Source organism: Solea solea, chromosome 13 (assembly GCF_958295425.1).
Source record: "Solea solea chromosome 13, fSolSol10.1, whole genome shotgun sequence".
NCBI classification, from domain to species: domain Eukaryota; kingdom Metazoa; phylum Chordata; class Actinopteri; order Pleuronectiformes; family Soleidae; genus Solea; species Solea solea.
The window spans coordinates 17443257-17587435 of record NC_081146.1 but is presented as its reverse complement, the minus strand read 5'-3'; the positions used below and the strand labels follow the sequence as shown (position 1 = coordinate 17587435).

General features: G+C 40.3%; 5 protein-coding genes across 10 annotated transcripts; 2 read left to right on the top strand and 3 right to left on the bottom strand.

Moving 5' to 3' along the window:
* Positions 1-35301: 35301 nt before the first annotated feature.
* bckdhb (branched chain keto acid dehydrogenase E1 subunit beta) lies at positions 35302-80531 on the bottom strand. Its single transcript, XM_058646981.1, has 11 exons — positions 80289-80531; positions 79645-79722; positions 77306-77374; positions 74823-74956; positions 72820-72975; positions 69580-69688; positions 66519-66616; positions 64568-64678; positions 46372-46458; positions 37292-37443; positions 35302-35742 (listed from the first exon to the last, which is right to left on the bottom strand). Exons 1-10 carry the CDS (start codon positions 80476-80478, stop codon positions 37303-37305), a joined length of 1173 nt encoding a protein of 390 aa, XP_058502964.1. The 5' UTR covers positions 80479-80531; the 3' UTR covers positions 35302-35742; positions 37292-37302.
* A 1670-nt stretch (positions 80532-82201) lies between these two features.
* Positions 82202-91019, bottom strand: ttk (ttk protein kinase). 3 transcript variants are annotated; one of them, XM_058646978.1, is made up of 25 exons: positions 90911-91019; positions 90069-90156; positions 89745-89967; positions 89404-89510; positions 89177-89314; positions 88901-89015; positions 88735-88816; positions 88522-88637; positions 87824-87911; positions 87579-87687; positions 87220-87445; positions 87003-87109; positions 86649-86792; positions 86377-86543; positions 85886-86031; positions 85659-85785; positions 85445-85537; positions 85190-85347; positions 84420-84571; positions 83948-84072; positions 83698-83772; positions 83432-83608; positions 82908-83004; positions 82724-82809; positions 82202-82647 (listed from the first exon to the last, which is right to left on the bottom strand). In XM_058646978.1, exons 2-25 carry the CDS (start codon positions 90154-90156, stop codon positions 82579-82581), a joined length of 3015 nt encoding a protein of 1004 aa, XP_058502961.1. In that variant the 5' UTR covers positions 90911-91019; the 3' UTR covers positions 82202-82578. The 3 variants fall into 3 exon arrangements, with proteins under 3 accessions (XP_058502961.1, XP_058502963.1, XP_058502962.1); XM_058646980.1 differs by having other exon boundaries at positions 82724-82806; XM_058646979.1 differs by having other exon boundaries at positions 87220-87442.
* A 1382-nt stretch (positions 91020-92401) lies between these two features.
* Positions 92402-98329, top strand: ebag9 (estrogen receptor binding site associated antigen 9). The gene is made up of 7 exons (XM_058646982.1): positions 92402-92717; positions 93122-93211; positions 93687-93768; positions 94013-94168; positions 94656-94766; positions 95591-95682; positions 96633-98329. The coding sequence occupies exons 2-7, from the start codon at positions 93129-93131 to the stop codon at positions 96748-96750; spliced, it is 642 nt and encodes a 213-aa protein (XP_058502965.1). The 5' UTR covers positions 92402-92717; positions 93122-93128; the 3' UTR covers positions 96751-98329.
* Positions 98330-99574: 1245 nt separating this feature from the next.
* On the bottom strand, positions 99575-110233 carry sybu (syntabulin (syntaxin-interacting)). 3 transcript variants are annotated; one of them, XM_058648782.1, is made up of 8 exons: positions 109519-110233; positions 106013-106060; positions 105495-105678; positions 104807-104953; positions 103434-103533; positions 103089-103241; positions 101809-101964; positions 99575-101391 (listed from the first exon to the last, which is right to left on the bottom strand). In XM_058648782.1, exons 2-8 carry the CDS (start codon positions 106034-106036, stop codon positions 100215-100217), a joined length of 1941 nt encoding a protein of 646 aa, XP_058504765.1. In that variant the 5' UTR covers positions 106037-106060; positions 109519-110233; the 3' UTR covers positions 99575-100214. The 3 variants fall into 3 exon arrangements, with proteins under 3 accessions (XP_058504765.1, XP_058504764.1, XP_058504766.1); XM_058648781.1 differs by having other exon boundaries at positions 104807-105007; positions 109519-110231; XM_058648783.1 differs by lacking the exons at positions 104807-104953; positions 105495-105678; positions 106013-106060; positions 109519-110233 and adding an exon at positions 104110-104213.
* A 947-nt stretch (positions 110234-111180) lies between these two features.
* On the top strand, positions 111181-118581 carry gdf6a (growth differentiation factor 6a). 2 transcript variants are annotated; one of them, XM_058646690.1, is made up of 2 exons: positions 111181-112018; positions 116205-118581. In XM_058646690.1, the coding sequence occupies exons 1-2, from the start codon at positions 111658-111660 to the stop codon at positions 117107-117109; spliced, it is 1266 nt and encodes a 421-aa protein (XP_058502673.1). In that variant the 5' UTR covers positions 111181-111657; the 3' UTR covers positions 117110-118581. The 2 variants fall into 2 exon arrangements, with proteins under 2 accessions (XP_058502673.1, XP_058502672.1); XM_058646689.1 differs by having other exon boundaries at positions 111184-112018; positions 116142-118581.
* The last annotated feature ends 25598 nt before the right edge of the window (positions 118582-144179 follow it).

Genomic DNA, 144179 nt, shown 5'->3' with positions numbered 1-144179 from the left:
CCAAGTCTGATTTTTTTTTTTTTTTCTTTAAATCTGCTTCGAGCTGTTACACATCAAACCAACCAGAATGTGTGTTGTTGACATCCTCCACATGAGGGTCGCGGTGGGCGCTGGTGCCAATCCCAGCTGACATAGGGAGAAAGGCGCTTACAGTGTCGAGTCTTGCATGTTTTTGGACTGTGGGAGGAAACTGGAGGACCCTGAGAAAGGCCAGGCACACACGGGGAGAACATGCAAACTCCACGCAGAAAGTACCTCGTTCCGACCGAGGTCACAAACCCGGATCTTCTTGCTTCAAAGGCAACCGTGTGTATATAAAATATTCAAATGAGCAAAGACTGTTTCATGACTCACTCATAGATTTAGGTAACACTAGACTGTCAGAATGTAGGAAAGCTTTAGGGCTTACTGATCAGTTGGGAGTTAGTGTGGTTTATTATGGTAATTTGGATTCGTTTCAAATGCTGTTTTTAGTTTAAATCAAAGTTTAACATGCTCTGTTGTTGGTTAAAAAGCCCCTCAGCCCCTTCCTCGTGTTCTAAAAATCATTATCAAACGTATTGGATTTCTGTAAACTTGCTCTGACATCAGGATCATTTTCTTTTCTTTTTTAGACAGTTTGGATTTGACATTTATTTCCCTAAATAGGAATTTAACTCACTACTCATGTTGCCGTGCTTCCTACAATGTGTTTGATGCTTGTGCCTTGTAATATTTATGCTGTAGAAAAAAGACCATGAGTCACAGACTGTCTCTCCTTGATATTAAGCACGTTCACAGATGGCTCATGAATGCAACTGAAATATTATTTGCACGATTCCTGACTCAAAGTCACGGGGATTCCTGGCTAACGCGGGAAACGCATTGTGAATGATCGGAGCACTGGCCACGGATAAACCCTGGAGCTCCCTCTCAGTGTGACCTGCAGCCTCATAACTATCCATCAAATGTATGTAACATCTGTGGAAGTCTTTAAACACTGAATTTCTCAAGCTTCACCAACTGACAGCTTCTTATTATTATTTTTTTTGGCTGCGAGGATGTTGCAGTAGACGCTGAAGTATTCCTGCTCTGTTGTTTACCATCTGTAGATCCATTTGACAACTGATGCACTTTGCAATCTCTCCGCCGATGTCACCTGAGTGGAGTAAACAGCAGCGAGGGAGCAGCAGATGTGATCTACGGTCAAACACAACAGCATGAGGAAATATTAATAAAATAAAGTTACAAAAGCCCCCACTGGCTCATTCACAGCGAAGCCAGGCATCAATAATGCAACACTATACGGAGAAGCAGCAGGAATGTAAGAAGGGCCTCTCCTAATACTCAGGATATAAACAAAGCCGCGGTGGTAATTGGATATTTACGACTGTGTGTCTAAGGTTCGAGCTGAAAGTGTGAACACTTTACTCGGCGGTAAACACACCCACGACCAAGGTCGAATGCTTGACGTCAGCATCCGCTTTGCTTCCCTGCTGCTTGGAAACGCAGGGTTACGCACACTCATACATATAAATCGCTTGCGCACGTACTGTATATATAGATATAGCTATAGATATAGATAAAGACACTATACCCCGCAAAGATGCTCCCTAATCCTTTCTTTCTCCCTGTGCTTTCCTCCCTCTTACACACAAAAACACGTTATCTTAATCCATATACATGTGATCAGCGGGATTGTTCCGTCCATTGTCGGTAGCTTATGTGACTTATGTGCACGTTGCCATAGAGATCAATGGACACGGCTTAGATTATTCAGAGAAAAAGGCCTGGAAATAAAGGAATGGATGACTTTGAACATGTAGCCAGGAAAAAAAAAAATAAAAAAATGGGGAAAGAGGAAATGGTTTTACCTCTGATCTGGACTGAATGATGTCAGAGGAATGCAGCATTAATTTCAGGATTTATTGCAATCTCTAGTTTTAATTACCGCATGTTCGTACACAATATTGAACGGCTGTTGTTCCTTAAAGGACAATTACACAACGTAGTATTTTTTTTTTTGTTTATTCTGCACATGTTTACATTTATTAAGTAAGGAATGTGTTGTATGTGCTGTGACCCAGTCATTATTGTGCGGATGTAGTAATATTTAAAAGTAATATTTCACAAATGAAAGGGGAATGATAACATTTTTATGGTTTTTTGGTGGCCCATAACACACTACATCTGGTGTGATGTCATATCTGGGCCGGGTCAGCTTGAAGGGAAAGGCCACATTGGTGGGATGGTTTCAGACTAAAATATGATTTGACATAGCACTTGAGTTTGAACTACAATTTATGGACGTATATATAAAAATGTATGTGTAGGTTTTATATGTAAATGATTCCTTTAGATATTTAAATTTAGATTTTTTTTTTGTTATTATTATATTGTTTCTTATTATTTGCAAATCTTTTGTAGCTATACATATTTGTCTTCCCACAGACTGTTATTGTTCTATTCCCGCATATGTGTTTACATACATACATGACCACATGAGTACAGTTTTGTGAGTTCTAAAACAAATAAAATTGGATTATTTAAAAAAAGAATAAAGTTTTGCCACAAGTTTAGGTTTTGGAACAGTTTTGCCACAAGGTGTCTGCTGGTGCTGACTTAAGTGCTGTGTTGTATGATCAGAAAAAGCATCCCTGAGCAACGATCTATAAATAGCCGTAGCCTCAGACTGTGGTTGCAATTACGTGGCAACCAGTAGTGATGTCACCCATAAGCATTTGAGCAAAATTTCCTATTGAGTGAATGTTGATTCAAATTGAAGTTAACACGTTATATGAATCCATCTTGAGAACTTAAAGTTATGAATTACCATTACTGAGACCGTAACAGTGAAGTTACCCTCCCCCATGAAAATGGAAAAATGCAGTGGAGCGAGAGCGGGGTTTTCACAAACACAAACACTGTGGACGGACGGTGAGAAGCGTATTAACACCGGGAAGGAGATTTCAACATTTGTCAATGCAGACCGACTATGGAGGAACAGGAATTATGATTCCTTTCCTGTCGATGTGTTTGGATTTCTGGCAGGGAATTCAGTTACCATTACGGGGGAAGACAGATGCATGATTTGATGAATTTGCTGATGTGTTGACAATGATCCCTCGCAACGCCACTTACACCTGACACAAAATGCAAAATGAACTCATTAGTACACTGAGCAGTGAGGTGACTGAGGCTGTAGTGGAAGAAGTAGGAAACTCCTACTAGACTTTGAAAGTAGAGACCCCCACCGGGTATATCGATTGTAATCCCATTTGTAATGAGGTCACAGAGCGTCTGCTGACCATAGAAACAGCTGACAAAGGTGCTGCGCAGGTATTAACAGAGGTTGGTAAGCAAGGTGTTTAATGGAGCTGCTCTGATGTGGTGGGAGCGTGGCGGCGTCCAGACATTACTGCAAGAGACCCTAGACCGTGAGATGATTTGAAAATGATCAATTGCCCAGCCCGAACATTTATCTGACTGAGGTTTGTTCAGTTTAGATGTCCTTTTCAGAGGTGTGCATGTGTATTTGTGTGCGTATTGGCTTGTGTTGTGATAGCTGTGAGGGGCTGCTCTACTACCACTGTGTCAGTGCATGCTCATACAGTGTATCATCCATCCATCTGCTTCCACTTTATCCTCTACATGAGGGTCACAATCAAACCTACGGTCAATTTAGAGTGTCCAATTTACCTAATCCCCATATTGAATGTTTTTGGACTGTGGGAGGAAACCAGAGAACCCAGAGAAAACCCACACACACACACATGGGAGAAACAGAATATCATGTCATACAAAATGAAGACACTTGTGAATTCAGTATCATAGTGTATGGTTAAACTGTGTGTGTATGTGTGTAGGACCTTTTCTAGAATAGACACTGACATTGTCAGGACCAGTAGTCCTCATTAGATGGTTATGTTTAAAGTTTGGGATGAGGCTTTGTTTAGGCTGGCCAAATGAATCAAAGTCAATGCAATGTCCGAATACAACCGTTTCAAATACAACTTGTATGTTGAATTTGAAATAGTCAAGGTATCTTTATGTAGAATTTTGACCAAAGTGCTGGACAAGCTTAAAGGGACAGTTCGGGTTTTTTGAAGTGTTACCACTGACTTCACCGAGCACGCCGCTGTCTCCATGAATCTTACTGATAACATGGCAGCGAGCGGGTACAGAAAGAAAAATAGATTTTAGCCTCGCTAATAAAACCTATACGTGCTCAACAGACACTCCAGTGAACTACTCATGTGACCTGACGCAGCTGGTCCTGATAGCTCTGGCTGTGCAAATCATTTTAAAGTTATAAGAACAATATGTAATATGTGCAAAATATTAGGACATGGCATTCTGTTCACAAGGCAAAGCCTGACACAAATGTGTTTTTTGTGTATTTCTATTTAAAGAAATGTATGAATGCGAACTTCTCTCAAGTCTGAAGCTGTTTTGGATTATGCAGCGAGCGACGCGGCAAATCATTTTTCATTGTGCGCAAACACATCATCTGTAGTAAGAGTCTTGTCGAAGAGAAAAATCTTGGAGCTGTCTGGAAACAGCCTCTATAAAGCTACAAAGCTATAAAGCAATAATGAACAGTGGTGAAAGATTTAATTGTTTCCTATCATCGGGCTTTCCTTCCCTCGCCAATGTCTTGTTGAATAATAAACAGCTATTTACATTTGCCAGCCTTGTCAGTGGATAAAAACCTTCTTTTGAAAGTGGTCCGAGGCTGCCAGAATGAGACCAGTAAGTGATATTAGCTTGGTAAATAAACACAAAATAGGAGACTGCAGGCTTGCTGAGCATCTTAATCATTTTCAGACTTCATCAGATGGAATGTAAGAGAACTAAGCAGCAGGACTGTCGAGTGATGAGAAACTGCCTCTTTCCTGAGATCTGTTGTTTGCTGCTCTGGATATGCTGTGGAAAAATTCAAAGTAATATTAAGCATGAATTTATGCAGTGGTGAAGAAAATCTTCCAAGTGGTGGAAGACAGTTCGAAGTCATTGTGCTTGCTGACAAACGTGCCCTTGTTACGTCCCTGGCTCTCTAAGAGACATGGGAACCAGATGAGTTTTCACACTGGTTCAATTTAATCCCATCTGTGTGGCATGCTTGCCCACTGATTCACCCCTGCTCACTGCTCGCCATTGAAAAACACATTTAAGCAGTAAATCAGCCTTTAGTCTCATGGTGTAGAGACTCTGGGGTACTTCCTTTATTCAGGATTTATCCACGTCTCAGTATCAGATCTGTTTATTATCGTTTGTCCTCTAATCAGAGTGTGGTTCTATTTACTTCCACAGGCCAACATGCTTAGATAATGCATGTCTTTGTTGAGCAAGATCACAATACGCGTGACACTAATTAGTGTTACTTGTATGTTTTGTGCAAGGTATTGATGAGTTCTGGCTGCAGCCGAGCCACCGAGACGCAAAAATTTCCTCTATTGGTGCTTTTTGCAAATTAAAACAAGTTCTAAACAAGAGCCCAGCTTTTCTACCATTCCTGCAATCAAAAGCAAAACAAGATGCTGAAGCTGCAGAAACACTTCCCAGATGTTAGTCATTAAGTGCAAGAGACTGGCTGTACAGTGTGATCACTCTGTTGCTGCTTGTGCTGAGCACAGGAATCATAAAATCCCATATAATACTCATCAGCTCCTGATGACTCTGTGACGAATGTACCGAGTACGAAACAAAAACAATGTACGTCCTTTGAATGGCATCTGTTGGGTTCCAGCAGAGACAAGCGGACTGTGCCCAAACACATGTTCAATGGCTTAGTCTTTTCAAATAATTTCCGTATGAACACAATTTCCACTTTGGCAACACTTTCTCGTGTGCCAGTGTTTGTGTTTTGAACATTTTTGGGGTCAAGAGTGCACGTATTATTTTACAGCGTGCTCAGACTTTTGCTGGGCTGCAATATCATTTTTCTTTTCTTCCTTTTTCGTGTCATGTAAGACAACATCCAGGAACCTGGCATGAGCCCTGAGAGTCTTACTGGTTTTCAGTCTGAATCCCTGCATGGACCCCGTCATCATGTCTTTCAGGTGGAGAAATGACAGGATGTCCTGCACATCATGTAGCGCAGGGAATGTCCAGTCTGCTGCTCTCTCAAGGCCATTTGCGGAGGCTCAACAGGGACTTGGACGTCAGTAGGTATCTGCGAGGAAAACCTTGAGAGGTTATTTGAGTGTGGCCTCTCTGCCGCATGTTGGCTGCGAGGAAAGAAGCCCAATCCTCTGAGACCAATTCCGACTGAGGAGCTCAGAGACGTGAGGACAGCTGCTGACAAAACTTAACTCCCGGGCCTGCCAAAGAAAACAAAACAACACAATGCTACATCCCACATGCATGAAGAGGACAGAGGAGTCATGTGATGGTGCAGAGCTTTTTATGAACTGTGATCAGCTGGCCATCATCTTGTTTTGAGTCTGTCCACTATTGTTAAATTTTCACTGTGTGTTGGATCTCATGCCTTTTAGATCGGCTCAAACATCCTGTCATCAACACTACATTTTTTGAAGTGGATGTAAACTGTAAAAAGTTGGTCAGTTTAGTAGTTGTATGTCAATTGTTTCCTTTTGTCTTAGTTTCATATGTTAACTGTAAATATTACATTTAGCTGGTGTGACATTTTTTAACTTCATAATATTTGTCCAATAATTTCAGCATATTATTACAAGCTTTTGTTTGATACAATTAACATTTTACATAACTTGAATGACCTTTTGTCTGGCATTTTACATAACTATTATAAATAAAACACGCAACCAATGGTGTTTTAACCTCCTCCTTATTTTAAGGTCCACATCAACTATCTTGGATGATTCTTAATTGATTTCTTTTTTTTTTTTTCAGAAAAATCACAATTTTTATTGTTTCTTTTAGTTGAGCAACTCTATGACCTCGCCAATTAAATCTTGTTCTACTCTACCATCTGTGGTGCATTACGAACCCATGGTTGGGAGTCACTGGTTTCGAGAGGGACACTTTTTTGCCACAGTGTAAAGAATTGATTAACTGGGATCAATGTGTCCATAAACGAAAGCATATTCCTCTTAGTTTAGAACCAGCACAGCGTGTCATCCTTTGAAGCACAGCTGTGTACCATGTTTTTTTTTTGTTGCCTTTTTTTTTTTTTTTTTTTTTTTAACACAGAGGAGGGAGATTCGCCCTGAGCAATGAGGTCCATCTTGGGGTTCTTACATTTACTGTACAGGAATGTCCACTGCCAAGGACCGCAGTATGTTTACCTTATGGTCGCTTAAACACACTGAGTGAATATATCATCTGCTTTGTGGGGAAAATTCTTTTCACAATATACACATACACACACAGAGGAGCAGGTGTGCGGAGCCTCACACATGCTTGCCGATAAACTAACATGTTGGTCGAGCAGAAACAGTTGCGTCTCTGTATTTAGGTGTGGGGTTGACACGCTGCTCCTTGTGGACCTGCACATCAAACATTCCCATGAAGGCAGAGTCTGGAATGGAACACTCCACGGAACACTGGAAAGCCGTTTCCATGTCTGTTTGAGCCCCGCCTGTCTGTCTGCCTGTCTGTCTCTCTGCCTGTCTGTCTGTGAGGAGGAGAGGATGACAGGATGCAGGCTAAGCAGGGCTGGCTCGAGGCTGAGGTTTGCTGTAAAGTTTATGTGAGCATGTGTGTGAATGTTGCGAGGTGTGGGACACTAATGCGCACCTTTGCGACTGGTGGGTTTAGAGGCGTTCTGTGAAACAGGCTGAAAAGCTTCCTTGACATAATTACACAGTCTGTCGGCGCTAAAGAAAAGGTTCCCAATGAGGGGAGGAGCAGGCAGGTCAGTGTGACGAGAGGAAACCAGACTGCTGGAAAAAAAAATGAGAAGTTGTTGACCAAACATCTGTGAAGTGTGTGTGTATTTGTACTTTATTATCTCTAACAACCTCATTCCTGACAGCATGGAAGTGAATGGAGATCAGTGCCGGGTCCTTGGAAGGACACCTGTGCAAATCTGTGTGTGTGTGTGTGTGTGTGTTTTCTTGTTTTTGTGCTTTGTGAGACATTTTGGCTGGTCCTCACTTCTTTACTGTAAAGGGCTTTTTGGGGGTTAGGACTTGGTTTTAGGGTTAGGGTTAGAATTGGGTTAAGGTTAAGGTAAGGGTAAGGGGTTAAAGAATGCATTATGTCTATGAGGGTCCTCACTATGAATGAAGCACAAACAGATATTAAAAAAGGTGAAAGTATTTGATTTTCATAATGAATATATAGATAGATAGATAGATAGATAGATACATACACATATATAGATATATATCTCTATATATATATAGATATAGATATATATATGTATATATATACATATATATATTATGTTCAATAAGGCATTTAGAGAATTAAACAAAGAATAATCTTTTTACAACTGACAAAAAATGAATTGACCAAGAACAGAAAAGACATTTCCATTTGAAGTCCCTCTGATAAACCATTCTTTTTATTATTACTTCTCAGTCAAAAAGCTCCAAATAGTCAGAGAGCATCAAATTCAGATAACATCACACCTGATAAACCTAAACTCCCAGAAAGAATATGACACTCCTATCACAGGTCCAGTAGTTTTTGCTTTCCTTTAACAGTAATGCAGTTTGTGTTGGACAAGCAGCTCTTTGTTTCAGTGCAGTATATTTGTATATTTGCTTTTAGTGGTTATTAATGTAATTCCATTTCCCTACCTCTGCTGCCACTACTATACCTACCTCTGCCTGTACATATCCTCATAATATCTGTTAATCCAAAGCTTCTATATTTACCACTGAACTGTTTTTTTTTACATGGAATATGAATTAAATGTTTTTTGGTGCTGTTTTTCTCTTGTAATTTATTTTTGTTGTGTATCCTCATGTTACTTTCATCTTATATAATCACGTCTTTAGGCTATTACTTCACAGATAAAAAGAAAGCTCCTCCCAGTTAATAAGGTGGTGGTGGTGCCTTCAGGAACTTTAGAGCAAATCAATTCATGTCTGACATTCTATACTGTCAGCTTTGACGACGGTCGAGAGGTTTTGCCCTAAGGCGACGTTTAATAATATTTCTGCTGAGTGCAAACTGTCAAGCACTAATTGAATTGTGAAAATGACATGTTTGGTGCATATTTGTGATTGAATAAAGTTAAGTTACCCTTATTTTATTAGGCTTGATTGTGCTGTTAAGCACTTTTATTATTATTATTGTTCTTATAATGTTATTTGTTATAAAGGTCTACCATAAAGTTGTGTTTTCATTTATTTGTTAATTTCATTTTATTCCTTCCTTCCTGAGGTTTTGATGGCGTATAATAACATAAGAAACAGCATAAAGGGTTTTACGTATAATTCCGACGTGTCAAAGCCAAGGCAAAAGCTGTTACACACTGTATGTACTGAAAATGTCACATAAAACCGCTCACTATAGGTTTATAGGCTCCCACAATATACATATAAGCCATGAAGTGATCCTGATTATTAGCTTTGGAAACATTTATTGGCTAATTGTTTTCCTGAAATCATAAATTCACAAGTGGGTTCCCTCCACCCTCCCTCATTCCCCACTCATAAGATATTTATATGGACATTAAAAAGAAGAGAAAAAAAAGTATAATGTCAGAGGAGCTCCTCAAAGTGACGGGTACAGAGAAACATCACAATCAAATCCTCAGTCCTCCCTCAGTTCTACAAAGCACTTTGCTGATTTCACTAAACCTAAACTAGCCTTGTGTATCCAAACTTGAGGTATATCGATACACAAGGGACATAATAAAAAATACACTGGTGTAGAAAAACATAAAATGCTGCACGAAAAGCTTCTCAAACCAACTTTCTTTTCGTCTCATATACAAAATAGCTCATTCCTGCATGAAATGTCTCTGATTTAATTGCTCATGAAATGCATCTCTGCTCAACCAGTCAGCATTTCACTGATGAGCCACTGATGTGGAGCAATGATGGCGGGGGACGTAGTAACTGCAGTGGGTGTGGGAGCTTTGGCATGTGGACGGAGAGTGAGTCTCACAGACATTGTCTGACCCAGCGCGACAGGACTGAACACACACACTTTTCTTCTTCCCAAGCCCTTTACTCCAACCTAACCCCAACCCCTAACCCTGAATATATACCCATGAAGGACCATTCTCAAAGTCATTCAAACTTATAGGCTCCAACATTTCCATATAGCTGTCGGACCCCACAAGTACAGTGGCTCCTCTGGGGCCATACTCACAAACACTTAGAAAATTCCCCTCTAACAGTCTCAACAGTTGTGATTTAAGAAACTCCAAACAAGGAAGGGACAGAAAGGTCTACCTGAGGGCGGTGGTGTGGTTGACTCTGTTGGTACTGAAGTTTCAATTCATTCTGTTTAAGGTACAGGGTGTAAGAAGTATGCTTAGACTACAGAGCATAGGAAACTAAGGTTTTTTCATTATGCATTAATTTCCCACTTCAAAATGCCTGGTTTGTCCAGGATGAAACATGGCGGTGCAAGACAGCAGCCTCAGTAAAGTAGAAATACAATAATTTTTCAATGATCATACACTTATACAAACAAACTTATGGTTAGTTTATTCATTTTCTGCAGATAAACCCTCCTATATGTCACACACTGGAATTTTAGACAGTGTAATTGTTGAGCCAATATAACAAAAAAAGCATACACCAAGTGGTACATTTGGGTACAGCACAGGCAAGAGAGGCAGGTGTGGGAGAACATAGCAGCAGATCAATATCTTATTTTCTTTGCTTGGGCTGCATCAGTGAGTAGTGTATGCTGTAGAGACTAGACTGTGTGTTGCAGACTAGATTGCATCACACAAAGGGAATTCAGATTCTATTCCCTGAATTTAAAGCTGCTGGTAATGTTGTCATATAATGTACTTTTTTGCCTCAGGAGCCTTTACTTTACTGCTTTGTGAGTTAGTTTTAATACACATTCACCTTCACTTTAGGAATGCAGCTCCTGAATTTTGGTCCAAAGAAGATCACTAACAAAGAAACTGTGCACTCATATCTAAGGTGACATTCATTGTTGTTCATATTCATAATATGACGTAAAACAGGATTTGCTACAGTACTGGTTATTTAATACAATGGATTCAGTCCAATACAACTGATTCAATCTGTGCTGTATCCGACAAAAGCATTCTTTATTTGGACTAAATACGGCGGACAACAAAAATTGAGAGCACATGTTTTATTCAAAGTGGTTTCAAGCAGTTTTGAGCCTACAGTATACAATGTGTGAAGAGGAGAAACCCTGCGTTGACTTTACATACACTTTAAGGGGACAAGGCTTCAAGGATGAGGAAGTGGTTTGTTTCAAATGTGTCTTGGATTAACTTCCTCACCATAAATAACTGACACCTGCATAAGATTCTCAAAGGAAACATTTTAGGACCAAAAAATACCCGTGACGAGATGAAAACACCATAATAAGGACAAACAAAAAAGGCTGATGCTGAAAAAGGACCATGGCAAATCATCTCCAACAGTCCCAAACTGGACTCCATCACAGGGACCACTTCATGTCAGTGAGCAATATCAATCGTGTGTTCCTCAAAACGAGCAGTATTGTGAATTCCAGTCGTCTAAGGTTAAATTAAAACTCATGGAATAAGTAACAGACAGTTTCAAACTAACTTAACCTTTCCCCAGTGTTCCTTAAACCCTTTCTTATTTCAGCATCCAGCCGCCTAAAGTGTATTTTATCTGCCCTTATATTAACACAAAGACCATTAATCGTCATTAAATAAATATTAAATAATGCAGTGTGCCATCAAGTGGTTAATATGTGTAACTGCAAGGGGCAAAGAAAGCTTTACATAAGCGCTCCGTAAGATGATACAACCCATTGTTTAACGTGGATGGCGTGGTTCTCATGGGAGAGTATTGTTAATGTGTGGGAAAGTGTGTGTGGGTGAACTTAAAATATCACCCATTCATTTCCTACGGCATATGACTAATGAACCGCTCGAAGTTCAGCGCAAGAGAGGTGATCGGCTTAGTGTGGAGGACATCACGAGGTCAAAAACACACAACGTTAGACCAAACACTGGAGAAAAAGATATTTCCATGGCATAGACGATAACAGAGGTAGAGTTAAGGCAACCTCTCATCTGTGGCTGCTGTTAAAACGTTGCTCTAAATGCAATCGACAGTTATTTTACAGCCGCTCTGATGTTCAGAGATGTCCTCCAACGGTGTTAATTGTCTTTAAGGAAACACTTGCCTCCACTCAAGGTCTTAACACAATGGATTCATTTCTCTTCAGAGAATAAATCCGAGTGTTGCCAAAAACACATCAGCCAACACACTGTAGAGGGAGAACTATTCTCTCTGAGCCCATAAAAAAAGGGGGAAGATTGATGAGCTGGTTCGATGTGCCAAAGGGAAGCCACACACTCTCACACTCTTCTCCACAGACCATCAGCCGACATGACTACACCGGGTATATGCATGCATCTCCTCTACTTTAGATCACACTAACAGACGTGCACCACAGGGGGAATTACTCAGTTATGGCAGGTGTCCTTAACTTTGGGTTCCCACAAAAACTTGTCTCCGCCGAGCTAAGAATGTTTAAATGGGGAGCGGGGCTGAGAGTATGCAGATGCTCCGACGACGCTGCTCCGTGCATGTTGACCTCGAGTCAACCTGGCGAGTGGAGAACATCTATAATAAGTGGCCGTATTCTTGCATGAATCATCTCTGACATTCCGTCCATTCCGTTCACAGGGCACGAGGTGCCACTGACAGTGCTGGGGAGCAGCCACACGACACCTTTTACAGAGTTTGGACTCGTGTGTTAGAAGCTGCACTAAAATAAGCAAATGACTACCCTGATGATGAGGGTGTGTTGCTTTGGATCCCAGTGAGATAATGAAGGAGTACATCCATGACAACGACGACAGAATTATACGGTGCATCGTAACTTATCACAGTCGCAATCCACTTATCATGTGTCATGGCAGTTTTTTGTTTGTTTTTTAGCTAAGGAGTACAGCTTAGACTCTCCTTTAACAAATTGATCTGACAGGAATCTAAAGGTTGCAGATAATTGATTTACAGTTGGAAGATGACATGTTGCTGTTGCTTGTTACTCTGCCAGGGAGGTATTTTTATTACGTCCCTGTTGTGTGTTTGTTTGTTTGTTTGTAGGATTACAGAAAATCTAATGGTGACACTGCACATTGTATGTGTGTCTTCGAACTATACGGTGGCCTTGGCATCCCAGAAAGGATGTGGTTTTTATTTGTTGGCATGATAAGCTTTCACTTCAAAAATGTGAAAGGTACACTCACCACTTTACCACTGTCTTTACAACATTTCACAGTCTAGGCCACCACTAGCTTTGTCGTTGGCAGTGCTAATGTCATATTATGATTTTTTTATATCCGTCAGATTCTGTGATTCTTGGTATTTTTAATGACATGATTAAAAGTTGGTCTTACATTTAGCTTCCAGTGAGCTAAACATGACATTAAATACAAACACCAATGACACTCTTTAACACCTAAGCCTCAAAATGTTTTTTTTGCTTATTTTAACTGTAAAAAGGCCTGAAAATGTTGAAAAGGTGTTTTTGTCCATTTTTCCACAACAACTATCAATGTCTGGCAATTAACTGCATGTGCAAAATAGTGTATTAACAATTTAAAAACACGTGTAATTCTACACGAACACCAGATTTTGTGTGTTGAATTCGAAATTTGAACAGTATCACTCACATTTGTTTGAATGTTTGATTTCTTTGATGTGCAAAAACAGCCCAAAGAATGGAAACAATATACAGGCATTTTTCAGTGAAATGACAGTAATAACCATACGTTGACTTTGACGTGCAACTTCTCAGCTTTCAGAAACTGTTGGAATTTTTCCAATAGCACAAACTGTCGCTTAATTAATGAAAAGTGTTGTCTGCGATACGCTATTGTTAAAGTGTAAGGTCACTTTACACTAAATGCCAAAGACCTTTACACTGCACTGAAAAGAGAAATGTTCATATTGTATTTTCTTAGCAAATGATGTCAGTATAAGCTTCGCTCACTCCAGTTTTCCAGTCCTCCATGCCAACAGGTATCCAATCACACCTGCAAACAAAGTGATGTCAGCTGTTTGGATGGTTCTGCTTCACTCCACATATGAGCGGATACAACAGCAGGGTTTCATTTTGTGACTGTGAGATCTGGAACTCCATCAGGGAATTTTAATTAACAATGCAAAGCACTTTGAAGTGCACTCATTTGCATGTTGCATGGAGGGTTTGGGAATGTCAAATGTCTTGAATCCATTAACACAGTTGGTGAGAATGGAGATCTGCATCAAGAGCCAAAACAGCATTTCATTGTGGGTTTTAAGGCTCACGAGACACAGTATGAGATCCATATGGTGAAAAGTCGGGTCTGTTTTTCATAAACACGTGGGACTAAAATGTTGGGTTTAAGATTCTCATAAAGGCATGCTGGGTCTATCTGTCAGCTGCTGTCACTGATCTGCTGTCAGCGTCGTCTGCCAACAATGTGCACTTAAGCACTACTCTCTGTTTTTCACCATCCCATACTTTGTCCAGCCTCTCTTGCTGCTTGCAGCGCGACTGGTTGTGTCGAAGACTGGAGGTAAAGTGAACAGATGAGCTGTTTTCTTGTTCTATTGTGAGCAGAGCAACTTGCAGTTTTCCCATCATTGCTTCATCGCTACCTGTGCGCATTCCTATTTGTTATTCATGAGGTCATTAGGTCATTAAGAGTAATCATCAACTGTTTCTCTGTACGGTAAATGATGGGCAGAGGCTGGTTGAGAGTAAGACTGAGATCGTATGTGGTACAGTGTTGAATCATTAGTTTGCAACTCTTTCCTGCAGCATGGAGGATAAGAGCCAAATCAAAATCAGAATCAAATCTGGATCACTGCATTGGAAAATATCTATTCTCAATCAAATATCAGGTTTTCATCAAATACTTTCAGAATATTTCATTAATGGTGGAAATAAATAACAGCAAAAAAAAAGATGGAACATCCAGATTAAAAAAAAAATGTTTTTATCGAGTATAAAGCCAAAATAAATGAATGAAGAAAGGGTTGAAGGATCGCTTTTGCCAGACACATGTTTTTATTGCAAAATGTCTTAATCAGAATCATTGTCTAAATTAAAAACCTGTGATGGACTGGCAACCATTGTGTACTCTGCTTGTCGACCTATGTCAGATAGGCTCCAGCGGGCCCACGACCCTCACGTGGAGGATAAAGCGGTGGACAATGAATTGATTAATAAATTGAAAAATGAACCTGCATTCTGTCTTTATCACTACAACATGTCACCAGAGGCTAAATGTCCCCAGTCCTCTGACTCACATCCTCACAAATTCATGACACTGACAACATCAGTCATTGCCGAGGCACTGACGATGACACAAACGTCACCGAGGGAGACAAAGGTGAAGCAGCAGGAATTAATAACTACCAGATTGTATAAGCGATGGCCCATGACTCAACACCGTTGGCCCTAATGACGTATGTCTATGGGCATGAATCACAGCACAGAAGCTTATCAGGAGTCTGCGGAGAGTGTGAAAACCGACTGAACCCTGGAAATACGAGCAGAGCTGATGCAAAAGATTTAACATCAACAGCAAAACTGACATACGTCTCGAAGGCTGTGCGGTGATCAAAACCATATCAACCAACAGAATACTCTCTAGGTCTAAGGCTAAAGTAACCATGGAGCTGTTTTATTTATCATGAGACGCACAAACACAGTCCTGCTAATGGTTTCACACTGTTGAACTCATGAGATGGCATCATCAGCTGGCAATGATGTGTCAACAATCTCTGCCATGTGCCACTAAAAGGCAGGAAAGTGGACGACAGGCTAATGTAGAAGACTGTAAACATGAAATACTAGGACACATTTGAATGTATTTCAGTGACAAGCACCACATAAACTACACTGGACACTTGTTGTATTCTTATTGTTGTTATCTGATTTGTTGCTTTATGTGGCTGAAAAGCCAACGATTATTATTTCAAATGTGTCTTTATTGTTAAACATTTATTATGTTGCAAACCCTCCAACCAAACCAGTGAGCTGAGGGACATAAAAACAGCAGAGAAGAATTTAAGTGTTGGGTCAAAGGTTGGTCACTATGACCCTTTTCATATGAAACAAAGTGGCCTTATAATGCAACAAGACCAAAAAAAGGCAACACAATGAATAACATCCACAGAAAGTCATATTCGTATGTGCTTCAAATGTTAAATGAAAAGTTAAATGACTAAATTCAACATTTTTATCATTAGGACAACAATGCAGAGAATGTAAACACAGGCGGATAAGAAGGCTGCAGTTAAACACAGACATTTATAGACAATCAGACTTATGTGATATCGCCGGTGTGTTTTTGTCCTGAAACTCCCATTAGCAGATTGGACTACATTTGTTACCGTTGAAAACTTGTCTGTAAAATCTGCGGCGCAACATTTTGGTCAAATTCCATGGAAAAACATCAATTGTAATTAGGGGTTACATCAGCGTGGGGTGGATGTTTTTCTCCTCCACATGGGGACCCAATTTATGGTCAAATTCTGAGGTTAAAATCACAGAGAAAGTGAAGGCGCAGCTGTCAGACTGGCTCAGACAGGACAACATGGACGGAATGGAGAACACACAGGGTGGTAAGGCAGTTGAGGTTGTGCTATAGCACTGTCTTGGACGGCTGCCTGCGTACTTGATCGTACCCGGAGGGCCGGAGAGTTTGAGGTCCATTTTGAACAGTGCGTGTGGGAATCGCTTCTATACACTGGTCTGTTCAGAGGAGATCACAGCAATGAAGCGAAGGCGTGCCGCTTGTTTTGGACCAGCATGCCCCATAACGCAGGTATAACATACAGGAGGATGTGGCACACATATAACTATTGCATACAGTGCAACACAAAACAAGAAGAGCGAGCTATATACAGTTTCATATGATACGTATAATCTTGGGGATTTTGGCGACAGAATTAAATGACAGGGTGCACATCCGAACAAAAAAAGGAAAGATTACGCCAAAACCTCTCATATAACGCCAAGCAGTTTTTACTCATCCAGACATCATGAAACACCGATGAGCCAAAGACGGCACAGGAATGCATCTTTGCTCCATCTGCGGAGGTAAGTACAATATGTAGAGTCTCGGGGCGTGGCAGGCCGCATGCAGGTCAGTGTCCACACCAGCAACACTGTGATTATAACTGACCTGAGTAAATATTTGAAATTGGCCAAAAGGGGAATTAAAGATGAAAGGAGCATTTGAAACCAACAAAAAAGTGTAATTACATCAATGCCGTGCCCTTTCATGCCATACTGCACGGTACTGCTGAGGTCACATAAGGATACGTTCTGGAGCAATAAGTACCAGCAAAGCACGGTGCTATTCAAGGACTCATAACAGGAAACATAGAAAAATTGAACCGGGGTTAGCAGTCCACAGAGTCTGCATGCAGGATGAAATGTGGTGGTAATGGCTGGTGTTCGTCTGCACACATCTGCGATTTAACAACCAGGGGCTACAGCGAGACATTCACTGAAATGAATAAAGTAAGATAAAATAAAATAAAATAAAAAAACGAAATGAAATACTGTCTTCATATCTTTCCTCTAAGTGATCTCAGGGTGAAACACTTCCCGTGGGATGAAAACGTAGAGGGCGATGTCGTGTCTCACAGGCCATCGGGAGAGTAATAGAAATAAATGGTGCAGAATGAATCAGGATATTGGTGACGTGCTATTCTGAGATAATTCTTATAAATACAATGATTTGGTTCCAAAAGATACTGCTGAGATAACAGAGACTGAGGACAGATTTAACATAAATGACAGCAGGGATAAGAAAGTCACGGTGATGGATTGATAATAATGAATTACGCTGCATTTGTCCTGTTTGAGAGTTGAAGACTTTTAGACAATTTTAAACTCTGTGTCACATGATTTGGCATCTGTGGTCTCCAATTCCCTCCTTGTTTCTGTCTTTAATTAGTGACCTCACAGGTCAACCATCTTGCCAAGGTTTTATGTTGAACTGTAGGTTTTACCTGTGCGCTAAATCACGTGTGCGGCTTGACATGTAGCTCGCTGAATGAAGCAACAATGCATTAAGGGAACCTTGGCGAGTTTTTAACATGGGAGGCACACATAAATCTATAAGAAGGCCAAGGGTAAAAGATGCCATATAACTAAATTATATAGTATGTTAGAAGAAAAATAGTTTTATGTGAACATGCTCTATATGAGCACTGGGAGAGTCAGTGAACAGTTGACCTCAGTCTGTGCATTCATGTTACAGTGTGTGTGTGTGGTCCCTGCTAATGCACAGTAACCTGCACATGCATGTGTGCTTGTGTGAGTGACAAAGACAAAGACAAACGTCCGTCTTCAATGACATGGATATCCCAAAAATCACACAAAAGAGCACAAACACAAAACGCTGAAATCAAAAACAGCAGCACATTCTTCGGAGCTTGATAAGACACACACTCGGAGGAAGTTTGAAGACAAGCAGAGGACAAATGAGAGGGACCGGTTTGAACATTTGGAGAGGCTCAGCTGTATTTCACCATGTTTCAAACAGGGTGTGTGGAGATGAGAAACAGCCCACAGTGAGAGTAATGCTGGTGAGTGGGTGGATCGAACACAAAGGGAGAGAGGAAAACACTGAGAGTCAAACACAGGAGATGGACAGCAGTTATAAAAACAGAGGAGGACTTATGAACGTAAGACGCAAGGAACAGTAAATGGAAATCAAAGGATTTCATTTAGAATACACGCGCAGGGGAGAAAAAAAAAGACATTTATCAAATTGATGATGAATAAAGGTAAAATAAAGTGATGCAGAGAATGAGCTACAGCACCACTGAAAGCCTTTCAAAATGACAGGAACAGGAGGTCGTGCAACAGGTTACTGGCATGTGAGCAGTTCCAGAACTCTTTACAGAACTAATTTATAAATTATTACAAGACAATATATGAAACCATTATCTCATAAAACATAATGCTTGTTAGACAAGCTATGAACTTTCAAAAAGAAACAAAAATCAAGGTCCTGTAGGAGACATGTGCAATCATGGCAACTATGTCAAAAGTCACTACAGTACTTTGGAGTATCCCATAGGAAGTAGTGAACCTGAGATAAAAACAAAATACACTGTATGTGCAACAGATATAAGAAATGAGAAATTGACCTTCTTTCAACACCAATTTCTCAGCTTTCATGGAAGATCACAAACAAGCTGTTCTCATTCAGCTGGTATTAATACCAATAAGTCCAACTGGCAGGCCTGTCCACACACACAGAGCCAAGTTTTTGTTAAGGAAAGGTCAACACGCCAGAAATACTTTTGTCAGAGTCATTTTAAGGCGTTTAAGGACGCCGGTTCTGTTTTTTATGTGCTTCTATAGTAGTATATTTCTCTATTTTTTGCAGTGATTAAATTGCTTTTTATGTGATGTTATTTTTTTTTTTTTTATTGCAAACTTTTAAGTGTGCATTTTATGTGTCTGGCTTCCTGCTGCTGGACATGAGACCACATTCTCATAACTAATTACCTTCACCTGGTCGAGCTCAGGAGGAGCAAAGTTCTGATGCTCAAAGGACTGGGTACTGAACTTCAATACTTTTGTGGTATGAAACTGGGCATAATGGCCGACTTTCAGCCCATTTGAGACAATTTTTGACTTCAGCTTAACCCTTTAACACCAACGTATCGCTGACGACACGTTCGCACTTTGCAATACCGTAATTGCGCAACGGTGCTATCAGAAAAAATCCAACGGTTTCTGAAAGGTGAGAAGTTGCACGCTAAAGCATGTGGTTATTACGGTAATTTGAGCAAGCCGGAGAATTAGTGTCTTTGTTGCCAGAGAGGAGAGCGGGGAAAGAACACCTCTGCATAGTTTCCATTTTATGGCCCGTTTTTTGCACATTGCGAGACAAAGTCTCAAAAAATGTTATTGTAAATATGTTTGACACTGCTCGAATTTCAAATTGAACACACAAAATCTGGTGCTGATGTACAACTGCAGTGTTTTCCTAAACAAACCTTTTTGTTTTTTGTAAATAACTGCCAGATATTGGAAGTTATTCTGGAAAAATGGGCAAAAACATTTACTCACAAGACATTTTCTGTTCCTTTTATGGTTAAAATAAGTCCAGACAGACATTTTGGTTAGTTGTTAAAGGGTTAATCATGCATTGTGTAGTATACATGGGTAACGAGCACTGGTCAGTGGTTGTCAGAATGTTGGGGGCCATGAAGAGAGAGAGAGAGAGGGAGACAGTGTGTCTGATTTGTAGCAGGTCAGTGCCTTTGAAAGAAGAACAGAGCAAGTTTTGGACTAATTACCAGCGTGTTTACACCTACACATCTGGTTTGTGTCTTCATCGGCTGTATGACGGGGATCATGGACGATTGTTGTAAGAGCGGGTCAACACTGAAAAAGTCACTGGCCATGGTTGAAAACACATGTAGACCCGGGTTTATAGCGCAGAGTGTGGAGTTATCTTGACATACATGCCTCCATAAAAGTGTTCTGTTTCACTTTTTAAAATAATAAATAATTAACTGCAGAGGAAACAACAAGTCTTTCATTTTAAAACCTCTTTTTACGGTGGAAGATCCCCGTTCAAGAGCTGACAACACTCTCCAAGTAAAAAAATACTAAACCCTTCTTTGATTCTGCCATAAACAATATTTTTTCTGATCTTTTATGATTATGAAGCACGCACGCACACACGCACACACACCCTCTCAGCACCGGCTGGGGCTGGACAGGTGTTACACATGTGTTCAAAAGGTCCACTTGATTCCTAATAGCTTTGGCCAGAGCCGGGACCTGAACGTGCAAATACAAATCATATGGAGGCTGGATTTACATTCTGCAGAGGTCCACTATATTCTGTGTGACATAACTGTCGTCATCCACTATGGTCCTACAGTTAGTGACCGCACAGACACATGTAGCACATCACTTTCCGGTGCAGTTGGTGGCGCACTCTTGTTTTGGTCCAAGATGATACAAAGAAACCTTGAGATTATGTGAGGTGCTCACCCCTGTAAAATCTGTCTTTCTAATAATGCATGAACAAGTCTGCTCTCCCATCAAAGCTCCACCCTCAAACACACAGAACACACATTGCCTAAAGCAGAATGGAGGAGAGACAGAGCTGTGAAGACATCTTCTATAAAAAAAGGACTACATCTTGTCTGCCCCATGTGAGAGGATTCCGATTTTAGGCTGATTTGAACAGATTATCTGGCCAAATTATCCTGAAGTGTGAGAGATTAACAGTCGTGATTTTAACTTCATCTGAGGCATCAGAGTCCTCCTGATTTCATGTATGTACAGAACCCTGCAATAACCAACCAGAGTGAGTTGCCCGGGTAGCGCATGTTGCGTACTGTTGTTTAGAACCGTAACTTGTACAAGCCAAAGTTGATTCCGTCTGCTTAGCCATGACTTCATCCAGTTTGATGCGTCAACACACACACACAACAGCTGTTAACTGACGATGCAGAGAGTCCGCCTCCGTGTCTGTTTATATTCTGAAGTCACGTTAAATCGCGTGTGTTTTGGTGAGATCCCATATCCCTGGAATCTCCTCTATGAAATTGATTAAAAGGCAAGTGTGTGGTCCTGCGTCTTCATCTAGTCTGTGCTTTCTCAGGATTAAAACACTGAACAATCAGTTACAAAGTTCATGGTGTCTGTGGTCTCGCCTTAGTTTTCTTTTTTTTTTTAAATCTAGTCAGATTTGAAAATCAGACTTAATATGATCATTATGAACCACACAGGCACACAGGTGTGCTGTTTGGTCCCTATGAAATGATTGGTCGTGTTTATTACAGTGTTGTCAGGGCTAAAAACAACCTTTTAATATTCAGTTTGTTCCAGACAATTATATTTAGTAAAGGCTAAAGGATTTCAACAAATAATAATAATATACAGACTACAGCTTTAACGAGTGAAAACCTCAATGGGAAACAATGGAACTCTAATAGTCGGTTAATCCCCATTTTGGTCTCGGTCTTAATACCTCGAAAACTTCTGGATAGATTGCCTTGACATATTTACAGATATTCTCAGGTTCCAGAGAGTAAACTTAATCACTTAGACTCCTGACGTCACACTTTTATTCCACTAAAATTCCAGTCAGCTTTTGGCAACTACACACTGGACTACTATTTGAATGCCTTCCCATAGAAGATGTGTTGCTCACACTTGTGTCCCAATTGGGATGAATTGTGTAACGCTGGTGATCTCTTAACTTTTCAAAAACCAATTCCCACAAGGCTCATGTGAGAAAACATTACACCCGCACAGCATCAGAATGTTCTTATGTTCATTGTGAGCGGGTTACCATGCTTACCGTTCGTATTCAGGTCAAAGCTCTGATGTGCGTCACAACAGTCTCACAGAGCCTGAGACCGATTTTGAAGACTCATGCACATCTGGGTTGGCCAGTCATTCCAAAAAGTCAATTGAAGTGAAAATCTCTGCCATCAACTAACTTGTGTTGTGTTTCCAGTTGCTCATAAAGTAGAATGAAGCAATGGTTTCGACCCTTATTCCATCCACACACAGACACAGCTTTAAATCTGGGGCAGACTTATAAAAGTACATTGTTACATCATAAGGAACAACATGGAGACTCCGCGCTATGGGGCGGGCTCACATGCATATTCACACATCAAAACTTAATCCCCCTGTCCCTTGTGATAAAGAGGAACACACTAGTTCTTGTTTATATATTGATATAAATAATGGGATTTTTCTTCATGGAACAGTTTCCCAACTACTCCTGATGGAAATCTAAAATGTCGAGTACAAGTAATGAGTGATATAATGTGGTGAGGCCAAGGCTGGTGGAAACTCATGTAAAACTCCTGAATGAAAAATTGTGAAGTCGTTCATTCATCTACACACAATAATGCAATCATTTTGGCACCCTTTCATTTCCAGCTGAAACTTAAAGGACTACTTCACCGATTTGCAGAGAAAGAGTGGCCATTCACTGCTTTCTTATTTATGGAAAAGGTATCTCAGCGGGGAAGCTGAGTGGAAATGTGTCCCGGCGGTGTCCCCACGCATCGTGTTCAAACTGCCTCCATGGATGGTACAAACCCAAAACAGCTATCACTATTAAGAAACAGCTTCTTCTTATCAACACTGCCACAGGGAGCTGAAAAAAGTTTGTCTTTTAACAGCTCTTAAATCCCCCTCGTCACCCACGATGAGGATGAACAGCACTCGTCTTTATTATAATCAGCCACAATTATTATTTACGCGACCGAATGTGCCAAAAAAACATTTGCTTAAACTAAATCCTTACCAGACATGGTACCACAGTTATTCATAATGTGTGCAAAACTCAACAATCAACTCCTTGTCACCGAAGGAAATAAATTAGCTTTTAGCTTCTGCAATAAGTGGGTTGTTTTACGGTGTCTCAATTTGAACCGGACTGTCACACTGAGACGATCTGCAGCGAGTCAGTGCTGTAAAGACCCTGCTTGCTGCAGGCAGCCATTGTTTCCTCCATTGTTCTCTCTGGTGATTTAAATAAAGAGAGTCTCCAAAGCCACACAGCTCTAAATATGTATTTCTGCTGTGCTAATTAGAGACTGTCTGTCAAACGGGCATGGAGCCCAGGACAAGGGACGGCTAAATATACCAAAACAAAAACAAAGCTTCCAAACTGAACATTATAAACATTTAGACAGAAAGTCATGGACAAAATTGCAAATGTAACTGAAAAGGTGACTTTTTGTGCGTGTTTGTTTTACCCAAAGGAGGAGCACAGCAGTGGCAAGGGTCACTGGTGTTGGTCAGAAGCTTTGAGACAGAGGCTGCTTTCACATGTGAACAGGGCAACTCCCTTTGTCGGAGTTGCCCTTTCACACGTACCGCACACAGTAGGGGGACAAGTCTGTGTCAGACTTGTTCTACTTCTCTGGTCAGCGGAGATGAGAGGTGGCGTCTTGGAGTTGCAGCAGAACATGACGCAAAAAAGTAAAGTGCAGAAATCACACTGTTTGTCGAAAGATGCAGCAGTAGAGGTGTCATCACAATGCCCGCCTATGTGCTGTGAATAGGACGCCGACCTCACCTGATAGAATCGGGGGAGCTGGGAGGATAAAGTCAGATTACTAACATTGTGTTGAATTATACCTGGTTCCCACTGGTCAAAAAACATGTTTAATCCCGGGTTTTAACAGGATTTTTATTAGTGGGAAAGCATTTAATCTGCATTCACACTCCCATGTCAAATGACACTGCAATACATGCAGGCTAGAATGTAAGACTTGGGGGGGGGGAAATGTTAATTTCTTCTTTGTCTGGTCATTTAGCATAGTTTGTAGCGATCCTTACTTTTAAGAAAAAGTAAGTAATGATGCAAAAGAGTAACCACTGTAACATTATCACTGGGATTTTAAAAATATTTTTATACAACTTATTTTGATTCCAGCACGTCCATGACGTCACAGTTCACGCCATAGTTCTAATTCACCATATGCTTCACTAGTTTAATAGACAAATAGCATTTTCCGTCATTATAAAGTAGCATTAATTCATATTTTGAGTAGGAGTAAGTGGAGTTAAAGAACAAGCTGCAAACATATTTGTACAGCACAGTCATTCTTCTTCATCTACCTGAAGAAGTAATTGCTTCCAAGGCAACATCTGACCCTTTAACGATTGAATGCACTCTCTTGACAAAACAAGTATCTTGATATTTTACACTTATGTCTTCACTAAACACTTTTTCCCGCTGCGGTGAGACTCCACTGTGGAGATTTTACCTGACACATTTCCTGAAGAAGGAAATCATTCTTATTGTGCCATGTTTTGTGACAAAATTCCCAAGGAAATTGTGAGTGAAAGTGGGTCTGAAATTCCCTTATGAGGGATTTATCACCACAAACTAGCGCCAGATTTAAATTCATATGGCATGCCTCTAAGGAAAGTTGGCACTTCGTGGAAACACATTCTTAGCAGCAGCATACCAAAGTATGTCTGGGGTCTAACATTTTTGTTTAAATAAACTAACATATTCCAAACTCAAAGCCTTGGAATCTCATTGAAATTTGCAAACATTTGTCTGCTCACCCAAATGTCTCTGCTAAACCCAGAATGCACCAACAGTGGCATCTCAGACTATGGTTTCCTTTGTTTTTCATCTAAAAAGGGAGAAGAGTTTCGATCTTAGTAGAAGCAGAAGGGTTATAATCTAATTTATTCCACCAGTGCAGTTGGGTGTCACAGGTCAGCCCTCTGCCGTAACTTTATCTTTCATGTCACCAGATCCTCTCACTCCTGCCCCGCTCCCCGCTTGGAGAGAAAATGCTCTGACTCAGCCTCCAGGAAGGTGAAATGCTTTACTGTTCACACATTCCCCCCTCCCTGACCTCGAATGACTCCTCTCTTCCCTCCTTACAAAATAAGTGTTCCTTGAGATCCTTCAGCACCGCTGCTCAACGGCACATCTGACACATGTGGGAACCAAGAGTGGATGAAATGCGTTGTGTCTACTGTGTTTTTGTCATCATGAGTGCGTCAAGAGCGGAAGAGTGGAAACAGCGAGCCTCGGCTGCCGTGTTCACACTGTCGAAATTAGTGTCTAAGAAAAATTCCATGGCATAATAATATATTTGAGCTTGACTTGACTGAAGGCCCACAGTCATGTTGATATCAAGCTGCATTAATGGTTTGCTACGGCTGTCACTACAAGTTATGTGCTGGATAATATAAAACTAAACACATTTCTTTTTAATTTTCCTCATAAAAAATACACTGTGAGACTTTAACTGTCTAACATACAAATAAGAAGGCTGGCTTGAATTATAATAACAAGTCAACTTTTGCTCTTTTTCAAAAAAAAGTGTGGACTAACAGCAAACTCTGAAGTGAGTTACGCTCTCCAGAGAAGCTCTTTATCTCCTGGAATGTCGAAAGATGCGCCGCACTTCATCGGCAAAAATAAATCTCTGATAGTCAACCGAAATCAAAACAGCATTTCATTTAAGAGGGATAAGCAAAGTTTACACTTGTCCCTGTCTGCGTAGTACCACAGATGTACATCAAAGCCTTGGACGGCGATAAAACGCAGCACATGCAGATCAAGATGAAGCACATTCATCCATCCACGCTCTTTTTATACCTACGAGTTTCCGACAACCAGCTGCCGAGAAGAGCCGGAGCCAGATGACCGCACACGGCTGATGATTTTACACGATTCAAGAAAAATGGCATGTGTTAAAAAAAAAAAAAAAAGGGCCCAACCATACTTTCAAATTTACAATTTACAGTATACAATGTTGTTTGAAATAATGAGCTCTGGAACAGAAACACCCAAGTGTCAGACTGTCCGTGCTCTACACTCATGTGACCATTTTCAATCCGTCACATCCTGTAGTCACTTTTAGTTATCGTTAGTTTGACAACTTGCTTTCTGATCATCCGCACCAGCAAGTCGATGAGGTCACAGAAAGGGATACCCCCCCACTGTAACATTTCACTGACCTCAGTCGGATTACTCCGCACTGGAACATCATCATAAGCGCTTTAAAAATCCCCCAGCACGACTGAAAAGAAACACAGGGTCGGAAAAAGTGATTGTGGCCTATTTTGCGTTTAAAGCCACTGTGCATATTTCAAAAAATTCCAACTCAGGCTCTGCCCGGGAGTCTGCATTGTGAGAAGTGATCATTTAATTGATCCAAATGATGACATAAAAAATACTGAGCGATGTCACAAGCCGTGGAAAGTAAGAGTCATTTAATCTGGGAGTGAAGGTCAATTAACACATTTCCACAGTTAAAAAAAAACCTGGGATTACATTGGGTTACTCACACCGGGTTGTCTGTTATTAGAGCTGCAGCTAACGATTATTTTCATAATCGATTAATCTGTCGATTATTTTCTCGATTAATCGATGAATCGCTTGTTCCATAAAATATCAGAAAACCTTAAAAAATGTTGATCGGTGTTTGTCAAACCTGGAAATGATGATGTTCTCAAATGTCTTGTTTTGTGCACAAACCAAAATGATTCACTTTTAAGGATTTCTTTGTTATCCAGAGCAAAGAAATGAAGAAAATATTCATATCTAAGAAGTTTAAACAATTGAAAATCTTGTTTTAATTTAGTAATCGATTAATAATCGATTAATGGTTTCAGCTCTATCTGTTATTACTAGTTGTTTGCACTAAAATGAAAAAAATCTCTTTTTTTGACTCAATGCAAGTCATGTGGCAAGACTGAACCAATCTTTTTCAGGGGAGCGTTGTGTCAGGATGAACACAGTGAGGCTGAGAGACTTGGTAATGACGTGCAGCAGTGTTTTCTAAGAAGCTACATCTGACCGGTCCCATATTCTGACCCAATGTCTATTAAAAATCAATGACACAAACAAATTTGAATCTTGTCCAGGTGTATTGAGAAATAATCCTTACAAGTCTCTTAAAATGATGAGCATTTAAAATCAAATTCATAAAAGACAAATCAGATAAATCACTTTTTTTGATGTTTTGTATCAGAGACATGATGTTATGTAATCTTAAATGAATATTCCACCTACTTATTTTTTCACAAGAAACCTGCTTTAAATGTAAAAGAGCTTTGTGGTTTTTTAATGTTGACAAGCTTAAAGATCTTAATATGGCAATGAAATACTAACTGGTCGACTTCTTCTTGAAATATGTATTACATCATTAGCAATATTGCTCTGAATCCCGTTTCTCTGAGTCTCGCTGACAGTAAAACCACACACCACTCTTCAATATAAATTGATGTTCCGGCGGGGGGGGGGGGGGGGGCAATTCCAACATCCAGAGGTTTACTCTGTGTTAAAAGAAAATAAACTGCTGGATTAACATAATCTTCAGGGTGGTCCATTCTGCCCGTCAGTTCAATGTAAGGGTGATGGAAACCCACATGTAGCGGTCACGTGTCATTACCGATCAGCATCAGCAGCGAAAATGCAGAAAATTAAAAGACAAGATTGTGGGGATGAGCTTGCAGCGACGGAAAAGGCCAATCACTCCAGCTGGAAATACTCAGCTAAGCTGGATGTGTTGCAAGGACAAATGCTTTTGGACAAAGTTAATTCTCTTCAGCGGTATTTGAGGGCCCAACAAACAACTTTTATAAGATCACATTCTTTGATGGAGATGAAGCTCCGCAGGCGAGTTCTGTGGCGAGCAGGCAGAAGCCTCAGAAGGAAGTAGAATCTGTGAGGATTGCATTGTTCGTGTCCGACTAAGTAAAAAAAAATTGTTTGCATTGACAGTTTGGACCACTGGAGAGTAGATTATTGATTGGTACATGAGTACTGGAAGAAACACTTACCACAAAAGGAACCTGGGGGAAAAACATCACTAGCTGGCCTGCGATGAAACAACCAAACACAGCCAACAGGACATAATTGTGTGTGGGAAGTCTGCAAAGTCTGATATGAGGAAGAAATGTCTGTTTTTGAAAGACATGCACGCTCCAACCAAAAGTGAGGATTTGGTTAAGCAAAATGTTTTGGCTAAAATCATCCTTTCACAAACAATGCCAAGCCAAGTGCAAACACGAGTCTTCAGAGTGCACATCGTAAAGCCAAGTTTTTCATTTTAGTCTTTGTTCTAATAGACTTGGAGCTAATGCTATTCATCTACAACAGATACAATGTACACAATCTGTGGGCCAATGGGAATCCGTCCAGGGTTTTCTCTGCTTCTCAACACGTCGCATGGGATTTGCTCCAGCTCTCTCTGCAACAATAACAGGGATAAGCGATAGAGAATGGATGAATGATAGATACAATCTACCAAAGGTTGAAGGCGACGAAACACTGGCTAAAAAGGGAGAGGTTTCCTAATATTAAGTGAATGTTAAAGGCACATTATGTAAGAAATCTATTGCATCAAGTCACATGAAGACCATGTTGTGTCATCAGAGACATAGGGGATATTTTGAACTGAAATATTGGCTTCACTGATAAAGCGAATCAGTATATTCACAATGCACAGCCTTTAAACCCTGTTGCGCCAACCACACAATCATGCAGCTTGTAGCACTAGCGCGGGTCAGAACTGTTACGGAACATAAAAAAAATACTTAAAGGGGACATATTATACCCTATTTCTCCACGTTAAAATAGTTCCCTGGTGTCCTAATGAACATGTCTGTGACATGTCTGTCATGGAGGACGTACTGAACAAATATTTTTAAATAGGACGTGTCAGAATGGTCAGTTATGAGCTCTATTTGACTTTATCCGGCACATTAGCTTCATATATAAAATCATCTGAGGCTGGAAGTTTGTGTAAAACACTGTGCTCCACTGTGCAGCCACGAACAGCACACTTGTCCCTCCGCGTTGACATAATACCGCTCTTCCTCCCTCGCCTGCACTCTCGCATTTTATAGGGACAAGGTGGAGCTAAGGTGGAGCTAAGGTGGAGCTCTCTGGTGGGGTGGCAACATTCGCGGTGAAATGCACATTCTGTCATCATAAGCGCAGGGAATTCAACATCGCGTGTTTTATCGCCTATACTTACACTAAGGGGGACCACGAAAAAAGGACTGAGTATTCTTTTTCCACACTTTGGCGACTGGTAGGGCCTCCAGAGTCCCAAATATAAGTATTAAAATTATTAAAAAGTTTATTTTGCATAATATGTCCCCTTTAAGAGAGGGGCAAAAACGTTGCCTGATGTCATGCATTGGACCCATTGCTGCATAGGGTGAGCATGTTTGTCAGATTATTAGTCCCAAAAATTGGAAACCTCCTGAATTCTAGTAGGTGTGGGCTGGTTGTCAAAGACTTGGCATACAGACCCCATCAGCCATTCATTAGTAAAGAGCAAGCTCAACCTTTCTTTTGTCCTTCCTGCGACAACGCTGAGCAACGCTGGTCTAACTTCAGCATCGGCGTCTGTTTTCTGTCAAAAATAAAGCCAGTGACAATTGAGGATGAAGTTGATGTTGGAACTGACTTCAAGACGCTTTGCTTGACAAAGTTAAGGTTGTTTTTTTCCCTCGTGAGGACCGTCAACAAAGACTGCACTGGCACCTCATCTATCAGGCTTTTAATTATGGGCTCCAAATAACTCGGGCCAAAAAATACTGTAGAGCGGAATCAGTTTCCACAACAATTAAAACGACGATGAAATCATCTCACCAATAACTGTGATGTTGTCCTTGACCACAAATGTTTTGGGTCGACAAGAGTCAACTCCGAGACGGAACTGCGCAAACATCGCATTGCCTTCAAAGTCCGACATAGACAGATGGTATGCATTTGTGTCATATCATCTTCCACAGATACTGATGTGTTGCTCCCACAGAGCTGGGGGAACAGACATGCGGCCCATGTTTATTGGAGGAATAAAGCATCATCCGTGACTCAGTGACAGACTCCATGTTTGCTGTGGATGTAAGCGTGAGAATTCTGACATGAAACACTCCTCCAATTTGGGTCAGGAAATTATTTCATTGCTACACAAATTAGCACCACTTGCGGCAGACGCGACTGGACTAACCTTTGTGTCTATCAGGATGTTATTGTTGAGCCAACATCGAGGCAAAATTACCTCCATGTTTTCGTTCCCATAAGGCAGAATTAAGACTCCTCATCTGATTTTTCTCTTCTAAGAAATGATTTGTGATGGTCGGATCCTTAAGGAAGGCATATGCACATGGTTTGTGTCTAGTTGTTGTTGTTGTGTCCATTTCTTACTTCAAAGCAGCAGTGGACCACAGTTTGGAATCCCAAGCAGTAAATGATGTGCAGTGAACTCTAGCAGTCTTATGGCATCAGTGGACTAATGTACAGTCCATGCTTTGTGTGTGTGTTGCTTGCAAGTCAATGTTTAAATTGGGTAATGAGGCTTTGGATAAATGGAACAAAAACAGCTGGTGGTCTCCCTTTGTCCCTTGCGGTTCCAGTAAGTCAAAGGTAGATTCTTTGTTTTGAACCCTTTAACACCGAGCGTATTGAAGACGATGCTTTTGCGCAAGCACATTTCTAAATAAAACTTTTAGTTTGACTTCATTTTAAATTGTTACTACACTATTTTAACATACAGTAAATTGCAAATAACTGCCAGATACTGAAAGTTATCTTGGAGAAAAGTGCAAAAGCACTTACTCAGAGGTCATCTTCTGGCCCTTTTATGGTTAAAATAAGCAAAAAAGTCCAGATGGACATTTTGAGGCTGAGATATTTAAGGGTTAAAGGCAAATATACACATCCTTTATGAGTAGCCTTTAACAGAAAGTAAATTAAAGGTATGTCTGATACAAAACGTTTGGATGCTTTGGATTTATTCTTAAGCAAAGGTTTTGTGTCACCCCAACCCATCGTGATCCTGTTTCCTATAAAACATAATCTAAGGAATTGACCGCAATATAAAGAACTGTGTCCAATTTCCCAGATAGTACTAAAATACATGTCCTGTTTTACATTAGGATGCATTATCTCAATGAACATGTGAATACAATTCAGATGTGGACTGCAGTGAAGCTGCTGAAATGTCCCTGGGATGATGGATAGTAGTGTCCTCAACTGGCCTGTTGCATCAATATGGCTATAAAAAGAAGTAGCTTAAGAACAGAGTAATGTAATATTCAGGACATTTGTTGTAGGGCTGCATCAACTCCTCATGAAACCAGTATAGAGTTGCCTGTAAAACACAGGCTGAATCACATGAATTAAAAACTTCAAGTTGTCTGAATAAAAGAAAAGAAAAATACATTGTCTGATGTACCTGTCCTCCACTTACTAACCTGCCTACATGTGCACACACTGCCTGTTTTAGAGAGGAATGCACAGCTGAAACCAGAGACGATAGCAAGTGAGTCAAGACAAAAATAAAAATGGCAGTGTAGCTCAAAGATTATGTAAAATATTGGTGTCCTATAATCCCATGTGGGATGGGCTGGATGGCATTTTTGTAAATGATCTTTACAAAAGAAAAACACTCATAACACTGCAGTTTGACAGACACGTCTTTGTGAAGATGTGTCGACATTCCACTGTTTTTGTCTCCTCAGGTTGGGTCATGTATGACTTTACAAGCCAACGAGACATCGTTCGCTCCTTATGATTTAAAATGAATGACAGAGGCAGTACCAGCTGTCACGACTGCAGCTGTGAGGGGGGGGGGGGAAAGCACATACAATATTTGCTCAAGCAAATGTAAATAGTCCAAAAGCAGCGGCGTGATGGGGTGCACAGCTCATTTGCCGTTTTCAATTAAACCAGTAGTGTTTTTCTTATCAGTAAAAAAAACCAACATGCTTCTCAGGAATGAGTTCCCTCTTCAATTATTCTAACAATGTAGGAGAAGGCAAAACATCCCTCGGCGACACTGAACTGAAATGAACCGATTTGGTATCCAACAACTTTTTTTTTTTTTCTGTCCACCACACATCATTTATTTTACATCATCATCTCTTCCCACTTAAACCGCAGGACAGACTATCCCAGGCTGCACCTATTATAATTAACTATCAAAATAAAATATCCCGTGGATGATGGGTAAATACAGTCAAAGCCATCCCATGAATGTGTAATGATGTTGTAAAACATGCCCCGGCGACCATTAAAACGCACAGCAGGCCACATTACAGGCTAAATGGTTCTATAATCTCCGTTAATCTCTAGTTGTAGGGTTCAACGTGCACCAGAGCGTCTTCACCCCTTCACGTCATGACCTACCACCCCTGGTTTTTGCTTTTCATGTAAATATAGTGTGTAATGACACAGTGTCAGCGCACAGATGCTATTATGGCCTTCCTGCCAGGCAGAGGTCATCTTTGCCACCCCGCCCAAAGGAGGGGCCGCCTCACCACCGTGGTTTAAGGCCCTGCTTTCACCCAGACCAAAATGACAGACGTGATTTTATCATTTTGACCAGTGTTTGTGGCGGAGATTGCTGAGAATCATATCTGAAACTTCACGAGGATTTAGCGGATACTTGCTGATTTGTGGAATTGTTTTGAGCGTGGACTTTGTTTTTAGGATTTGGTAAACCATTTTAATTCCAGATAACGACAGGTATCACATTGACAAGGGAATTGAACAAAACAGGAAGAGAGCATTCAACGGAAAGAAGGAAGGAAAAAAATAAAAAATAAATAAAGAATCTGTCATGTTTCAGCTTTGTTGAGCCAATCTGAGGAGACATTTACAAATTAGTATCTTTGAAGGTCCACAGGGTTATAGGCTGTGTGTACTCGGAATAGGGGTCTGGTCAATGTTACCATGAAAAACTACAGTTCAGTTCAATCACAGCCATTCCAAATGTGTTTATTTTCACAGGCCACAATCCAAAATACATGCTGCCAACTGCCTTTATTTAGCAGCAGAGTGCAACTACTTGGGGAAAAAAACATTTCACTTTTCTTGTTCTGCATGTGAAGAAAAATTGTTTACAAAGTGATATTATGGAAGTCTGACCCGAAAACAAGCAAATCGAGTGCAGAGCAGCACACATCTTGACCACCACAATGGTTAGGGAAATACTTCCAAAACATTATAAAGAAATTTCCAAATGTATGAACCCACTTATCCACATGATTTTATCAGAAGATTTTCCAGATGGTTGTGTTGGATTAAAACCACTGGCCGCTCTCTCTCTCTGATGCTCAGGTTTGATCTGAAACTATTTTGTCAAGACACTGATCCTATATTCTCTTCAAAAGACACAGCCAAACAAAAAAAGCCTCTGGTAACTTATTAGTCACACTTTGCAAAACTCTTTCACTTCTCTCCACGGATGGACTGGGTTCTGCACAAATCAAAAGCAAACACCTTAAGGCATGGGGCCATCTGGTTTAGCAGCTTTCTCTTATGTGCTTCCACTGTAAACGTTTCATTAGCTGGGTGATTATTCCTGTCCCCCACAGGCTTAAAGGACCATAAGGCAGCAATATGTACCTTAAACATTGAGGGCAAGGAAGAGCTGTGTTTATAGGTTGCAAATAAAAAAAAAAACTAAAACACTATTGTAGTAATAAATCTTAGGTTAACATGTCACAAAAAGGTTTGTTTTTTTCTTTAAATCAGTCAGCAAATTTGGGCAAAAGTGCAACAAACCAAAGAGTAAAAGGCGCAGAATTTTCAGTGAGTTATGGCAATCTGTCCTAACATGCTGCAGAGATGGGATAAACATTGCAACTCCAGGAAAAAAGAAAAAAAGACAGGAAAGGGAAATGCCTGGGAGTGTACTCAAAGGCTCAAGTCTGACTGAAGAGGACAAAAGAAAGGATTGACATTCATTTATAACACCAAATACTTATAGCACTAATTTTCCCCAACGGTCTTTGGCAACTAAGGGCGAGTTGAGAGGGAAAATCTTAAGGAAATCCACCTGGAAATATCATTAAAGTTGTTTCAACTTTGTACAGCCTAATGCCACTTTTCAATTTGGAGCCTTAAAATTAGGACAGACCGTGGCCATGATGCAATCCAGACAGCAGTGTAGCGGTTCTCGAACGATGGATTACTGGACAACACGTGGGATAGAATGACAGCTTTAACTTGAAGAATGTGGTTGTCAACTGATGCCACCACAGAACCAGACAAATGTGAATAGGGTCTCTCACAGCGACCACGCCACAAGGAATTATCGCCATGTCCAGGCTAATCCTTTGTGTTTCAATTGTGTTTCCAGTCACACAACTATGTTGCACTGCCCGTCCAGGACGAGTACGACAGAAAACATTGGAGCATTTTCCCACTGGAGAGTGATTTTTTATTTCCCCCCTCTTAGGTAATGGTGAAGACCAAAACAGAGCTGCCTGAAAGACACATTTACAATCTGGCACAGGAATATAGTCACTGCATTTAATTTGGCTTCTTTTTATAGTTTTACTCCTAATTTTCCAACGACACTCAAATCCCTTGCACACACATGCTGGAGGAGTGGCTGAGTGGTTTTGAACAATGCCTGCAAATTTTAATGAAGGTGTGGGCAGAAGTACTATTTCTCATAGGCACATTTGATAGTTGCTTGAGTAGTAGTTTAACTAAGACTCTAGATTTCACAGGAACATGTGCAATACAACCATAGAGCTTTATAACAATGACCCTGATTGATTCCATAATACAGTATTCTCTTAATTATGTGTTCTAAAGTTTTGGATTTTCTTTAACCAAAACCAACACTCTTCTAAAAGAGATTTTTAATCTCAATAAGTGTTTTCCTGGTTAAATAAATAGAAACCCAAAATGAATGAGTGAATTAAATGCAAACAAAGGCAATGCAGATTACCATGTTAAATTGTTTATTTGTCTTACAAACCACAGATCTATGCTATTAAAACACTACGGTTAAATTAATGTCAAATTAAACATTCCCGGGCAAACCTGGGCACATTTAATCAAACATAACAGGACAGAAAGGCAGAAAGTAACAAATGCCACCAAAAATTTATTTCACCCAGGGTATCCAACTTTAATTTAGGAGTGAAGCCAATGTAGAGTTTCATAGATTGGATCAGGTCATTTTCCACTGCAACAGAATAGTATTTCATACTCCAGAGGTACTGTAACAGTCTTTTAGCGGGATGACACAGAGGGACATCTGGATAGTGCTTCCTGATTTGATGGTGAAAAAATGTCTTTTCCTGGCTGCTCTCCACTGATTGGATAAATGAAGAGGAAAAGAGGGAGAGCGTGGAGTTCAGGCCCACCAGACGTTGACTCTGGAAAAGGAGAGAGCTTCCTTGAGTTAAAGTGAATACCTTGGCAAGCCGTGGTATATGGCAGGTGGGGAGGAAAAGTGGAGCTGGATGGAGGTGGTGAGGAGGGAGGATGAGTGACGATGTACTGGGTTCAATTTAGTATTTTTTCTTTAGTGGCTTTTTCCCACTTATTTATTGAGGCCAGCATTTTAATTGCTATGACTCAAGTTAATCGTGACAATAAAAGGGGTTTAGGCAATAATCTGGCACCACGACTGTCCAAGAGTCCCAAAGCATTAGTCAACACTTTTGCAACTCATGAAAGACAATAGTCCAACCAACAATGAGAGAGCTGCATGAGTTTACACAACTCAATGGGCCATATATCCATGACTTGTAAAACCTGTTAACACTTGGCGAAAAAACCACGTTTGTGTGGTCTGACGACAAGTCACCACCTTTAAATGCAGATGTGAATACACCCATAACATCTGCTTCACAATCCTTGAAATGCTTGAGCTTCACATCGAGCTGAGGGTTGTGGCTTCAGTAAACATACGTGAAGATGTTGAAGGTTTGTGAGTGATTATGTCAACATTTTGCTGTGTACACCTTTGTCATCTATGACTACTGTCGTAACACAACACTTGATGGGTCAATGCAATAAGCTTCAGTATGTACTGAAACCTCGACAAACTGATAAACAATATATGATTCAACACTTTTGTTATACTTCAATTTCATTTTTTTTTTTTACAATTCATCACATTTATCTCACTCTCTCAAGTCCATTGCATTGACTTCAGGCAGTGTTTAATTGCTGGAGAGTTAATTTCTTTTGCTGAGTTGTTTTTTCCATCTTGAATAAATCCTATAATGATGTTCTTCAACTCTTGCTTTTGGAAAAATGTTACACGACTCCAAAAAATCTAAACCATTACGATATTATGGTTAGTGGACTGTCAGTGTCAATAATTACAACATCACCACAACTTTGTGATTAAATGCTCCAACACGATTTTTGTGAAGTTTTATCCTTCATAAGACTTCATACTGTCATCTTATTTAAGTATATGGACCCATTTTTACAAAGAAACCAATATAAGATTGGGTTATAGACTATTGTCAATTTAAGTGCAATTCATGCACTCATTACCTTATTTCTAACATTGACTGACCTTTACATAACAGATGGTATTTTTTTATATTTTAGAATCCTAGGGAACAACTCATTACATATTATTATTATTATTATTATTATTATTATTAATAATGATAATAATAATAATAATAATAATAATAATAATAATACATATTATTATCATTAGTATTATTATTAATATTATTAAGACCAACTTATTTCTGTACCAAATAGGTATTTTAGTATAAACTACTGCACTTTGGCTTGGTACAGCAGAACAAATCTATTATTGTGCATCTTTGTGATTACATGTCAGCACATGTCTGTAAATACTTGTGATGAGCATAAAGGTTGGATAGCATTTAAGGGAATTGGATTAAAAGACCTCCATAGAATCAGCTCCAAGTGGAAGCTGTCAGAACTTTGTACCTCATGAGGGTTCAGTAGTTGATCATCTTTTTGATTGCATCAAAGCACTTCCACTTGTCTGGGATGTAGAAAGGTTCAAAGATGTGGGGGAATGGTGTGTCGTAACCACAGACTCTACTGATAGGAGCCTCCAAGTTCAGGAAGCACTCCTCCTGTAAAAAAGTAAGAGAAAAACACAATTCAAGGACAATTCTGTGATTATTGGCAGTCCAGTGATCTAACATAATTCATTTATGCAGGGAAGCCATTCAAACATATCCAGACCTTTTGTTTCTGTTGCATATTGGTCGACAGTATGTATGTATGACAGCATGTAGTAATATGACCGTTTGCAGGAATAAAACATCTGTGGTGAAAAAGGTTGTACTCAAGGTCCAGCATCCAAGTTTGTGAAGGGGCCGAGTATAACTCAACCTGAGGAAGACTGTTGAATACCAATGGAAAACATGTTTTGTCAAATTTTGATTTCCAATGTCAGAATTGACCTTTCACACTTAGCCTTCTAACAACTGATTAATGACAATGCATAAAACCAAGAGAGAGGCAGAATTCAAGAAAAACATTTTTTTTTTTTTTTTTTTTTTAAGTTGTTTCTTTGTTTGTTTCCAAGCTGATTTGAGCTTATCTGAAATTACAGGCCTGCACATTCCTCTTTGATAGATTTAGTTTGACAATCTTCCCCAAATTTAAACGATCACGCACACTTGCTTGGCCCAGCAGTTCATTCTTAAGGAATTTGTCCCAAAACTAACATCAGCCTTCTTAGCTACCTAGAACCAACCCTCTCCTTCACAGAACTCAGTATTTTACCTTTTTGCAGCGGAAACCCCAAATTTCCCAAGAGAAAAACAAGTGGATAGATGATATTGACTGGAAAATCAGCGTAGGCGAGTTTTGTAGGTGGTCGACACAACTTGACACCTTGCTTTTATTTCTACTGACATTCAGGATTCTAAAACCAAAGATTACTTATTCAGGCTCATTAAAGAAGGCCAGTGCTCAGGCCATTTTGGCCTGAGAGCAAAACAAGCCATGACTCGTGTCTCTAATTTGTCTTTTGACCTCCTCCCACAGAGACAAAGCAAGATGAAGTTGATCAAAACACTCCAAATAGGACAAACCCCCTGGTGAGTTACAACTTGGATTCAGGGACACAGATTTGCAGTACCCTTAAGTACCCTTTTATGAGATCATACTGCCTTAAGAAAAAAAAAAGTTAAGCAACGATATTTGCATAGCAACATCTGTGCATGTTGCCTGTTTGTGCAATACATCTGGCACAGCGTGACACTTTGACCTGTTTCTTGTGACACTGACAGCATCACAATGTCCGCCATCAATTTATTCACACATTATGAACCAAATAATTTGCTCTTGGTGTTTGGCTGAGCAGGGCTTGTGTGTTTCAGACTACATTATTATTATTATTATTATTATTATTATAATAATAATAATAATAATAATAATATATAACTGCTGGCAGAGTCCAGGGACTCGGAATGTCAGATTTGATGAGTAATACCATGTTTGTGATTTTGGTGTTTAGAGAAAACACAGCAGAAATGAGCAGCTTTGTGTGCGCATGCAGCCGACATGGCACAGTGGGAGCTTTTAAGTTGGGACATCAGGTCCAGGATGCACTACAATACAGATATGAATGACTGGAAAGAAAAGAAATTGGGGTGTATTAAATGCCCAGAAAAATCAACTGTCAATAAAAAAACAATTGCAACACAGAAAAGGTGAAAGATGATTAAAAAAAATCAAAACGCTATTCCTGTGTCCACACATACATTGTCCTAATATCACTTGTGCAGAATGAAGAACACATTTTTTAGTATTAAATTAATAAATTATTAGAGCCGTCGAGATGTTCAGTTGAATCATGAGAAGAAGAAAAAAAACGTACAATTTCAAAGTGTAACAAATTGTCCAAATTAAAAATGTGCAGCATGTAATGTGGGATGTGTTCCTAAATGTTTTTGAAAACTGTGCCAGTACACAGTCATCTCATGTGTTACAATCACTTAGTAACTCAGTAAAGCTAATGAGTGAGGGCCAGTCCAACAGCCATAGGGACCTTTGGTGCCAGTAAGAAAGAAACCCAAAACCTAGAAAGTCCCACCTGATTTGTTGTGTAGGGTTCAACAGTGCTGGCACTGTTAACAGCTAGTAACTGGACACGCTGGCAGTGTGCTCCAGTGGGCAAATGAACGGGGATCAGCTTCATCATCTAGTTCAACAACACTGACTGAACCTTTCAATTCCTTGTTTCCTCCTTCCTCATAAACTTCAGAACAACCAGAGACTCTCAGACACAATGCTCTCCTAGCAGGATCCTGACAACAGCCACTTTACCACTAGTTATGTGGGAGCCTAATTTTTTTTCCTTTTTGCTTAAGCACACCATTTATATGTGCTGACAGATATCCAGAATCTTTGATGCACAGTCCAACTTTGATGTGTATTAATCTTGAATTCTTGACTCTGAAAAGCTTAGTGTTTGATGTGAGCCTTTCAATGTAGTACACTGCAGGCATAATCTGAGTAAGATTCAGATGGTGGATATTTTATCAAAAAACTAAGTCAAACACATGAGCTCACTAACATCATTAATGCTGGCCATACCTTCACCTGGCTCACAAAGGAAAGTGGTGTTTTATTGGGTAAAGTTCAGCCTCATTCACTAGACTTGGGAAATGCAAAGTAAAACAGGAGTGTACTTGAAAAGAATAAGCCTTGAGCAATTTTGGATGCCGATGAGTTGACAGACATGATGTTTTTTCTTGTCACATCTTTAAAAAAAAAAGAAAAAGAAAAAAGAAAAAAAAATTCACAACATTTCCATAAATCTTCTTCTATTAAAACTAGAATGAAACCCTTTCCCCCCCCAGTACTTATTTGACAGCATATGCTGTGAATGAGCATCTGTGCAAGGTATTTATGAAACGGTGCATTTCTGCAGCCAGTGAAGAAGAACTTTCCCTACAAATCATCCAAAGTAATACCACATGGTATCTTGCTTTCTTTTCACTCCAGTGTAAATGACAATGTGATTATCCATGTCAACTTATATTACAACCTAGAAATCTATTCTCTGCCCAACTACTGACAACCAGTCAGACAGTACCAGGGCACATCTGTAATCTCCTCTAAATACATTTACTGGAAAAGGGAGACAAGTACAGTAGTCTGACTGACTGCCTGCCACCACAGCTGGACAGAGGATGGCCGCATAACTCAGATTTCATTCAAATCGATGTTTATTTTTTGAGAAGTGCATCATTATATGCAATGTGCTTCGATGCCAGAATGAAAATATGCGGCATGCAAGTGAAACAAGGATTGTATCCGTGCACTTGTAAAACACTGTATTGGTCTGATACAAATTGAAGCTCACGAGTTCACGAGGAGCACTCATGGCGCTACAAGTGAATAAACTAACATTAGCCACAACAGATTAAGTAGATAATGTGACACTGACTTGAACAGTGAGGGGGATTTAGCTCAGAAAGTGAGAAATGACTCTGCTCAACACCCTGCAGTTATATGAAGGAAAGAAATGGCTAATGAGTAAGTCAGGCTTTAGGCTATGAAGCTACTGATAGGATCAAGCTGCAGCAGTTCAACATTATATAACCTCCATAACCTTCCTCCCCAACATGGTAGTACCTGCATCCAATTCAGAAGTGTTTTAAAGGAAGCCTTCCTGTATAAACACTGCCCTTTGAAGGCAATTTAGTGTATGACCAGATGGACGGAGACATCAGAGTAGGGCTTTCACAGTGGAGCTCGATTCCCAGAAACATTAAACATTCTTTTTCTTTGTCGTTTAGAACAAGTTATCCGTATAAAATGGCTCTAATGACTCTGTAGAACATATATCAGGGCTGTGTGTGGCATAAACATAGAAGTACAAACTATTGTTTTTAATTGTCTCAGTTTTCATTATTTTAGGATGGACGAAACACTTCCTTACTGGGAAATCACAGACAAAAGGAGGGGCCTCCAATAGCTGTTAACTATATTGTAACAATGCAGTTAAAACATAGTAACAATAGTAAAGCCAAACAGCCCATCATCATTTCTGATATTATTTACCAGAAACACTAGTCTGGGAACCTAATTGAGATCGAGTGTAGTTCTCTTTTTATTCACAGTATTTCCCGCAGCCAAGAACATTCGGAGCACGTACAGATATTTATGAGCCAGCTTACAGAGAGTTGTGGGTATTTGGTGCACACTGTCTTTCTCATCAAAGTAGGGGGTTACTTGCTATCTGTAGAGAGAAGAGTCTCTGGGCTTATAGCAGTAACACCTACTGCAAAAGGATTTCAATACAACTGCTTAAAAATGCACATTTCTATGCATCAACACCGTTTTGTGACATCATGCAACTTTATTTTGCTAATTAAAGGTGGGGATGTCTATACTCAATACAATAGACCACACTACAGTACACTTCAAATTAAGACAAATATTTACCTAAACCTTACCCTATGTACAACAATTAAAATTGTGGCAATAAAGGCAACATGTTGAAACATTTGGGTGGACCTAAATTTTTCTTGGTGCAACTAAATGAAAATGCATCAGTGTTACCAAAGCAAAAAGCTTGTCAGGAGCCCTGCATGATTAAGTCATTTAGACTGCAGCCAAAGTCTGACAAAGACAATCCCTACCAAACTCCCCTCTGTTCCTCATACAGCCAACAAAAATAAAAAACATAAATGGGTCTTTCTGGAAAGGCTGGGGGATGACTATCCTCTACAGAAATAATGGACAAAAGGTATTAAAACAATCCTACCAGACATCTGTGACTTACAACCAGTTTAACATTTTTGTCAAGCCACAATTTGGTTAAATTTACTTTGTGTAGAGAAACATGGCAATAATGGCACACATTTTAAGTGTCTCTCTTGGGTTAAATTTGTAGTTTTGTCCTGGTTAATAAAAGGTTTATAAGCTGACAAAGGAGGACTTTAGAGAAGTTAAAATCCAACTTATTTCCTTGCCTCCACTCATCTTGTGCTCAAATGAGTGTCAGGCTAATTAGAAAGACAGGTATGTTCTCTAGTTTGACGATGACACTGTAATAGTCACTCTTGTGCATAATGAGGTATGTGGTTTTAGAAGAAATTGTCGGTTGTTTACTTCCTTCTGGCCACAGGTTTTACTTCCTGAGAGGTGTCACATACAGAAATATGAGGTATTTTAGTCCATTTGCAATTGGCTTTTTAAATGGGTACTATTATGCTTTGCATTTTTTTTTTTTTCTGTTCATATTCCAACTAATGAGGTTAACATATGTAAAAGTAATCTCTTTGAGACAAAAGATCAAATGTCAGACTGCTCTGAATTCAAGGTTCCAGTGGCTTTCTCCACTTTCACGTTGAACTAACATTTCCATTTTTCATATGGTCAAATACTCCAACAAGCAAAGAATATGGTCTTGGTAAATATACATTTTCCCATAACTGTGTACTAAATGTGTTTCTTTTCTGTTTATTCTGTGATAATTGACAGACTCCTAACATCACATTCCAGTTCTTCTTTTAAATACATATATATTTCACAACGCCTGTAAACTCATTCTGCTATCAGGACTGGATTAAACAATGCTTCCAAATCTGTATTTTCAAATCCACTGTGTACATGAAAGAGTATTAAAAACAACTTGTTTTCTTGTGCAGGCTATAGTGGCTGCAGTCAGCTTAAATTCACAGCTTCCAATGGTGACCCAGATTCACGCTGAAGGAAAAACAACAACCACAAACCCCCTCAAACCACTCAAATAGCAAAATCCCCTTCTCTGTTTTCTATTAACTTGCTTGATAAATCACTAACATTTGTATTTTTTTCCCCAAAAATATGGCTAAGCACAAAATTGACAAGACAATGCTCATTTGTCTCAAGTGCTAGTAGCTGGCTGCAAATTGAAAAATTAGAGAAATGGTTCATCCCATTAATTTGACTAAAGAAAAACATTATTAGGAGTTTCCTGTTTACAAATCATCTGCTCATGAGAACCACAAACAGATCTCAGCAGACTTGTGATCAAGAATTGCTGATTTGCTTCAAACTGTAAAGAATTATGAAGACATTAGTTCACTGTCAGACACTCTAAATGGCCATGATTGATTGCTGTGGCTACACTCTCCCCAGAGGGAGGTGTCCTGTTGAGATGATTTATCAGTGAGGTCAAACAATGAAACCCAACAGTTACAAGCGTAATGCAACCACTGGAGCCAGTTTGCATCTGGTTAACAACACTTAATCATTTGAAGGAAAATTTGTTAAAAAGGTTGATCCAGTTGTCGCACAAAACAATGTCAGGGTGGTTGCCCATGAGCTGAAGCACAGTAGAAGTTGATGGATAAAGCAAGAAAATGACTGTAGAATTTGAAGTAGCTCTGCAAACAAAACCAAATCTACATTCTTGAAGTGGCCTTTAACCCAGTAGAGATGCTTAACAGAGTAGTTCACACTCGACGTAAGAAGAATAGGACTAAACTATAGCAGCTTTGTTGGAAATAAAAATCCCCCTGATCTTTGTGAAAGTCTGATATGCAGCGACTAAAAGAGGAGCACAGGAGCTTCAATGTCTTTTCTTATTTCTACAATTTATTTAATGTTGGATAAAGTTGCTGAGCTGGGTCTGGACTTGAATATTTCAGTATACAAGGTACATTTATTAAGTGTATTATTGTATTCAACTATGTGACACTAGGCCTAAGGGTCAAGAGTATCCATCTTATGGCGCATTTCCACCGGCATCTCCACTACAAAAAAGTACCTACTTAATGTGGGCAGAGTCATCACTGCACGGCTGAGTGAAACTGCGGTGACTTCGTTTTATATGACACACACCCACCCACCCACACACACACACACACACAAAGTGACTAGTGAATTTACACCACACTTCTGTAGTTGTTGGAGATAACCCACATTTTTAGGATTGTTAAGTAAGTAATTTATCTACAATTTGGCACTGTTCGGCTTGATTTCTGTCCACACGTCTCCGGAGTACAGCCTCCTACTCCACAGACTACAGCGGCAGCGGTCTGTGGCTCGCGATCAGCGGCACTGTCCCTAAATACACCACTCCACTTTAAAAGACTCCTGTTAAATATAGAGGTTTCCCTGGTAGTTATTGGAGATTAACCCACGTAAAGTAGTTTTAAGTGATCTACAGTTTGGCGCTGTTCGGCTTGATTTGTGTGGGAGGTCTCTTCCTGTGACGGGACTCAGCGGCCGGCAGTCTGACCAATCATCGCATAGTACCTGCTTTTAAGCACGCTTGGTACCTCGCCTGAGCAGGTACTAAAAATAGTACCTGGTACCAGGTACTAGGCTAGTGGAAACGCGACTTAAACCGTGCCGTGCCGAGGCGAGTAGAGCCGGTGGAAATGCGCCATTAGTAATTGCTCACAATGGATGAGTTAAACCAGATGAAAACTATGAGCAATTTATGAGCAAATCAAATACTTACTCATACACAGTGCAACATACTACTAAAAATAATTATTGGATAATATTCCGCTGTGTTGACTAGCAGTTCTGCTTGAAATGCCCATCCTTGATTTAAGTCCTTACCGACAGGCGGAGAGACAAATATCTGAGCACAAGAAAATAAGGAGAGGACTGATGGATTCATCCACAATAAGGAGGAATCAGCACAACATATGCACACAGCGCTGTGTGACTTTTGAGGAGGCGGGTATGAAAGGGGAGAGATGTCATTGTTGACAGAAATTGCTCAGTGAGACAAGAGTGGAATTCTCTGTGCAAAGCCGCACCAGGAGAAAACACCCCATTAAAGATAATTATCTCACCACGCAAAAACAGATGTAATCAGGATGAAAGAAGGGGAGTTTTCATTTAGTAATTGATTACACACTTGACACAGAATTTGCCCTCCATTGTCTCTGACATGCCATGATTACAATATCTAGGTCTTTTCTACTGCCATCATCAAGTAGTATTTCATACACCTTTTACGGGATGTTAACCTACAGGACTATTAACAGAGTTTAATAAACCTGATACTCAGAATTATCTCCGGGCATTATTTTGATGTTTATGTAGAAAAAAATTGTTTAATGCAATATGAAGTGATTTGTTTTTTACTTGTATGATTTGAGGTTTTCAACAAATAATGAATTATCATTATTTTATAATTTTTTGAACTACAACTACCAGAATGCTTCGGCAAATGGAACAAAAAAGTGTAACGTTGCCGTACAGTCAGTGAATTAGCTGTTGGCTCCATGCTGGGGCCGGCTTTTAAGCATACATTTGTTTTAACCATATTTAGACCATGGAAAGTCATGCCAAATTTTATTCAAATTTTGCTGAAAGTTTATATTGTATTAACCATGCATGTACAGATAAAATCCACTGGATCAATTTTGATACCAAAGAAAACATCCAAACACAACAATAATGAGGCAATATCTTGAGTCTCCCTTTTTTTCCAAGTGAGACCAGGACATCTGGAAATCATAGCAAATCAGCTACACAGTATTTGTATTATGTCTCATGTGATATGAACTGACAGAGGAGTGGGATTGAAGACTGAAATTACATCAGTGTCACATATATCAAGAATTGTCCGCATTTAAAATAACAATCCCTCCTAAAACAGACTAAATGTGGTAAGTATTTTATCTATAAGAAGAATAAAATTACACATTGCTGGTGGTGTATAACTTGTGAATTGCTAATGCCTTACAAAAGAATGAACAGTAATCCAAGTAGTATCTATTTAACCTCACTGTGACTGAGAAATGTATAATACACATGTAGAGTGTAATCAGTGATTGCATTATTGCAAATTTTTCTTGGAAATCACCACTTTGCCACCAACATCTAAGACCCAATGTCCTAACCTTTACAAAGATGTCACAGGGAGCAGCTACTTTGGCTATATTGCGAAGTGGAGCTTTTATTGACAAGACCACTGCAACCTATTAAGACCAGTACCTTTGAAGACCACTGCGTACCCTCTGGGAACTGCAGGGCCCAATAAAATCTCAAATAGAGTATGTTTTCAAACACAGATGGCACACACTCACCTGTACTGTGGAGCTGATTTCAGCAGCAAAGCCTCCGGTCAGTGGAGCCTCATGACTAATGAGCAAACGCCCAGTTTTTACCACCGACTGAAAAAGAAAACATAAAAGATGATAAGACAAGGCTTAACCATTTGACCCTTTGAAGTTTCAAACAAGCAGTGAGGGTGATGATGGGTAATGTTAGCATAATCATGTAAATGTTATTTGCTTAAATACCTATAAAATTCGGAAATTAAAACAGTAAATGCCATTTCCAAATTGTTTTCCATATCTGTCAAGGGAAAGTTACTGACTAGACGTGCTATTGGCGAGTATGTATGAGGCCAGATGATGGGTGTTACCAAGCAAGACTGTTTCAAAAACTGCCTGCTGTGGAATGCTATATCTGCTTACTACTTGGCTGCATGGGTGTCAAAAAGTGTTGCCCTATTAGACGTACGTGTGTGCATGTGTATAATGGATATGGACAACACTATAAGCTGGAGGGCTGACTTAGGCTGGTACCAAAGGCCAACTGGACAATCATGGACATTAGAGTTTTCCAGCTCCTAGGCATTTGCAATTTGGTTTTTTGCAACCTGACATTATTGCAGAAGGATGACTCTGCTCCACCCGTTATCTACCACAGCGTAAAACCAATACTATACTATAATCTCATTCAGTTGCCACTGGTCCAGACCAAAGCTATGTCTGTTCTTTGCTTCCTCAGCAAACCTTTTACACTTCTCAACCACGTTATTTTACATCTATTCCTTTCCATTAAAGATCCCATAGCCCGGAAGTGCCAATTAACGCTTCATTTTTTGTGTCTGGCACGGTGGATGCTCTGCATCTCAGCAGCTACAACAAGAGTAGTTCTTCTTCTTCTGCGGTTGAATGTACGCAACCGGATGTGCCCAGACTAGTGCCGCACCAGGAGGCGCTACGGTGGTGAGAGGAGTGGTGAGGATTTCTGGTGACGACATCAAATTACCGAAGCGCCGATCCGCTTCGCGGAGCCCAGGAAAACAATACAACACTATTTTCTCAGCAGTGGCTGAACTGTTTGTTCTGAAACTTTTGGGTTTCATAAACGAGGTAATGACGCAGATACACACACAAACGCAGCGTTAATTGGAGCTTCCAGTCTATGTGGCCTTTAACATAAAAACGACTTCATGTTTGTAAGTACACCTCCATACCTCAAATATAAGTGAGATAGGACCATGCTATGGCCGCTTTAAAAAAATATCTGAGTGATGAAACTTGACTCCCATCATTATCAATTATGACCCTCATGCAAGTTATCTCCATTATTTTGAGAGATTTAAAAACATTTGTCCAGATTTAAAATAAATGAATCAAGAATTGTTAGTGAAATCACTTGTGTGCCACTTTTTCACCAATTAATTTATTTAAACATCACATGACTCTCTCCGAAAGCCGCAAACCAAACAGCCATCTGCACTTGAAAAATGAGCCTCACATGTCCATATGGCACTGTAAATTAGACCTGACATTTTCCCTTAATGGTACCACATGGTATCAAACACAGGAGAATTATGGGGCTTCATCCTGACGCTTAACAGGCAAATATTTACATTGCTGAGGTCCAGGGTTTGGCTGTGAAGCACTAAATAACTGTGGCTAACTGTAACACTATTGCCTACTTGTGCCGTGGGCTAAATAAGAAACAGATCAAATTAATACATTTTGATTTAGAAACAGTGTTGTATTCAGGTGAGCATTTTAGCGCCATCAGAAATAATATCAACCGATACTAAGATGCCTGCAAATGCACATGATTGAACCATTCACAAACACTGGTTTGAACACTGGTCTAAATAAAGTTAAATATTAGGAACTAACTCCATGCTGTGTCTTTCTTTGTAGAGCTCAAAATAGGTTCAATTATTGGCAAACAAACCCAACAAAAAAACCTTCTACAATTCTCTCTCTGCAACCCGTGTATAGCAGGGGGAAACTGTCAGAGAAATACAGCCAGGGAGTTGGTAACGAAGGTCACTTACTTTAATCAGCCACTTAAATCAATTATTGCAGACCATGCACCATGTCTTTGGCAATAAAGTAGGTGATTGTGTATGTGATATTACCGTTTTTAACGTATGGCAGGGCGCTAGATAGAGATGACACTATGGTCTGCTGTTGTGGCGCAGACATCATTACATGGACATATTTAACAGTGTGGAGAGTATCCACAGATAAGAGCAACAAAAGATCTTTGACCAGTTGGGGTGACCGAGTTTAGTGTGCAAAATTCACTGATTATATGACACTATCTTCAGGAATGTGGAAGTTAATAATACTGGAAGACAGTAACAACAGTTGGCAATCTGCACAGTGAGGAGGAATCAAGCGAGGGGTTGAGAGTGGGGCCATGTCTTGATATGACATGTTGCTGTTAAGTTCGCCTTTGAGCTATGACTCATCCAGGTCCTGCGAATAAACAGAGCTGCTGAGCCATCTTCTACCCCGCCCTGATAGTGAACCCATTTCTCATTTTACATGCACACTCCACACACACAAACACACCATTAAGAGTGTGTTAAAGTCCAATTTACTCTATGACACCAGCATTGGCCTGGTCTCCCTGTTGATCATCTCCCTGAAGGAAGATTTGTCATTGCCGCATCAGGAGTGCATTCTTCGGATTCTTTTGACATGGAAAGGGGCCCGACTCTGTTTTAACAATATTGTAGGATACAATTTCAGACTTTGTGGCTCGGGAAAACTCATGACCCACTTAATAGTCCAAATCCATGCTGTGTTAACACAAGTGAAAGTGACTGGCAAAGTGTCCACAAACTGGCATTAGCTAAAGTGAGCAAGCTATTCCAGAATCAAAGCTTAATGCCAACACATAATATGAAAATATGGTCAAAAAAATGGCACAATGTAGTAATGTCTGGAAGAGCAAAGGCACTGAGTACACTGGTACGGTAGGTCATGCATTTCATGACTAAGTGAAGTTCCAAGGACATCGTGAATACCTACCTGACCTATTGCAAAGCAAATATTTCTGTCCCATAACTCATGCGAGTTAAAAAGTAACTTCATGTCCCCCATTTTTCCTTTCACCCCAACCAGCCAAGGCACATGGCTGCACATCTGAGTGGTTCTGCCAGAGATTTCTTTCTATGACGTGTTTTTTTTTACTTTTCACTGACGCCAAGCACTTGCTCATTGTCTGAACGGCTTTCTCTTCTCTCTATATAATAGTGTAATAGGATTTCTGCCTCATTATATAAAGTGCATTGAGATAATATGTGTGTTGTGATTTGGCACTATACAAATAAATCCTGAATTGAATTTCAGTTACTGGCATTGATTATGCAATGAGATGCATGCTTGGTACATCCAATATAAATGAGGAGGCAAAGTGTGCTGTATCTGCAGCCTAAGAGAAATGCTATTTATGCTAAGCTCACAAACTTCTGTACATGAGCCCCAACGTTTCAAGAGACATGAGACACTCACATGTTGTTTTTACATCTCTAACAGAGGACTGCGACAGCACAGTAACTTACACATAGTAATTGTGGTTGGGGCCTTTAACCCAGTTGCTTCCGGTTGCTGGATAGGATTTCATGAGACAGAAACATACACTCTGATCATGTGGTTTGACCCTTTTTCGCTAAAGTCACTCGTCCTCTTATTTACCCATGACAGCCACCTCTCATGTTGGTAAAACTGGGTCTCAAAACAGGGGTAAAGTAACTACTTTTAAGGCTGTGGTCGAGCTACAGGAAGTGCACTGGACAATGCAGGAAGATGATGGCTTAGCTGCATCCAAGAGAATAATTCACATGCATTGATTAAGCACAAGATAGTTAAACATGTCATAAATCTTCCCATACAATTTAAGCTGGGCAGGGGGATACTGTTAAATGGGTGTATTACCAAGTAACTTGTTTCCTTTGAATCATAGAGAATCTTCTTCCTTAAATAAAAAGCTGGGAGAAAATAGCTACACATGAACGCTGATTAGATTGTGACAGTGGAAAATTAGAGTCAATCTAAAGACACCAGTGGCAAAAATGTTGGTTGAGGACAGTGGATAGGTCTGAGTGTGAGACTGAAATTGTCCTAAATGTGGGTTGTTAAAAAGATCCTGTTCCGTTTAGTCAGGGCTGTTCTTAAGACTAACCAAAGTAAAATATATTTTTACTGGAAAACAATGGAGGTATGGTAATGAGAGATGAAAAGTGAACAAAGAAAAGGGTGAGGAGAAAGTGATGTAGTTGTGATGTGGCAAAAAAATCCAGTGAATGACTGAATGTGTGCTGTTAAAATCTAAAAATTCTACTGTGTTTGAATTATATTTAGTGATCTTTCAACATCAATTTTCCATGTTTCCAAACAATGTCTTGCTTTTGAGAAAAGCATACAATCTCCAAGTAAGTCACACTATAAATTAGTCAACTTGTCCATTGCTACTTAAAAATTCCCAGACAGAAATTACATGACAAAACAAGGACACATACCCGCAGCTGTGCTTCATTTAAGTGCCAGCTAAGACACTGTGGCATCACCTCAATAGCAGCAGTTTTGTTTCAGCAGAAGGCGGACAGTTGCCAACACTAGGCTGGGTAAATAAATGTATGAGGTGTGACTCGTCTGACTTTATGAATATTTGCTACCATATTTTACTTGGCTAGAGTGCACACTAACATTAGATTTTGCCCTTTTCCTATTTTGTGGAAAAGTTTATGGTCAATTACTGTACTGTATTTATAAGGCCAGCATCTCACTTTCTGTCAGATGGTAGCTTGATACATCCTGCTCCCTGCCACAGCTCTGGCTCCGAGTCAAAAAAGAAAGACTCCCGCCTGGTGGCAGTTGGGCTTGGCAACAGCTCTGGTGGCTGCAGCTTTACTACTCATTGTGCTGCCGGACTGTCATTAGATACTGGAGTCATTCCGCTGGTTGCGGGGGAAATGTCATGTTTACGGCCTTTCCCATACACACCCAAACCTAATGAGCAGCGTTGAGTCTGTCCTCCTACATTCACTCCATACTCACGACTTCTTCACTCCGTCTCCTCCTACACAAGGCTCCTTAAGTCAATCTTTCTTCAACACTGTGGTCAGTCTTGCTCTCGGTTCCAGCACTCCCTTCTACTACCTCAAAACTAAATGGCTGTCGGCCAATGACCTGGCATAGCCTCAAGAGGCTAAGGTCAGAGCTGTCAATCTCCCATGTCATATATACTCACTCACACACAAAGCCAGAGGGGGCCCATAACAGTGCACATGCACCGCAGCCACATATGCATGTGTATATAGTTTGTGACAGCATGTGTGGGTGAGTATTTGCACAGATCTTTTCATACACTGCCTAGTCAGCATTGATTGATTTGCAAATAATGACAGCAAGTTACTTTCACCTCCCACTGTTGTGGTATTTATTTAAGGTTTCATCTCAATTAAGAGGTGATATACATCACTGCACAATTTAAAGTCGTTAGCAATGTTATAATGACCATACAGCCGTAGCCGTGGGTAAGATACATTGTCTAAGATAATATCGTGATTGTTGTTTTAAAGATATGCAAATTGACCTGACTGTCAACACATGACCACTAGTGGGCTTACGTGATCACATGACCTCTCGTTAGCATCCTCCCTGCCACACAGGTTAGCCGTGTTTAGTTAAATAATAGGGAGAAAACATGGACATCGGCCTCCACAAGTCTTAGTCTTTGAAATAGTTTTATTATTATTCTCTTGCATGTATGGTTAACAACTGACCTTACATTTAATGCTTACTTTTAAAGAAAATAAGAGTTGTTTTCCTGAAACATTGTGTCCATTTATATAACTATGCAAGGATTGTTAAAGGATGTCGACTAATAACCGCCAACTGTCTATCGAATACTGATATATTTTTGACCATTTCACCCACCCCTGCCATATAATATAATTATTTCTCAACTGCTGTATTAAAACTAATCCAGAATGTAGTTTTAAAATAAAATTTTCAAAAGAAAACTGGAGTGGATCCATAATTAATGTGTGTGGTAAAAACCTGTGTTTATCTGACATTTGATGTACTATTGTTTCTATTTCATGTCAAAAATCATCTAAAGGGTCTCTATTCGCCAGGTTTGTACAAGACATGCTTATAAGTTTAACTCATTGACAGCTTGCTAAATATAAGACCAACTTTCAGTCACATCATTCTAATCCAAATGCCAATGAAGACAGAATTTGACAAACAAAAAAAAAAAAAACAAAGCTGGTGGTGCCCTGGGACTTGTACTATACGTGTATTAAAAAAAAAAAAATAGATCCATAAAATAAGCTGCAAATATAACACAAATATAGCATATGTGGTTATGACAGAACACTGACTCATTTTTAAAAGGACAGTGTACAATGAGGATCAGAGGGAATTAAAAAAAAAAAAGAGTCCATACTTGGAGCTAAACCGGGATGTGGGACTTGTGCAGGATCATATAATGTCCTTTTTTAAAGTTTTCAAAACACATGAGAGAGTTTTTCCAGAAGAAGCTGCCAGCATTTATTTGTTGGATCTGTATTATGCCACTAAAATGAGACAGAATTATTTAAAAATAGTGGTGATGACAAAAACAAAATGTGCTGTGCTTGTCCTGTATGAATACAGACATACACAGAGTCTGTGAGGGACTCCATGTCTTCCCATATAATATGTCTCTCCTTTCCTCAGGCCGTCCATCAAAACGTGACAGGAAGAGAAAGTTTAGTTCTGTGCCGCCACTGAGGAGACATTCTTGCCACTGGACCCGCTGGCTATGCTCCCTCCCTTTGACCCTGTAATTGCCTGGCCACCACAGGGTCTTAACTCATGCAACACCATGTGATCTCTGTGACAAATGAGAGTCAGGATGAGGCTTGACTACTAGCTCGGGCCTTTAAAGTGGCACTATGCGATTAGCGGGGAGGAGTGAGTGCTTGGTGAACTGGAGAAAGAAATGGGGTGGGAGGAAACACAAACACTCACTCTTTTGGTGCCATGGAATCATTCATTCTCTCTCTCTTTCTCTCTCTCTCGCACACAACAGAGGGAGTGCAAGTGAGAAGTAGAGAGGAAGAGAGAGAAGGATAAAAGAGGAGAAAGTCAGCTCGGTGCAGGGCGGAGGGCCAAGCCTTCCTCTGGAGGAGCCAGGACGCCACAGGAGACCTCAAGCAGAAATAACTCCAAACACCCCATAAAGACCCATTAAAACCAATTCAACTCAATTACTCCCTGACACACACACACACACACACACACTTTCTCTATCCCTCCACCTTGAATCCACACAGTTACTCAGACTGTGTGTGTACACACACATGGTTACTACCGCACACACTCAGTCTAATGACAGGTCTTTGAGAATATCCAGTAAGTAGCTGTATATACACCAGCAGACATCCAAGCAGTAAAAATAAAGCAATGGCTTTTATAGGCTGTATAAATTGAGTATAATATAACAAAGACATTGTTTCTATTGATGTAACATTGCAACTACTTGTCGAAAGGATTTCTACTCAGAAGGGTAACCAGTCTAAACTGAAATGATGTACTATTGAAGTAAATTGACTGCTGTTATTGAAGTGGAATGTAAAATCAACACAGTGTCAGTCACTTCTTATCTGGATAGACCATGCAACTTTATCACTACCACTGAGAGGCACACTATAAGGAGTGGGCAGAAAAATGTACAGTGGCAAAATAAAGTCATAGCCCCACAATAAAACAATCAAAAGTTGATCTGTACTAAGGTTAATTGTATATTTGACTTTTTCTTTTTAACTATTGGTCAAGAGTAAGAGTAGTTTGGAAAGGTTATTGTAATGCTTTCTCTTTCTACTGAAAACATGATTCTGGGTAAAACTGTAGTCAATTTGCTTCGCTTGAGGGAACAGAAATAACTTATTGGCAGTCCAGTGGGAAAAATCATAGTGGAATGAAAATGTTACGATGAAAACATCCTTTTTCGAAATGTGAACTAGAGCTGAAACGATTAATCGATGAATCGATTATTAATCGATTACTAAATTAATCGACAACTATTTTGATAATCGAATAATCGGTTTGAAGCCTTTTTTCATGGTTAAAACAAGATTTCGGATTGTTTAAGCTTCTTAAATGTGAATATTTTCTCGTAAAAGTTAATCAAAACAAGACAATTGAGAACATAATTTCCAGGTTTGACGAACACCGATCCACATTTTTTAAGGTTTTCTGATATTCTGAACACCAAATGATTAATTGATTAATCGAGAAGATAATCGACAGATTAATCAATTATGAAAATAATTGTTAGTTGCAGCTCTAATGTGAACTTTACACTTCATATACATCTATATAACATAGCGCAAGTTCTCATCTGAGAACATTGCTTGCTTATCATATTCAAATGTACAAGTCAAAATGTAACAGTAATTACAAAGATGAAAGAAATGCTTCAAGCCCACATTATTATAACAGAACACAATAATGAAAATTTCATTGGCGGACACAAAGATAAGGATGCAAAGTCCAAAGCAAGTACTGCTAAAACACCAGTGGCCCGTTTTAACAGCACAGCAACATGTCAAATTTCATTAAATCACCTACAAATCACCATAAGATACAAAACAACACAAGGAAGCTATGAAGACAAAAAAACCTAACATAAACCACCTGCTGCTGCACTTCACAAAAACACCACAGGAAACATATTTAATGTTTCCCAGTACTTATGATGTTCCGACAGCAGCAGGAGACTGTCACAGAGGCAACCGTGTCTGGCACCAGATAACACCGGGTAAATGAAGAGAAATAATCTATGATCGATGTCGTCCGTCTTTATCAAGCATGGGAATAACTTGTTTAGTTTGAAATAAGTCAATGAGAGAATCATACAGTCAATATCATTTACCAAAGTACTTTTAGGATATATTTTCATTTGCCTATAGTACATACAAACACATTATAAACGATACATCATTCACTAAAAAGAAGAAATTATTACAGCCATGGTATTTAGTCTTTATATCACCGAGTTCCAACAAGGGTTACAGTGACAAGTTAACAATGCCAGAGTTCTTAGCTGTGGCTTTGGGCCATCAGCCCTCGTTTTATTCCATTTTGATTCAAGTACACTTTATCTGACTTACAAAATACATAAATTAAAAACAATTCAATTCAATTTTTCTTTCACTTTGGCATCGGCAATAAAAACATGAGTTACAGCTAATTCGTCCTGTCAAAAGGTGGTCAAAACCCAAAATCAGATGCAGCCAATGATAATCAAGTTAAGGAGAGTCAGATGCAGTTACTGGAAAGTCATTGAAAAACACGACAATTAAGAATTTACAACATCTGTTAACAATCCCTAATCATGTTTAAAATTAACTTTCAAAACATTGAAAGAAAACTACATATTATTCAATAGATATTTTTTATAGCTGGAATTAAAATAAAAGAACTGGAATTAAAATAAAAATTGGTTTAGTTTTAGTTAATGTAACTGACAGAAAACATGTAGAAACCCACATGTTGAATTTGAGCAGACTTTCTTTTTTAAATGTCTCTTGGTTCTAATAAGCTCAAATGCTCTACCTTTTCCACTCAGTGCTGCTATCATCTGACCTTGATGATCTCAAACACCCACTCCTTTGGCCAAGGCTCCTCTGTCCTCTCCAGTGGAAATTTGATGGCATAGCCCTTAATAGTCCAATGTCCAAGTACAACCAGTCCAATGGTTTATTTTAGTGCTGTTATTATCTTATACCAAAGATCTAATGATCACTGCATGAGACAAAACAAACACAGAAAAGGTGATTTCTATGCCTTATTTGATTTTTGTGACAGTTACTGTAGAAATTAATCTAATGTTTGCTGTGCCAAGACAACCTGGGGTGAGTGATACTTTACACTGATCTGTGATGGTGACTGGTTAGTCCCGCTCAAGTAGAATTTCAGTCAGGTAGAAGTAGCAGAACAGAATAACCAAAGCCAAACTTCATTAAGTGTATTTTATGTTGATTTTACAAACAGATTTAAAGTCCATACTGGACCATACTCCACCCGGAGGAATTTGAGAAATCTCCAGTGCCTAGTTGTGGAATGTTAGCAGGAGCCACTGCCAGGAGCAAGAATGGAAAAAAAGTTAGTAGTGGGGAGGCACGAGTGTGGGGATTGGAGCGGACACAGGGGAAATTTATATGTCTTACTGGTAGACCACAAATATTGTGATACACACTTCTTATCTACATAAATCAACCATGCTGTAAACTGAAGGATTTATTCGTTTACAATGCTGCATTCAGCCAACTTCACCAGCAACACTGGATGAGAGAGAAAGAGGAGCTGGATCGATCACTGACAAAGGACCATGAGTAATTTTCCGCTGATACAACTACCAAAAAGACTGCTGAAGTATGACAGAGAGTTGACACATGTATTGGCCAAAAGCATGTATAACCCCCTCTTACCCCCTGATTCCAGTCTTTATTTGGCTCTCTCCGGCCCCACATGTTTTCTTTCTTTCCTTCCTTCATAGCGTCCTACTGGTTCGGTCTACAGAGTTCCGTGTTAACACTGTAATTACAGACGTGGGCTTCAATAATAAGAATGAGAGGAGTGGGGCCCAAACCTCTGTCCACTTTCTTTCTCTGCCATGTTCTTTTACTTTGATTGTTTCCAGTATGTGTGACAGCAGGCCAAATACATTAGAAGTGCTGTGCCAGTATGTGCAAGGGACGACATACTGGCTGAGACCTGTAGGCTGAAAAGAAAAAAACATCCTGGCCCCACTCCAGCCCACATATTTAGATAAAGGCGGAGATGATTGTCAAATCTGGACACATGTCATAAAACCAAGGGCTGCAAGACACTCAATAGATCTAGACGTGAATACAAAATAACAAAAAAAATTGCAATAATGACAGTAAATTAAATAATCTATAATTTCAGAGGGAATGAGGGGTGATTTAAGAAAGTTGTGTTTCAGATCAGAAAAAGCTAGTGTCCCCCTCTTATGTGTCAAATACTACTGGTACTATTTGGGCAATATTTCCTGTGGCCTTGCTCTTATATACACTAATAATGATCCAAGTCTAAAATGCAGTAGAAACAAGTCCTTGTTGAAAAGGTGGTCAGTCATTGCTGCCGTACATCATTATAATGACATGATCAAGGCTTTTCTTGGTAACTGAAGGACAGGTAATCATTTCTGCATTAAGTTCCTCAGTTACCTTCCATAGAAACACACAGGAGGTGCGGAGACAAGGTCAGGGGAATACACTACGATTTAAAAGTGATGGTGTCTGCTGCTTCAAATTATATTCTGAGGCGTTCCCAAGATAGACTCTGTAGATCTGGTGGCAAAGCAAGATGAACAACAAACAGTGAACAATTTTAAGGGTGGGTTTAAGCATCATCGGAGTAGTGACAACTTAAACAAAAACTGCTGTGCTTTGCTGACATGGTACAGGCACATGATGATCAAGTAAGTGTGCTCTAAACCAGCATTTGCCAACAGACTTGCTTCAACAAATTTCCAAATGATCTGCTCAAAAACCTGGCTTTGTTGGACGGACTCTACAGTTGTAGATGAGGCACAGGGATAATGAGGCTGCAGATTTCTTTGGTGGTGGAATAGGAAAAGTGTCTAGCCATTGTAAAATATAAATTTGTCCCTTTTCTTTGGCTTCTCAATTATATCATGAAAATAAGTATATTATATTGGATATTTTCCACTGACCACCTGAAGGAGAGGTTAACCAGCTGACATCATTGTCATCATCATCTCATCATCATTAACTTAAAGGCAATGTTTATTATGGAGTTATTTAAACTGATGCTGCCAGATGTGGCAGAACAAGCCTGTGACGAAATTGGGGAGATGAAAATTCCCTTGGCAGACTCTTGCCATAAGAAAAACTGATCATGAAACTGAAAACTCACTTGGGCACAATATTTCTGAAACTGAAACATTTTGATATTGGAGCAAATGTTGTAATAATCAGAACAATGATATGGTTTGTTTAGCCAAACATCGTCAGTAATAAATATTAAAGTTGCAGTTTGAACTGCTTCACAGTCCGTTGTGGTGATTATTAAAATACAGTTTCCATTTGAGGAGGCCAGGATCTCTTTTGCAAAAATACAGACCAATAAATATTTTGCCAAGTATTATCTCTTTCACTTTCCATCAGTCCATGGTGCACTGTGCTGCTCAAATCTATTTTGGCAACGTCAAATGACAGATTATTCACATATAAAAATGGTAGGTGGTAATAAAAGCAACAGCAACAAAAAAAAAACATTGTTTTTGGATAAAAAAAAAAAAACATATGCTCAACTTTAACAACACGGAGCAGAAAACACTGGTGACTTCCTGAGTCTATTTGCTTTCAAGTCCTTTTCCACCAGGGACTGACAAACATATTGGAGCGTACTGTGTGTTCTGTCTGACTACTTCATATTTACCTGCCGCCTTTGACTCGGGACACACATTACAGCTTGAAACCATTAAGAAGAGTGAGGGGAGAGTGAGCGGAGTCTTGATAAGGAGGCCTTATCTGTACAGTGAGTCAACAGAGTTCAGAGCACTCAGAATACACAGACACTATAACCTGCATCGCTTCCAAGAACAGATGCTGCAGCACATTCCTCCGTAAACAACATGAATCCCCCCCACCCCATTCAAACACACATACACCCACACATTTCTCTAAAAGCTATCCATGAAATTTTGTTTTGCGACTGCCAAATTTGATTTATATGCCGTGAAACTTGTGATACTTGTGCACTTGTGTGTCCTAAAGTGACTAATCCTGCATGTGTTTTTGAGAGTTGAACAGGTTCAGCCAAATTGGTTGCATCACAAGGCTGATATCCAGACACTGCTGCAGCCCCATAGACTTCAGATGGAACACAGGCCAAAAGACACATCTATTGAGGGGGAGCCTTTACACGCATTTAAGAGAGGGCAATGAACTGGGGATAACGGTTACCAGGCACCCCAGGGACCTACAGGCCATCTCAAGTCCTGACAGTAAAGCTTAGCCATTGGCACTGCTCCCAAATATACATTTACTGAAGATGTTTTTGGTGAATCCAAATGGCCTCTTTTAAAAAATTAAATAATGACAAGCACTTTAGCATTATAAAGCGCCAGTAGATGACGTCACACAGGGTAATGCCTCCGACATGGCCACTGACAGGAAACAACGCTGTTCATTCTTATAGATGTATACACTAGAGTAACTAGGCAACACATAAATAAGGCAATATGTCAGAAAACTTGTCTTTTTGCCAGGTGTTTTCATCACAAAAGTGAAGATGGGATGCTGAAACATTCAGAGACAGGCTCATGGGAGAATTTTAGAGATGGTGGAGGTGAATCACTGCTATGAAACACACACACACACAGCAAACAGAAGAAGACGGAGCGATGGGAACAAACACAAGCACTGGATTTCTCTCAGCAAATAATGAACTCAATGTTAATGCAGCAATTATTAACATTACACTGTCCACTGCTAATGCTAACGTTATGCTAACGTGCCATTTACCCGTCCATTGACATAATGCTATCATATCAACTCCCGAGTTGAATGATTGTCACAAAGCCAGATTACGTCCATTTATTTCCCTCAAGGCTCTTGTAAACTTCCAGTGAATCTCTGGAGTAAGTTGAGGGGAAGTGATGTCAGAAAACTGCCGGTCCGGAATAAAGTCCTATCCACCGGTTTCGAAAATCGTAAAAAGCATGCCGGGGCATCATAAGGATCAGATATTTGTGTCAAGTTTAGCAATAAATTGTTTTTTTCTCCCGACAGGTAAAATCCAGCACTGGTCCCATTGGTTTTTGTCACATGCGAGGCTGCCAACATGGCGGTTCATAGAAACCGAGTCACGTGACATCCGTAGCTCTATACAACTTGTCAAATGAGAAAAAAATGTCATAATCCCAACATGTTTCAACAATAACTGCAACTCACTCTCAACACCCTGGCAATTCAAGTTAAACCCAATTCTGGTCATAAGTAATCTTTAATAAATGCAGACTGAATCACATAATTATTCTGCATTTCAAAACAGCAAACTTAAAGATGTCTTCTTCACAAAAATAAATGGTCTATATTTAGATTACCTGTTATAGTTTTGATGACCACTCGAAGCGATTTGCACTACAGTTTTGCTTTTCATCCAATCACCCCCATTTACACACCCATTCATACAATGTGTGTAGTGCTTACACACATCTGCCAGCACAGTCCCCTGGAGCAATTTGGGGTTCTGAGGCTTGCCCAAGGACACATTGGCATGTGGACTACAGGAACTCCCAACTCTCAAATCCCAAAAGTACAGTGGTGGAAGTCACTCAACCACTATTATCCTCACACAGACTCAATTTGCCCGGTCACTCTGCTCCCAAAGACATGTATTGGGGTCACCAATATATACAAACACATTAATTCAGACTTGAGACCATATTATATGTGTGAAAAACAAACGTTTTTCATACCACTCTCTTTCTCAAAAAACAAAATAAAGAATTGTAACATACATGCTGCCAAAAAGAGAAAAGCCAAGTAAAAAAAGGCCACACAATAAGCATACAAGTGGACAGCAGAGGAATGAATTATGTCGGAGGAAGGGTTTGAGAAGTTTTTATGGATTTACTGATATTTTTCTCAGCTGTGAAAAATTGCTGCTATTAGAGTGTTTGACACCCAAAGGACAGAATTTGGATGGTCTATCTCTTAACATCTTTTATATGAGCATATGGGACTCATGGGCTAACACCGACTTGCTAAGAGGACATGCCTTGACTAATTTAATACCTGGGTCTGGAATAAGAAAGTGCAGGATGATTAAAATAACAGAGATGAAGCAAAACAAAGTGGTAAAAAAAGAAAAATCAGATCTTTGTGGTCACCAATTAACAGAAGAGACTACAAAGGACCTTTTAAACCGAGAAGTTTCTAAGCTCACTGCATCTTGTGGATTTGCCTTTCAGTAAAAGAATGTGTGATTGATGAACGTCAACTTAATCAGTCATCATTCAGAAAAAGAAAGGAGAAAAACAATGACACTTTCAACCCTGCTGTACATGCACCGACATCGTTTAATGATGACTGTTATTGCTGTACAATGTGGAGGCAAAGGGGAAGCAAATCCATTTTGTCCATGAGCCTAAGTGATTTAGAAATAGACTTATATATATATATATATATGTAGACTTAATTAGTGATGGGTCAGAGTATATTCTGGCCATATCAGACACCTGAGGTAAACAGGTGGATAAGTTTCAGGTTCAGGCGACAGGAGGAAGAAAGATTCCATTTGGAGGTACTTGAGGGATCCATGAATAAATGCCCCTGCCCAACAAGACCTGTCTGTGGTGCATTGGGAGGAAGTGTTGTCTCCAATATTGGTTGACGAACCATTGACTGCAGGCCAGTGCTGAGCAAGACAATCAGTTTGTTCACTAACTGCATCTGGAGTCTGGAAAACCTGAGAGTAAGGCTGAGTCACCATGAAAGAAAGACTAATAAAATTAGATTTTTTCCATACTGCTGACTGGCCAAAATAAAGTCAAACAAATGTGGACGCTTGTAAAATAGATGAAAAATGGTGGGTTAACTCCCCTCTATGAGACAATAAAAGCCATTAAAGAAAAGGAAGTGAAGCAGACCCCTGGCAGCGAACGAAAAAGCTCTTCTGGAGCATGTTCATCTTCACATACTCTGACCAAACAACAGAGAGACGTCATATTTATTGACCCCTTAAAGAACAGAACACGTTCTACTCCAAGTTCACTACTCATGATATTGGATTTTTCTATGACACTGAATATCACATTGACCAGTGTAAATGAATGGCCAATATGATATGAGAACGCCAGCGTAAACGGGAACCTGCAGTTTTAGTTTCTGACCATCCAGACTGTAAACCTCCTTGTTTCCAAAGATGAAAGTGTCTAGCCACAGCTTTTCTAAAAAAAAATTCAAGTTTTAGGGGGGTTGAAATGTATGCTTGAACACTTTGCATTTCAGTGTGGATGTAACTTAACAGTATATTTATATGTTTTACTTTTATCATATTATCATTGCAGGCTAATATTAGATCAAATGCAGTGGGTTTCCGCATAAACAATTCATTCAAAAATTACAGGTTAAATAAAGACAATTTTCTTTATTACATCCCAGTAGTGGTGATTAATATACTGTATAATTCAAACTGCCTCTGCATGGGTGGGTTCCAGTGTGACAAAACCTTCCTGTCTGGGCACCAGAAGAGCTGCAGCCACAGAACCATATAGAAGTCATGCCAGCCCAGAGCAGCTGTGCAGTACCCAACAGTTAGGCCACCACTGTACAGGGTTACTGAGGACATAAACGGACTGTGTCTCTTGTTCTATGCATTTCTTTCTACTCTCTGAACTGTTGTTAAAAAATCTGGATTTGAACATCCAGGTGTGTTTTGGTTATTATACCAATTATTTTCATTTTTGAAACATGCAAACAAGCATGTGTAAAGGAGCAGAAAATCTCCAGTTTTGAATCAAGTCTTATTTGTGAAAGAATAAAAAAGAAGCTTAGCTTGGTATATACTTTCTGACCTTTAAATTCAGACTTCCTATTGAGTAATTCTGGCCAACTGTCCAATTTTTTTCAAACTGGGAGACTGGGAAGACAGGACGTCTTACTCATACTTTGTGCATCACAGCATTACTCATTCAAACACCTTTCCATTTGTCATCATACAGACTCACATCTGGATATTTATGTGGTTCAGATTAATTAAAAGATAAGCCTTTAATGTGTATTTCTATGCATTGGTCTGGGTGATAATCTTCATTTAGCGTGGACTGAATAATGAGCCCTCAGTGACATTCAATAATAGCTCTATCAAGAGGCTCTTTCTGTGCTCAGCCAGGAGAACACAACAGAAAAAATGTCCTCAACGAAGACTGAATAAAAAAACTTGAAGGATACCAGTGTATCAGTGTAATGCAATAGTGGCTCTTCTGCCAATTATGGTGTGTGTGTGTGTCTGTCTGACTGTGTGTATGGATTGTGAGGAAATTGGTTTATTGGTTTCAAAGACATTTAAGGGGGCATTTGGTCAGAGGAAATGACAAGGAGAGATGTTGTTGACAAGCATGGAGGTGGCAAGCCTGGCATTTGGCCCACTAAACACAGCACATAAACACACAATTCATTTTCATGGTAGTTATTTTAATTGAGCACTGGCTTAAAAAAATACTCTAGCGGTCCCCCCCCCCCCTTTGAACAATCTATAACTGACTATGGCTCAATTTAAGCTGCATGTGTTCAGAGCCAGAACAATACTACGGTCTCTTCCAACAGACTCCCTCTTAAATGACTACTTTCCTACCACAATTTCATCCTGTACTTTAACTGGTGGTTATAAGATTTGCCTGGCGGCAGGCGCAGCATGATGTTCACTGACAAAGTCCTATGTCAACCAGAGGAGGATGAAAATTGGTAAATATATGCTAATTAAAATGTGTCTGATTGGACGAGCAACATGGGACATATTCAATGTTAATTTAAAAATAATTCTTCTGCAATTGGAGAGGATGCATAGGCATGGTTTACGTCCCGCTGTGAAAAGCTCCTTGAAGTCAAAATGAAAACTAAACTTGCTCTTTGGTTTGGTTTAGTCTATTGATGCTCACCTTTTATGGCCAGGAAGGAATCTTTCTTTGCCACCTTTCCCCAAACTGTATTTGCTCTCTCGGTCATTTCAAAACAGAGATGGAGTACCCACTGGAAAGCATCGCTCTTCTCAAAAGCGCTCCCAAATAAAATATTTTTATTTTAGTGTGCCTTGTCTGGGTAATACTGGGACATCATACACAAGTAGTAAAGTCTGACTAGTTGTGGAAGGAATTCTGTTTATCACGCATCAAAGACAACCACACTGACCAGAGGAATATCATCTCGTATTGCATTACAACACTGATCGACATGAGGAAGATTCTTCTACTGAACAACAGCTCTCTGTGCAGTATTTATGCCCGTTTAATTTATTTATCCAAGCTTTAATTTGTCTAATTTCTGATATGGACAAGATGGTCAACTAAGAAATATGCAAGGGTCTGGAGGCCTTTTCTTTTGCACTGAACATTCATTTTCACCCAAGCAGGAAAACTAGGTTTATCTGCTTCATGACCTTTTTGAGTGTGTGACTGTGTTACCTTGCAAATGGTTTCAGTATCCCATGGCAGGATGGTCTGTAAATCAATGACCTCGCATGACAAGCCCAATTTCTCTTGGGCCATGTTGGCCACCTCTCTTATCACATGGACCTAAGTGGAAAAGGGAAAAAGGTCATAATCATGTTGTACATTTAACATTCTCACAAAAAATGAAACATGTACAGTGGTACACAGCACAACTATGTATGACTTAAATTGAACACTCACCAAGCACACCATTGTGAACACTTCCATTTGGTTAATGTTACACTTCACAAAACCTCACAGATACCAGGGGCTTTGGCTGATTTTCACATCAAACAAGAAACAAATATCTCTGTGGTACATTTGAGTGAGGCATGAACGTTAGTACAAGTAAGACTGGATCCAAATCTGTTGAATGTCGAAAGTCCAGGCTGCTGCTGCTGCTTCTGACGTGGAGAATGTAGAATGTTTTCTTGGCAAATGTTACACCAATAAATCATAGTTGGAATGCCAGTAACTTCCAAAAACAAGAGTCACTTACACCACGCCTCAGGTGAGCCTGCAGAGCTTTCGGAAGAGCATGAGTCTAAATCCATATTCGAACATTTGTTTCGGTATCTCACTACATCATTCATGCTCCAGAGAACCCAAAATAATTACTTCACCTAAAGTCTGATGCCATCTTGCCTTACTATCTTAGCTGTTATACTTCTACCTTCCCTCCATCAGTTGTGATGTCTCCGCATTACCACAGTCACACAAACAAAACACTGCTATATTGAGGTACACAAATTTGATAGTGGTTTGAATCTAACAGACATTTCATAAATATAAGTTCCACACTACAGCTTTAAGATTTGTTTCAGTGCACTTCACTTGTCTTCCACAATCACCAGATGTGAATCCAGTAAATACCTTCAGGGTGTGGTAGAATGGGAGCATGAATACGCAGCAGACACAATCAAAAAGATAAATGATGTGATCAAATTAAACATGGAGCAGAATCTGAAAGGAATGTTTCACACATTTTGACGAATCAATGTCACAAAGAATTGAGAGGGTTTCTATGGCAAAAGAAGGAACCTATCCAATGTTACAGTGGTATCCCTTATAAAGTGCTTGGTGAGAGGATGCATAGATAATATACAAACACACAACCACCACTGTTGCAAATGCAGTGGATAGAGAAAGATAGGGGAAAGAAATCCTCTGTTTTGGATGATCAGACATTTTCACTGCAAGGTCTGGTCTTGGCTCCCTTCACTCCTCTTTCTGAGCAAGTCGTATGTGATATTCAGTGTCATAGAAAACTGTCAACTGCACCAGCTTTGCACACAAGGAGTAATGAGGTGGGAAAGAAGAGTGGCACTCTTCTCTCAAAAGAATGAGAGAAAGAAAAAAAAAAAGAAGGGCTTTGCTTTCCACTACTTTACTGGATCCTCTTTCTTCTTCAACAATAATACCAACTTGATTAAGACATTTTCCACCTCATGCCCTCCGACATCCCTCCCACACACCAGGTACATTTCAGGCAGGATAAGCCTGTTAGAGTGTCTGCGTACAATCAAAGTTGGGGATGACTCCTGGAGAGTTACAGACACCTTCACATGGAGCTGCAGAAAAAAAAAAATCTCTTGGATGAAAAGAAAGGCAATAATGGAACATGTGCAGCAAACATGTAGTGTTAACGTGTGGAGAGCCAAGAACAGCCTTGATGTTGTGGAGATGTCTGGGCTGATACAGCTAAAGACTGCCGACTGAGAGACCCTGCTGGGACAGAAAGGGCTTTGGATCGACTTAAAGTTAATCCACTGTTTGCCTCTGTGGCTTTAGACGCCTTTTACTGGACATGAGGCAGGAGTTCTTCCCCCCCAAGGTCATGGAAAATGACACAAAAGGTAGATGACAATTTAAAACCACCCAGGTCGCCAAAAAGACTTGATTAGTGATGCATGTGATCGCCTACCTGTGTCCCCCAGGCAACCAGGGTGATGTCACTCCCTTCCTGTAGGACCTCAGCTTGTGACAGTGGGATGGTATAGGACTCCACAGGAACTTGTTCCACTGAAGAATCATACATATATTTAAAAACAGAGATACATGCATAAAAAATGTGTGAGTGAAAATGTGCATGGGAGTTTGCATACAAAACACATCCTCATAGGTCTATTCTGAAAATATTCATTCATTGTTTTTTACTATGTTCACGAAAAACTCTGAGCACACCTCTAAATGCTAACCTACATGACAAAGTGTTAAAATGACAGGCAGTGAAAGAAGACCAAGTCCAACTGTAGAACATTTTTACTGGCCCATTTTCAAAAGCGTCTTCCAAAACCTCAACTCTCACCAGACGCTAAGTGCACTTTTATCAGCACAATTTAGTGCATGATCCAATGATAAAATTCTGCCAGCAACAAGCTCATAACCCCAAATAATCCCGACAGCAAAATATTAGTGGGATCGTAAGATGGGCCACAAATAGGCACATCAGTCCAAAAACTGATGGGGGGGAAGTCACAGCTGGCCTCCTTTTGAACTCTTTGCAGTCCAAAACAAAGTGCATGTAACTATGTGGTTTGAATAATAGTTAATAATGTCCTGGAAAACTCAAGCACAGACATGGAAATCATTACAAAGAAAAACCTTATAATAAATTCTAACTGTTATCACTGTTGAACATGTATATTATTAGCAACAACCATTCCGCACAGAAAGAACATATAATCAACACAATGTAGCATTTTGTTGCTGCATTTATTGACTATAACCATAATTCCTGCGGCTGCAAAAACAGGCAGAGCACAGGATGTTTAAGAGATTTTGAGGTAATTGAACAGAAGAAGCATTCCTACATGGCAAAGCATTAAGTCAAAATCATAATTAGGCAGAGTAATTATACTCTGTGGAGATTTCTGGAAGCCTCGACTTCCATGATCCATTTGAGATTTCGAGAAGCCATGGGGGAAAATAAAAGTGCCCCTTGTCCTGATGACTTACCACGTTAAAAAAAACAAAGGGTTTGGGTGAATCATATGCAACTCCCAGTTTAAGTTTCCAGACCCAAAAGAAAATGGGCACGATGAGCAGTACATTTGGTCAAATATTAAAAATGAATTATAAAAACTAGGTTATGTTTTTTTAATATGTGGAGCCTCTGTCCATATAAAACAGTTTGACCTTGATGAGACAAATGTGTGGTTTGTAATCCTCTATTGCACATGAAAAGAGGTGCTTCAATTAAATATATTACTTCATAATCCAAGCAGAGATCATGAGAAGCTTGTGGACCCGCAGTGTCAGCTCACTCTGCGACTTAAGGAAATCATAATAACTCGTGAAACACTGCCATGACAAACCCCATGTGTGAGCTGAGCGAGTCATTTTTCATACATCTGTCAAAACACACCAGACTAATAACAAGACAACCAGAAACAAAGAAGACACCCCGAGTAAATGAAGGTGGAAACATACACGAGTAATGTGTTCATTGCATCGTGAAAATAAACACACAGTTGGTCGACTGACTTGTATCTTGACACACCATCTTAAAAATGGTTTTCATATATCTTAAATTATTCCATCTGGAAAAGTTGCATGAAATAACACAGGGATTAAGACTTCTCTTACACACAGTACTATCTCATGGCTCCCAAAAGGGCTAATAAACAAATACAAATGTTAACTGACATAGTGAAGAACTTAAAACACCGGTCCGCGTCTATACTGTTAAGATTTTTTTTTTACCTCCATTTCAGTGCTGTTACATGAATTTGAAAAGTAGTGCTCCACAATCAGTAGCATAATGACTGTAGCTACTCTCTCTTCTGCCCAAGTCAAGGTACTACGGCCTGGCAAACGTGCCCTGAGCTGCTTCATCTAGCTTCACTTTCATGCTCTCTGACCTCTCCTGCTAATTGCAGAAGTACTTTGGGTAGATGTGCACCCCTCTGCTGGTATAAGTCATAACTATACATGTGTGAGGTCCAGAGCAATGACACTCGAGACGAAAAGAAACAGACATCAGTTAATTAATAAATAAATTCTTAAACTGTTAAATTCTTAAGGAAATGAACTGGACAACAGTTAATCATTAAGATCACAAATTATTACAGTGATTTAGATATTAGATTGAACTGGAACATGTAACACAGTTCTGGCAAGTAATCTCTAATTCCCATTATTGAAAACAATCACATAACGGTCAGCTGTTACATTTCACAATCTCATCTGGCTCTTATCAACATGGGAAACCATACTTTAGTTGTCTTTTATTTCTAAAATGCTCCAACATCATCTTCAACAGTGCCTTAATGAGGTATATCAATGCTGGAAGCCTCTTTTGCACAGCTGCCAGTGCAGAGCCATGCTGGCCTTACATTTAACCCACGTACAGTGAACACTGTTGCTCTGTCTGTATAGTGAGGGAAGGGGGAGAGGATTCAGTTTGGCACTGTCAACACTTCACAGCCCATTTAGATGGTCTGCTTCACACTTGTGATCCTGGTGATCATGCTCATGCTGTTTGCAGTCAGGCCTGACATACTGCTCGTTTGTCTTGCCTCACACTTTTAAAAGGCAGAACATTTGCTTTGAATAAAGAAAGCAGGCAAGAGAACAGCAGGCCAGCAAACCACAAAGCTGGAGGAGGTTTCGATATTAGATGGCATAACCGCTCCATGATAAGAGAATATACATTACACCATGTGCTGATATAAAAAACACCTTTTACAGCTTTACCACAATTTGAAGTATAGTTCAAGATGGCACGAATGCAGGCAGGGAATTTGTTTTAGGACAACACAAATGAATGTGAGGCAAGTGACCGTTACACGGAACAGGCTCCAACCAGCCGAGTGTCTCGCAAAAATTTCTTCTGTTAAATTAGGCCTATGTTTTGGTTTGATATTTGCAAATATAAGTGAAAAGCTTTCTTCTAAAACCTTAAAATAGCATGGGTAAAATAATGAAATATGAGGAAGCCACGTGCCAACTTTGGACTTCTATTCCCTTGTGATCCTTCTTACCTGCTGCTCTGTACAGGATCTTGGGCTCAAAGAATATGCATGGATTCTGGTCAGCAATGCAGGCGAGAAGCAGCCCCTTGGCCTGCACTGGTCCACGAGGTATTACAACCTGAGGAACACAAGACACACTTCATTCAGCCAAAATGAACATCCTGCAAAAAAAAAAAACATGATAAATGTTTCTTATTATTCAAAACTGAAGATGTATACATCAGAGACAGCGAAAACCACAAAGGTAACAAAAAACCTTTTCACAATGCTGCAACAGTATTTCTCATCTCCTTTTCCTGCCAGCAATGTGAATGTGAACAACTAGATATGAATCTCCTGAATAGCATTTACTTTCAAACTGGGGTATCATGACAACACTGGCCCTCTGGTGGAGCCAACAGTGCTAATAGTGGATGTACCGAGATCAACATTTATCAGGCTGACCTTTGCTATGAGACAACATGTTTATTGCTCTCAGCTGCGATTACTCACAAGGAATGAAATATGGCTGTGAACCATACAGACATCAGTGTGTTTTCACACATTATTTTCCTCAATCACATTCTGATAGTTTAAGAAATTTCTATCATCAAATAGGGGGAAAAAAAAAAATCACTAATCACCTGAACCAGTTTCTCACGGTGTGTTAAAAGTGCTCTTACTTTGTTGCGTTGGAGCAGAAAACAGCTGCGCTTCCACATCCAGAGGGAAACGAAAACATGGGATTGACTGTCAACAGGTTACTGATCCTGCTAGCCAGCGGACATGAAGATTCTACTCCCTCAACTACTCTAAGTTGCACCATTTGTTGGCTTTTGAGTTTTATATTGTGTTGGGCGGCACCTGCATGTAATTTGAAGATTGCATCCAGTGAATGGCCTGTGGCACCTCCGTGTTTAACAATGTGTAATCATCTAACATGACATTTTATAATAGTGATGTGAATAGAGAAGTCAGTGGTAAGTAGAGACATGACATTATATTTATGATTGTAGGAAAAACATTAAATACTCAAACTTTTAAGACTTGTTTGTATTATAATCCACAAGCTATGCAGGTATTAGAACATTTACAGTGGTTTCATTGTTACTGCGGAGTGCACTCTGTTCAGTTAAGCCAATAAATAAAACTGGTGGAGGAATGCAGTGTGTGAAGCCATGTTACTTTAATTATCACTGTATTTGAGCAGCGGAAAACCGTTGCACTGTTGAGTATATTTGGTTCTGCACCACAGAAGGCAAAATTACGATCTAAATAGCTGCTGCCATAGGTTAGTTTTAAGCTTTCAGTGAGGGTGTGCGAGGGTCTGAATGACGTATATTTTGTCATTAGAGGCTGCATGTGTGGTTCTGTGCATACCAATTTGTGGATGCATAATGCTGCTTCAAGCAAACCAAACACACCAAGGGGACTCCAAGCAGACTAGAAAGCTGTATAATTGAAAACAACTTCCTTTTGGTGTCCGCAGCAGTCTGTACGTATACAGATATGCAAGAGAGTGTAATTGAGGCTTTACACTCAAGTGTCAACAATTCTGCCACCTTGCAGAGCAATTATCAAATCAAGAGCTCAGCGTGCCCGCAGCCTTTTCACCTTAGTCAACGTCAAAACAAGAATCTCTCTTGACTGAGTTCTGCTTTGTAAATAAGCCTCAAAAAAACAAATAGGATTTAGGATTAATTTAATGAGTTGTTTTGCAAATTGTTCATGTGGCTGGATTATTTTGGACAATTTACACCTCAAGCTCTTTGTTTATAAGATATTCAGAGGCCTGATTGATTATCTATTGGTTTATGAAAAAAATAATATATATGAAAAAAACTAAATTCTACATGTTTTGTTAAAGCTTTCACACTGTACACACTCATTTTAAGATCTACACATTAAGAAATTGTGTTTTTCACCTGGAAAAAATAAACTTGCCCAACATGAACATTATTGTCTTTGTGATTGCTCCAGAGTGCCTGCCAAAGAGTATGATTTTAAGTTCAGCTGTATAATGGATACCATTCCACAGCCACATGGAAAGCCCTGTATTCATTTTATAGCTCGATTTAGCTGATGACACAGCCCAGCTGTTATCGATAGTGGAGCTTTATGTTGATTCTATCAGACAATCATAAAGCAATCATGTGATCATATTGGTTTCTTTCCCGCTTCTCCCCAGATGTACGCTGTGAGGGTGTTTTGTCATGTGCCATTTGAAAAAAGAAAAAGAAAAACATAACTAAAAGGAGATGTTTCAGAAAAGGAAAAGTTTCCACTTTAAAAACTTGGACACAAAATGTGGATGCAAATCATTTTCTCTTGAAAAAAAAACCCCACAATAACTCACAAAAATAGACAGTATGGTGTTCATGGAGTTCAAGTGTGGGAGAACATCAGAACTAGGCAAATGTCTACATGGAAGGAAGAGGAGCTTGGAAGGCATGGTTAACACTAACAAGATGTAAAGAAAAATGTATCACTGTAAATTTCTTTCTAACTTGTGTATGTACACAAGAAGTTCTGTGGTGTAGAGAAGAGCGAAATATTGTTATCCAACAAAGAAAGAAACAGTGTCTTGGGAACAATACTAATCCATTCTGATTAAATAGTTTGACGCTCATTTCCTCCACCGTCATTTGAACTTCTCCAGTGATGCAGACTGCTGAGATTTATTTTCACACAGTCTGGATTTCCTCTGTTATATCTGAGATGATTTGAGTGCCTGGAGACTCCTACCAGATAACTTGTATTTTTTATTTCTTTCTCACATTTTGTAATTCCTTTCCATTTACTTTCAGGTCCAGTGTGTAAAATGTAGAAGTGCTTACTGGCAGAGGTTACATATACAACCCATAAGTATGTTTTTATAGGTGTATAATTATTTTAAGTATAAAATCAGAATAAGCCTTTTTAATGTACTTTAGGCAAGGGCCTTACTTTTACAGAGACTGCTGTCTTAGCAGCCCAAATGGACAAACCACATGGAGCACGTGTTCAGGCATTGGAAATGAAAGCTTACTCCACCAGTGAAGAACAACTGGCTTGTGAAGACGACCGTAGTTCCCTGACACACTTAAGAAATGAAGAAGCAAAGATACCTGACAACACAGATTTTGTCAGCCCATTTCATGAACCGTAATGTTCGGCCTGGACACTTTTGTAAATGTGTTGGAGCAAGTCGCAACATTACAACACGGTTTAGAGTCAAAACCTTTGAAGAATGAAAAAGGTCAGAATCCAGTATGTAATTGCATGACTGACCTTGAGGCCAGGGCAGTGGGCGAAGAAGGCCTCTGGACTTTGAGAGTGGTAAAGTGATCCGTGGCCAACACACCCCCAAGGAGCCCGAATGGTGAGGTTGCCGCAGTCAAACAAGTTGCCAGAACGGTAGCGGTACTTTGCTGCTTCGTTGACTAGCTGGAAAAAAAGACCAATGTGATGTATGTTAATACAACTAAAATGCAAGAGGATAAACCTCGACAGACCTGGCTGTTGCAGCAACAACAGTGTTTCAGGATACAAAAAAGAAAACAACACATTGTTATATAACAAAATTGGGTTTAACAAGTTTGACTAGTTCAACCACTTCAAGTAGAATTATTTAGCAAAAACACACTGGAGAAAATGAGAATCTTCTTCTGCTTTTTTTATGAAGGAGACCGCACTGGTGGACAAAAGGATTTTAGGTTTAATGTTGTTCCTCGTTAAGTGTTAAATTCAGACTTTATATTTAACAAGCACAGTCATCTCTACAGTCTGGTTTCTTTTTCCTACCTCTGTTGTCTCTGACGCTGGGCTTTACGCTCTGAAACACAGGTGGGCTATTAATTCAGCTTTTATGTCTCTCTAAGGTCAGTTTGGACTGCATCGTATTAAGCGAGTGCACAGAAGGCAAGAGCGGGAGCCCACTCATGGGCTGGTACTAGGTTAAATCTACTATGAAAAGCCAACCCAAATATGTAATGATGGAGCTTATTAAAAAACAGCTCCATCATTACATATTTGGGTTGACGTTACCTTGACGTAGCAGCACACATTCATCTTATGCTCCTATTTATTTGTGGAGGATACAATAATACACAGAATGACACTAATGTCAACAAGTATGCATGATTTAACAGCACTGATGCATATCACACTGCCCTGCTCAGCCTGTTAATGCCATGCAATCATCTGCCGAAGGAGATAAAGGGCGAGAGAAACAAAGAGGTCTTTCCTTTGTTCAACTGAAACATCCGAAGCAGACCGACTAGTGCACAGTGTTTATGAAACACCTGTATACCACAAAGTACAAGAAAACCAATCCAGATAGAATTTAAGGCAGAACAATTGAATGCTGTCAGGAACAGCAATTTAGATTATGATGGCATGTGTTTAGACCTTGGGAGTCCTCATTACATTACATTACATTACAATTCAAAATGTAATTTATACCCCGACAAACCACAAACATGGTATAGCAGAATTATATCTTTAATCATTAACTGAATTGTCTCTGCTGACTAAGATGATAACATCCAGGAGCTTAATTGGGGTCTTTTTGTTGATTCAGCATAACACTTTAAGGCATGAAGTGAAGTTATTAGGTGCTCCTTTAAACAGCACCTCTTTAGTGCATATATCAGAGAGAGAACTCAACAGCAGATAGGTTTCAACAGGTTTCAACAAGTAAGGTTTAAGACCATAATGAAGGCAGCTCAAGACTTATATCATCCCTCATGCTGCCAAATAAAATATAAAGCAAAATGAAGAGTACAAGGCTTACTTAATGAACACCACTACATATAGTTGTGTGTATGCAAACCATTTTACAGTGGGTTGTCTTTATGTGGAACTGCTTGAAATCAGTGTGCTCTAATGAATTCTGACCAGGTTGCACAGATCACTGATTTATACCTTATTGATTGTTTTGCTTTTTTATTAACAGAAGGATCACTGTGTAGGTAAATGCTGCTTTACAAAGGTAACATTACAGTCACATATTCAACTTAACCTTAGGACAAGTTAAAATGATAAATTATTAAGATATTTAAGCACCGTAAATGTACATTGTAGTATTTTAGATTTTTTCTTTAGAAGGGCCAGTGGAAATCTTTTCTTTTTTTGTGTGTGTGTGTGTGGGGGGGGGATGAGTGTCTGAACTCACCTAAGTGGAATGCAGTAATTTTTTAGTATTATCAGCTGCATCTGTGCTTTTTCTGCTATGACAAGCCAAGGCATCTGGTGTGGAAAAAGGTCTTCTCAGCAGGGGCAGTGTGCCTTACCTGGTCAAAAGCAGGATAGATGTAATCAGCAAACTGGATCTCGGCAATGGCTGTGGCTCCAGCAACGGCTACACCAATACCAAAACCCACAATCCCCTGCTCACAAAGGGGAGTGTTAAAGACTCTGTCCTTGCCTGAGGAGAAAGTAGAAGAAGGGAGGCAAAAAAGATTAAGAAGCTGCAGCGGTATTAGTGCAAGGAAACCAGTGGCTTCTCATTTTTATTCTTTTACAGACAGAAAAGTTCACACAGACGTTTAAAGGTGTGGCCCTCTGAATCTAATTATTTATTTGAAACCACTGACCACTAATTGTAGAGGGTGTCTAAGGAAGAGCAGGGTTTTTTGATAACAGAGCAAGGTCCATGCCATACATTTGAGGGATGAGACTGCAAAAATACTCTCACTTAAAATGCCATGCAGTCCAAAAATAAATGAAGTGACAAGCTGATGACTCCTTCTCAGCTGTAGACAACAAAGCCTACGATGTACACGCAACCCCCATGAGGTAGAAACACACACACAAAAAAACTTTTCCAGTCTCTACCCTGTAATACAGCAAAGAGCCACAAGAGAGGGTGTTTAAATTTGGAGTTGAGTGTGTTATTTTTTGCTTTCATCTTTAAGTATTTGCTAATTTTGTCTTTTTGAGCTTTGCCTTTTTGTTTTGCTGCTTTCCAGCAGCGAAACTGCCCTTGAGTGCCCTGCTATGCACTCACAAAGTTCAATTAGCAACCGCAGCACCATAAACCCTTGGAGGAATGAACAATTAAGTGATCAAAATTTCAGTGTCTTGCTCCTCGGACTGACCCAACCTCAAACATGCAGTTTCATGAGAAAGTGACAGTAAAAAACACGCGTCTGTGTGTGCACGTGTGTGTGGAGATACACATTTCTGCATGTCGTCAAAGCAACCAACGGTAAATCAACTCGAGAAAACCATATTACAATTGAATGCAACACATTATCATTGTTCAGCTGATGTTCGTGTCTTAGTTTTTCACATGAGGCTGAGATACAATGTTAAATTGAAAACATGTTTTGGGGAAACTTCTATAGCTGGTGCCATCTGACACAAGCTCTGTTCTCAGTGAAGAGGGCTACACACAATAAAGAGAGCTAGATGGATCTCGTCAACAATGAGGGCTTTTTTTTTTTGTTAAGGGAAACAGTACTCAGAAGTAGCCAGTAACTAGCGACGGCAGATCTGAATCAGTGAGGTGTACCAATGCAACCAGTTTAACAAAACCAATAATATGTTGTCCACCCTGCATTATCCTCCATTTTGTATGTGAGTTTCAGGTGGCAAACGTGCATGCCATGCCTTTCAGTAGTGACGGGGATAAAAACAGCGGCGAGTCTGCAAGGATGAAATGGAAAATAATGATCCCTCTCTAAAGGTCAACCCCTCTGACGTCAGTGAAAACAAAAGGCAAAGCTGGATTGAAACGCCTCACTATGGAGCACGCAGAATGTTTTATATATGATCTATATCCAATTAGTTTATGCTACTTACCAAAATGATCACATGATAACCTAAAAAAAAATATGGTACTGACATTGCACAGTTTCTGTAATCGTTTTTTCATCCCGTTTTAGCTGGACAGTGTTGTTTGTAGCTCGACAGTTCCAAGATTTACTGAAAAATAACATGTGACCAAGACCAAAAGGTTGTAAATACATACTTTTTTTTATATATATAAAAGAAATTGAACAGTAATTATAGCCACTGACTCTTTTTCTACTTGGCACCAATGTTGGACGTGCCACAGCCTCATTTATAGAGGAGACCTTGCCAGCTTGTTTTTAAACGGTATTGCAGGGAAGACAGCTGACATTTTGACATTTCTCAAGGACAAATAAAACTTGAAAATCAGATTTTCCATTTTTACTGCTTCAGTTTCAGGACCTTGCTGCTGTGGGTGCTGCCTCTGTGTCACAGCTTTCTTGAATAATAAAACAGGACTACTTTTAATTTCATTACTAAAACCTGTGCTTCAATAAAGACTTACACCTTATATGTCTTCAATCAACATAGGGATTTAAAAAATGTGTTAATTCTAAATAAAGTAGTGCAAAAAGACCCATGACACAATGAAAATATCTTTAAAAAAAAAAAAAAAACAATCAACCTGTAACAATTTTAACGTTAAGTTTTACTACTCAACCATATTTGGAAAAAAATTGATTCCAGAAATGAACTTTTGTTCACACTAGTTCATCTTACTATATCAGCTTTGTAAGGCAGAACTGCTACAGGGGACAAGTAAATGCAAACAGATCCTTATGGTCCTTTAGGTGAACAGTGAACAAAAATATGGCCTTGCAAGAGAAAGAAGGTGATATTGCTGAAAGTCCTCTGCTGCCACCTAGTGGACAACCATGTGAAGCAGACTGGAGAACAGGCGGCTGACTGTTCAGCACACTCAGGAGTAGCTCAGCAGCTCGAGAGGTGGTGAGTGTTTTAAGGGGAATAGATGACTTACCATATTTGTCTCTCAGACCCACTGTGCATCGGAATACTCCACCAAAGGCAACGTCTTCTCCAAAGATGACTGTAGATAAGCAGACAATACAGTCATTGATCAACAGTGCATGTTCCTTAACACACAAGGAAAGGAAAAAAAAAAACATATGCCAAGGATTCAATAAGGAAAACACAAAGCGAGATGGAAAAAATGACTGCACATCAATGACTGGGGCTCAACTTGGCAATGTAACCTGATGAAGTGACTGACAGTATCTTATTTCAATGGAGTTGTCATGCAGAACTTGAACAATAGTAAAAAAACAATACAATCCTTTCTTTGAAAGACAACCTCAGTGTTGTTCAACTGATAAACATGACAGGTGATCAAAAACTGATGTACTTGCATGGTCAGAACAAGGGATGCACACGGAATAAAAACACATTAAGGAACCAACATTTTTTGGACAGTCAAATACTGAAATTAAGAAATGTTCACATCCATTATTGTTAACAGTGTTTCCCAAAAATTGCCAAAAAAACCCCATCACTGGCTTGAGGTTGCACTGTGGCACTAGGTTTTAGCATATTTATGAAACGTTTTAATTAAGGTCTTAGAAACAAGCTAAAACAAGCAACTAAAAAAACAGACTGATCACACATGGTGGCACTCAGGGATTCCTTTGAGCATGTGGTGTTAAACTCCAACTGTGAAAACTGTGACAAGTCAGCTGATAGTAGGGCTGAACGATTTTGAATAAATATCTAATTGCGATTATTTTGATAGTAATTGCGATATGATTCGCGATTTTAGAGAGAATGGTCATTTTTACATCACTATCATCTTAATTCGAAAAATGTGTGCAGATGTGTGAGAAACAAAGATGTTCTCTTCAGTCTGCATAATAGGATTTGTACAGATCAAGACAATTAATCAAAAATTATATTTTGACACATTTTGGCTTTAAAAAAATATTGCGCCTCTTGCGATTTGAAAATTGCAGTAGGCAATCATGTTGCGATTGCGATAAAATTTCGATGAATTGTTCAGCCCTAGCTGATAGCATGACCTCATACTGTTGGGATACCTGAGACAAAAGGGATCTCAGGAAAGAGACCATCGTTTGAAATGGTGATGCTGTGAGGGACAAGCTGACATATTCAGGGCTGACTAAAAGCATGAACATGAATACATCAAATCTTGTAAACAAATTAAAAGTTTGACTTTGCAGTTTTTTGCAACACAACAAATAATGAGTTAAACCTATTGACAGAGACTGCAGTAAAGGGATGAAGCATTTGTCTATTGCTTGGTCAACAGTATGAAGACAAGCAATCTAGTTACACCAACATTCTTATAGTCATTGTGTTGTTCCTGACACTGCTCCTAAGCAGTGGTGCATGCGAGAGGATTTTCACATCTCAATATTATAATCTCACTCATCATAGCATGAGAATGAGGTAACAATAAAGGTCAAATAGAGATCCTGCCTGCCAGACTCTCACCTCTTGTCACTGGTGTACATCTCCTTTTCTAAGATGACATTGACTTGGTAACCGAAGCTAGCTGCAGAATTAAGAATGCAAACAGCTAACCATAGGATTAACCAGGGAAAAGGGAGTAGGCCTATATCATCAATCATGTTTGACAGAGAGGAAAATAAAGGGGAAAAGCAGTCAGGAGATTAGTGAGAACGGCATTATGTGTGAACCCCTGCTAGTTGTGACCACCAATTTGAAAGATTTCACCTTTTTCTATAAACCATAACCACCTGTTTATTTTGGCATAGTGGAAATGAACTAGCCATTGTTGCTGTGGAGAGAAAGTCAGGAGGTATGTGTAGGAGCAAGAGGGAATTTAAAATATGTAATTGTTTGTGAATTTGTGAAGAAAGAATTACAGCTTTGTTTATTAAATTATTTATTTATTCCTGAACTGCTACTTAACAAAATTCATAGGCACTCCTGCTGTAATTGTGCAGGTATAAATGCCAGATAAATCTCTCGAATATTGAATCCACTGTGAAGTTGATGTTTGAATATGACACCAAGCATTGATTAATTTAATTATCATGATTCAAAAGTATAACACTGCCTATGGGGAAAACAAACAACAATGAGGACACACCTATTTAAATTCCCTACCAAAGTCAATTATATTACAGGACTATATATATATATCTGCAAAAACATTGACATGTGTAACCAGCATAATTTTTTCATTTGCAAAATACAAAATTCAGAATTTATTTGTGATAAACCTGGACAGAGATTTTCTTTATTTTTATTACCATCATTTTTTGAACAGATTTCAATTAACAATGGATATAAAATGGATTTATTCGTGTAGGTTCCTACCTGCAGTCGGGTCACTGGCAAGGGTATTGTCCAAGGCACTTGTAACTGACTGGAAAAAGTTCATCTTCTGTGTAGGACCTAGACAGTGAATTAGTTCAAATCAACAACAAATAAGTTCACACACCTGTTATTGCAGAAAAAAAAGTCACATTTTACTTTTTTAAAGGGACAAATAAAAACATGTTGAGCATATGTACTAGGTTGTCATTCGCTATTCTTTCAGCAAATATGCATATGTATATACTAAATATGGCTAAGATTTTTGCGGGATGCCCTTGTGTTCAGTCAACACATCATTTGGCAGATTCACTCCACATTCTTTTATATATGCAAAAATTGTGGGGATTTTTCACTTAACCTTTTTCTGCACTAGACTGGAAAGGTTTGGTTTGGTGCAGTACGGTACGTATTCCTTGCGTACCCATTAGAAACACCATTCTATAAAGCCATGTTAACTTTCACAAGAAATTAAGCGTTGTCAGTAATGTTTACATGAAGACATCGCTGATACAAGCCCATCATGTCACCATAAAATAATATGTTTGTGTTTGTGTTGTTTGTTATGTTTGTGTTTGTGAGTTGACTTGTTAAACTTCCTTCGTGTGACGAAATGTTTAACTTTAGCCGGTTAGCTAGCCACTCACCATACTGAGTCGGGACAGGGTCAGGCTGGTAGGTAAAGTGCACCGCATGTCTTCGTTGTGTCTTACAACGGGAGTTGCAGCTCGGTGACAGTTTCAGCAGTGTGGCCCCGAAAGAGCTATGAGCCCCGGTACCAACACCGATGAGTTTCGAGTTTGCGCCTCGGATGAAGAACCGTGCAGCAGCCGCCATCACTGTTGTTGTCTCACACCAGGAAGGGCACGATGAATTAAAATGTGCAGATCGTCTAGTAAAGAAAGAAAATCACTCGGTGTCGAAAACAATGTTTGTTTGTTTTTACTTCCCCTGAGATACCGATCCACATCCGGATTATATGTTTTGTCTTCGATCTGGCCTCTTTCTCACATTAAAAATAGGGTTTTATGTTTTGTGTTTACTTTCAATAATAATGATATCCATGGTGTGTCTGAGAAAAAGCGTTTGATTGTGCGTCGTAAAAAGAAAGGAAAGCAGGCTGTAGTTACGAAATTGAGTGGTACCAGTGGGACCCTGGAATAACGAGAGTGAGACCTCCTGTTTCTCTCTTTTATGCCAACTCTTTACGGCCAAATAAAGGTTGCGATTGGCTGAAAAGGAGGGCGGTGTGCGTATTAATATTTTGATACATATGGAACGCGTGTACATTTTAAAACGTTCCACTGCGAGAAGCTGAATAACCTAAATTCTAATTTCGTCTTATTCATGTTCTGTCTACGCCTGCACATTTTGGTTGTGTTGTAACTTCTAACGGCAAAAAACGTAACTGTGTCAAAACAGTTGTATGTGTGACACAATTAACTTAATAAGTGTGTGTCATTAATGTCATGCACTCAGAGGCAGCTACCATTTTGGACTTGCCATACTGTCCGTCCTTTGATCAGCATTTTCTTTTATCTTTTTGCCTTCAGAATAGAGAAGCTTGGGGATGCACCTCAGCGAGGACCTCTCCTAGACCACCAACATCATATCACTGGGGTGGGAGCTGCACTGAACACAGCTGGGAAGATCATTGGTGTCCCACTTCTCTCCCTGCAAGACACGTCAACACCCGCCTCACCCGAAAAGCAACCATGATTGCAACCAGCTTCATTCTCCAGGCAATCAGGAAGCTGAACTCTCTCCCATCCACCCCTCTCTGCCCCCCAAAAAACTATAGCCTCTGAAGTTGCTGCTGTTTTTATAACGTCTCTCTGCTCTATGACAAATATCTCTGCAGTTACTTTTTGCACGGTCACAACAGATGTAGGACTTTGCTGCCTGTGACATCCCTGTGTTTTATCTTATCTTATGTGGAGAAATTGACAATACATTTGACTTTGACTATACAGTTAATGATAAATGACACATTTCTGCAGCAGAAATAAGCTACAACTCCTTGTTGCAAAGACAGAGCTTCTATAATTTATTTAATTTATAATCATTACATCCTCAGTGGCTCTGAAAATAGTTTCATCCTCAAAAAGAAACCACTGTAGGTAATAAAAAGGAAAGCAATTATTGTCATTGTGCCAGTATTCATCTTAAAGTTCAGTGGGAATTTAAAGTCTGACTCAGTCATACTATAGGTAAAAGAACAAAATGAATCCTTTTGGTTAAAATAAATCTTGTGTTCCTCTATCTCTCTCCCCAAGAAACCCCCCAATAGTATCATAGGCCACACAGTGGCAGTGCTGTTCCCCACACAGGTCCATGAGAAAAATGATAATAAAATATACCATATGGAGTTTTTCATCAACATTTGTTCCACCTGTAACTTGTCCGTCTCCCCAAATACTGTTCAACTGTTTGAACTCTTTAGATTTAAAAGACACAAAGTTTTATTTCCAAGTGCTATTTACTAAAAGAAACTCCCAATTTCACAATTATCATTATTATCCACAATTGACGTGAAAGATGAAAAGCAAGAAGTCAGAACTTCAATGGAAGTAGAATTTTATCTTGAAAAGAACATTTCTACCATTCTATATGTATTCTGAGATCTTTGTTCAGTGAATATTTGATAAAAAAACAAAACAATGTGCTAACATGGCATCTTGTCACATACCCCCACCACTTAGTGAAAAAGTGGGAAAAAAAACAACAACTTGTAAGTTTACAGTATGTTTTATGTAACTATACCATATGCTTACATTTATTATCAAAGAACATAAGTATAATGAAAAAGAAAAAAAAGTAAAGTGATGTTTTGTTTCAAGGAAACAAAAGTGTACAGGGTATATACAGTGGTCAGGGATAAACAAAGAAGAGAAAGAAAATATGCATCAACATCACACATCACATTTTGTAAAATAGTTAAGTTGAAGACTTTGCACATTCTGCAACATCCAGCCTCCTGCCAGTGTTACACATTTTGGCCAGATTCTGAAAAAAAAAAAGATATTAGTGAAGAATCCAACAAACAGTAAAAGATAGAAATTGTATTGAATTAAAAACTTACATTTGCAGCTCGAATGATGCTGTTTGGAGACTGGAGGGCAGCCAGGTCAGTTAAGATTTTCTTTAGGTCACTGTTACATGGATCTGCTGAGACAGATTAAAAACAAGTGGACAGTGTCCTATGATTAACAACACATATTGAGTCCACAAACACACTTTTGGCATGCATGTTTGAGTGGTTGTACCTGGTTCAGGGGATATTTTTGCCTTCAGCTGCAGATATGAATGTTCCAAAAGCTCTGCGACAGAAATCCGCTCTTTGGGGTTTCGTATTAAGCATCGCTAGAAAGAAAGAAGGAAGCTTTATATTGATGGGTGCTTCATTTCAGCAAAGCGTGACACCATATCAATCTATGGATTTAGTTTGAAAGGCTTTGACGTTTATGAGTGACTGTCACTTTAAGAGCCTGAGAGGATGACGCTCCTGAGTTAAGTTTTTGTCATTGCCCGTGGAGAGAGTAAGAGTTTGAAGCAGCGCGCCCACCTTGTGTTGATAACTCCTGTACTCTTTTCTTCTGTGTTTTTTCCCCGCGAGTCATACTCCAGGTATTGAGTTCATGACAGAAAGTAAGTGTCTGCTGCTTACCTCCAAAACAGATTTGTTATGTGCATTTTTTTCCCCAACAGAGGTGAGTAAATGTAAGAAGGGCAGCTAAAAAGCTAAAACTTCCACAACAACATTCCATTCAGACATGATCTTTTCTCTCACCTTCAACACATCCAGCAAATCCTTCTCCGAGATGTCGGGAAATTCTATCTTATGGGACGGATCAATGATGGCGTGCAGCTTGGTTATCTGATTGGTGATGCTTTGAAATGGAGTCTTTCCATAGGTCATACAGTACAGGATGCATCCAAGAGACCACACGTCACCTTTGGGGCTGATCTGAGGTTCAAATATATATATTTATATCAGTCATTACTCATAGGTATTTATTTATACATATTGTTTAATTGACCTGAATAAAAAAGTACCTTTGATCGGGCTTTTCCTGACTGGGATGATGTGTCTTTAATGGCTTCAGGAGGCATATAGTTGAGAGTGCCTACCTGTTGATAAACATGCCACACACAGAGGTCAATCATATGGCTTGCATGGTAGTTTCACATGAAACACTCACTGTACATTTACTATGCAATTCAACTTTATTTGTAAAACACTGTAACACAACCACAGTGGGCCAAAGTTTAATATACAATGTATCATGAAACAAAAATATCTTACCTGTGATTCCTTCATGATGCTCGTTACATCTGGCTGGATTCTGTTAGCGATGCCGAAGTCAATCAACTTTAGTGATGCATTCACTATCACAAAGTTAGCTGGTTTCAAGTCACTGTGGACTATTCCTGCATAGAATATACAGATGAGGTTAAGAATAATTAAGAGGGAAATTTGTTTCAGTGTGCTGAATACATTAAAGCGGAACTATGCTATGTTGGAGGTTGTTGGAGGAAGAAAAGAAGAGACTGTATGACCAGGCAAGGGGCCACACAGAGTAAACATCAGACCGCCTTTTTTTGAATGGTGAGAATATGAAAAAAAAACAGAGGCAAGCAAGCCGTGGAGCATAGCTCCACGGCTTGTGTTCGCCAGCTCCATTGAAAACAATGGAGGTGGTGTCGTTAAAATATGTACTTCTAATGCAAAGTTCTGGTTTAATAAATATCACTACGAGCTATAAGAAAGACATTACCATGTTTGTGAATGGTGTGGACAGCCTCCAGCATGTTCTTCCAGTAGAACTTCCTCTCCAGAGGATTCACCGTCTTGCGGTTTCGCAACCAAGTGTTCAGGTCCAAGTTACCGCATTCCATCAGCATGTAAATGTAGCTGTTGGTCATTTCACTGCAAATACATACAATCGTCAGAACTTCACTCACAGTCAGGAGGCAATGCACCGTCTAACCACTGCAAATATGTCACATCCTCCTTCGTGTATCCTACATGTGGACCTCCTTGTTTAAGTTATTTTAATTGGGCATCAAATGCTGTTCACCCTTTTATATATTGTTATACACAATTATTTTCCATATTCCCGATTTTATCATGTGATACACTCATTCTTCTTCATTTGATATTCTACAGATGGTCATTTCTCATGAAGTGCTTGAGAATGACGTGCTATTGTGTTCCACATGCCCATTTGGTATCTCTTTAAAGCAACATTTCACTGCTGCAACAGTGCAACTTTACCAAAACACTTCATATAAAGCTACAAAAGTTATTTCATTAATTGATCAGCCAAAATAACAAACATTTTACTGATCGAGCTTCTTAAACATTAAAATGTGATGCTTGTCATACATGCTAGTTCCAAATAAAAGAATTCTGACAAGGCAAAAATATTTTATAACACTCTTTAAACAATGTTATAATGAAAACAACTGGTAGTTGCATCCCTAAACTTCAAAGTTGTCAAAATACAACACATTTTGTATTTGTTAGGCCCGGGCATGTACTTACTAGTCATAGAGTTTTATAATTTGATCGCTGTACTGCTGTAGATGGTTCAGATGTTCGATCTCATTTTTATAACTTTCTACTGTCTGAGCATCAGCCTCCTCTAGGTCGACATATTTAACAGCAAACAGCTGCTTTTTGTGATCGAGGACCTGGTAAACCTAGAGAAATGGAAAATACCCATTAATTATCCCAAATTTCGCTATTACAATCATACAATACAATAATATTTTTTTTTCCCCAAACATATAATCTTACCTTGCTTGATCCACCACGTCCAATCATCTTGAGGATGAAGAACTGCTTGCCCTTAATCGTTATGGTTTCCTTTGACAATGCAGTAAAGGAAGCCTAAAATGAGATTGAAAAAAAACACTGTGCCTGTAGTGAACCGCAATGTTACAGGTCTAATGCATTTAAGGTTAACATACTGTAATAAGATACAGCAGGATGTTTGTGTAAGAACACGTACCTGTGGCGTTTGGAAACAGGCTGCTTGGATTATTGGTGTGCATGGAAGCTGAGCAGGTCCAGCTCTGTGTGCTGCTACTGCAGAGGAAAACACCTCAGGGTCTCTCTTTACAACAGGAGTAACAAAGCTGATGGGGGAAGTAAATCAAATGGACAGATTGAGAAGTGAGAAAAATTAAGGGTGAATTACAATATTCAAGACTATCAAAATCCAAGCCAAAATATTACCTGCTAGAACATGGGTTTTTGTAGTTGTTTGGGGTCTGACAGGCTGACTGTGGGTTCAGTCTGGTCGGAAGCTGAACACATGGTGTACGAAGAGAGTCCAGCATGCGAGGAACAGGTGTGGGCTCAGGTGGGGTTTTATGTTTATTCTATGAATAAAATCATTTTGAATGGTGAAATTAGAGATTAGACATAGAGACTAAAACAAAAAATTATAAATAAAAAAGATGTATACATCTTTAGTCTGAAGTGACTCAATTGGATCAGCAACTTTTGATAAAATTATATTGGTTTTAATTTCTGTGGTGATTTCCTCCTCATCATGGTGACAAAAAAGGGGACCATTTTTAAATATCAAAATATACCAGGAAGGAGCAAACAAAGAAAAATTAAATAAACTAAGAAGCTGGCACTCCAACACATCTAAAAGCTTGGTGAGAAAGTGTAACACAAACACCAGGTAAATACGTAAGTAGATAAGAATGCCAACATACTGGAGAAGCATGCCGATTGACGAGACTTGGAATCTTCCACTCTGATGAGTCTTTGTTGGCAGGTTTAGTCCGCTCAACTGAGCGGTTCACAGGGACTCTACCAGGAAGCTGAAGCTCCTGGTTTCCACCATGTGTAGAAACACTTACTGGAAGAACCGTCTGCAAATCTTCATGACAAATAAAAAAAGAAGTTAAACGTTATGTTAAAACCATGTCCACCGCAGTCCTTTGCTGTCTGATGAATATTGAGAAACTCCACAAAGCACATTTACCTATGGGAAATTCTTCATTCTTGTTGGGTACCAGCCGTTTCTCCCCAGCTTTAAGATTACGTATCGCCACCTCAACAAGCTCAGCTGGCCTGGCGTGTAACGCTTGGGCTTTGTGCAGAATTGAGCTTGCTTTCATCACATTACCTGAAGAGGAAAAGCAGAAAGGTATTTTAAATTAAAAAAAAAAAAAACTCCACTGACTGACCTGAGTTTGGAGCACTATACTGGGACACTGGAAATCTTCAGTAACAGCCACAGTAGCAAAAAGTCATTTTACATGTATTCAATTAACTACCATATTTTTCAAATATGTACATTTTATTACATACTATTTCTGGAAAAGGCATGTATTACCTTGAGAAACTTCAAACTGAGCATGTGCTATATGGACAAAGGCAAAGCCTTTGCAGTTGGATCTCGCAACTATGAAGTGGTCCTGTGCTTCATCTGTATCTTCAATCCTGCAAAAGAAATGGTGTTAAATCCTGAACAGACCAACAAAGAAATGTCCAGCAGTAAAAGTCACAAAATTCCACTCTGTTAAGCAGATACAGTATTTTTATCCACATACCCCTTGAGTTCTGCATATCTGACCAGTATTCTGGCATAGCAGGCGTTTTTGCTGTACTGTCTAATTGGCAATCTGGAGAAGACCTTAGAGTAACAGTCCTTGAGTTTGTTGAGGAGGCTGATGTCGGTGTGAGGGTTGCCTCTTTTCTCCAGATTCATCAGATATGTCCAACATGACTCTGGGGAATTTGTTTTCATCACCTGGTCAAAACTGTAAGTTACATCTGCTGGAGAAAAACAAGGTATTAAAAAAAAATAAAAACATTAAAGGCTGATTGTTCATACCACTCTATGAAGGTTATGTTGACAACTCAACAAACAGGAGTGCATTCAGTGCTGCAGATTTTCATGGTAATGTACCGTCTATCCGTGAGGTGTCCTGTGCATCACGTGAGTGAAGGAGTGTAGTGGTGGAGTCCATGGCTGCATGGTCCTCCCAAGAGCAATGTTCAGGACTGACACCTGGTGGCTAAAAACACAGAAATTAAAAAGATAACACTTCTTTATCCACCTTAAAATGATTACATCTGCAGAGCATTGATTAATTAAACTGGAAAGAGCTGATGGTGCCTGGATGCAAACTACTAAACATTTTGTCTACTCACTTGAAGATCGAGTAAATCTCCATCGAAAGGACGTTTCTTTGAGGACGAAATCCCAAAAACTGAGTTCATGTTTGAACCGGATGTTTGCCTGAAAACAAAATATGAATTAATTACACATATAATATGAGAGGAAAACAATCGTATTTTTCATTTTCATGGATTAAATTAGTGTTAGAGGTGCAATGTGTTCTGTCAGCAAGGTTACAGAACCTAACTGTGCAAAGTAAGGTTTGCACAGCACCTTACTTTGCACAGCACCTTACCTCCAGAGGTCTAAAGTTTGATCTCTTTTAATTTATATTTTGTTAAGTTAAACTGTTGGTTCTTATTTCATATTTCTTCTTTCTTATTCTTCTTATTGCTGGGCCGACCGGGTTCTGGAGAGACCGATTTTCGTTCTGACCTCATGTCTAATGTGTGTTGGTATGACAATAAAGAAATCTTGAATCTTGAATCTATATTATAGAGTATTTGTGCTTTAAAAACAGCATAACAAAAAGAATGATGTATTACTGTAACTCAACTGCTCCTTACATTTTGTGGTGAATGATTTGATTTAACGATGCACTAAGTAACATTTGGGTAACCTCAGCAGTCCATATAAACCTGGAAGTGATGCTAATATAATTAACTATTGAATTCAGTAGATGCAGTGGTATTATTATTAGTAGTTTTTTGTTAAATGAGCTTGAAGATACCTGGACAAACTAGTGGGGATTGATATTTCACATTTCTTTGAGGACTTTTCATGTTTGTTTTCATCAGCATCATCATTTTCTGGGATAGAGAATGGTACCACAGGAACCCTTCCTGGCTGTGAGCAACAAAAAAAACAAATTCGTAAAACTTCAAGGACTATTTGGTGATTATTTCCATTTTTCTTTTGCAGGGGGGGGGGGGGGACCTCTCACCATGCCAGCTGTTCTCTTGTGTTGAGATGCAGATCTCCATCCTGGTAGTTGTTCATCCGCTGATCCACCAAGGGACTCGGTCCTGAAGCGAAAAGATCAAGATAAGCCATCAGGTTTTCCAAAATCAAACAAAGATCCTGATTGAAAAGTGCTGTTTCATTCTTACCCTGTACCAAAAATACTGGAGAGTTGCAAGTCTCCTGTCCCATCTGACATTCTGCTGACTTTTTGTAATTCAGAGCCTTTTTTAACAGAATCGTGATTGTTACTGCTGGGCAATACTGAAGAAAAGAGAAACAAAAAATAGAATCATTCAGTGAAAACAACATGTCAGTTTAATACAAGATAATACTACATTGTTACAATAAATTCTTAACTTCAGTACACCAGTAAAATTATCAACCATATATTATAGTGGAATAAAACATGAACAAACACCTACATAAATTTTCCTTGTCCTCTGAACAGAAGAATGTTTTTTCTGACTGCATGCTTTGTAGTGCAGCCTCCAGCAGTTCTTTTGGTTTTGCACCGAGTTCAGTGGCACTCTGTAGGATATAAATGCCTCTCTTTGTGTTGCCTGTTAAGATGAAACAGTGGACACTGTAACAACTCTCAAGTTATGAGAATAGTCTTACATGTGCAATAAGTACATATGCATGTATTTACCTTGAGAAAGCTCAAAGTTTGCATGAGCAATGTGAACAAATGCAAAGTTTGGGCTGCGAGATCTGGCGACGTTGAAGTTGGCCTCTGCCTCACTGACATCTTGAATCCTAATTTTAAAAAAATAAAAAAGACAAAAGAAGCAAAATAACCAAACTATTGCTTTATTGAAAATAATCAGAATTACTTAAACCAGGACTTTTCTGTAAACGAAAACAAACTTCTTTTTTCTAGATTTTTAGACAATAGAAATCAACGTTTCCCCAGCTATTATTGCAGGAATAAATCTTGTCTACCTTAATTAAAAGTGGAAAGACTTTGAGACATGTAAAAACTTTACTTACGCTTTTAGCTCTGCAAATCGGACCAACATCCTGGCATAACTCTCATTCTGACAGTGTTTACCCAATGGCATATTAGAGAATACTCTGGTGTAAAAATCAATGAGTCTGATGAGATGGTTACGGTCCATTTGAGGGTCCCCTTTCTTCTCCAGTTCGATCAAATATGAAAGACACGATTCAGGCGAGTTCGAACCGATGACCCGGTTTATATTATCTGTGTCATCTGCAACAAGAGCAAAGTGTGGGGACACAATAGGAGCAGAGATAGAGACATGGATGCTGACAATGATCTTACTGTAATATGACCATGTGAGATATTATTACCTTCATTGAGAGACTTTTTAAATTTGTTGAGCTTTCGATAAAGCATCGCAAGCTGCAGCTTTCTGTCTGTATGCTCCTCTTCCTCCATCTAAGTAAACAGTACATAGTTAAACACTATTCAAAACAATAACAATCTTTGCATGGTATGAAATGTAGATCATGCATATATGAAATGTCAAGCACATGGCTTCACGATCTAGACCTAGCAATAAGAGAATTAATACAACATTAACATACTATATAACAACAAATGATAATTCAAAACCTCTCCATTATGACAGCTTAATATATGTATTATTGAATATCTATTCAATAATATAAATCGAGTCTTAAACACAAAGCACTAAAGCATATAAAAATGATGGTCTGGTCTCTTGAGTCAATAAATACCACATTAATCAAAACATTTTTAGATAAGTATTGTTATTTTGTCAGGAATGTCAGGAAACTTCATCCCACCATTGCACGATGACAAACTCGACATAATTATTGCACCGATAACATGAGATGAAGTGCAGCTTTGCTGGCCTCGTTATGTTAGCTTAAGGCCATATATAAATTCTTCTGACGATTCTGCTTAAATAAAAATGCATCACTGGCAATAGAACAATATTCAAGTTCAAACCGAATCTGCGGAGTAAAAAATAAAAAGTACACAGCGCTCTTCTTTCCTAAAGGATTTCCTTTTGTATTTACAAAACGAGTTAGCTTAGTTACCCTACATGTGGCGTTGTTGTTACAGACAACTTAGTAAAAATGTTCCCCAGTGGGTCCTGAAATCACGTTAAACACATATAACTGAGTTGTCGTATTACAATTGCGGATTCATGTAGAAAACATACCTCTCCGTGATTATGCTGTCTATAACTCCTTTTTCTTTTAGGGAACACGAAAAAGGTTCGACGACAACTGGCAGATTTCAAATATCCCACTTCCGTCCCTGTGGTGTTTTGATTGGACAGTTCACGGTGACGACATGGTGCGTTCGCGGTCCAAGCAAACACTCTACATAAAATACACGTCAGTGCGCCGTCTAATAACTCGTGAAAAAGAATTCAGAGTAACGTGGTTAAGTGTACTTAATATGTTCGCTAGTGTGCAAAGGTGAGATGTCGTGTGAAAAGATTCGTCTTTGAGCAGAAAATTCCGTGAATATAACGAGACTGAGGAGATATAACTCTATAATACTACTACTACTTTACTATAATAAAAAAACACTATTGTGTTGTTCGTATTCACAATGCGGCTTCACGAACTCAATGTGGTATACGTTGCCCTACATAGCCTATCGTTCAAACGCAAATGTTTTAAAAATAAATCACATGTCAACAATTGTTAGTTCTACCACATCCCCACAGCACCTGAATGTAGCACGGTTGCTCTGGTGTTGTGCCGAAAAGAGACTACTTGCCGAAAAACGACTGCCCCCGACGGGAACGCGCATCAGTTCAGAGGAAGTGAACGTAGGTCTACTGGTAGATATAATATGCGGGTCAGCTGGCAGGCGCAGCACCGAGAGAAATGTTGTTCTTTGTTTTACTGTGTAATAGAAATGTCCTGTAGCCCAAGTGGAGCGGCGCAGATAAAAAAAAAAAAGTAACCTTCCATAATGTAGGCTGGTTGTCAACTAGAATATTTCAATACCTCACTTTCAATGATTTTATGAAGATTAGGAAATAAATGCAGAAAACAATGTAGAACGTTTTTACGTCGTATTAGATAGCAATCATAAAACATATAATGAGAAATCAGTAAGTGCTATCAGGAGATAATTATAATACAATAATGCAGTACATATATAGAACTGTAACTTTAACGGATTGCCTTTCCATTCTGCATAACATTCTCTGTGTTTGCCAGATGCATGTACAGTGAATTTGGTCAATATCACTCCTTGCAATAAAGACTTATAGGGTGCAGTCACTTTTCGGCAGTAACCCCTACCAATCCAGAGTTCCCCGGGCGCTACTCAGTGTGGCAGCCCACTGCTCCTAATTCTAGGATGGGTCAAAATGCAGAGGAATACTTTCCCTAAGGGGATTAATAAAATTAAACTTTAAACTTTAAACTTATAGGGTGCAGTCACGTTAAAACTTTCTACACTGTTTTCTGCATTTATTTCCTAATCTTCATAAAATCATTGAAACTGAGGTATTGAAATGTAACTTTATTTATAGATCATTTCTACTGCACAGTAAGACCTACGCTCACTTCCTCTGAACTGATGCGCGTTCCCGTTGGGGGCAGTCGTTTTAAGGCAAGCAGTCTCTTTTCGGCACAACACCGGTCTGCGCCAATCGAACAGACGAAGAAGAAACAGCAGTACGCGGTATTTCCGTGTTCCTGTTCCTCCCATCACAGCTCTGGGTCCAAGATGGCAGCTACGGGAGGGAGATGATCTACGACACGAATCTACTAGTTTGTCACGAAACCACATTTGAATGTGGAGCCATTACACGCGTGGTTTGGATGGTACAATGATATGATTCGTCCTTGCAAATGTGCCGTCTTACGGAGACAATCATAGGGTTCAGAATTATCATGTTTTCCTGTGGGCTAAGCTAGTAAGCAACGCTTAGCAAATAAATGAACGTGTCTCTTCTGCCTCACGAGAAGAAAGAAGCTGCTCTGCCAACGACACATTATAACGTGAGTATTTAACGCTTTCTACCACAACAAAGGCGTGTACATTTGGCAAGTGGTTTAGTTGTGTTCATTTAGCCAATATATTGATCCTGCTTGTTACTGTTGTATGTTGGTTCTACCGTGGAAAATGCACAGTGTCTGTCTATCATTATTGAAACATCTGTCTACAGTTCACATTATTACACTCATAGAAGTTAAACTTAAATTACCTTGTGTTAAAGTGTCACGGCTCTACATATAGAAAGTAGGACTGTACCAACAAAATGGAAATGCACGACAATGTAGAAAGATTAACTCACCTGTTCCTTTGCTTGTTTTACTCACTGGCACTCTGGACGAAAACAACTCACTCATCTGCATCATTGAAAACTCAGATGCTTATATTATGTCACCTTTGTTCTTTCTAGTTTCATCATGGCCATCACACAGTTCCGCCTCTTCAGGATTTGCCACTGTTTAGCCAGCTTACTGACTTTCTTCAAAAGGTTGATATGCAGGTGAGCACAACTTAGCAGCAGAGTTAAATTTGCTTTCCTTATTTGTAAACACAAATAAATGTTTTGAAAGATCTACATTTTAAAAATTGATGGGATTTATAAATAAATAAATCTAGCCCTGTGATGAAGTAGTGACCTGTCCAGGGTGTGCACTGCCTTTTGCCCTATGTCAGCTGCGATTGGCACCAGTGACCCTCAGATCTGGGGAGGATTAAGCAGTAGAAGATGGATAGATGGATAAATAAATCTATTCTGTTCACTGCTATCAGGGGAATATTAGTCACAGAGGGGAAAGTGCATTGCGTTTTGTATTGACAAAGATTTTAACCCCTATTTTGGCAAAGAAAATAAAGAAAATCTGCAAACATGCATGCTCTGACTTAAGTGTTTCATAACATTTTTCTACCAATCATTGTTTAATATACAAAATTGAGTTGATTAGTTTGTGATGTTTAACCCTGTTGTATAACTCCAGGAGTGGAAGGGGGCGCAAGCTCAGTGGTGATCAAATAACTCTCCCAACAACAGTGGATTTTTCATCATCAGTACCAAAACAGGTCAGTGAGCAGCACCAGCCCTGAGAGTTATGTTTTGTAATTACTGAATTATTTGCTATAATTATTTGATTTCATATTGGGGGTGGAGTGGCTCAGTGGTTAAGACCGGTACGCTGTGTGCGAAAGACATCATGGTCGCAATGGTCGCAAGTTCGACTCCACCCCTGGCTGATTGTACTCAAGTCGCTTTGGATTAAAGCGTCTGCAAAATGACATGTAATCTAATAATATTGAATTTTCACAGCCAGAGATTGAAGAATGGAGCTCTTGGGATGAAGATGCGCCTACAAGTATTATGATTGAAGGTGGAAACGGAAATGTTTCCCCAACACCCAATGATGGGGAAGAAGAGCCAGACTACTTCAAAGACATGGCTCCCACCATCAGGAAAACACAGAAGGTACAATATGCCTGCATACAGTGCTGCTCAGCCACTATTAACCAAGCAGACCCAGTTTGATGATACAAAGAATGCGTTTTTGTCTTTATGATTGGGGGTTGCAGTTGTAACTGGTAAGCTGAAATTATAAGAAAAATAAGATGGATAATGAAATAATGAGTTATAATATTATATTATATATATGATACTTGAGGTTTTTATTTTGTTAAATCTTGATTTAAAATATCAAGTTAGACCAGAAGATGAAAAGTTTCTCAGCAAAAATGTATCACCTGAATGATTGAACTACTGATTTACTGATTTATAATAGTTTTGATAAATACTTGACCGTGCATTTGCACATTTACTGACTAACTGAATAACACTGACATTTTATTGGGTTATTTCTCGTTCGAACAAGTAAAGATTACATCTGAGTCTGTTATTGGATTGTAATGCGTCACAAAGTGTGAGCTTCTTTCCCGATTCTCTGTTTTCCACATTGCAGATCTTGCTGAAGAAAAGGGAGCCTCTAAACTACCTGATGCCTGATGGCTCAGCAGGATTCTCCAGCAGACTGGCAGCCTCTCAGGATATGATGACCTTCAGTCCGCCCTCAGTGAGTCCCACTTTTCCACCATCTGAATCTCTGTGTTTTCTCCTCCTCACACATTGACTCATTTTGTTTGATGGTTAAATATAATTGGCAGGCGGAGTCTATGGTGGAGACAGATGCAGAATGAAATGCAGCTGTGCCTGAATGCGTGCCTTTCAATACACTGACACAGTTTCTTTGTATGTCAAAAGTCATCGGTTATATAATGAACATTTAGTAAATGGTAAGATTTTTATATGGGAAAGTAAGAGAAAGGAAAATAGGCCAAAGCAGCTATAGCTCCGGCCCTGGACGTAACATCTCCCCTGTGCTTTCCGACCACGGTCTGAAGCTAAACAGGAACATTAGCACGAGGTCGCTTGAGTTTAGTGACATAACATACACTTAACTTTAACTAACATAAAAATAGATTGTTCCTCCCATTCTGGATGGAAATAGTGTATTCTCACAGAGCCTCACCCAGTGATGACGGCTTCTCTCTCTCTTAAGTTTAAAGGTAATTGTACTTTCATTAAATTATTTACTCTCTGTAGGCTGCTCTACATAAGCAGGTTGAACAACTTTAGGCAGAAAATGAAATTTGGACATGGAAAGGGAAGGTAAAATCTTTTGTTAAGTAACTTGTTTGTCTTGAAGAGAAAGTTTTCTAATTAAACTACAGGAGGTCTATATGAGCCTTTAACAAGAGCATAACTGAGGTAAATTGCTTTAAAATTCAGTCTCACTTAGGAATTGCTAGCTGTGTGCTATTGCTGTGCCTATTCTTAGCTCTGTTATTTTAGTCATATCTTCAGTGATTAAAAAAATGACATGTTCCTTTTCTACAGACGGAGCTTGGAGAAATGGATACTTGGCAGGAGGACACAAACGCTTGGGAGGAAGGGTCTGATGCTACCTGGGAGGCAGAGGAGGTGCTCAGGTAAGAATGCACCTGTAACTACAGCACATGCAGAAGATAGAGTGATGTGAAACACACCTGTTATTCAGGATAATGCAGTTGGTCGACTTAATTATTTGTCAAAGTATGCTGTGGGCAATTATAAATGGGTTAATTATGTTAACTAAGGAACATGTTATGAAGACAACGATGACATATTGTCACCTTTATAGTTGATCATCTTTGTGATTATATTTTTAGATTTATTTATTTTTCTTGTCATGCATGAGCACAAATCCCAGTTGCTCATTGGATAGAATAGTAATGCACATCTCAGTCTTGCCTATTTTAAGAGCCCAAGTAGTTTGGTTTTTTTGCACCCTCAGAACAAACAGCCAGGAGAAGTAAGCAGATGTTTTTTGATTCTGACAAAGAAGTGTATTAAACTAGAATCACTTACTCCAACTTTAAATCAATCACAAGATACATTTGTTGATGGAAACTAAAGGTGGTTTAACATCCTTAGTTTTGCCATCTGACTGACTGATCTGAATGACAGCAACAGCTTAACAGGGCTGAACCAATGACAAATATAATAACATTATAATTGGATAATATAATTAGTGCATTCCCAGTCAGTGTACCAAGGTTTACGGCACCCAGCAATTGAGTCACTTTTACACAATAAACTTCCTGCTGAACTCACTAATAATAATGAATATGGACAAACATCTCATAAACACAACAGATGGAAGTGCAATATTCACAATATTAACAGGTTAAATTACAACTGAGCATTATCAACTTAGTGTGATGGTTGGTGTATGAGTAGTGGCCACCAGGTGGCAGTGTATACCAACTGTTTTACAAAACCAGCAGCACAAAGAACATTTTGTTTTACACCCCAAGCTGACCTAGCTTCTGTTGACATGCTCTGCAATATATATATATATTCATTTATTTATTTATTTTTGTTTGCCTTGATCCAATAGACAACAAAAGATGGCAGACAGAGAAAAGCGATCCATGGAGCAACAAAGGAAGAAGATGGAGAAAGACGCTCAGAGAATGATGAAAAAGGAGCAGAAGATTGCCGTGAAGCTCTCATAACATTTTAGAAATGCTCAGCTTTGAGCCAAAGGGTGAAGCAGCGCCTAAGACACTGAATCAGTCATTAATCTATCTTGTTTCCCCAACCAATCAGGACTATCATTGTACACTACTGTACATGTCAATGCCCTCTTCCAAACCCAGTTCCACCAGCAGCCAATTTAGTCTTCAGAAGTGTAAGATACATGGCTCTTCATTCTACAGTGCAGAAATTACATCTGTGATACTCGCTGCTCTTGAAGAAGGTCTTTTTGGTTTAAGGGAGAGGTGTGTTTATATGATCCACTTCATTACAGCTTAAAGTTTAGACGCAGCATTAGAAGAAATGTTCTTTTTTTTGTTTTTTCCCTGGAACATTTGTAAATAAACTGGTACCTGTGTACCCTTTGAACCTAAAGTAGGGAGTACAATCCCTCCTCTATGTCTTGATCATAACCTCAAAAGGACAAAGGTGTGTCATTCAATTTAAGCATCACTGTATACCAGTGACATCCCTTGGTTGGCTTAATTATTGTGTTTTGTTTTTATATTTATGTCTGTCATTGTCTGAAAACATTTTTTTTTTTCTAATGAATGTTTAATATTTCATCTGATCTCCCACGGCTGTGCAGCAATGACAACAGAGGAAAACTGCATTGGGTATTGATTTGCAATATGAGTATTGTCAAATGACCACAGACTAGAACCTAGCCCATATTATGCTGCGGGTTCCTATGGTAATCTCATGGCTACTGATTTTCAATTAATTCTCCTCAATTGTAAGCTTTTGATAGCGAAGACATCCACTGATCGCTGTATTGAAAGGGAAGGTTGCTCTTAAGTTATTGAACACGCCTCACATTTTAATCTCAGACCCTGATGAACCGGGAGTTACACATTTGCTTCCTTTCATTTGAGAGTGCAAGACTAAAATTTGGAGAAAAAGAATTGATACCCCTGCTGATAGAAAAGCTGTTGTCATGGCAACAAGAGCAGATGGAAGAAGGCCTTTATGAATTAAAATGTGCATACATGATGGAGTATGTCTGTGGTTCATGACTTGAAATGAGCTGAGGAAGATAAATCTCCATCCTGAATCTCTGCAAGCAGTGTGATGTCATGCTTGTACTGAGTCGATGTCATCTATCAAATGATTTATTGATCCACTCGGAGGTGCTGATTATGTCCATACATAGCCGATTAATGTGTGATCTGGTTTAACTGAAAGCAGGGATTTAATTTAAGAGAATTCAGCAAACTGTGTGGATCTGTATTTACTTAAAGAAAAAAAAAAGGCTTTCTCACAAATGCTGCCATTAATTAAAGCTGCATGTTCTGTTTTTCCATTTTGCAATTCAATTTCCTTTTCCAAAAATGAATCACACAAAACTTGCCGTTTCTCATCGCATTTCTTTCTTCACATCATATGACTTCATGGTTGAGCACCAACACACACTCACACTAAATTAATGAGTCCTCAAGCTCAATCCAGAAGGTCTGGCAGATTTAATACACGCTGTATTAATCCGACACAGGTTTTTAATAAAGATAATTTGCTTCAGACACGCTTATGAAGTGAATAAACATGGTCTTGATTCTACTGCCTGATCTTTATTTGAGGACGTACATTTATGAGCAGTATTGTGGTAAAGGCTTCCTTAAAGATGGATAACATTATATAAGTTACCATTCATGTCCCCATAGGTCCCTGGTATTCTTCAAAGTTGGTGAGTCCTACAAAATAAATTGAGAAACTTAATATGCTTAATCACCGAAGGAGCTTGAATTCATATTTTGTTTGGAGTATTTTTTGAATGGGCTGCAAGTCCACAAAAGCATGCCACCACTATAACCCAATACAATTAAGATTTTGAATGGATTGTCATGAAACACAGTAGAGGCATAATGTATTCACATAAAGACATTTTCCATTTTTGTTCCAAAGTTCCCATGTCTCAGCTCATATTTAATAGTCATTTGCATACAATATGCTCAAACTAAGAGAGCTGCATTCAAGTTAGTATTATCACACTATAACAAGTGACAATAAAATTGCTTTACTGCCGTCATCACTCCTCTGACCCCCATTGTCTCTCTTATCTATCCCAGGACACTGGTATCTGCCAAAACCTCTTAGAGACTGACCCAGTTTCAAAAAGGGAAAATGCATGTCAGTCCAGAGGGAGCAGGATGTAAGGCTGAATCTCTGTCCTAGGAGCCGACACTACGTACAATCATTTTATAAGACTGACGGACTAGGTGCAATTGTGTGTTGGGGATTACATCGGACTACTCATTGATGTAATGCCTTCTTAACTGAGAGATGTCACCATATGGCAGAGTGTCAAAGAGTGATTATAGAAAAGATACGCAAGTGTTGGTTCATTTAGAAGTTGAAAGCTTTTTCCTCTAATTTACATTTAATGTGCCGAGATGTTATGTAATGACTTAAGGAAGGCATCGGTAGATGCAGGCAGACGTGCAGCTGTTCTGGCACTGATCTATTTGTTGCTGGTCCAAGGGCAAGGGCAGCATTTTACAGCGTTTGAGAGGTCTAAGTAGAGTGGATCGAATGCACTTTGCATCGTCAGCTCCACAGCCCATGGGACATTTGAAGAGACAGGCTGGGAGAGCTTTTACGTAAGCAATCACGAGGACGCAGTTTGGGTTTGCGCTGGGGATCAGAGGAGACAGTTTCCCCCTTTTGTTCATTTATGTCAACATCTTTTTTTTTTTGCAGAGGCCTCTTACATAAGTCGAACTTAAACTTGAATCACCTTTGTTTGGTAATATCATTTCCCCATAATAACACACGTGGAAGATTGAAATGTCAGGAGTCAAAACGTGTGGCTAGAGTCAACATGCTTTAATAACAAAGATACAAGGACATTTGATGTAAGCGACCGGTATTGCACATAGCTCAGGCACAAAACAAGTGTCAGTTGCTTGAAGCGTCAACTTTCTTCTGTGAACAATACACAGGTTCTACATATAAAGCTCTATTCCCGCGGAGCAAAAAGTAATGCATTAACATATTTCTCCACTTAACAATGACAGTGAACTCACATTAAAGCTTTGGCTGAAGGTTTAAGGTTCCTTTTTGAACGACTCAGGACTGCTGAAATTTTAGATCCCATCAAACAAACGAACATCTTTCAAAAATCTCACTTTCCCAAAAAATTAATTTTTTTTTTAAACACAAGGAAATTTAGGGACACCACAGGACGACGACACAGAACCATCTACCCAGATGATCAGCTTACACACGTATGATAAATAAATAAATATATATATATAACCCTTTTATAAATAATCCCTTTCATGTCACCATTTTGCTTCAAACGGTAACTACAGTGCAAACAGTGTCAAAAAAAAAAATATACTGCATTGATATCATAAGGTGTCAAAAAACAAACTCACTAACACAAAAGATGCTTAAGTGCTTTTACTTCAACATTAGGCAGGTGCATGCGGGTGTGAGGCCATTACACATCTGGCCTGTGAATGACATGGCGAAGAGAGTGCAATCCCATGACGCAGCAGCCCCTGATAAGGGCAGCAATGTTGTACACTGGAGAGCTTCCATCCACACCATGCCTCGAGTAGAGCCATGCCACTGTGGGCAGCACGGGGGCTGCTACTGCCACCAGATCGACCAGGAAACTGTTGCTCCAGTACTGCTTGCCGACCACTTGCAGTCCCGGTGACGGGCATCGTTCCACATCGTCGACACTAAAGTCCAACTCCTCCATAAACCGTGGGTTCTGCGCAAGCTCCGAGCAGCACATGCTAGAATCAGTGGTGCAGGGGTTCTCTGGGTTAACAGGGCTGGGTATGCTGGGTGGGTGTAGTGCAGAGTCAGGGAGCTCAGGATGGATGGAGGTGGGCAGGCTGGAGAGGCTCAGAAGACTGTTGGAGGCTGATGGACCTACATCTACAGCCCCGTGAAATGTCAGCAGCTGGAAAAGCAGAGTCTGCAGATCTGTAGACATGGGCACTGCGTCTGTCTGGATTCCTTGGTCTTCTGTGCTCTGCTGAGAGGGTGTGTCTGAAGAAATGGTCACAGTGGTGGAAACTGTATTTGGTAGATCTGGTGTGGGTTTGTTAATCAACTGATCATCTTCCAACAGCGCAGACACCCCAGGTCCAGACTCTGCATCAGCTCTCATCTTCTCAATAGAGTCCTGACTGAAATCCACTGCCGTGGACATGAAGACCTGCTCCAAAATGTCCGCTCTGTTGGCCATCTCATCGTTTACCAGTAGCCCACTGTCCGCCAACGCCTCTGCGCCATGGTCTCCCAGCTCCAGCCCCCCCTCCTCCCCCCCTCTCATCCTCTTCCCGCCACCTTCAGGACTGTCACAGATGAAGTCCAAGGTGTTTTCTTCTTGTAGGTTGGTACCATTCTGAGCAAGCTCCATGCTATGCAGCAGGGACTCCAACTTCCTGTTTTGAATATTGATATCAATGAAGTACTTCTGTATACCCTTGTCCTTTTCCATCAGGCTGCTCTTCATGGTCTCCACCACCTGACGTAGCTGTTTGATCTCCTTGCGAGCCTCTTTGAGGGACAGCTGAGCCTCCACCCGATGACACTCCTCTTCAATCCAGTCTTCCCTCATTCTGCCGAGCTGGGCCTTGAGATCCCCAATCTCTGTCTCTCTAAGAATATAAATTATGTGGTCAATTATTGCAATTTCAACTTTTTTGGCAGAGATTATTGCCTTCATTTTTAACACAAGCAGTGTTAATATCCTCAGATTGAATCTTAACCATTTAAGGGAAATGAAGATTCATAAAACATACAGTTATTCATATACCAGTGACGTCATCTCGCCAACAGTGCAACTTTATTTCAAGCTCCAACTACCACTGTGATGTTTTTCTTAATCTTGTGTATTAGTAGAATTTTCCTGTAGGTTAACACTACAGATGATGTAACGGACTGAGCATAGCCGAGTGTCTCACTACCACAGCAAAATTCCCCTTATAACGACACCATCATCCTGCCTTAAAACTGTAAATGCTATACACGTAGATATCACAGGAACTACACAAGATTAACAAATGTTAACTAACCTGTCATGGACTCTGTTGTCAGACTCCAAAAGTTTGATCTTCAGGTGTCTGATGGCCACTTCCTTCTGTTGCAGGGGCGTAAGGTACTGCTCGGGGTTTGGGGGTTTGATGCCATGGTTGTCTCCACAGGAATGGTAGCTGCTCAGGTTGGCTCTTCTGGAGGGCAGACATATATGTCATTGCCCTGACAGAGCTACCATATCCATCAGTCCTCAAGTAGACATTTTAAGAGCAACAGCAGAAAACAAACTGATGATTTCAGAGTAAAAATCGCTCCCAGCAGAAGGTAATCAGTCTGGCTGAGAGAGTGCCGTTTGGGCAGATACTCTGAAGCCCGGGATTACTGTCTGACACAGGATTTCTGGTATATAGAGGGTAAGAGCCCCAGAATGCTGGTGTGTCTAAATACAAGTCGAGTTAGCAAGGAAGGAAATCAGAAAAACAATCACTAATTACATCAGTCTTCAAATGTCCTCTGCAGTGAGAACACTGGTAAATGTATAAGCTCCTCTCCTCCAGTATCATAGCATCCTAGTAACCTTAGATACTTGAGGTTTTGATGCAAGTGCTGTGCATCTATGCCAGAAATAGAAACAGCCCCAAGTAGCAAAGGAAGAGATGTCACATGATTCTTAGCCAGGCAGAGAACAGCTGACAGCAGGATGTTCCGGAGCGACAGGAGAGGATGGGTTGTACACATTTATGCAGGCTTTAAACACGAGATGAACAGGATACGTTCTGTTCATAAATAAGGTCATTTATTCGGATCACATTTCAGGTTACACTGTATGCCGGCCTGAGCAGGTATACAGAAACAAGGCCTGTGAAGCAAACTAGTAATTGGAAGCCTGGCGCACCATGTGAGAATTTCATGGTGGTCTACACCTCTGAGCTTTAGGCTCTATATTCTGAAATATTTATGACCCACTTCTCCCTTAACCAAAGTGCATTCACACTAATCCAGTTACGAGTTGGCTGCACCAAGCATAGTCGCTGTCTGAGAGCCTTAAAAAGATATTTGCTTTATTCAGTCATTAAGCCAAAGAGCCAAATCATGACTGATATAATCCCAGCCAGCTGCAGAAGAGGAAATGATAAAACAGCCCGAGCTTAATCCAGGCAGCCACCCACTCTCTCATCGAGTCACAATCCAAAATCTCTTCATCTCTAAAAATCTAATTTCTCCCTCAGGAAGCGAAAAGTAATATTTGTGATGAAGCCAAGTGAAGTAACGTGGAAGGGGTAGATGTTTTTCACCGGCTGGAAACGGTGTGTGGTACCTGGAGGTGGGGCTGGAGGTGCAGCTGCTGCTGTTGGTTGAGGAGGCAGCTCTGGGAGGAGTCCTGAAGGGAGCGTAAAGCTCCGAATCGCGGTTGGCTGTTGAAATCCCGGCTGGCTTGAACACGGGGAGCGCTCTGATGTGGGGCCCACGACTTAAAAGAGCACAAAAACAAAAATGTATACAAATAAGTTCAAAATCAGGAGTTTTGGGCTCAGTTAAACAGATGTACAATGACAAATTGACTGTATTTCTCCACAAACACAATTTAAGATATAATCTAACATATATACACATGCTGTGCAAGAAGCATACAAATTGGAAAAATGAATGTCAAACATTGTACCTTCTTGAAGGAGCCTTCTTTCCAGCTGAATTAGAAGGGAGGCTCTGCCTGGTCTTTAGGCTGCCTGTGCTGCTGGAGGAGCTGAAGTCTGCTTCACTACCTGCAGGGAAAAACAGGGAAGAGATCACATGATCAGAGACTGGAGACAATTTTGAATCAAAGATTTCATTCAAAGGAAATACTTGGGGGTATGACTTGAGTGGGGATTAGTGTGATTTGACTTTGACACATGCACAACTGTAACTCCAGATTTAAAAATGCGGCAGCTCGAAGTTTCACTGGTTTTGCCTCAGGAAATGAAAGAAAACATTTGTTGTTTTTAAGCTCAGTTTTCTCTCAGGGGTTGCCATTGTGAAAATGTTTGCCTCCCTTAAACCCTCAAACTTCCACATTAAGTTAAGCAGGAACACAAACAAAGGATTTGACATTGTTACGAAAAACCACAGGTCATTTGCTCTATTTACGTCTATTTTAGACTCCTGTGAGTTTAAGGGAAGGGCAAACACATTAATCACTTCATTCTATTACAAATGCAATTTACTGAGCTTTAACTTTGAGCCTTTGTGTCACCCACAATCAGCTCAAACGTTACAACACACACTGTTCATAAAAGAGTTAGGGGTTGTTTAAACTGAGGGAAAAACACTTTGTTTAAAAGTTTAAATTAAAGTCATACCCGAGTAGCATCTCTTGCCATCAAACAAAACCATAGTATCGTGATGACTGTGACAAATAAAACAGTTTGAAACTAAGTGATCCTCCACCACTGAGTGAAATCAACTGAGAGCCAGTGCACACTCAATCAGTGTGATAGCCTCCTGCTAATCAGCCTAATTGGCTAAGCTCCCAAACCTTTTTCCTCAGCCAATCAGCTCTCTGCCTCATTTCTGACTCAAGATCAAACAGTTTTCCCCTCATGCCCCCAGATTGAGACAGATTAACAGAGAGGAAATTTAATTTTGGCGTAAAGGACCGAGTGCACTGTTTCTGATGTCTGATGTTAACAGAGCACAGATGTACAGAAGGCAATTCACACAGTTATTCTCCTTTTAGGCAGGCAGCTGCTTCCCACTCACTGTTTGTTCAGGACAACATGCCTGGGAATCTGTTCTCTGCTGACATTTGACAAATACACTGATATTGTACTTTGATCTTTGGGGAACCACTGGCACGTAGAAGCATATGTCTGCAGGGGGTGTACTGCATATATATGTACTGTTGGTTATTTTTTTGTTTTGGTGAAACATGGAGTGTCATTATGACATGCCTTTAATAAAATATATACGTGACAAAAGATACACAAAGGATCCTTATATTGGAGACCCAATCTGTTTTGTGTTTGTTTAATCTTTACACATATAATTCTTGTTTACCTGTAGCTTTCATGGCCGACCTTAGCCCCCTCTTGTGCCTGGCCGTGCTCCGTGGCTCCCCGCTCCACTCTGCCATCACCCTGACTCGCTTCACTTTGGTCTTGCGCTCGGGGAGAGGTGGCGACCCGTGGGCACTCTTCTCAGAGTCTGGTGGGGTTTTGGAGGGGGACACAGACTGACTAGTGGGGCAGCCAGTGTCATCTATTGTGGGAAGGTACACAGACAGCAACAGCCACAAGCAGGCAAGTGCAAAGCAGGCAGTGAACACAAAGCAGTCAATCAAGTGGTGCCTGTGTTTTGCTTTACACTGTGTTTATAGACACACATACACACAAACACATACACAGTGTACATGAATGATGTCATACAGAATGATTGCATTTATTACTACCTTAAATCACAACGATAAAAGTTTAAGAATAGTGTTCAGTAGCCAGATAAACACTTGAGTCTGTATCAGGCAGTGCCATTTTGTTACACTAGTCAACAAGGTGAATATCAGTATATTCCATACCCAATACATCAGTGTATTTGTTAAGGTCAATATCCGTGAGCATAGATGCATTTTCCATTTGTGCATAATCCCACATGCTTTGCTAAAAATAACAGGTGAATGCTTTCGTCTTTAATCGCAAAAAGGATTTGTTTAACCCATCATCGAAATGGTGCCTGTGCTTGAACGTCTTACCAGAGCAGAAGCTGTTGGTGCTGATGGTTCTCTTGGAGTCTGAGCTCATGTCACACTCTTTGCCCTCCTCCTCTGAAAATGGTGAGTCAGACTGAGGCGATCCTTTGTCCTTTGGTCGGAAGGGATGGAGGACCAAGCGTGGGATGCGACTACGGGGGCCTCCCTTCTCTTGTGACTTCTTTTCCTGCTCAGAGATATAGACATAGTGACAGCCGCTAAGGGGTGGAGGGGGCTGTCTTTCAACTTGAAGGTTGTGGGTTCAATTCCCAACTCTGCGCTGCGCATCGCTGTGCTGTATGAATGTGTGAGTGAATAGAGGTGAATGGCAAAACTGTGGTGTAAAGTAGCTTTGAGTCGTCATCCAGACTAGAAATACAGTCTATACGCTATACAGGCCATTTACCATATGTCAGGCATGTTTTCTGACTGTAAGCAGAGAGACGCTTAACTATACTTTTCTTAGCCAAACATGAATTTAACATTCATAAATCGGTATAGGTAGCGATGATTAGACCCACCTCATACTCTTGGAATGGTCCCATTGTGCTTCATGTAGTGTTTTCCCCCTGAGGAATGGAAAAGAGGTGAAAAGTCAGGAGTGTTTTATCTGTGGATTGTGTATGTGACAGCATTTTGATGTGGCCTTTAAACTCTTGAACAAAAAGTATATAGTGCAGATGGTACACACCCAAAGGGGAGTTAAGAACCTTATTAAACAAATTCTGTGTCATGGCTAAAAGAAATGAAAATGACCAAGTTTTTTTTTTTTTTTTTTTTATAAAAATCAGCATTGTCAGTTGATCCTTCATCCTCACGGGAGACATGATTAAGACTCCACAACAACATATCAAGGAGATGCTGTGATATAGTGATGAAGTGAAAATGTTATTCCACTGGTGGCACTAGAGGAAAACTTCTGAGATCATTAAAATTCATCTTGAACGTCCAAGTTTCATGACAATATGACGTGCTAAGATGAATGTCATGAATGTCTATGCAAACTTCCATAACAACACAATCCTTTAGTTGTTGAGACTTTTCAATCTGGGCCAATTGCAGATATCCAGGATGAAAAGATTGAAAATGAAATTAAGTCAGAATTTGATCATTAAAAGAAGAAGACAGATCATTAAAACTCTTTTCAAACTCTGGATTTTCATTTACAGTTAATACTGATGAAGACGGTCAGATATGAAGCACAGTAATATCGAAATAAAATCTCCTTAAATAAAACTAAACACTAGATAAAACTGGGCAACCACCTGCCAAAAGCTACAAATCAGCAAAACATCGAACAACTTTTAATTCTACTTTCACTTTTACACGAGAAAGAAACATTCTCACATTTTTTCATTCCTCTCATGCTTGAATAGACTTCAGTGACTTGGCTTGGACCCATGTTGATTGTCTCTCAGCTTCATAGCCTAAGTGGGTCAATTGCATAAGTGCAAACCTGTTTTTCTTTCTTCTTCTTTTTTTTTTTTTAGCAACACGAATGACGTAATTGACCCCATGGCCTGTGCACTGCTGTCAAAATGATGAGTCTGAGCCTGTGGCTTCATCCAGATGGTACTTTTTTTAAAACCTGGATGAATCCTAGCCCTGATCACCTTGTTTTTCTTTCCCAATCCTCTGTCGCAGGCAGTATGACACCCCCAATTTGTGACATAATGTATGTCACGTCCCTGTTTGAGCAGGTTTCTGCAAAAGTCTCTTCCCTCAAACCACCAAGGACCAAAGCAGTTGATACGATTGCAGAAATAGAACCGGGAGTCGCGGGAATCAAAACGCCACCTCCTTTCATCAGGCTCAAAATTGTGTCTGAGCTCTAGTTGGTCTGCGCCACCTCACCTTACAGTTTCACTTTTCTTTTGAACCTCCTGCGTTCCCACAGACATCCACAGCATCATCGTACTGTAGCAGTGCACTGCTGCCTGGCACACTGGCATGAAAGAGTACAGCCTCGGCTGAGTGTGTGCCAGGCAACATGATGTGTGGGTGTTCAGCTGCACCGTGTTTCTCTCAGACTGAACGAACATTCTGTCCCCGAGCCTGAATGTGTGGCCTTCAGGTATGAGATAGAGAACTTCCAGCTTACATTTGAACTGTTCCCAATTATTTTTCTTTTGCTAGGAATCAAGCCACTAAAGGCATAAAACTCTGACGATGGATGTGCAACAGTATCGTGCTGAGAAAGGGATGAGAGCTGATCGAAATGAATGGAAGAAAAATATTTAACAACACCAATAATTAAGAAAGAAAAGTGAAAAAGTGAATTAATGCAACTTAGAGGTCGACCCAAATGTATCTTTTGTGAAATAAATGAAGTTTTATTGCACTAAGCAGCATTTAATCAGGCCTCTGAAAACAAAATGAGTGAATATTCTGAATAATTGGCCCGACCAGTCAATGGGCTGTCCTCTATAATGCAGCTACAAGCAGCCATGTGACAGGCACATGACATCAAAACCTGAAACACTAAGAGTCACAGAACAATTGTTTCAAACTACATTTTAGAATCAACTCATGCTCTGAGCTTGTGACCTGGGAACCTGAATAAAGACGTCAATACAGCTTGTACATGCTGTAGCTCTGGTTGTTAATCCCACTTTATCATCTGAACAGTGGACACTGGTGTTTTGTTTTCTCTTGAACTAGTCGTGCATCACAGCATCATGTTTGTTTCTCCCCCACTTGACTTCAGACGATGTTGATTGGCCTGCTACTTGGCAACAGATGAAGTACAATCCAAGCTGCAAACACAGCTCTTCTCCTGAAAGCACAAATGAAGAGCTAAGCTGCCTGTGAACCACAGTCCACTCTGTCAAACATCCAAACATGAGCCTGGAGGGAGAAGGCAGATTCAGATAGTAGGAGCTCGGGGAGAAGAAGCCTTGCCATTTGGATGCTGAGAGAACATGTACATGACTGGTAAACAGCTCTTTTCCCCTTCACTTGCAGCTTCTCCCACATACAGATGGTCTTATTTTAATACCGCATGGATTATCTTAATCCAGCCCTCAGTTTGTTTTAATGTTTGATTTCATGTGATGACGATATGATGAAGGGAACCACAGACTGAAGATGTGGCATTACACAAACACCATGTTCCTTCTTTTTTATTATTACTTTATAGAATTGTTTTTGTTCCTCAAGACAAAAACAATATCACTCTTTTCTGAGCTGCAAAATCAGTGACGTAACTGGCTCTCAGCTCACTGACCCTGGAACAAGCTATGTCTTCATTGCATGATGTCATTAATCTCGTCCACTTCCAGGAATCATGGAGCATAAGCATAAGAAACTTAAAACGGTGCTACTTCCATCAAAAGGTGGTTATATCACTCAAGATCATCTCTGAATGGAAGAAAGCATGAATTAATTAGTGGATGATTGAATGAATGAATGAATGAATATTTTAATGAATTGTAATAATTTATATATTTATTATGACAATCCCCATTGGAATCACTCTTTTTTTTACTGTGACACCTCATGGTTTCACACAGTAAATGTACTCTATGTTGCCGTTAATTCTCATACTAATCCGAATACATTTATTTTAAATGCAAACTTTGCTATCAACTAGTGAAATACTAACGTCACACATTTCATTTTCTTGAGATTTTCACATTTCTTGACAATGACGGCACCTCTTCACATGAACACCAAACATTTTATTTTGTATTCATTTTATTTTATGCGATTGTTGCTGCTGTTGTATCCATCCAGCAGTAGCAGGTGGCAGCAGGGATTTTGTTATTGTTTTATCTGGCGCCCCCACAACACAGGGTGTAACCATTGGGGATGTAAACACCACACTTTGAACTTGACGTGCACCACCAACCAAAACACATAAGAATGACATGTTCCTCCTGTTGGATTATATATTTCAAAACAACATTTAAAAATGTTTAACTTGTAGACAGCTCCTTTTCAGACACCTGCTCACATCATGTGAACACATCAGATGATGCTTTAAGCAAATTCCTACTTTTGCGTAAAATACACCAGAAGCTCTTACCTGGATGTGTGATGGTGCTTCCTCTCAGATGGATGAAGGGTGTTTACGGGTGAAGCACAAAAGGTTGCTCGGCTGTTGATGATGATGATGCTGCTGCTCTTGCTGAGCTCCCGCTGCTGCTGCTGCGCCGCCTGTGCCAGCCTCCGCTATCTGCTCTGTTATTGCCGGAGGGAAGCTGAGGACACACACGGCTCAACAAGAAGCGCGTGCACGCGCAAAAATGACGACCATCCCGAGTGGGTTACATAACGCGCGAGGCATTACTTAACCACAGACCCTCAAACCCTCCATCGTGTAGAACATGACAAGACTGCAACACAGAGCACGACATGGCTGGACGTGCGTGACATACGCTTGGTGTATTATTCATGCATTTGTTGTTCAACATCAAACCACATTTTAAATTGTGGAATACTTGTCATATGTTCTGCACACACAGACACAAGAAGGGCTTTGTGCACGAATCAGTCTTTTTCTTTTTCAGTGTGAGAGCAGGTTGACTCTCCATGGTGCTGAAATCTGGGATTTTGATATAGCTGCTGTGCAGACCTGATGTAGGCCTAATATACATGTACGTTCAATTGTTGTTTCTCACATTCTCACAGTGACGTTTACAAGAGCCTACATGAATAAACAACAACACCAACACGGTGTCTGCCCAATCAACCGACCTGCTGACTGGATACAGGAGCAGAAAGCACATAGTCAACCCTGTTTGCTGCTGCGTGTGCAAATGCTCATCATTTACAAGTGCGTCAAAACTGGATTCTGAGGAGGCAAGGCACACTGGGTGGTACTGAATCATTTGTTAGCATGTGACCCATGAGCAGCTGGCAGCTGGCCTCTTATCACTAACGCCCTCTGCTGGAGTAGAGCGTGTGCCACAGCAAGCCCCCATCCCATGTCCCAGTCAGTGTATGGTCATGTATTGTATTTTTAATAACAATAATATTTTTACTTGAGGTTGCTGAGTTTGTCACATCTCACTACCTCTCAGTGACTAATGAGCTATTAGAAATCCGATTTCTGCGTTTGGACTTGGGAGCTCTGCAGGTCATACTCCACAGATTCAGTCATAAAACCAGATTTTCCCAGGTGACACGAATGCATCATTTGTCCTCGTTTCGTCTAATAATGCTCATCATGTTGTAATATATGGGACTGACCACTAGAGGTCACTGGTGTCTTTTAAACCGGGTTTGCTACAGGTGTCCGCCTCCAAGTGCTTGGGGTTTTGGAGTGTTCACACCTCCTGGCTGCTTTTAAACGCGAGACCTCAGCCCTCGGCTCCCTGATCCACAATGTTCCCTTTAATTTGAACGGGTTTATTTCAATCTCTTCTTCAGACATGAATTCAAGTGTCATCGACTCAACAGGCAGTCAGCTTCTGACATTCAACCTGTCATGAAGTTATTTCCATCTTTCATATCATATGAGCCACAAAAAAGTGATGATGTCTTGTGATGTTTCTTCAAACATGATGTCACACCTTTGTGATGACCCTGAGTGCGCGGTCTATCTGTGCGCAAAATCTAATCTAATCTTATTTAATGTGTCCTTGAAAGATGTCAGGCTGTCAAACACGTTGTGATAAGGAGCACTACAATTCTGACGCATAAAAACCTTATTTGGTCAGTGTCGTAACCGTGTCAGTGGAGGAAACATCTCTTTCCTGTAGTGTGCGCTCTCAAAAGACAATGGAATTTTCTTCCCAAAATTGAATCATGTTTAATTTACAATCGTCCAGTTGTGGGTGGGTATAGACAGGTCAGTATGGCTGTTTAACCAAAAACAACAACCGTTCCCACATGTCCTCTCGTGTCTTTATCCTTTTTTCAGTTCATTGGCTCTAGTGCGCGTCTGTGTGCAGGTCTGCCATGGGATTGTTCGGGGAGCCGCGCACTGAGCGACCATGTGGGCGTGTTTCTCTCGGCCCAACACTCTTCGCTCTTGTGTGGAGTCCAGAGCGCAAAACGCACTTCTTCTAGTGTGACCAGAGAGCGCAAAAGTAGCAGCTCTCCGACCCTGACGCGCAGCACCATCTCCGGCTCCAGCGGCTCCCCAGAATCAAATTTCACCGAGCGGGGGCATAAGAAAGCTAAGAGTTTCCTAACTTTTCCCGCGGTTACTCTTCCAGCCATGGACGCGTCTCGAGTAGTAACGCTATATCTGGGCCTTCTCCTTGTTTTCCTTGGGAATATACCGTGTTTCCAGTCTGCTGCTATCATCTCTCCGTCTGCACCGAGGAGGAACAGGGGAGCGAGGATCCCCCATCAGGACGGACAGAGGTCATCCAAATTCTTAAAGGACATATTCGCGTCTGCTCATCCTATCATGGGCCACCACAAAGAAGACCCAAAGGACGCTATTGTGCCGCATGAATACATGCTCTCTATATACAGGACATACTCGGCTGCAGAAAAGCTCGGACTAAACGCAAGCTTTTTCCGCTCCTCTAAATCTGCCAACACCATCACCAGTTTTGTGGACAGAGGAACAGGTTGGTTTCGGTCCGATGCTTCACCTCCATTAACTCAGTCTTGCATAATTCTGTGAGAAGTCTGTCTCTTTCAAATGACTCATTTATAGTTGTCCTGTTTAATTTTTTTAAATATATATATATATATATATATATATATATATATATATATATATATATATGTATATACATATATATACACTTTGTCCAAAGTAAACAAAAGAAGTGATGCGTAAAAACTGTATCAGAGTCGCAGCGACTACTTTTACGCACACTTTAAATCACGAAAAAAAGACAAGGCAAACGCACTTTAACCGGGACAAAATATCAATTAATAATGAAAATAGCATTTGTGATGGTTTGCAGGATGAGCTGCGAGCAATGTTTGATGTTTAGGTGGAATCCGGTTTGGCGCACAGTCACAGAAACATGTGCTTTTGCTTCCGAATAAGTTCTATTACGCTTAAATTAACCTCTGTGGAACACGACAATAAAACACTAATTGAGGCGCTCTCTAAATGAAGGCTGTAAATCACTGTCAGCACAAGCTGCTGCAAACTCTCGTCTGCTCCAAAACTCCACGTGAATTAAGAGGGAAGGTTTTTTGTTGTTTTTTTCCGTTAGGAGTATGTTGAAGCCCTTGTTGGTTGTTTCATTTTTGATTTTTTATGAATGAATCAATGTGTTTGATAACATGGAACGAAATTTTATACCAAACTAAAATTTTATTTTATAAAGTCGAATCTGTTGCCGTCGTGGTGCCCGGTTTTATGGTCAGCTTGTGATGACAAAGGGAGCTGCACAGAGCTGGACGGCGTGAGAAGCAGGTGTTTGGGTCAGTTAACATGTGTAACCAAGCGATTTGAGCGGCCTGCGAGGACAAACACAATCTGATAAACACAAACACGTCCAGCACACACAAGGGGACACAAGCCGAGTTAATCTTTGCTGGAGAAATAAAAGCTATCTTTGTTTGCGTTCCCAATCCCTCCTGTCTCAAACACTAGGACGCGGAGTGCGTGCTGCAAAAAATGCCCATCGTTTGGTTCAGAGTCTGCTTAAAACCTCTTGTTAATTTTCGGGGACACTGTGAGATGCACAATAGTATTTATTGTTCCTCCAACACCTTAATTCTGTGAATTACATTTAAACACAACTTTAATTTAGAGAAATCTACATCGTGAACCACCAGAGTGACATTCTCTCACATGTCCTCAGTTTTTAGAGAGGCATTTAACAATTGAACATTAAAACAAGTGTTGCACTTGTGTGACCATTTCTTGCAGTGTGGACGGGTCTGATAGGAAAAACGCCTCACTCTCTCCTGTGATTTTGATGTGATGTGTCACTGGCTCTGACCCCGAGCTGGACTCTCTGAAAGCTGCTTGGCATCGAACGGATGACTGGAGTATTTGAACTCGGTGATCTAATTGAGTGTCCATGTCATAACATATCAAACACTGTCTATTCTGCCGTGATGGCCCGGCTCGGCCACGATGGGCACATCCCCAGAGAGGAGAGAAAACATAAAAGAGCACTTCCACAGTTGTGAAATTTTCATTATTGTTGTTATTTTATCATTTATTTATTAATTACATTAAAGTACTGTTTTTATCTCCACGTCGTTTCAGCTCAGCGCCTTCAGTTTAGTTCCCAGCATCCCTTTAAGTACTGCACTGCATATTGCACTGGTGAACAAACCTCAGCTGCTGGGAGTTTTCTTTCCTCCTTCATGAGGCAACTTGTTTTTTTTTTTCTTCCACGCGTAAAAGTAGCAGGTTTTTCCGTCTTTTACGCACGATTCACCCGCGCAGACACAGGGTTTCACAGGGGGGCATCTGTGTGTGATCTATTGCGTCTTTGGCTTTCGCACTTGTGTAGGTAAATGGAATCTGCGTATAAAAGCAGGCGGGGTGTTTCCTGGAGGTCAGAAAAGGCAAGATCAGAAAAGAATAACCCCGATCTGAAAATTACTTCTGGCACTTGGGGTAACTCATTAAAGCGCAGATGGTGCGGAGCCCGACCTCTCTCTCTCTCTCTCTCTCTCTATCTCCCTCCCTCCCTCTCTCTCTCCCCCTCTCTCTCTCTCCCTCTCTCTCTCTCTAAACAGAGACTGATATGACAAAAACATGTTTTTGTGTTTCTATATACACAAACGCAGCACAAGAGCTCAAAATGCTTCTTCTTCAGCAAAATAATTAACATTGCACCCTCCACCATTAATATGTAATAAATAAGGTATTTTTTCTTTCTTTTTTTACATAATAATGAAATGAAGACAACGTTGTACATTTTCAACTGTCAACACGAATCGTATCTCTAAATAATATCCACAGACTGTTCAGTGCGTGAAGGCGCACTTGGAGGGGAATGTTGTCGTTGGCAGGATGAGATGAAATGAAATATAAGAGGGGAAGTGCTTTAATGAGGGAGATGGGAATTGAGAACTGTTAATTATTTGGTGAACTTGTATTTGATTTGTTTGAGGTCTTATAAAAAACCTAATGTGGACCATACGCGCAAAGGCAAACGAGCACAAGGTTTCAATCTGCTGTTTTACTGTTGGACTCGACAGGGTTCACGGAGGGAAACTGACAACGAGATTCAAAATCTTTAGAACATGTTTTACGAGTCATTATCACATGACTGTTTTATGTAGACAAGTCAATTTAAAAAAAAACAAGTCAACATGTTTTCATTTATTTTAATTTTTAATTGTTTTATTTTTTAGAAACACAATAAATCATTGATAACAACAATCATTTAAATTCCCGCTTTTAGGTTGTCCCATTCTTGCAATAAGTAGAAATTTAAAAACAAATAATATTACTTTTTCAGGACAAAAAAAAATTCTTTATGCCCTGCTTTTCGTTTTACTAAAACCACTGACAGTAATTTCTTTTGGAACATTGTCAAAAATGGGAGGAAACCGCAGGAAATGAGAGACCAATTTAATCCTTATTGACTGCTTTTCCTTTTTTTTTTAGTCGTTTTCTATATAAAATATAAAAATTGATTTGAAGCAGAAAATTGTGGAAAAACACGTTTTAGTGGATTTTTCCTCTTAAAAGTACAAAGAAACAAAACCGTTTCCAAACCTTAAAATACTACGAGTTTGATATTTATGTTCATAATGTGTTGTGCCTCTTTGTGCATTGTCTTTCCAAAATCCAGCAGGGGAAAATGATTTAATTGTGTATTTGTACGTGTCTGGAAGCACCCAAAAAACAAACAAATTAATGTGTCTCAATTCTCTACCAAAAGAAGAAGGGGGGGGGAGAGAAACCCCTAACCACATCCCTGACTGCTGCTTGGATTTAAGACCTTCGAAGGTGCAAAGAAGGAAACGTTTGCTTCCTCTCTGCCAAAGTGGTGGAAATTAAGAATCAATCTGTCAGCATGTGAAATGAAAGCAGAGCCATTTTCATTAAAACACGCTGCATTTGATTAAAAGTGACGTGGAATTAAAACATCGCTCGCCTTTATTGGATTATTGTTGCTGCAAAAGTTAGAAGCAAAACTTCTGAGCTGTCTGACAGATGTGTAAAAACACAAAATGTGTAATCACGGCGCCGTGGAGCACGCGAGGTTTCATCATTCCTGCGCGTGGCATCGAGTTTGTTTGATTTACGCCATAATAAGATGTTAAATTGTTCTTGTGGGGGAAAAAAAAAAGTATATATGCAGGAAATGAAATTGAGGAAAGTGAGGAAAAGCAATTTGGAAGCATGTTTTGTAAACTGAACCCTCGTTGATTCTTCTCGCGTTCTAAAATATGTTATGTCCACGAGAATTGTGTTGGACTGTGAACAAATCAGAGTGCATCGTGGGGAGAGAAAGGGTCAACGTGGGTTCAAAAGGTAGGATAACCAACAAAGTCTTATATCAGCAATAAACTTGGTGTTAACTGCGAGGGTTTTTTTTTTTCATTCTCATCTAGACTGAGGACTTGTCAGCTGTGGTTTGTTTCAGGCAGGTTCAGGGTAGACATTTGAAAACAAGAAAGAGAGGAAGAGAGAGGGGTGGGGGGTGGGTTTGGGGTGGAAGGCCTCTGTGGGAGAATGTGAGTCCCCCTCCCTCCCCCTGAACACTGTACACCCTAAGTGAATCTGACTGCAATTATTTCTTTCTTTTATCCTTGCAGACGATCTTTTGCACTCTCCACTGCGAAGACAAAAGTATCTGTTTGATGTCTCAACCCTTTCAGACCAAGAGGAGCTGGTCGGGGCGGAATTAAGGATATTCAGGAGAGCGCCCGGGGATTTGCAGGCTTCTCTACAGACCACGGGCCTCTACGACATCCATGTCCACTCGTGCCGCTCGGACAGGCTACTGGACTCCAGGTCTCTGGACCCGCTGGACTCCACTAAGTCAGGCTGGGAGGTTTTGGACGTGTGGGACATGTTTAAAGCACAACAGCATCACTTTCACCACCCTCACCATCATCGCTACCAGCAGGGGAAGCAGCTCTGCTTCCAGCTCAGGGCCACTCTTGGCAAATCGGACACCGAGGTGGATCTGAGGCAGCTGGGGTTGGACAGGGGTGGTCGGTCCCAGCAGGAGAAGGCCATCCTGGTGGTTTACACTCGCTCCAAGAAGAGGGAGAACCTGTTCAACGAGATGAAGGAGAAGATCAAGTCGCGGAGGTCGGTGAGCGAGAAGAAGAAGGAGGAGGCGGTGAAGGCCGCAGAGGAGGAGGGGGTTCCGCTGAGGCGGGTCAAGGGCGACGGACCTCGGCGTCGTCGCAGGACGGCGCTGAGCAACCGACACGGGAAGAGGCACGGGAAGAAATCGAAATCCAGATGCAGCAAAAAGGCGCTGCATGTGAATTTCAAAGAGCTGGGCTGGGACGACTGGATCATCGCGCCCCTGGATTACGAGGCGTACCACTGCGAGGGGGTGTGCGACTTCCCCCTCAGGTCGCACCTCGAGCCGACCAACCACGCCATCATACAGACGCTCATGAACTCCATGGACCCCAACAGCACCCCGCCTAGCTGCTGCGTCCCCACCAAACTCAGCCCCATCAGCATCCTCTACATAGACTCGGGCAATAACGTGGTATACAAACAGTACGAGGACATGGTGGTGGAGCAGTGTGGGTGCAGGTAGCGGCCATTATTTTTTTTTTAAAACACTTTCAAAGACAGAAACAAATCAAAAAGTGTGTCTTGATGGGTCCCAGGTTGAACATAAAGTCCTTAAAGGTCTGAAATGCTTTTACGCATGACGCGCCTTTGGAAAGGGATGGCACGAGAGGCGAATATCTCCTATTTATTACAGTCACATTTATTTACACACTCTGCCTTTAAAGTGTTAACGTACAGAATACACTCCCATCCACGCGAGCAGTTGTCACTCATCAAACAGACCTTTGTTTCCCACCGTGAGACTCGTCCTTGTGGATAACAGAGATTGGGGAAAATGGTGTGTGATCTGACTGAAGGCGAGCGAAATGTACGAGCAGGGAACCCCACTGAGTCAGAGTGTGCACCTGTTCGTGCCGAGGCCGCAGGACAGTGGGCTCTGTCCGCCCTGGCAGCGCTTTTAGTCGCAGCTCTGCCGTGTGATCCTGCGCCTGTCAGGCCGGATTCTTCAGGGCCCGAGCAAGTGCCTGTTCTCCAAATATATAAGCAAACAAGTAAATAAATATTTTTTTAAAGTTAAGTAATATAAACTTAACGCGGGTGAATGTCTAATCTATCACACACACACACACACACACACACACACACATACACACTGGGTTGACTTGTTTTGGCCTAAACCCGTTCAGAGGCGCAGAGACGCGTCGTGCTCCTTTGCGGCCAGAGAAGGACACAGAACCAGATTCGTGCCTGCGTGTTGCTGAAGAAGTAAAGAGTGAATGGATGAAAGGAAAGAAGGAAGGAAGGAAGGAAGGAAGAAAGAGAAACGTCTGCATCTTTACGAAATGCACTTCCACAACTGACTGCGTCAAGGACACGCTGTCAGCGAGAGAGTTTGTTTGTCCTCTGATGAAGAAACTATTCAGAAAGAACGACAGACAGACTAACAAGCGAGACGATATTTAAATGCACATTAGCTTTGAATGCACTGCTGTTCATTATTATTTTTTTTTCTTTTGAGCTGTAAATATTTGTACAGTGGAAAACTTTACAAAGTGCAACGAATGAAGAAATGAGGAAAACGGCATTTCTTTGTAAATATACAAAATGCACTCAAATCGGTATAATTTTTATTCTATAATTATTTTATTATTTGTGATGTACAGAGTTCCGTGATAATCATATATTTCTTACATTGACAAGAGTAATTTAAGGTGTATTCGTTTTCTTTTAGTTTGTTTGTTTTGCAGAGGGTGAAAAATACCATTATTAATGTCTACCTCATAAATGCATATAGGATCTGAGTTTTGAGGTGCATTCAGTTAGAGTGTTAAGAGCTTTTACAATGATATATAAGATCATTTATATACTTATATTACTGGATACTACTCCACACCATTACTGTACAAATAAAATTCGAAACAAAGTCAACAGCCTGGTATTTCTGATGATTATTTTTCATTTTCATTTTAATTCATTAAAAACATGTTTTCAAGACTCTGATATATACCAACAAAATCGAATCATTTGTATTGTACATCTTAAAGAAAAAAAAAAAGACAATGATGTTTTATGTTTTTCATCCATGGACCGATAAAATGTTGTGACTTGGATAGTGTCTAAATTTATTATCCCCTCCCCAGTGATGAATCTGCTGAGATTACGCTCATACTTATGATAACACATTCTGAGGAGACAGCCATTCTTTTTAATGATGGGAAATGCTATATTATGACAGTGTTGGATGACTGTAATCATAGTGACTTTCTCATCGTGCAGTGCATATGGAGCACATACACATTTAACCTATAGCTAAAGTTCCTCTCACTGTCATCACAGACAACAAATGACAGTGACTGGCTTCCTCAGTATGGAGCGCCACAAAAACCAAATAAACATATGGTGACCATCCAGGCAGAAGGAAATCCACTGACTGTCACTGATATGGCACCAAATGTATGAACTCCCACTCTTTCCCAATGAATTAGCCCTGCCTGGGTCAAGTTTACTTAACACTTTAATGCAATCTGTGGATGAGGAAAAAAAAAAAGAAAAAAAAAAGAAGGAGTTTGAAAGAAGGGATTGCTTCCATATAGGCTATCGACCTTGGCCTGGAAACAATTAGGAAATTGCTTTGAAATGTTATATGTTGTCCAGGCTCTTGTACAGTATCATGTCACTCCCCACATGTTTGCTAGGGGGAAACAGAGGATGCTAAGTGCACTCTTTAGCAGTCGCTGCAAATGACTGACACAACAACTATTCCCTTGAGTATAACCAAATGGCCCCCCCAGGCTACATGTCTGGAACACCATCGCTGGGGTGCTACTATATGAGCTGAGCTGTCCTGCTCACACAAGTGCACTCTGGGAGATATGCTCCACATTCATCACCACACCAAGAGTCTCTGCCCCGTGCCAGAAATGAGACGAGGGCTTTGCGTCTGATTGTGGATTAGAAAAGCGACTGCATGGTAACTCGTGAGATAAAGCTTTACTTTTTGATTTATATTTATTTGACAAGTCTCCCGGTCTGACGGGCACTGGCCTGGAGGTGAGACCGACTGTTAGGGGAACAGTTAAACGGTGATGAAAGGGAAAGGAATGCTTTGTTTACCCGCTTCAATCCCTCATTCTTAAGTTAAACGTTCCAATAAAGTTCTTCATCACAACCACCTTATTGTCCCTCCACTCCACACTGAGGCGGAGAGAGACCCAGGAAAAAAAAAGACACTTGTGTTTATTTGAAACTTGGTCCTAATATATTAGTCCAAGCAAACTGAAAATGGCAAAGAGACGGGTCCTGTTCATCAGAAATGTGGAGAATGTATAACACAAATAGTCTTGACACCCCACATCTGTGTGTGGAGGCTCCTTTTTAGAGAATTTTAAAGCTGCACAAGAGAAAATCTACTATGCCTTTCTCTGAGTGAAAAGCCCAGGAGTGTCTCCAAAAAAAAAAAAAAACATCTTGTACCAAAACATAAATGTTCTTCATACTTAACCTTTCTGTTATCAGTAGTGTCCTCATCAGTGACAGGAAAGACATAAATTAGACTGATCTTCCAGACAGCAAGGACAGAGATTTGTTAAAGGAGTATTAGAAAATCTATCTTGGAGACTTAGATCTTGAGCTTGACGTTGCTGAATGGATGCAATTTGAATGTATAAAAGAGAAGGAGAAAAAAGGGGGAGCCTGGTCACTGCCAAGGTCTGACATTTAAAGTGCGAGCTTACTGATAAAATCCAGCAAGAACTTATTACGCATTTGTCAATGACTGTTTCTCGGCTCATAGATTTTGTTTTGGCTTTCGAGTTGTTCCACCTTCTCTGGTTTCCCACCATTATGCTTTGCAGAACACAGGCCAGGGCAAGGTGGTGCTTCTCAGCAACCTAAAGGACACAGAGTAAAACAAAAAAAAACTGTCTGTACAATAAACAAGTTGAGCATTTGCATGCAACGTCTTTCAAGAAGTGCGCATTGCTATATGTATTTGCGTGTCTGTGCGTGTGCGTGAGTGTGAGACAGAAGGGCAGTGGCGTACACAGATGGACAGTTGAGTGGTGCAGGAGAGCAGCAGATGCCTGAAGTGACCCCTACTGCTGCCTTTCATTGAACCACTGGCTTCAACACAAAAGCAGGGGCGGAACCAAACATTAAATACACTTGCTTGTGCCTTAATGCCAGAGGTCACTACATTTTTCTTTTTTTTTTACCCCCCTCCCTGTTATTCCATTTTGTCAACTCCTTAATGAAAAAGAGCAAAAATGTGTTCTGATGACATTTGTTTCTCCAAAAAACCAACAAAAATACACTTGGTGCTGTTGTTGGAGCAGATATAGATAGCTAATAAAGCCCAGACAGAGCAGCCATGTGTGTAACAAAAGAGATGGGTGTTTTCCTCCAAGGGGGCATCTGCCTGCCTTTTCCACTGCTCCTTTCTGTGGTGCGACAGAAAACCATCCCCTCCCTCCTGTCGGACCATACGGTAACAGGAAGACAGCGGACACCTCCACTTCACCACTGATAACCTGCTAATTGCATTAAACTCACTCCCAACTGTGCATTTGAAATGTGAGGATGATTAACTTATATGTAAGTCATTGCACCTTAGAACCTCCACATATGACATCAGATGCATTCAAAAAGTCACAACTTCAGCTATATATTAATACCTGTCCAGGGAAGCCCGTTTTTCTTCTGTTTATTTTCTAAAGGAATGTCTGAAGGTGCCCTTTCACCCCCTCCTCATCCATTTACTGCCCCTGGTCTATGTTACAGATGGTGACCCAGGTCCTCGCCATCTCTGATTAACAAGCACACCTTAAGGTTCTCCAACAAATCTCTGCAGAGAGGAAGATCCTCTTTTTGTATGCTTGCAGTTCATCCTCTCTTTTTTGAGTGTATCTGTGTGTTTGTCTGAGGGTCTGAATGGGCTTGAGTCAAAAGTAAATTTACTTAGTTAACTTGGACAATGCTTATGTTTGGGAGCAAGGCAAGGACATGACCTCGCTGCCAATTCACATCCACAGCGGCTTGTGGAGAGGAGAGGGAGGGTTGTTGACCAATTGTGGCTGGACAATGGCATTCACTGGACAAATTTGGTCTTTGACTTGTAATGTCAAAGGGAGAAGACAGGAATGGGACGGCAAAGCAGCTCCGGAATACTCAAAAATGGGTTTCACAAGTCGAGAGTTTAAAAAGAGTCCACACCACAATCCGTTCTCTGCTGATCCACGCTCAATCAATGCCCATTATCATTTCACTCCTCAACACAAGACATACCCAAATTAAAAAGGACCCTGGGTGGTAAAGAAAAAGCGATTTTGGTTCTGCATTGTAAAACGAGACGTGTAGGCAAACAAACATAAGTCAGGGGCAGTGAGGCAGCAAGACAAGGATCTGACTTTGGAGGGAGGGGGTGACGGTGGGGTGGAGGGTGGCGTGGTGCAGGAGGACTTGATGGACAACTCCACAACTCGGCAGAGGCAGAGCTTTCACTTAAAAATGGTGCCTGGCCTATCTCAAAAGGTCAGAGCCCAGAACACTAACACACTACATTAATCAAGAGAAGCTGTGGCTTACCTGTCTAGCGTTTCAGCCGTGCCGTACAGTTAACCTCAATTACGCTTGATTACGAGGTGTGGGAGACACAGGGTTAAGGCTGGGCCGCGCAACAGATCAGGCATCAATAATGCAATTTCAGATTAGATGTGCCTGTCTGTCATTGTCCAAAATTGACAGAAAGGTTTCTTGGGGGAACAGGGTCCGGGTCAATGAACAGGTAATGGTGAGTGGTGGGTCCTTTGTGATATCATTCATTCTTTCTTCACATATGTGGTCCTGAGCTGAGAGGAAGCACAAACACATGCGAACAGACATACTGCATACATATGAGACACAAATGCACACACCAAAGCCTTGTGTGGTGTACCAAAGAGCGCTAAAGGCTTCGTGCTGTCCCAGCCCCCTTCTTGGTAATTGCCCCATTATGTGTTGGTGGTGGATGGAGCCATTACAGATGTTTTATGATGGGGCCATTTTCATTTTGTCTTCCCAATGAGGGATGGATTTATGGTGCAAGGCTGTGTTCAGGGATAAAAACCCTCACCACCTCATTCCCCCAATACACAAACACACACACACACACTTGCTTGAGTTTGTGCATGGCAAAAAAAGAAAGAAACGCATATAAATTCCGTGCATTATCTTTTATATGACTGTCATAACTGTGACTGACCTGCCCTGCCTTCACCCAGCTCACTGCTGTGCCCAAGGCTGTGACTGAGGCTGTTGGCAGCGGCGTATGAGATGAATAAATGTTTGATGGCCCCGTGGAACAAGGCACGCTTCCAGGTCGGCCGCCACTCTGTTCCCAAAGGAAAGATTGAAGGAGTTTGGAGGAAGGTTGCTGGGAGAAGACCTCCTCAAAAAGGTCCCTGGTGTACAAGGAAGCCGTCGGCCTTGAGTAAAACCAAGTCTGACACTTTCTCACCAAATGTTATCCTACTAAAAGGAACCATCATAAAGGGCAAAGTAAACAGCAGTTAGCTTTTCAGAATTAATCTCTTTTAGTTTACAGAGAAGTGTTTGAAGTGCTGAAGACTCTTTGGCTGCGTGGTTTCTTTCCAGAGGCTGTTTTGGTGTGGTTCCCCAGAGTTCCCATTTGGAAATCAAATCTTTAGCTCAGTAGCTTTTGTGCCAAGAAAAATAATGGTCATAAATTGGTGCCTGAATAGGCAGCCTAATTACAGGGCTGCGGACTGAAAATTTATCCTGAAACTCACAGCTACAATTATTAAGGTTAACAATAGGGACACTGGGGTAGCGTTCGCAAAGCTTCAAAGTGCTCGGCTCATTTTATGACTCGCTTAAGTGGTGGAGGGAGACGTTCTGAAATTGGAGTAGGCCCTTGTCTGTGTCAGAAATAGCTTTCCTTTCGTGCATAAACTGTGGAAAGTTGTCAGGTACAAGTCTTTTAACAAACAAGGTCAACGGAGGAACACTCATTATTAATCATTTACCAGAGTAGCACAAAGAGAGTGAGAGAGACTAGATAGCCCAGAGGACCCAGGGGTGGTGACTGAAACACTGCCTCGTCGTGTTACACACACCGGCCTCTGTGATATTTCTGACACCTCGTTCCTATCAACCTGACCTGCCCACTGCTGATTGATTTTCTCATTGTGGCACTCACCTCAGACAGGAAACCCCTGTTTTCTCATTCCTGGATGTGTTTGACTTCACTGCAAGAACCCGGTGCAGTGTCTGCACACAGCAACATTTCGCCTGCAGCTGTTTGAACTACACCGGGGAAATCCGACCTGGCTTGAAAACTGAACGCATGGATGTGGAGATGAATGAATGATGTATGGCTGACCATGTCTGAGGTTAGTTTCTGTCAATTCTCTCAAATGCTGCTCTTTATTCACTACAACATAAATTCTCCTGCTCTGGCATGAGGAATGGAGTGAGGTTTGTTTGACCAGATGTAACTTTATCATGGACTCTCTCTCTCTCTCTTCCTCTCCTTTGCTATTATTGTGTCGCTCACATCTCTTCACTCAGGCACAAAAAGTGAGCTCTCACACAATATTTCTGTTTGCTGTAGTCTGACCTCTTTTTGAACTGCGGTAAAGTGAAAGGCACTTTCAGCCAGGGGGAATCGGATGGCAGTAACCATATGCCTTTCAACTGATACAAAGGTGGGAAAGGGGGGAGGCCAGGGGTGTGTGTGTGTGTGTGTGTGTTGTGAGGGTGTGGGGATGGGTTGGTGGTGAGGAGGGTGCTGCATGCTAGGGTGAAAAGGAAAGTGCCATGCTGCATCTTTTTGTGTCGGTAAAGTGGTAGCAGTTTAGGGTCGGGGGGGTTGGTGAGGAGAAGGAAGTGAGTGTGTGTTTGTGTGTGTGGGTGGGTGTGTGTGTGTGTGTGTGTGGGTGGGGGTGTTGTTGGCTGGATGCTGTGCTGAACTCAAGGGAACGTCCAGTCGACTCACTGTTGAGATGGAGCCCTCTTATGGATGAGTGCAATGAGTAAACAGCATTCCTCTCCCTCTGTCTGACCCTTCTCTATTTCTGTCTTTGTTTCCCGTCTTTCGTAGACTCTGTCTATATTAGCAAAATACTGGTTTGTTACTGCTGTCTGAATAACTTAAGAGCCACTTTTCATCTGACCTCTGCTTGAACACTAGTCCTCTCTTTTAAAAAAACAACTCATTTATATGGCGCTTTTCTAGTCATGGTGAACACTCAAAGCTGCTGTACACTAAAGCCACTCACTCACACTTTCATACGGCACATTTATGTGCAGCAATGTGGGGTTAAGTGTCTTGCCCAAGGAGCTGGGAATCAAACCCACACCCTTTATGGTGGAAGACCGTCACTCGTAACTATTCTAACTTTCTAACTAAAAAATCCTTGAGATGGTCTAGATCCTTTCTTCTCATCAAAAAAACCTCAGGAGGTGATAGCTAGTCCAGTCTATCCTCAGTCCAAAATGAAAGGATGAAGAGATACCACTATGAGCAGGAGTGATAGAGGAAATAAAAGACAGTGAACATGACATATTTTTTTTCTAAAATGGTGAGTAAATACCCGTAACTGATCCTGTTAAAAACTGATCCTGTTAAAGTTTCATGATGGAACTATAAAACTTCCCCTTTTAAGTTTAGTTGTCCTGAATGACCTGCGCGACATGCATTATTTTACAGTACAAACTCAGAGACACCTAACTCTATTTCTAATTTGAACAAAAATGGCCACTGAGTTGAAGGTTGTTCAAACTGATAGACAGAGATTGCAGCTGTGGTGCTGAGCTTGCAGGAGTGTATTGAATTAACCTCTGTTACATTCAACTTAATGTATACTGGACAGAAAAGAAAACACAGCATTTCAGCATGTCCTCTCATGTCTTCTCTCTTGTTCACTGTGAATGAGGCAGCGACAAGTGTTGCTGAACTGCAATGTGGGTCTGTTGCTACGCGTTGTGTTGAAGTTGAGAGATGTTCAACTTCCCAAGCATCAGCATGAGTGTTGCGAAGACAGGCACACGTGTGCAAGCCAATCAAATCAAGTTCATGTTTAGTTCAAACACTACATGGCTCAACATTGGCTCTCAGACAGGGTTGTTCTCCCCCATGTGTCACTTTAGCAGCCTTAGCACTTCTTGCTCCATAGTGACAGACACTATTCTGACCAAGAGTCCCTCTGTCAAGTGTTGAGGCGTCATGTGCCTATGAATCCAGGTAGCTCGTACACAGCATCTTCCTATTTCTTCCCGATTTTATTCAGCACAACTAACATTGTGGATTAGCCGTAATCTAGATTACATAATAGGATACAGGAGCAATCATTTTGAGATATAAATGTCCTATCAGTCTGAAATCATGGCCACTACAATGTTGATACACACTCACATCTTAAAATGATTTGCTGCCTTATTACTGTACAGCCAGTAATCTCTGTGTATGGTTACAGAAGATATAAGGAGCTGGCGTGTTTAGTAGGAAAGGAGGACAGACAGGAAGAAGGTTTGTTACAGAAGCAACATTAATCTATTCCTCTCGGCACTCTTTGAAGAGCAGCAGCAGCTATGACAGGCTAAATGTTTCCAGAGATGTCACATTTCCACAAAATCTAAAAAGGCTCTTGCAAGCACTCATCCTTTCATGTTTGATTGTGTGTTGGAGATCCTATGATAAACAGACGAGGGTGGTGGTTGGAGGGGAAAGGGGGCAGGGGTATAGGGGGGTTTTGGGAGAGGGGCTGCGGATGGGAACGTACTCTACCACTTGGCCTGCTTCACCACCGGATCCAGATGCTCTTGCAAATTACCTCTTTGTCTACTTCAGAGGGCTTCGCAAACGCAAGTCTGAATTAAGATCCAGTGTTTCTCTTCAGACTTCTACGATTGCAGGGTTACTGCACTGAATCGGATTAATATGGGGTGAACTATTCCATTCACCCCTCTCACTTTTGCACTTATTGGCCCCAAAAAAGGAATATCCACCCTCAGACAGACATCGCACAGATGCTGCAGAGCTGGTGTGACCCATGAAGCATGTGAGATGCAAACTGGACAGAGCAGGTTCATTTAGCACCACATGGAAGCAAAATACACCCTTCCTGTGAGATTTGGAAATGATTTTAAATACCAAAAAAAGAAACGCTTGTTCATCATGCTGAAAAATGTTGGCCGTGTTTACACACACACATGCTCTTCCTGTCTGTCTCCATCTCTCTCCTCCTCATTCCCCCAAGGCTTTGTGTCCATGTTTGTCAGTCCTGTCCCGCCGTCTTTTCCAGCGCCGCTTAAGTGTTTTGTGTCTCAACACTCTGTTAGAGAGTCGTAAAATTCTTGTGGAGAAAGCAGAGCACTTCCAGCTGAACTCCGGAGAAGGGCCAGTAAAGAGAATGTAAACTTGGGCAAAGAAGCAAAACGGAAAGGGAGGAAAAAATTATGTTCTAATAAAAATAAAATAATAAAAATACCAGACTGGTAGTGAAACATCTTTTCAGCATTTCTTTTTAATAAAACTTAACAAGCATGAGCATCGAAGGATTCAGTTTCATGGCATTCACTTGTCTGTTGCTGCAGTTAAATTGCACTGCCTAAGCTGTAATCAATGGTTTATGAATGAAATCTTCTACGGAGATGAGACGCAGATATGAACGATATGAATGAACTCTGAGTATGTCTTTTAACATGAGTCTGCCTGCTATTACTTTTAGCTTATGCAGAAACAGCACCTGGCATGTATACAGACAGAAAGCTCGCAGATGCAAAACATTTGTGCTCATAATCCTCCACCTCTTGGGAAGTTGGTGGCAGTCTTCGCATGGTCTGAGGATGGTGCGGTCACAGATCTCCTGGTGAGTTTGGTATGAGCTATTAGGAGAGGAAGGGGGAGGAGGAGGAGGAGGAGGAGGTGGCAGGGCAGAGGATGAGGAGGTAGAGAGAAAGGGCATTCCTGATTTCCAGCCAGGCTGATCAGCAAAGCCTGCTCCTCATCTGTCCCACAGAGGCAGTGCTCTCTGCAGCCAGCAGGTCATCCTGTGCCTGGCACATCTCATTAGTGCAGGGAGGGTGAGGGTGAAATTGAGAAAATGAGATTGGGAAGGCAGAGTCAGTTTGCTTTTGCTACAACGAGTGCCATGAATGCATCGTTTTAATGCAGCAAAATTACAAATATAATCAGCAAAAGCCATGCAAGAGCCATTCCTCCCTTCAATGCCCAGAAAGATTTCCTTGGGACATCAAAGGATTCTCTTCTGGGGTAAAACATTAACCCATAATTCATGGCACGTTTAACTCATAATGTACGGTGCTTCCTGTTGCTGGGTGGGATTAGCGGTGGATCCAAATGTCCTGAACAAAGTCTGCGTTCTTTGACAGCTAAGTAAACCAAACACCTAAACAAACAAACAAGTGACATGCTCTCACACTTTGTGTGTGTGTGCGCTGTGCAGATTAACAAGTTAATCATTATAATTCATTTCAAATATTTAACATGTTAAAATGAATGCAATTGTTTCCTTTCTGTGGCAGCTGATCTTTAAATGAGAGTACATCACTCCATCCAAAGACGGAGCTGAAGCCACTATATGTCTGCTATGAAGTGCTATGGAGTATGAATAGAGTTAAAGTGTGTACACATTCCATCTGTTAGTTATGGAACAGTTGAAACTTAAAAAAGATGGTATGTCTAAATGTAAGTATACTTTATTTGTTCTAATCTAATATTAATTTGTGACTTTTACATTTAAATGTCAATTTAAACATCTGTTTTCTATCAGTGATATATTATTATGGAACTATACGGTCCTGTACATATATACATACAAAGTGTTATGACACAGTTATGGAAAATCATGACATTTCTATGTGGTAAAACTGTGCTCTGTGTTTAAGATCTCCGGGATTCTAAACAAAACATTCACACCGCATGGTTTTTGTTAGACTTTTGTGAATTGGTGTATACTCGAGATGCATGATCTATGATTCCATGTCTGATCCATGTCTTTCCAAGTCCAGCTTATTTCTGTTTCTGTTTGCCAAAAGATGGGAAAGAAAAGTTCAATAAAACAACAGACACCTACATTCACACTCACTGACTCACACCCACTGAACAATTGCTCTTGAGCTACATGTGTCTGGACTGTGGGAAGAAACAGAATCCCCCGCAGGAAAAACCCACGCAAAACGTCCAGACTGTTTTTTGCCCCTTCAAAAATATTCTCTCTCCACTGCATAATGTAATGGTTTGTCCTTGTCTGAAGATGATAGTCCCCTGATAGCAATAATACACAGTCAGCCATGAGTCTTTGGCTGGGGTTTCTGGACTCAAGCTGAACCTGTGTGCATCTGTGAACAGTAAACTTTTCTGTTTTCTGTTTAGTCTGGAAACTGCATTGTAGTGGACTTTTAAATGTGCCTCTTTATGAAAGAAAGAAAGAAAGAAAGAAAGAAAGAAAGAAAGAAAGACTGGTCCAAAAATGCACTGACGGGTTGAGATTGGAGTGAAATAGTGGAGAAAGGCTTTGCATCGATTCATTTGTGTCACTAAATGTTTGAATTTACAGACATGTCAATTTTACGAGGCCCTGGTTGCAGTGCCAACACTATCCACTAACAGCAGGTTGGCCACATAAAATGGCTCAACTCTTTATGATTGACTGTGCTCACAGGAACAACAGTTAAAGTTTGGCATAATGTGCCTGCCTACCTAAAGCAACAATTTTTATTGTGCGAGTGTGTGCGCTCGCACGTGGGTGTGTGTGTGTGTGTGCGTGCGTGCACATCTGCTCGGACTGAAAGCAACACACATTTAGGTTTAAAAACATGTGCCCCACAGATGCCCGTTTCCACACACAATTTGGATCGCAGTTCTTAAAAATGAAACTTATCATTAAAAGTCTTGATATGCGCTTGTAAAGAAAATCACATGAGCTATTCGAAATTGATAACAGAGCCCCTCCCCACCCCTCAGCAGAAATGAACGGGACTGTTGTGGTCGACGGTTTGCTGATTTATTGCCCTTATATACTACTGTGTGTACTTAACTTGCTTCAGAAAACATGTGGATAGAAGTTACAGCGTCTTACTCTTTTTTTTTTTTGTCCCCCCTTCACACAGACCACATTGTGCTCTTCACCAATCATATCGCAAGCTCTGCAATGTCATTTGAGGTGGGAACCCTGTAGGAGGGCCTGAACTGAGGCAGGGTGGGTAAGGTGGGGAGATTGGTGAGAGATGGGGTGGGAGGGATTACTTCTTAGCCAGACACTAGGCTGAATAAATAAACCCGGAAACATTAAAAGCCCTTTTCCCCTTGACCTTTGAACTTGTGCATTAGATTGTGTAAACATACACTGAGACGTTTAGACACAGCTTGTCCTGACACTGTGCTACACACGCTAGGGATTCTTCCTCCTCGGCAAACTGCAGATATACTTTCAGGTTTTTCTGTGCAAGTACAAAGAGTCAGGAACTACGGCAACACAGCCTTGTCGTTGGTAACCCATTATAGAGTTTTCCTGTTTTCTTCCAGAGAAATGCAACACTGTTTGGGAACTTTTGTCTTAACTGAATGTCCAAAATCTTAATTTTATTCTTAAAAATGCGACTTTCGTCAACGTTTGTGGAAAAAAATGAAAATGAAAAGATACAAATTATAATGCAGGGAGAGGCGGTATTTGAAGCCTCCACTGATGCAAAAAACTCAACAATATAAAAATTCCATGTATTTATAACACATTTTTTCAAGAATATTCTAGAAGTAAGGTTGATTTCTTAAATTATTAGATGATAATTCAGGTTGCTGCACTACATTTTAAATGTGAATCTTTATTTTTTTCCCCACTTTTTTTTTTATTTTTTTAATTGTAAGTCCTGGTTTGTCTGGTGTGATTTGGTGTAAAACCACAGCAAAAAACTCCATTTAAAAGTGCAGCCAAAAACGCTCACAGTGGAGGTTATTAAAGAATAATTTCAGCAAATGAGTGATTTTATGCTCCACGTGACACATGTGGTTTTTGTCTCATACAGCAACAGGGCACAGAAAAGTTGCTTACCTTGCTAATAAATTGGATTTGTGTGCCATTTACACTTTCACAGTCAGCAATAACCCAAATAAAAACGTTGTTCCTCACATTTTTTTTTTTGTTGCTGTTCTTCAATAAACCCTTGTTTTTACATTTGAACACGTATAATGTTTAACAGCAGTGAGAACCATGGACTGCATACAATACATGGACATAGTCTTCCAGTGTACTCCTTGAAGCCAACACGGAAGTAAAACTATCTTCATTTGCCACTGGGGGGGCGACTCCACTGGTTTCAAATAGAACTCAGTTTGAATCATCAAAATGTGCCTTCATTTTCCTGTAAAAGGTCTCATGCTCTAGTTTCAGCTCTTCTTCAATAGCACATGACGTTGACGATAACTCACTGCACAGATGAGTGACACTTTATGCTGACACACCTGAGTGATTGACAGCTGGTGTCTTCCAGTAGGCGCTTGGTGAAGGTTGCAGATGACGTCTGTGAACTTGTTCAAATCATGAATCTTGAGGCTGCACAACAGGAGTTCACATTCTCTTGGGTGATGCTTACAGTGCTATCTACCATACCAAAGAAAAATAATGAAATGTAAACGTGAATGCCTTCAAGTGCAGTTTTAGAAGAGGCTTTTGTTGTGCGATCATTTTTACTCATTATAAAGACAGTTACAAGAGAAAGGACGCGCTTTTTCCATTGGTCTCATTTAGGTTGGTGACTGAACACAGGCATTTTAGCAGTGCCGTATTTAAGTAGACAGAGGATGAAGTTACAACTGTGTACTTTTGAAGAGCCACCTGGGTGGGCAGAAAGGAGAGGAGTCTGCAAATGAGTCAACACGCACACACACACACACACACACACACACACACACACTGACACATGAAGCTAAAAGGAGAGGACGACTTGAGTGGGGAAACACATCTGAGGTCATAATGTTTGTGGAGAATCATGTTCTTGTCCCCACATAGGACATGAGTCCCTACAGTGCGAGTGTGGGACACATGCACACATCTAGATGAAGGCAATAGCGTATAAATAATGAACACAACTCCACTGTAAAAGTCAAAAACTAAAGAATTAAAACACAAAGGCAAGGAAATGTCAAAATTCCACATGAACAAAAACCTCCAGTGGCCTTAAAGGCTTTTCAAAGTTCAGTTTCTCATCCATCTGTTCCAAACAAATACCATTTCCCTCATATGTGGATACTGTATGTCTTTGTTTATGCATGTGTTCATGTCACTTGGTGTGTCAGTGTGTTTGTGTGCATATGACCTGCATTATCCTGCTTTACTTTAGTTACAGAGTCTTCTAGTTTTCTTTTTTCTTTTTTTTTTTTGAGTCAGGAGCTGTAGCCCCGGGGCAGACAGCAGGGGTTCTATACTAAGTTTCCTGTAAAAAATACCTCAGCACTCCACATCCTAATTAATGTGAAGGGCATGCCCAAGATCCCTATAAAATCATACAAGACTATACCAATTTCCTGGTAGCTTGCTCGCTACATGTGCTTCTTGTTCTTCAGCATAAGAGTTTCCTTCCCTGCAAACCCGAGGAAGATTTATACACCACTAGCACCGGCAACGTGCCTGCTCCCCCTACCTTTCAATCCCCTCTGTTCTAGCCTTTTCCCTCGATGTGATTTGTACTTTATAACATGATACACAGAGATTAGACTTCATGTCCCTTTTACTCTGGAATAAAACATGAAGATCTCAAGAAAAGGGACTGTCAGGGCGACATGAGAAACACATGGCGTCTGCTGGTTGAATGAAGAACTGGCTTAAATCATTTTTGGCTTGGAACGGAGAACAAAAGTCTTTTTTTGTTTCTGTGTATGTGTGTGTGTGTGTGTGTGTGTGTGTGTGTGTGGCTAAATGTGTGGTGTGATTGTGTTGGTGAGTTGGTGCCGAGTTTTAAAAAGGCCAAAAAAACCCAGACTTATTGAAAATTATAAAGGAACACAGACCGATTGCATGCACGGCTGCACCCCAACACTCAGAAGCAGTAACAAAGGCCTCTGTCTGAAACGTAACAGATCCCCCTGAACACACACACGCGCACACACACACACACGTTGGTTTTGCATTCTTTGTGTGGACACTCATAGACATAATGCATTCCCTAACCCCTTACCCTAACCTTAACCATCACAACAGCCATGCCTAACCCTAACCTAAAACCAGGTCTTAATCCTCAAAAAGTTAAAGTTGTGTGGACCAGCCAAAATGTCCTCACAAGTTCAAAATGTCCTCACACAGACTGGTTTGTTTGACAATTGGTGCACACAGCCTACATGGACATTTCAGTACTTCAACAAAGTATGTATGTAACTCAAATTTTGTCTCAATGTCCAAAAACAGACCTAAAAATGGAAACTATGTAAAGTAGGTTTTTTTCCACTTTTTCCCCTTTCTGGTGACAAAGATGCGGATTTGCCAGCTTCCTGCAACAGCAGTGAAGTTACCGTAATAACCACATGTTGAATTTTTCCGATAGCACAAAGCGTTGCGCAATTACGGTAATGCAAAGTGCAGTAGCGCGAACGTGTTGCGTGCGATACGTTTGGTGTTAAAGGCTTAACCTTTCCTAAGTTGCCATCTACAGATCTTGTTGCACTGGAAATAAGAAACTGTGTCTTGAAAGCGATCGATGCTCATGCAGAATTAACCTTTGCCTTCCTGCTGTTTTGTTTGCGTGATCTTCTTAAGTAAAGATTTATGATTATTGAAAGAATATTCTTTCTCCGTCATTTAGAGCTGGGATTTATAAGTCGCTTACATACTGAGACCTGTGATCATATTACTCCTTCATTGTGCTTGTGTAGTGTCCATCAGATTAAACTTTGCTTGTTTTGGAGTCATGAAAACAATAATGCTCAGACTTTCAAGAATCCCTATGACTTCTCTGAGTTGCAACGTCATTGGACCACAGTTTTCTCTTGATCACGATGATGTTGTTGTAGTCGGAACTGTAATTTGCTCGGTGATGCTTTGGAACAAGTCTATAATATCATGACAAAAATTGCCATTAAAAAAAAAAAAAAAACCCCGCTGCTGCTTTACATTTTTAACAGAAGGACTTTAAATGCATCGCCTGGACGTTTCCGACCTGGAGCTGGTACCGGTGACCAATGTTTGCTGTCCAATCTTGCTTTCATGGCGGCTCGGGATGAATCATCTCCGCTCACTGAAGTCCTTTACACAGACCAGGTCCCACTTCAAGGAATGTGTGTGAGTCACCAGTGCACACTGGACGACTGTCTGCGGCTTGCCTGCAGCTTCTCCTCCAGATCACCCCCCAGAGACCCATTCAATCGAACCCCCATATATTTTATAATTAACTCTAACTGATGATTTTATGCTATAGTTGTGTTTTACTGTCTCATTTAAATGCTATTTATTATCCTGCATGTTTTGGAGGTCCAAACACGAGACCAGGTCCAAGTGAGCCTGCTCTGAGCTGTGACCTAACCACATCCACCCCCACCACCATCCACCCCCCCCCCCCCCCCATCCTCCATTCAAACCCATCCACCCCTTTCTCTTTCTCAGGGTTTCTTATGGCTGGCCAAGACAGTTTTATTGGCCTCTGACCAACCTGGCAGGAAAGGGGGAGCCATTGCAGGTTCTCAGCAAACAAGCTGGCAGTCGAGGAAACAACTGGCAGAAACATGAAGATTTTAACTGAGAGATTGTTGACAGAGCTGAGGGAGGGTTGATAAGCAAACTGCTGGGGGGGGGGGGGGGGGGGGTAAGGTCAAAGGACGTAAGGAAACAGTGGCTAAATTGAAAGAGAGGAAAAAGTGTGCACTATAAAGTTGTTTCCAGTTGTGCAAATTGTTTTGTTTTGCCGTCACCTAAAAACAAGTGTGGATTAAATCCAGCGTGTTTGCCTCAAATCATTTCTGCAATCCAAGTATAATCCACTTGTCAGGCAATGTTTCGAGCGAAAATTACTGTATTCTGGTGAAAAGTGTGGTTATTTTAGAAACATAGAATCCTGTTGATGGCTAAAGCATTCTGTACAGTTACACAAGCCAAATAATAATCACAGCTGGCCACTGTTCTTTTCAGATGTTGATATGAATCACACAGTGAGATGGCAGTGTGGTGCAGTTCCAGGTATGTGCAGTCAAAGGTTAGATATTTCAGAGGCCTTTAATCAAGAAATGTTTTCAATTTCCTCTCTCCGTGTTCCTCCTCTTGACCTCTGGTCCTCATAAGTAAAGCTAGACGTGTACTGTAACACCCGGGACAACACAACTCTTTAATCTTCTGCCCCTCATTAGAATTACTAATGTGTCTGCGTCTTACGAAAGGTATACGCATGTGTGTGTGTGTGTGGGTGTGTGTGTGTGTACACTCATATGCATGCTTCCGCGCCTGCATTTGCCCGAGCGGGGAGTGAATACTTGAATAACAGCCTAATAAATATCAGGGGTAGTTTTATTGGTTTTGAAGCATATTTGCCGTTTGTTGGGAAACACTAAACCGAGGAAGGTTCCTGGCAAAGTGGCAGGGTGGTGCTCTTTTCCGGGTCACAGAGAACGCAGAGGAAATCCATTCTGACATTAACAGGCTGCTATAGGAAGTGTTTTTGGATTAAATGAACATGGCATGAGCGGTTGGCAGGTGGGTGGAGACGTTGTCAGGTCTCGAGGTAAAGATGATACCAGAGCAGGGCATCACAGGATGAAGGTGTCTGCGCAGCTGCAATCTCTGTTAAGACGTTCAACTGTGCCCCGGGCAGCCGGCTGCATCAGCAGTCACAGATGACATAGCTGGAAGATGAATCATGGGATGGACAGAAGCCGAGACCAAAGCTGGTTTTGAGGAGCGAGGGGAAACATGGTGGTTGGTAAGCGTATGGGTGGGGTGATGCATGTCATTGCTTTAAAGCCTCTTTAAAACTCTTAGGGTCTGGCAGCAAGTAAATATTTGCCCAAGAGAGGATGTGCGGTGGGTGAGGGCACAGATTCTCTCCTGCCAACAGTAATCCCAGCAGGAGATTTGGTTTTTGTGTGGTGTAGAGGAAACACCAAACTTCTTTTTAGACATTCTCAACAGTCATGCACGATACTGTTGCACAATAAATGGGCTGCACTGATTCTAGAGCAGCCTTTACCACCCAAGTGGATCAGGACCTACAGGATGGGAAAGAATACTTAATACTTAATATACTATCTACTTTTCAATAGAGTTGATTTTATTTTTGCTTTTTAAAGGAAATGGACAATGCATATTGACAAACATTAAAATTAAAAAAAATACAGCATATGGATCGTTTTTATTCTAAAAACAATTTATAATTTGGTTTTCATGGTTTCAGTCATTTAGAAGTATTCTTTAGAAGTAGTCAGTATTATTCTCATTTGATCAACATAGCTGAAGTTTTATATAAAATACATTTCCAGTGACTACTTGGATAACCAAACACACTGATATTCTAATTGTACAGTTTTTCTTTACAACTCATCTCTCTCTAGCACTTCAGCCGATTAATCAAGTATCTCCTACGTGAAACTGCAGGTTAAGCGCTTCAACCTGCAATTTTTTCCTATTTTGATGATTTTTTAATTGTATATCACAGAGATTCAGTGGATGGTTTGCAGCTGGAAAGCAGAGTTGTGTTGAAGAACCCTCCTTGGTGTACGCTCTGACATCCAGACTTACGACATATTGGCTGATGAAACACAGTGTCGAGTTCTGTTGTTGTAAAATTGATGTTGTGAAAAAAAGGGTGATGTAAATTCTGTCATTTTTTTCTCATGCTTTTTGGCTGTAGAAATCATTCATGGTTAACTCCTCTTCCTTTCAGTAGTGGCGCAGGGATATTTTACACTCTGTATTGCACATATTTCAAGCACTCTGCTCCCAGATGTTTGTACCTGCACAGTGCAGAGTCACCCCTGTGACAGGTGATTTCCTGACCACCATAATTCATCATCGTTTACAACCTTCGGTTTCCAGAGAAACTTGATTTTTTTCTTTTTTTCCCATGAATTGCGAGAAAAGTGTGTTTCAGCCCTTTGTCCTTGACGGAGGGTCACAAAACCTGGAATGCAAAGGAAGGAAGTCACAGAAGCAAGGCTATCTGTACTTGCCCCCTTCCTCGACTTCCCTCCTCTTTTGTTTCCCACTTCTTTTCTTCCTGATAAACGAGAGAAGGGATGATGGAGCAAAAGAATAAGTAGGGCCTCAGGGAAGGGATCTGTGCCTATGAGCACCCATGTGTGTGTGCATGTATGTTGTGGGAGGGTTAAGCGTTTCAGAGGCGGCGGTCCCCCCCTCCCGGGCTGTCTCTCATCACGCCATTGACCCCCCAGGAAGCTTTAGATGTCCGTCTGGCTTCATAATTCTCTTATCGGGCTAATCTGGGAGATAAGGAAGGGGGAGTTGAAAGTATAAACCCAGCACCATGGCCTTGGAATCCAGTTGCAGTGGGCTCATTCTTTACCTGCCTGCCTGGGAGACTTGTTAAGTTTTTTTGTGTGCTGGGTCTATGTGTGCATTGCAATGCATAGAGACTTGTATACATGAGGTTTTGTTTGTATGTGTGTGTGTGTGTGTGTGTGTGTCTCTATGTGCCGCCCAGCCCCGCTGGTGCTGATACGGTTGCCCCCCACATGCAGGTCTGCTGGAGTATGATTGATCTGGGCAGAGGTAGTGGTCACATCCTGAACTGGAGTTGATTTCCTCTCCTCCCCAAATACAGACCTGGTGTTTATCATAGGCTCAGTGTCATGTTTGTATGTTTTCTTAGATCAGTGCTGTTATGGGAGGCGGTTGGAGGTTGGTGCGGGTCTAAGTAGAGGAAGAGGAAAGGAAGAAAGAAAGAAAAAAAAAAGAGAGGTTGAAATCAGAGAGTGTTTTCTCTTTCTGTCTTCCCCTCTCTCAGGCATAAATCTCTGCACGGACAGGGCGGATGCAGCTACTCAGGGAAAGTGCTAATTAATCGACTGAGGACAAAAAGTTTTGGACCAAAGAAGCAGATTTATATAAGACCCTGTCACTAGAAGAGGTGCTGTTTGATGTCAACAGGTTTTTTTTTTTCCCCCTATTTGTTCCCTGCCTTACACACAAGACCACATGAGGGCTTTACTGATGTATAAATCAGTTGCTGACATTTCCTCTGGAAGCAAATAAGTGGACTACAGTGTGAATTTTACCTCTCCATCACCAAAATTAGCCGTCATATGCAGATGTTTTAAACACAGGAATTTGTCTTTTTGTTTTTTTTTTCACTCCAGTGAGTTGTGTTGGAAATTAGCAAAAGAAGAATGCAACATAGAGAGCACTGACAATGATACAGTGGTTAACCCTTAGAACACAGAGCATTTTGGCTGCTTTTTTCCCATTACTGTGTTTAAACATACAGTTTACACAGAGGCTATATGAGTGTCTTATATCCTTTTTTTCCGCACAACCTGGACAATCTGATAAAAAAAATTTAATAATAATCATTTTCACCAACTATGGGTGCACCTGCGGCACAGATCCATGCCGTGTGAGCACTAAGGGTTAAACAACACATGGGTCACTAATTACTTTCAAATCTCTCAAATTTCAAATTCAACAGCAGACTGCAGGTGGAGCGATGTGCATCAACATCATACGAGAAAAGGTGCAGATTCCACAACAAGCTGCCTACATGGTGAAATGACTGCGTTCACCTGGGTGTCATGTTTACATCACTGCTGATCTGAACCAGAGCTGATTAAAAGCCACATATATAGCAGAGTCATGAGTTGGTGGATTTTTTTCTTGACCAATGCAATTGCAATTGACAATGTCTTTATGATAAAGGCACCTTAACCATTTTGCAACAAGGACACACAATATTATCATAGTTTTGTGCGTACAAAGGAGTGTGTGCATGCAGATGTTTTATATGATAAAAAAGAAGAATTTAATTGAGGATATTTGAGATGAATACACTGCTTAATGAAGGCTATACTGTTCAGTTTTGATAATTATTTTGATATAAAAAGTGCAATCACTTTGGAACCTGGGGTTTGTAATGATACTGAACTGTTTTATACAAGCAGGTGTTTTTTTTTCAATTCATATCGATGATGGCAGGATAAATCAACATGATCATGATCTCCACCAAGGTGGTTGAATTTTTACCTTGATTTATTTGTATGGATTCAGCAAAATTGAAAAAGTAAATAAAAGATGGAACAGTTAAAAAACATTATTAAATATCAATGGTGAGCTGAATACGGAAACTGATTTTTTTAGTTGGAAATACCACTGTGGACTCAATTTATCCGAAAATCCATGCAGACTGCTCAGGGTTCTCCTCTTTTGCACATACAGTACGTCACTCTCTTCCTGTGGTCTATGTTATTGCCAAGAGTAGTTTCCTGTGCATCACCATTCTGAATCACTGGCTGACTACTCTGCCAACAGTAGGATGACGTGGTTCCTGTAATGGATGGTGTTGTTTGAGTAATTAATAACCCCAGGTGTAATATAGTGTACAATGCCCCAGGTTTACAGCGCTCTTAATAAGGTTTCATACTCCCCCAGGCCGTACAACTCATGCTCCGAACATGGTTGTGGTTTGTATCATTCAGTGATTCGAGGCAGTAATTGTTTTATTTCTAGGATGGTTAACACCTCATAATGGTACTGAACACAGGTTGCGTGTCACACCCTCATGACTCAGTGGTGACTTTGTGACCTTGTCTGCTTTCTCGGCCTTCCTCTGGTCTCGCTGTAGATTATAGTGGAGGTTGGCTGGAGCTTCTCATGGATATCACAGGAATTGAGTAATCGTATGGCATGACAAGATCCTGCCCTTTAATTATCCTCCACTTGCTGTAGCAGTTTTTTCCCCCCGTCTGGTTTTTCTTTCTATACATTTTCCCCTCTCTCTGCTGTGTTGTCACCGTCTTGCTCCTTTCATCTGTGTCCTCAGCTGATTGTGGAATGGTGTGAATTGGAGGGCAGAGCATGTAATGAAGCCTTCAGCAGCATCCTCACAAGCCAAACCTTACCCACACTCGGGGATATTATTTCATCTGTATTTAATCTGGACTAGCACAGTACAATACGTGGCTCTTTCTTTCTCTCTCTTTTTTTTTTTTTTTAAGATATCATAGCTCTTGTATTTCTTATCCAAACAAAGCCCACGTCAGCACTGCACACATTGGCGCCCTTAGTAAGTCAGGTGCCAAGTTTGAAACAGACAGTCATAATGGTTCAAAAAAGGACTCAGGTACAGAACATAGACAGAGGTCGAAAAAGGATTTAATAAAAAAAGGGGGTTAAGTTAGGCAGGAGAGCAGACTGGGTGGCTGACACTGCAAGGCAAGGAGAGGATCAGCAAATATTTAAATAATTATAATTAAAAAAATAAACCTGGAAACACAGGGAACACAAAGCAGAGAGGAATCCAGAGTAAACAACAACCCAAAAAACCCAAGCATCTCAGCCATAGCAGGTTTATCACTGAGGTGACCTGACAAACTGGTGAATTCTGGGTTGCAGTGCTGTGTTTTTAAACAGCAGAGGCTTGATTAGTAAGTTGCTTCAGGTGTGGAGCCGGCAGGCATTAGAGACCACGCCCACATAGGAACCTGCCACACACACACACAAGGAAAAAAGTGTGTGTGATCCTGACACACACAAATCCTTGCATTTATTCATAGATAATGCATATATCACACCAGTGCTCACCTTTTAAATAAAACTACTAAAGCAGAGATTAATGTGAAGCAAAGTGTTGGAGTACAGAATACTCACATGTACAAGAGCAGTATAAAATTATACTCAAACTAGGTGATGACTAAAATTGTAAATAATGCTTGGTACCATTTTAGTATGATTCATTTTGATTACACCTTAAAGATGGGATTGTTTCTGGAAGAAAGGGGAAAAATCACAACCTTTGGGGATTTGGGGGATGGAGCTGTGAGGGCTTACAGGAGGGGATGTGGATGTAGATTGGTTGTATTTTGAGAAATAATTAGCATGGTGGCTGTCACACTTATTCTTTTATGCATGTATTGTAGTGTCTCTGTCCGGTGTGACACACACAATAACACAGCCAGCCTGCAGCTGTCTCTGCAGGTGTGTAATGTACAATATGACCCTGTCTGTACCTTTCATTAATTAATACTGCCGCTTAAAGGATGTGTTTCATGTGCGTGTTGCGGTTTAACATTTTGTCCCAGAGCAGGAACAGTGTATTCAAAGGGAAAAATAAAAAGTGGTTGGAACACAATATGATTTCTTCTCTGTAATGAACAGAAACTAAAAATATTTTACGGTCACTGCTCACGGATGGCTGAGTGTTTGGTATTTTAAACATCATTTTGGGTTTTTTATATCACACTGAGTCCTGATTCTGAGATACTACACTTGAAAGCACATATACTGTCATTTCCATGGGCAGCCAACATTCTCTTTTTTAGTTTTACTCTGCAATTACAGCAAGTAAGTGATCTTTGTGTATAGTTGACTTTCAGTTCATGAATTCTGATATTTCTGCATTTGTAAAAGTGTTGTGCAAACAAGTGGAGCTCCGGTTATTGGTGACCAGTAAGGAATATAACCAAAGTAGGTAAGAGACATATTGAAGAATACTTTGACAATAAAATAAAATAAAAGTGATAATGGCCTCCATCGACGGTTCTCAAACTGTGGTACACCAGTGGTATGTGAGATTCCTCTAGTGATACTTGGTAGAAAAAGTTTGAGAACCACTGTTTCACAAAAGGTGTTTTTCTATGTTTTTCCTTGGACTTTTCCCTGTAAAGGACTATTTCTTACTGAACCTATCAATGCTGTCCTTCTTCTTTAATCATTTTATGGTCCAGGTCTGGGATTCACTTTAACTCTTTATAATTTAGTTCATTTGTATAAAAGCTCTCTGTTTATTGAGAGTGACAGAAGCTCTCTTTCCTCCAGTCTTTGATGCTCTAACTTGCTCCGGGAATGTATAGCCTGAATACAAGAAGAAAATACTGGACCTCATTTCAGTTGTTTGCATTTATCTTACCATCTTTGGGTGACTTTATTGATCCCGTGCCAAGAGACGTCATTCGCCTCTCCCTGTTCATTACCTGTGGCAGAGCATACATAGCATTCTAATGAACTCATGTCTAATACCTAAAATGTTTATTATGGATGCTTCCCCCCCAATACTCACTTAATCAGGAATAATGTGAATCATGTCAGCCATATGTTTCTCATGAAGTTGAATCTTGAGGAATGTGGACTTTGGTGAGAAGCCGATATGATTTGTGAGGTGTGTGTGGTGGAAGGACAACAGGGGGATGGAAGTCTGCAGGGGGATTTCCCCCCTCTGCACAGCCACGATGCTCACAACCTGTTTACCTACACCAAGGCCCTCCCCCTCCTGTTTTCTTCTTCACAGTTTTACACCCACATATTAGCCATGTGTTTTAAATATGCGCATGTGTATGTGTGTCTATTTCCGCGTTTGTGCTCGAGCATGCATGCATTCAGTATTTGCTCTTGGCAGCTACAATGTATGGGGCCAAATATCTACACGTTTCCCAGGCTTTCAGGCCAAGCCTAGTCCCTACAGTGCGACCCCTGACACACGGTCCCGGCCCATTTTGAGCTCATATAGGATGAGGCAATGCAGGACTTGGGGAGGATAGCAGTAAGCAGACAGTACTCGACCTTTCTCTCTTTCCCTTTTTCTCTATTTGGATTGGGACCCTGATACTTTGCACTCACTGGATACTTATTAGGTACACCTATTCCACTGCTTGTTAATGCCAATCGCATGACAGCAACTCAATGCATCTAGGCACATAGACTCGGTCAACACAAACTGCTGAAGTTGAAACACAGTATCAGAATGAAAGGTCATTTTCAAATCTGACATATTCGGTGATGTCAGGCAGGCTCGTCTGAGTACCAAAAGATAAACTATTCACTGAGCGTCACTTCTCTGGTGCAAAAATACCTTGTTGATTCCAGAGGTCAGAGAATGACCTGACCTGATTTGAGATGTTAGAAAGGTAACAGTAACTCAAATAACCACATGTTACAACCAAATATGCAGAACATCTCTGTCAAAACCTGAAGCAGATGGTGCTACAGTAGCTGAAGAGCACAACGCGCGCAACTCCTCTGACACTCCTTTAGCTGGCGAATGTACCTAATAAAGTGGTCATCGAGAGAGACAATGATGATGAGACGCACCTCAGTCAACTTCATATCACAGGTGTAGGGAAAACTCTGTTTAAATCAGGCTGACACTGATGAACTACAGGAACAGTCTGAGGCTACATCCATACTATTTCCTTTACATTTAAAAATGCATACATTTTGAGCTGGATGCACCTGCCATCCACACTACCCCGGATTGTAGAGCCCCAAAAAATGAGAATTTTTTAGCTGCGTTCTCTTCCTGATCGGTTCTCATCAGCCACAGCTTGATTACCAGCTGTTAATTATAAGCTCTGTTAAGTTTCACTCTGTCAGTCTGGCAGCATCTGCTCTCTCTTTTCAACATTACTGTATCTTAATGGTCGTACTTACCGAAATGCCTAATGCACTTGATTGCCATGTTGGTCATGATCTATGTTTAGAATGTATTGTGTCAGGGAAAGCCTGGTTCACACACTGCATGATTTCAGCTGGATTTTCCAGTCGCTAATGAGTCGACATAACAAGCATCCGCTCAGTGCTTGATGGACTCTCACCAATCGTGACATGTGAATTGTTTAAATACAGGATCAGAGAAGCTTGCAAACAAACTGCATGTTTGTTTGAGTCCAGGGATATGAACACTAAATTAGACATAACATGTATACACTCATTTATTATACACTATATTGTAGTTTCAGATTTAGTCCAAATGTCAGAACATCAAAAAAAAGCGACATGTCTTTCTTCTGGAAGTTTTCAATTAAGTGTTGTTAACCTGCAGGAGTAATGTGGTCAGATCATTCTCGGAGTCCTTTGGCAGGCTTTTCATGATGCTGTCAGCTCAAATCAAGTCTTACCCTCTTTGCACTGTCTGTTAACACAAAACAACACTAACACAATACAGGTTGGGCAGTATTTATTCTTTGTACAACTCTATGACTGCCAGACGTTCTGTCACGTGACTGAAGCCAGAGCTTGACTATGTTCCCTGTAGGTACACTGCAGAGCGGGAAGGATAGATGCATAATGTATGTGTGCATGTGTTTTTGAGACCCTGCCCTTTGACTAAAACGACACAATTAGTGCGAGTTCAGCCTGGATCCCATCACACACAGCATTTGGAATTATTGTAGAGTAACGCAGTCTTGGTTTCTGCACGGCCATGTAGAGACACTTCTGGTTATTTCTCAGTGGTGTAGTTGCAATCCCTGACCCTGCGCATTATTCCACGTCTCTGTTCATTACACCAGAAAGATAAATATGACCACTCTGATTGTATAACTGAAATGAAAAAGGAGAATTCCTAGTCTGTTTTGTAATATCTTCCACCGCTGTGGAGGAACATTGTAGGGCTCCAGAGCTTGCTGGAGTGTCAGACAACCCATAATGATCTCACAG

Excerpts from the sequence above, each read along its gene's own strand:
- bckdhb (XM_058646981.1), bottom strand. The coding sequence starts at position 80,478 with ATGGCGGCTGCTGCACGGTTCTTCATCCGAGGCGCAAACTCGAAACTC. Across the intron at positions 77,375-79,644 it reads TGCCAGTGACCCGACTGCAG|TCATCTTTGGAGAAGACGTT; the intron begins GTAGGAACCTAC and ends GCTTATCTACAG. Across the intron at positions 66,617-69,579 it reads GATCCTGTACAGAGCAGCAG|TGGAACAAGTTCCTGTGGAG; the intron begins GTAAGAAGGATC and ends ATGATTCTTCAG.
- ttk (XM_058646978.1), bottom strand. The coding sequence starts at position 90,156 with ATGGAGGAAGAGGAGCATACAGACAGAAAGCTGCAGCTTGCGATGCTT. Across the intron at positions 87,688-87,823 it reads GAGATTTACTCGATCTTCAA|CCACCAGGTGTCAGTCCTGA; the intron begins GTGAGTAGACAA and ends CTGTGTTTTTAG. Across the intron at positions 86,793-87,002 it reads TCAGTTTGAAGTTTCTCAAG|GTAATGTGATGAAAGCAAGC; the intron begins GTAATACATGCC and ends TTTCCTCTTCAG.
- ebag9 (XM_058646982.1), top strand. The coding sequence starts at position 93,129 with ATGGCCATCACACAGTTCCGCCTCTTCAGGATTTGCCACTGTTTAGCC. Across the intron at positions 93,212-93,686 it reads TTCAAAAGGTTGATATGCAG|GAGTGGAAGGGGGCGCAAGC; the intron begins GTGAGCACAACT and ends GTATAACTCCAG. Across the intron at positions 94,169-94,655 it reads CCATCAGGAAAACACAGAAG|ATCTTGCTGAAGAAAAGGGA; the intron begins GTACAATATGCC and ends TCCACATTGCAG.
- sybu (XM_058648781.1), bottom strand. The coding sequence starts at position 106,036 with ATGGGACCATTCCAAGAGTATGAG. Across the intron at positions 105,679-106,012 it reads GACCATTCCAAGAGTATGAG|GAAAAGAAGTCACAAGAGAA; the intron begins GTGGGTCTAATC and ends ATCTCTGAGCAG. Across the intron at positions 101,392-101,808 it reads GACAACAGAGTCCATGACAG|AGAGACAGAGATTGGGGATC; the intron begins GTTAGTTAACAT and ends TTATATTCTTAG.
- gdf6a (XM_058646689.1), top strand. The coding sequence starts at position 111,658 with ATGGACGCGTCTCGAGTAGTAACGCTATATCTGGGCCTTCTCCTTGTT. Across the intron at positions 112,019-116,141 it reads TTTTGTGGACAGAGGAACAG|ACGATCTTTTGCACTCTCCA; the intron begins GTTGGTTTCGGT and ends TTATCCTTGCAG.